Source organism: Chelonia mydas, chromosome 15 (genome assembly GCF_015237465.2).
Source record: "Chelonia mydas isolate rCheMyd1 chromosome 15, rCheMyd1.pri.v2, whole genome shotgun sequence".
Classification (NCBI taxonomy): Eukaryota; Metazoa; Chordata; order Testudines; family Cheloniidae; genus Chelonia; species Chelonia mydas.
Window position 1 is genome coordinate 10,781,895 of NC_057856.1, and position 124,489 is coordinate 10,906,383.

At 44.2% G+C, this 124,489-nt stretch overlaps 8 protein-coding genes across 20 annotated transcripts; 4 read left to right on the plus strand and 4 right to left on the minus strand.

The window, feature by feature from the left end:
* The first annotated feature begins 829 nt into the window (after positions 1 to 829).
* Positions 830 to 3,819, plus strand: LOC102931986 (cytochrome c oxidase subunit 6A1, mitochondrial). The gene is made up of 3 exons (XM_037878815.2): positions 830 to 1,194; positions 2,445 to 2,584; positions 3,564 to 3,819. Exons 1-3 carry the CDS (start codon positions 1,092 to 1,094, stop codon positions 3,648 to 3,650), a joined length of 330 nt encoding a protein of 109 aa, XP_037734743.1. The 5' UTR covers positions 830 to 1,091; the 3' UTR covers positions 3,651 to 3,819.
* Positions 3,820 to 5,315: 1,496 nt separating this feature from the next.
* On the minus strand, positions 5,316 to 16,343 carry TRIAP1 (TP53 regulated inhibitor of apoptosis 1). The gene is made up of 2 exons (XM_007061545.4): positions 16,076 to 16,343; positions 5,316 to 9,051 (listed from the first exon to the last, which is right to left on the minus strand). The coding sequence occupies exons 1-2, from the start codon at positions 16,220 to 16,222 to the stop codon at positions 8,968 to 8,970; spliced, it is 231 nt and encodes a 76-aa protein (XP_007061607.2). The 5' UTR covers positions 16,223 to 16,343; the 3' UTR covers positions 5,316 to 8,967.
* On the plus strand, positions 16,343 to 21,203 carry GATC (glutamyl-tRNA amidotransferase subunit C). The gene is made up of 5 exons (XM_007072797.4): positions 16,343 to 16,578; positions 17,497 to 17,547; positions 19,405 to 19,571; positions 20,434 to 20,537; positions 20,952 to 21,203. The coding sequence occupies exons 1-5, from the start codon at positions 16,390 to 16,392 to the stop codon at positions 21,008 to 21,010; spliced, it is 570 nt and encodes a 189-aa protein (XP_007072859.2). The 5' UTR covers positions 16,343 to 16,389; the 3' UTR covers positions 21,011 to 21,203.
* Positions 21,204 to 23,248: 2,045 nt separating this feature from the next.
* On the minus strand, positions 23,249 to 30,032 carry SRSF9 (serine and arginine rich splicing factor 9). The gene is made up of 4 exons (XM_007061546.4): positions 29,690 to 30,032; positions 26,676 to 26,845; positions 24,775 to 24,947; positions 23,249 to 23,535 (listed from the first exon to the last, which is right to left on the minus strand). Exons 1-4 carry the CDS (start codon positions 29,902 to 29,904, stop codon positions 23,392 to 23,394), a joined length of 702 nt encoding a protein of 233 aa, XP_007061608.1. The 5' UTR covers positions 29,905 to 30,032; the 3' UTR covers positions 23,249 to 23,391.
* Positions 30,033 to 48,918: 18,886 nt separating this feature from the next.
* On the plus strand, positions 48,919 to 54,595 carry DYNLL1 (dynein light chain LC8-type 1). Its single transcript, XM_007061547.4, has 3 exons — positions 48,919 to 49,063; positions 50,617 to 50,754; positions 54,265 to 54,595. Exons 2-3 carry the CDS (start codon positions 50,623 to 50,625, stop codon positions 54,400 to 54,402), a joined length of 270 nt encoding a protein of 89 aa, XP_007061609.1. The 5' UTR covers positions 48,919 to 49,063; positions 50,617 to 50,622; the 3' UTR covers positions 54,403 to 54,595.
* COQ5 (coenzyme Q5, methyltransferase) lies at positions 52,527 to 70,666 on the minus strand. 3 transcript variants are annotated; one of them, XR_005222367.2, is made up of 11 exons: positions 70,348 to 70,654; positions 68,819 to 68,951; positions 68,324 to 68,394; positions 66,542 to 66,794; positions 65,570 to 65,719; positions 63,435 to 63,659; positions 59,256 to 59,362; positions 58,132 to 58,220; positions 57,766 to 57,877; positions 56,886 to 57,212; positions 52,527 to 53,519 (listed from the first exon to the last, which is right to left on the minus strand). XR_005222367.2 is itself a non-coding variant. In XM_037878709.2 (10 exons), the coding sequence occupies exons 1-10, from the start codon at positions 70,354 to 70,356 to the stop codon at positions 57,194 to 57,196; spliced, it is 1,176 nt and encodes a 391-aa protein (XP_037734637.1). In that variant the 5' UTR covers positions 70,357 to 70,666; the 3' UTR covers positions 56,496 to 57,193. The 3 variants fall into 3 exon arrangements, 2 of the variants coding, with proteins under 2 accessions (XP_037734637.1, XP_037734636.1); XM_037878709.2 differs by lacking the exon at positions 52,527 to 53,519 and having other exon boundaries at positions 56,496 to 57,212; positions 57,758 to 57,877; positions 70,348 to 70,666; XM_037878708.2 differs by lacking the exon at positions 52,527 to 53,519 and having other exon boundaries at positions 56,496 to 57,212.
* Positions 70,667 to 70,719: 53 nt separating this feature from the next.
* On the plus strand, positions 70,720 to 94,127 carry RNF10 (ring finger protein 10). 4 transcript variants are annotated; one of them, XM_007061551.4, is made up of 17 exons: positions 70,720 to 71,286; positions 79,413 to 79,615; positions 80,652 to 80,851; positions 82,142 to 82,232; positions 83,419 to 83,603; positions 83,684 to 83,820; positions 85,547 to 85,707; positions 86,418 to 86,552; positions 86,787 to 87,036; positions 87,307 to 87,440; positions 87,896 to 88,013; positions 88,441 to 88,542; positions 89,109 to 89,243; positions 90,013 to 90,113; positions 90,424 to 90,484; positions 90,623 to 90,781; positions 92,946 to 94,127. In XM_007061551.4, exons 1-17 carry the CDS (start codon positions 71,124 to 71,126, stop codon positions 93,020 to 93,022), a joined length of 2,412 nt encoding a protein of 803 aa, XP_007061613.2. In that variant the 5' UTR covers positions 70,720 to 71,123; the 3' UTR covers positions 93,023 to 94,127. The 4 variants fall into 4 exon arrangements, with proteins under 4 accessions (XP_007061613.2, XP_043385808.1, XP_027679784.2 ...); XM_043529873.1 differs by having other exon boundaries at positions 70,725 to 71,286; positions 86,790 to 87,036; XM_027823983.3 differs by having other exon boundaries at positions 70,731 to 71,286; positions 90,605 to 90,781.
* Positions 94,128 to 96,188: 2,061 nt separating this feature from the next.
* On the minus strand, positions 96,189 to 99,518 carry POP5 (POP5 homolog, ribonuclease P/MRP subunit). 8 transcript variants are annotated; one of them, XM_007061549.4, is made up of 5 exons: positions 98,502 to 99,518; positions 98,283 to 98,425; positions 97,522 to 97,671; positions 96,695 to 96,778; positions 96,189 to 96,472 (listed from the first exon to the last, which is right to left on the minus strand). In XM_007061549.4, the coding sequence occupies exons 1-5, from the start codon at positions 98,609 to 98,611 to the stop codon at positions 96,360 to 96,362; spliced, it is 600 nt and encodes a 199-aa protein (XP_007061611.2). In that variant the 5' UTR covers positions 98,612 to 99,518; the 3' UTR covers positions 96,189 to 96,359. The 8 variants fall into 8 exon arrangements, 5 of the variants coding, with proteins under 5 accessions (XP_007061611.2, XP_037734638.1, XP_043385810.1 ...); XM_037878710.2 differs by having other exon boundaries at positions 98,154 to 98,425; XM_043529875.1 differs by having other exon boundaries at positions 98,150 to 98,425.
* Between the last annotated feature and the right edge of the window lie 24,971 nt (positions 99,519 to 124,489).

Below are 124,489 nucleotides of genomic sequence, written 5' to 3' on the forward strand. Positions count from 1 at the left end.
TCTTCCAGAGTGCTTGAACGGACCAAAGTTCCACCTTGATAGCAAGGTTTTCCCTGCAGCCCAAAGGGTAACAGCTTATCATACTTTCATTTTCTACCCCACTTCCATACAGCTATTTTCAGTTTCCTGAAAATTATGTAACTTGCTCTAAGTAACACCACTGTTTCTCTTGTCACTGGGGCTTTAAAGAAAACGTTCCCGCTTTCTGGCCACACCTTGCAGAGAAGAGGGTTTGAGTTGCCCCACCTCCGCTGGCTTCTAGGTGAGAGCTCATGCTGACTTTGGATGCTGTGCAGGGCTGCTAGAGTCAGGGGACTTGTTTTGCTGCCCCTCTCCATCCATCACCTCCTACTGGTACCTGTAGTTCCAAGAGTCACATTCTTCTTCAGCTCCGGCTGCTCTAGAACCCCACAGTGCTCTTCTGGAGCCATCTCCGGCCTCCCAAGAAACCCGCCTCGACTCTCCCCCCTGCTGCTCCAGAACGCCCCCTCAGGCCCTTTCACTGCCCACAGCACCTTCCGCCCCAAGCCCTGCTGTTCTAGCGCCCGCCCTTCCCTGCTCTAGACCCCCTAGGCCAGCCTGCTGCTCTAGAACGCCCCATCCTGCTAGAGCCACCGTCCTCGCGCTCTACGAGCCTCCCCAGTTCCAGCCATGACGCTCGACGGCGCTACACCGCAGGGGGCGCTGTCGGCCTAGCTGAGTACCCAGCGCAGCGCAGGTTCCTCTCAGCGGGCGCCGCGGACAGCTCGACGTCCAAAATGGCTGTCAGCCAGGTGAGGCGCCAAAAGGCACCACGTGATTGATGAGAGGCCTCCCATTAGCGCATGCGCAGTAAGGAGGACTTTGACAACAGTCGAGTGCAATCCTCAATGTCAGCCTCGAGGTGGAACCCGTTCGGAGCAGGACGCATGCTCAGTACGAGTCTAGGGGCAATCGTCACGTGGGTGCGGACGTAGATGGCGCCCGCATTGGAGCACATGCGCATGGTGTGCCGGCGTGTCCCACGCAGGCCGCCGTCTTCCCGCCCGGTTATTGCCTGTTCCGGGGATTGGAGAAGCGACCCCACCCACAGCCTAGCCTGAGCGGTAGAGATGGCGGCGCTCGCAAGAGTCTCCCGGCTGCTTCTCGCCGGCGCCCCCCGGGCCCCGTTGGGACGGCTCATGTCGGCAGCGGCTCACGGGGAGGCTGGGGCAGGTAACGGGGGCGCCGCGACCGGGCGGGGATGGCGACGGCCGGGTGACCTTGCGCTGAGCGAAGCGCCCGCAGGCCAAGCCCCTCAGCGGCGTCTCTGGGGCCTGGGCTGAGCCCGCTTCCCCGGGCGCGCAGCGACGCCTCCCTCGCTGCGGCCAGGGAGACCCGGCCCCAGCCCGAGGGAACGGGCCGTAAGCCGCGGTTCGAGCCCGTCCTTGGCCGGGGGCATTTCCCCGTGTGCGGCGGAGACGCCTCTTCCCTGCCCCTCCCCAAGTCCGTGCGTCTCCCTCCCGCTGGGCTGCGGGTCTGTGTCTGCCGCTGCCGTCTTGCTCCCACAATAACTGAAAAATCACAAGGGTATTCCTCTTTGGTCCGAGGGCCTGCCGCCATTAGGGACTCTGCGGTGATGAGCTTACGTTGGTGCAAAGCCCTCATGTTCCAGAGAAGTCTTCCCTGGTGCAAGGGTGTGCACCGATTGGTGTCGTGGGGATAGAAAACGGGAGTCAAGGGGCTACTTCACAAGAGATCCTAACCCTTATGGAGTAACTGTTTTGTGCAGTGACACTGAGAATGCAATGCACCATACAACCAAATCCATTCCTCCTTGGCCACGTTCTGCATAGTTCTCTAAGTGCATCAATTTGCTGATAAGGAAAGTGTTTGTAGAACACTGGTAGTCCTGTTTGAAAACCATTGTATTCGAAGAGGTCTGTCCAGGGTGCTTCTCAGCTGAATTAGTGCTGCACAGATGTATGAAATATTCAGGGAGTTAGTGCAGTGTAAGAAGCTTGCTACTGTCTCAGAAATTACTGTTAACTAGAGCTGATCAGAAAATATTAATTAAAAATCTTGTGCCAAAACACTTGATTAAACCAACTTTTTTCACAACACTGAAGACTTTGAAACTTCCTTTCAAAATGTTTTCAATACAACTTGTTTTGAAAAATTTTCAAAATAGAACTTTTGAATATGGTATTTGATTTGTCATTTTGTATGTAATACCAGATGCTATATCATGTGAAATCATGACACAATTGCTTTCATATAAAAATTGAATACAAACTTTGAAAAACTGTGTTCAAACAAATCTCAAATTATCCAAAACCAAAATATTTTCATAATCTCTCAAGTCTGAAAACTTGTTTTCATTCTAATTCAAAACAGATTTTGAAATGCATCACCACTTGGAAATTCTCATTTTTTGGATAGCTGTACTGTTGAGCATCTTCATGGTATTTTATTTCCTTCATTAGCTCAGACATGGAAGATCCTGTCTTTTGTGGTTGCTCTTCCTGGTGTTGGTGTATGCATGCTGAACTGCTACTTAAAGATGCAGCATGAACATGAAAGAGACGAGTTTGTTCCTTATGCTCACCTCCGCATCAGGACCAAGGTATGTGCAACAGTGCTTATAAAGGTGCTCTTATCTTCTCCAGTCACTGAATTATTTATTCCAAGATTACTACTGCTTGTATTGTTTTTTGCAGTAAGTATCAGTGATGTGAGGTGGAATTGACTGATAGGGAAATGTGTATTTGTAATATCATGAATAAGAGCTCACACCTGTTGAGGCGGGGGAGAGCTTTTAGGCTGTCAGCTGTGGTATTTATATGTAGATGTGGAGTTCTCCTTCCATCTTACATGTGTGAGTGTAAAACTTTAAACATCATCAAGGTTTTGGTCCTAAATAGTTTTTCCACTTAACTTACATTCATGCAGATCAAAGGGCAGCTTTGTCATGAATGAGAGGGTGGAAGGAACTGGAGTGTGGGTTCTCAGTCAAGGGGTCACACACAGGTGTTGGGATGAGATCACCCTGTCTTTCCCAAATTGCTAAATGGGAGGGAAGGACTTGCTATGAAAACTATTGAGAATGCCTGATGTGATGTCAACTAACTGGCATCCCTAGCAGAAGCTATTGATAAAAGAACCCTAATGGGGTGGAAGTAGTGGTGGGCTCTTTATTATTCTTGAGTCTACTGCTACTTATAAGTAGAATGAATTTGTAATATACTACCTCTAGTATTTAGTTCAAAGTACCATGGCTTAGATTTTGTCTTGGGATATTGGTAAATCAAATTCATTTCTACACTTGTGTCTGTTTACCATAGTTGCTTGTAAACATTACAAGAGGTGCAGTGCTGATTAGATTATCAAGTTTAGAATTGTAGATTTACCCAAGCATTCAAGAAAGAGTTCTGCTCTGTTACCACAAGTGGTGGGTGTAAATTCAGCTTCAACTTACTTACTCCAGGCTTTCAAATTCTGTAATATTTACAGACCCAAACATTGTTTGTTATAGGAGTTGACTTCTTGTGCCTTTGACAAATCTGCCAAAGTTTACCAAGCAATCTTGTCAATTATTTCAACAGCCCTTCCCATGGGGAGATGGGACCAAAACTCTGTTTCACAACCCTCATGCTAATGCTCTCCCGACTGGCTATGAAGAGGATCACTGAACACTTGGACCACAGCATCAATTGCTCTCTCTGGACCAGATCATCATATGGGACCCTCAGTCTAAAAAAATATTCTGCATTCCTTGTACTGTCATTATAAAGGCATTCTGACCTTTGGCCCTCTACTTGAAGGGGAGGTCACTTAACATAAATAAATCCTAACCTCCCATTTGTGTGTGGACCTTTGTAAAGAACTGGAAATCCTTGATCTAGTCTTTTCCCAATTACAGAGTTTATTGCTAACAAACTTTTCTTGGGTGGCTGGAAAAGGTTTTATAGGCAGTAGTGTAGTGAGGGATTTAATTGCAGCTTATCTCCTTTAAGCAGCCATTAGAGGTAGGAGTGGCCTATAATAGACTAGTGGTAGGAATGCATACTAGAAAACCAAACTCTAATGCAAGCAACAGGATTGGATCTAAACTGCAATTGATTTTCTCCCTAAGCCATTAATCATGTTGAAAGGAGCATAAGTGCTAGATAAAATTCTTTAAATTGTTTAATGGGAACTGTCATACCATATCAGGGCAGTGGTCCATCTAATATAGTATGTGGTCTGCTGAAAACTACTGCTCTTAAAGATGCAAGAAATCCTACACTGGATAACTCTGGAAACTAACACATCCATAAACAAACCTTGTCTCTGTGAGAGGTATACTCTACTAGATAGCACTGTCTTCCCAGCTGTAGTGCTCCTATATTGTGGCAGAGCAAAGTTCTATTCTTGCAGCACCCTGAAGAATTTGCACTGTTCCGCACCCCAACCGTACTTGTGCCTTCTGTTTTCCCTGTGCAATTTTGCCAAATGACTTCATAATCTAATACTGCTTCATACATATGTTACTGCATAAGTTAGGACCTAACATGCCCAGTTAGGAGTGAGGTGCTGTGCAAATTCATAAAAACTAAGATGTCCATCATGGACAACAAAGTAGTGACACCTGTGAAAGAAGCTTCCTTTTAATTCTATCTAGTTGGTTCTGAAGCAGCAGTGTTTTCATATTCTACCATAAAGTCTTATCCTACAGAAGTTGAGAGGAGTGAGCTCTTTAGTTATGACTTTGTAGTACTAATTAAGAATCTATGCTGTAACGCAAACAATTCAATTTAGCCAGAGCTGAATTCTCCTTGGCCCTGCACTTTCCATGAATAGGTCCCACCCATTCATTGTGGCAAACTTAAAAAAATAAAACAAGCTTAATTCACAAATGGAGGGTGGTACCACATAGATGATGCAATGGAGCAACAGCTTGTTTTCTACTATGTTCCTGTACTTACCAGTCACTTTACCAGAGTCTTATTTCACTACTGCTCCTTTATAACATTAAAAGCTAAAGCACAGGTCAGGAGTACTCTAGCTGCAGACTTTGAAAAACAACTGTATGACTACATATAAAACATAATATGGGCCAGAAACTCTTAAATGCTGCAGGGACTGAAGGCTTTGTCCTCACCATGAGTAAGCTATACACTATTGTAAAAATAAGTTAAAAGTAAGCATATCTTCCTCCAATACAGTAAAGGGAAAAGCTAATTTATACTGTTCAGGGATCAGTACTACCCTTTTCTAAAAAAACTTCAGCTATTCTATTTCTACCTATCTTCTAGCTGGAGGGAGAATGGCAAATAAGCCAAAAGAAAAATTCTAAAGTGAACATTACAAGACACTATTTATCCCCATTTCACAAATATTTATTTCATCCCCATTATTACAGCCCACACAGCATCTTAGCAGAATACACATGGTTGCTAAAGCAAGTTTCCTCCTATGTTAAAGCTCAGTATAAGGCACTTTCTGGCTTAATCATATTAGCTGATGAAACAGTTTTTCCAGAGTTGGGATAGTAATACTCTAATGTTAGCATAACTGCCTCTTTCCTCCCACCCAAAACACTTCATTGAGGTGAAGTGCAAGCTGCAGACAGGACTAGAGTGCACACTATCCATAAAGAATGTTAAGTTATATCTCAAACAGCATTCCCAATGAACATTAACTCTGGCTCAAAAGATGCCACCCTACCATCTCCCTTTCTCTGTATGGAGTGTGCCAAAGAAAACTGGCTTTATAACCTGTTTCATATATAAATGCCTGATATTTATTGGTGACTTTTACCATACTATTTTTTTTTCATGTTAGCTCTCATGAGTCTATGAGGCTGAAATATAAGCTAGTGCTGTTTTTAATAATACAGCTAGTGCTGTTTGGAGAACAAGGTGCTAGCACCTTACAGGATCAAACTGATTCCATCTAAGTTTTTGCTGTAGGAAGCTGAATGCCCTCAGTAGCTGGCAGGATCAGGCCCATACTGAAGATGGGGGGGAGGGGGGGGGAGGGGAAGGACTGGCTCCCATACACTATGATTATTTTTTTGGGGTGCTATGTATGGCCTAACAGCCACACAACCCCCTTAAGGCATTCTAAATGTTCTAGTCACTGAGCTAATGAATCTTCTGAATATATAATATCACAGGAGTTTGCTATTCTCAGAGCATCACTAGGGACAGTTAAGGTAGATCAGGGACTTTGAGAACTGCAACCTTAACTGTATTTTCTGGAGGTTTTTTTAATGGTAGCATGTACTTACAGCAATTAAACAGCTGAAATATTAACTTCATCTTACCGAAGTTATGGACATTTCTTTAATGAGTTTTTTTAAATTGTTATGAGGACTAGGAGACAAACTCAATTCCTGCAAACTCTAGTAACCTACAATAGTAGGCATACTGCAGCCTCTAGAACAGAGGTGGGCAAACTATGGCCCATCCTGCCTGTCCCCTGAGCTCCTGGCCTGAGAGGAGCCCCCAACCCCTCCCCTGCTGTCCCCCCTCCCCTGCCACCATGCAGCACGATACTCTGGGCGGCAGAGCCCGGACTGACCCAGTACTCTGTGCTGCGTGGCTGCCTGTCCTGGTGCAGCCGTGCTGCCAGCCACCGGTGCTCCAGGCAGCGCAGTAAGGGGGCAGGGAGGAGTTGGATAGAGGGCAGGGGAATTCAGGGGGTGGTGAGGGGTGTGAACAGAGGTCCCAGGGGGGCAGTCAGGAAGGAGAGGAGGAGTTAGAAGGGGCAGCCAGGGGCCAGGGAGGGTGGATGAGGCAGGGATCCTGGGGGGTAGTCAAGGGCAAGAGGTCTGGGGGCAGTCTGGGAGAAGGGGGGGTTGGATGGGGCAGGGGTCACGGGGGGGCAGTCAGGAAGGAGACAGGGGGGTTGGATGGGACAGCAGGGGCAGAGGGTGCAGGATGGGGCAGGAGTCCCAGGGGGGCTGTCAGAGGGCAAGAAGCAGGGGGGTCAGATAAGGGGCAGGGGCCAGGCCATGTCTGGCTGTTTGGGGAGGCACAGCCTCCTCTAACCAGCCCAACATATAATTTCAGAAACCCGATGCAGCCCTCAGGCCCAAAAGTTTGCCCACCCCTGCTCTAAAAAGTCTAGGAGAAGTCTGTTGGTCAAAAGTCTCATGCATCATCCTCTGTGCCAGAGCACTGTAGCTGCAGTTCTCCTCTGGCCTGTAATAAAGAAGTTCCAATTTTTACAAAAAGTCTCATTAAGATAAAGGTTTGTCCCCTTGTTTAGATCCTAGAAGGTGCCTAGGAACAGAGCTCCTGTCCCATTAACTCACTCATTTCCAAAGGACTGAAACCGTCCTATGGTCCAAAAGAATGGAAACAGTTAACATGTCTGGTGGAGAGGAGAAGCAACATCAATAGAGGAGACTCCTCCTCTCACTCCTTCAGCTTCTCCCCGTGCTCATGATGGGTTCTTGAGGAGGAAACTTCCTCCCACAACTCCTTCATAAGGCTCAGGGGGGGGATTTTCTCCTTTTGCAAACCTTAGGTTCAGAGAAGGGGGAAACTAACTGCTGTTCTGAGTCACCTACACCTCTTGCTTTCTCCAGCTACATTAAGGTCTGCAGAAAAAAGGATCCATTCTTGAAGACCTCCAGAGGGATTTAGGGAGGAAGGGCTGGGGGAAGCTTTGTTTTTCATAGACTTCAGGTTGAATTGAGTTAAACACCAGTAGGAGCCTCCTTATGGGAAAAAGTCTTTTTCAGTAGGAAGGCTAAAGGGCAAGGTGCATTGGTGTAAGGAAGGGAGCTAAACAGAAGTCTCTAAAGAAATTTGGAAAACAAGTTTGGTTCTTGACTAATCCTTTACATGCTATACTAAGCTCACCACTCAACATTTTCTGATGTTACTAAATCAAGTTTAAATAACTCTTGAAAACAGACTTCAGCCAGCTAAATTTTGGTTTAGGACATCAGTTTTCATGCAGGGGTATATCGGAAAGTTGCATTTCTCCCTCTCCTTTCAGATTTCTTATTACAAAGCAGGAAGACAAATTTCCAGCTGACAGTTGGGTACTGTTTTAGGGTGTCATAAAGCAGGAATCCCTTGTCTAATTCAAATATCTAACCTAAGCAGACATCTAACTTCATGATTTTGAGGCTAATCTGTGGAGTGTTTCTGGGCATGTGGGGGGCGGGGGTGCCTGTTAGAGAAGGACAACTGAAGTGTAATTGAATCACTGTTGAAACTTTATTTATGGGGCAACAGCCATTCAGTAGTATAGAGTTAAGTTCAAGGTAGTGTTAGTGCCTTTTCAGCTCTGTGCATGGACTGCCCAAGGCTGCTGAAAATACCTTCTGAAAGCAGTTGCTCCTATTGACTTCTGTGACAGGCTGGCCCCTTCCCATCTTAAAGGGCACAGGCAGGTTTAACCTGACAGTTGTCTCATTTAGTCAAGCATAACTTTAGTTGACTGATGTGTATTCTATATTAAAACACCTTGTGTATTCAAACAAAAATCACTGCAACTCCAGCAGTGGGCCTTTCACGGCAGCATTACAGGTGCACAATATGAAGCAAAGCTGTAGCACATCAGTTTTCAGGAAACCTGAAACCAACCCTATCCCCAATAAAAATCCAGCAGCACACTCCAATACGTAAATTAAGCCCTTTCACATTAATTTCAGTATTTAAAATTGTCTTAATGTTATATAAATAAAAAAGCAACTGATCATAGATCAGCTAATATCTAAACCCATTTCAATAAATATTCCCCTGTTCAGAGTACATTCACTTATGATTATAAATTGATAAAAAGGCTATTCACACACCGCATGATGCCAGACCACCAACAACATTCATTTAGGATGAAACAGTAATTGCCACACAACCTAGCTGAAAGGAACTGCAGAAGAGACTTCTTGCTTCTTAAAAAGCCAGGCAGAAACAACAGCTAATCCAAAGCAATCGTCTAGTCTTTGTGATGTTCTTTTTCCAAGTCCAAAAGGTCATTGTAATGGCACAAGATGTCCAAACAAGATCAGGAGGAGTTTTCAGCTTTTCCTTTCCTGGGACCCATGAATTCCAGCCCTTCGATGGGTATGTCTTTCTCCTTAATAGCTTTCTAGGAAGGGGGGGAAAAAAGCAAATTTGTTTTAATAATGTTTTGTGGTTCTACATAAAGACATGTTCCCTGCCTGGTATAATTTAAGACCAATCAAGGTTGCTATTAAGGTTTCCATCAAACCATACCATCAGACACGCTCAAAGAGCTACCGTGAATATAGTATGAATTGTAGCCAAGACCCCATCAGATAAATTTATCCAAGCCCTAGACCAACACTTCTCATCCGTATGTTGGAGGAATTACACCTGGTGTGGTGAGTGAAAGAAGCTAGAGGGACCTGAAGATGAGGTCTCAGTGCTGTGAGCAGAAGAACCAAGGCAACAGATGAAATCTTCATGGAGTAATGTATCATGAAAGAAATTGACAGGATGACTGTTACAAAAGCACTGACTGCCTGTTCTTCCAACTGGAATGTCAATAATAGTCTGTAAAGCTTCGTGTAGGAGGGTCATAGAAGAAAGGGAGGAAAGAACTAATACATGTTAAAAATGTGTATATATGGAGTAAAAACATAAGTAAAGGTGACTGCAATTAAGCTTTATAGGAGAGATTAAGGAAGGTACAAATTTAAGTTTTATATCATAGAAATGTAGGACTGGAAGGAACTTTGAGATGTCATGAAGTCCACACTGTGCCCTACCTTCAGTGGACATAGAGAACAAGTCATCACCATCCTTTTTATAAGAGCCCTTAACATATCTGAAAGTTTATCAGGCCACCCTTCCCCCCTCAGCCTTCTCTCAAGGTGACACATAGGTTTAAAAAAAAAAAAAAAAGTTTCTTCATAGGTCAGATTTTCTCAATATTTTATCATTTTTGTTACACTCCTCTGGACTTTCTCCAGTTTGTCCACATCTTTCCTAAAGTGTGGCACCCACAACTGGATACAGTACTCCAGCTGAGGTCAAACCAGTGCCAAGGAGAGTAGGACAATTACCTCCCATGTCTTTATATACAACACTCCTGTTAATACACCCCAGAATGATATTGGCTGTTTTTGCAATTGTGAATTTAAATCACATTGTTGACATCTATTATAAGCCCCAGATCCTTCTCAGCAGTACTACCTCCTAGACAGTTATTCACTATTTTGTAATTGTGCATTTTTGCCTTCCTAAATGAAGTACCTTGCACATTGAATTTCATCTTGTTTAATTCAGATCAATTCTCTAATTTGTCACAGTCCTTTTCAATTCTAATCTTGTCCTCCACAGTGCTTGCAACCCGTCCCAGCCTGGTGTCATCTGCACATTTTATAAGCACTCTCCACTCCATTAGCCAAGTCATAAATGAGAACATTTACTAGTAGGAGACTCAGGACTGATCCCTGTGGGACCCCACTTGAGAGGCCTCCCCAGTTTAACAGTGAAGCATTGATAAAGAACTGAGTACATTCTTTCAACCAGTTGTGCACTCAACTTACTGTCATTTAATTTAGACCATATTTCCATAGTTTTCTTATGAGAATGTCGTATGGGACTGCGTCAAAAACCCAGGAAATCAAGATATATCATATCTACTGCTTTACCCCTATCCACTAGGCCAGTAACCCTGTCAAAGAAGAAAATGAGGTTGGTTTGGCAGGATTTGTTCTTGACAAATCCATGCTGGCTATTCCTTATGGCTCTATTAACCTCTATTTGCTTATAAATTGATTTTTAAACATTTGTGCCAGTATTTTTCAATGTATCAAAAGGCTGACTGGTCTATAATTCCCTGGGTCCTCTTTGTTCTGCTTTTCACTAGGGCCATATCTATTGTTGGCCCTTCTCCAGTCTTCTGGGATCTCACCCATCCTCCAGAAGTTCTCGGACAATTACTAACGGTTCAGTGTTTGCTGCAGCTAGTTCCTTAAGTATTCTAGGATGGATTTCATCAGGCTCTGCTGACTTGAATACACCTAACTTATCCAGATAGTCTTTGACCTGATCTTTCCCTAGGTTGGCTTGCATTTCTTCCCCCTTGTTGTTAATATTGTGTTGAGTATTTGGTCACCATTAGCGTTTTTTAGTGAAGACTGAAGCCAAATAAGTGTCAGAAACCTGAGCTTTCTTGAGGTCATTAGTTATTTGCTTTCTTACCCTGCTAACTAGAGGACCTATACTTGCCTTCATCTTTCTCTAGTTCCTAATGTATTTAAAGGACTTCTTATTGCCTTGTATGTCCCTTGCTAGGTGTAACTCATTTTTTGCCTTAACCTTTCTGATTCTGTTCCTACATGCTTGTGCATTTCTTCTGTACTCTTCCTTAGCAATTTGTCCAGGTTTCCACTTTTTGCAGGATTCCTTTTTGATTTTCAGGTCATTAATGAGCTCCTGATAAAGCCATATTGGCCTCTTACTATTCTTATCTTTCCATCACATGGGGATAGTTTGTCTCCTGGAGAAACTGCCAGCACTCCTGAACTACTCACCGCATCCCCACCACACCCACCACTTTAGATTTTCTTCCCATGGGACCTTACCTAGCAGTTCTTTGAGTTTGTTAAAAAGTCTGCTTTTTTAAAGTCCTTTTTGCTTATTCTGCTGCTCTCACTCCTTCCTTGCCTTAGAATCATGAAATCTATCATTTCATGATCACTTTCATCCAAATTGCATTTCATTTTCAGATGCACTACCAATTCCTCACTGTTAAATCAAAATCAAATCTAAAAGGGCAGTCCTCCTAGTTACTTCCTCTACTTTCTGGGAAGAAGAAGAAAAAAAAAAAAAAAAAGAGTTGTCTCCAATACTTTCCAGTAACTAATTGGAAGTTTTGTATTTTGCCATATTACTTTTCCAACAGATGTCCAAGTAGTTAAAGTCCCATGATACTACCAGGTCTTTTGGATATGGAGATGTCTGCTTCATTTATAAATGTCTTATCCATCTTCTCTTCCTGATTTGGAGGTCTATAGTAGACCCTTACCATGTCATTTTTTTTTAAACACCTTTTTTCTTTACCCAGAGATTCTCAAGTGGCCTGCCTCCCATTTTCTTTTAGACTTCAGAACACATGTATGTGTAATATATATACTGTAAGTCAATAAAAGTACAAAAAGCATTTCTTAATGAGAAGAGCATCAAGAAAGTAGCCAGTCAGCAATTTTAGCTACTCAAGTGCTATACCTATTGGTGAAACACACACAATCAATTTTAGAGTAGAAGAGTTTTGTCCCGTCCCCCCCCCCCAACTTTGTTCAGGATCATTTATTTCAGAACACTGTGAATGCAACAAGGTGAGATATCCTTTCCTCTCAATACACAGTCAAAGGCTAACAGATGTAAAAGCAAAGGGACCACAAATTAAATGAGTTTAGAGAAGAAAATAAAGGAATGAGTCAAATTAAGGCACACTCCTTAAGAAGATAACTTTAAACAAAAAAAGAGCATAAGATCATGCTAACCAGGAGAGTAAAAGAACATAAGATACTTGTCCACATACATCTGAAGAGTGATTAAGAGTTAGGATGAAAAATAGGAATATTAAATATAAAGCAACCAATAAAGTGTTTAACCATAAGGAAGAAGAGAATGCATATTATGAGCAAATGTAAGAGGAGGACAGCAAAACAAAAACTCAACTGGAATCAATAGGTTTGATAATAGTAAATGTCTCAAAACAAAAGGCCTGAAGAGGGCATCCAAAGATTTTTAATGAACAGAAGGAAGTACCACCAGTTGTAATTTTTGATTTGGAATACAGATAGAATAATTTGTAATTGAACAAAAAAGCGAAATATTGTCACAATTTTTAAACAAAGGAGACCCAGAAATATATCAACCAATTAGACTTCAATTTCAAGAATGCAGAAGATCTAGGGGGCAACAAATCAGGCCCTGATCATGCGGTCAGACCTCTATGCCTGCATGGAGTTCCAATGAAGTTAATGAGGCTCATAGCACAGGGATTCACCCACTTGCAGCAGCATGTAGGACCTGGGCCCTTACATGAGCCAATAGTGAGATGAGCAATGTAAGAAAAAATAAAGTAATAATGCCTCTTTGGACAGCCGTTGTAAGTCCATTGTTTTATGAAATTTCAGCCATTCAAACCCCCCCACAATCCTAGACATACCTAGCACTCAAAATAACCTACTATACTGAAAGAAAAGGAGTACTTGTGGCACCTTAGAGACTAACCAATTTATTTGAGCATGAGCTTTCATGAGATACAGCTCACTTCATCATGCTCATGCTCAAATAAATTGGTTAGTCTCTAAGGTGCCACAAGTACTCCTTTTCTTTTTGTGAATACAGACCTAACATGGCTGTTACTCTGAAACCTACTATACTGAGTTACATAGGGCACTCATAAATTGTATCAGCTCTTCACTATCACTGCACTTCCAATAAAGATATCTTCATTTCTCTGAGCTGTTCTTTATAGAAAGCCCAATATAATGAGGATGTTTCCTCTTCTTGTTAATGAAAAACAAAACACTGGAGAACATACAGAGAAAGACAAATCAATGATGCAGAGACTACAGAATATGGCATACTAAGGGACCTCTAAAAAGGCTCCAGAAGTGACCCTGGCAGTTACAGGCCGGTAAGCCAGACTTCAGTACCGGGCAAACTGGTTGAAACTATAGTAAAAAACAAAATTCTTAAACATAGGTAAACACAATTTTGTTGGGGAGGAGTCAACATGGTTTTTGTAAAGGGAAACCATGCCTCACCAATCTACTAGAATTTTTTGAGGTGGTCAACAAGCATGTGGACAAGGGGGATCCAGTGGATATAGTGTATTTAGATTTTCAGAAAGCCTTTGACAAGGTCCCTCACCAAAGGCTATTAAGCAAAGTAAGCGGTCATGGGATAAGAGGGAAGGGTCCTCTCATGGACTGGTAACCGGTTAAAAAAATAGGAAATAAAGGATAGGAATAAATGGTCAGTTTTCAGAACGGAGAGAGATAAATAGTGGTATCCCCCAGGGGTCTGTACTGGGTCCACTCCTATTCAACATATTCATAAATGATCTGGAAAAAAGGGGTAAACAGTGAGGTGGCAAAATTTGCGGATGATACAAAACTACTCAAAATAGTTCAATCCTAGGCAGACTGCGAAGAGCTACAAAAGGATCTCTCAAAATTGGGTGACTGGGCAACAAAATGGCAGATGAAATTCAATGTTGATAAATGCAAAGTAATGCACATTGGAAAACAATCCCAATATACAATGAGGGGTCTAAATTAGCTGTTACCACTCAAGAAAGAGATCTTGGAGTCATTGAGGATAGTTCTCTGAAAACATCTACTCAATGTGCAGCGGCAGTCAAAAAAGCAAACAATGCTGGGAATCATTAAGAAAGGGATAGCTAAGAAGACAGAAAATATCATATTGCCCCTATATAAATCCATGGTATGCCCACGTCTTGCATACTGCATGCAGTTGTGGTCGCCCCATCTCAAAAAAGATACACTGGAATTGGAAAAGGTTCAGAAAAGGGCAACAAAAATGATTATGTGTATGGAACGGCTGCTGTAGAAGGAGAGATTAATAAGACGGGGACTTTTCAGCTTGGAAAAAATATGACTAAGGGGGGATATGATAGAGGTCTATAAAATCAGGATGGTGTGGAGAAAGTGAATAAGGAAGTGTTATTTACTCCTTCTCATAACACAAGAAGTAGGGGTCACCAAATGAAATTAATAGGCAGCAGATTTAAAAAACAAACAAAAGGAAGTATTTCCTCACACAACGCACAACCTGTGCAACTCCTTGCCAGAGGGTGTTGTGAAGGCCAAGACTGTAACAGGGTTCAAAAAAAGAACTAGATAAATTCATGGAGGACAGATCCATCAATGGCTATTAGCCAGGATGGACAAGGATAGCGTCCCTACCCTCTGTTTGCCAGAAGCTGGGAATGGGCAACAAAGGATAGACCACTTGATGATTACCCGTTCTGTTCATTCCCTCTGGTGCACCTGGCACTGGCCATTGTCAGAAGACAGGATACTGGGCTAGATGGACCTTTGGTCTGACCCAGTATGGCCATTCTTATGACTGAAAGTTAAATTCCCCCTGCATAAGAGGCAATTAAAGAGAGGGGAAAGAGAGGTCATCACTAATGTTTGAGAATTTAATAATGTATGAGTGAGCGAAATATTCTATCAGTACTGACAGTAACAAAACAGGATACAGACACCATGGAAATCATGAATAGTCTCTATAACATCAAGTCTCTCAGATTAATGTGGGTCTCAAATGAAGAGAATGAGTCAAATCTGACTGATTCCTGTCCCAAAAAGTCTTGCAAACTATGAACATTTTAATAAGATTTTAAATGTCTCATCACAAGTGATTTCTTCATCTTCAAAATGATACTTAACAATAGTGAAACCTACTGTAATACCTAGGTCTCAAAATACTAAGGAATTTAATCTTCACACCACCACCCTTCTGAAGTGGATAAGTTTATCCCCACTTCACAAAGTTTAAAAAAAAAAACCCAAAAACCCGCAACAAGGAGTCCTTGCAGCACCTTAGAGACTAACACATTTATTTAGGCATAAACTTTCATGGGCTAGAACCCACTTCATCAGATGATCAGCCACAAGGACTCCCCGTTGTTTTTGCTGATACAGACTAACACAGCTATCCCCGAAACATTTCACAGATGGCTTTTCTGATCCCTGGTTTTGCTAAGTGATTTCACCAGGGTAACACAGCAAGCCTTCGCAAAAAGAAAAGGAGTACTTGTGGCACCTTAGAGACTAACCAATTTATTTGAGCCTTCCTCTTCCATCAATTTTACTCCCCAGTCACTCTGCCCCAATGAACCCAAACGTAACCACGCCTTCGCAGCCCTGCTCAAGGGCAGGCGGGGCCGGAGCGCCGCCAGCTGAGATGCCAACTTGCCCAAGGCAGCGCTTGGCTAGGCAGGGTTTGTGCGGGGGAGGCCTCCCCCCGTGACGGAAGAGGAAGCCAGGGGACACCCCCACCCTCCCTCTTCCCTTCGAGGGTCCTTCCCCACGGTCACTCGCCCCGCCCAGTGGCGACTCGCTCCCCTTCCTCTGCGCCGGGCCCACTTCCCCCACCTGCACGCAGAGCTGGTAGCGCTTGAAGAGCTGCACGCAGGGGTCCCCCGCGTTCTCCCCCTTGAGGAACTTCTCGGCGAACCAGCGGTTGAAGCACTGGTCATACTCGCGCTTCAGCTCCGTGCACGCCTCCCCCACGCTGTTCATGGCGGAGCCGCAGGCCCAGGGAAGCGACCGGGCCTTACGCCGCCCTTCCCGCCGCTGCTGCTAAGAAGTGCGACGTTCCCAAGTGACGTATTTCCCGTTCACCTTGGACGCTAGTGAGCGCAGCGCTATGACGCACATCCGCTCGGCTGCCTAAGAGTGGATCCCGGATGCGGAAGTCCGGAGGGGTGGGGGGGGGAATGTGGGCTCTGCGGTTCGGCCGCTACATCAGGGGCGCTCCCCTAGGAGGAGGCTCGCACTGGGCCGGCCTTTCCTTAGGAAGCCGCTTCACGCAGGCTGCTTCGGGACGGAGCGACAGCCGGCAGGAAGCGGCGGGGGACCCACGGCAGAGAGGCCTGGTGAGACCCCGGAGCTACAGAGGAGGGGTTGGGTCCGTGCCCATGATATCCGAGTGGTCTTCATACATTGCGGGCCTTATAGCAAGACACGTGGGGACATCGGCTGCCAGCCCCAGGAGGGAAGGAGAAGCGGGGATTCTGTCATGAATGGGATGTTTAATCGACTGCCCCCATCCAACCTCCATACAAGCGGTGGCAGTAGCATAGAGACGCCTTGTAGGAGTGGTGGTGAAAGAGTGACCGTTATAAGCGGAAGCCTAGCATTATGGCAGCAGAATACATAACACTGGATAGGTCAGTCTCCACTCTGTGGACCGGAGCAAATCCCAAAGTTGCGTACAGGGATCAGGATCCATTCAAGGGGCTACACTTAGGGTATTGTCACATACAAATACAGCAAGGAGACCGTAGCTAGAAGACAGAATTTCTAACTTTTATTAGTCAAATGAAAAGCTGCAAAATAATAGATTACAAAATATAATCCACTTTTTAAGTCAAATTAATAAGCATGAGTATTAAATCAGCTAGCAAGTTTCAGACAGCAAATGTTGTTTAATGTTTAAAGCATACGACTGGGAGTTAGACTCCTGGGTTCTGAACCACAACCTTATTTGTTCCTTTGGCAAGTCACAATTTCAGTTGGCTTCCCTGTCCTTAAAGCATTTTGAGATGCCCTGAGCTGCAAAAGTGCAAACTATATTTTGGTTTGCATCTTCTGATTCATCACTACAGCCAATCTTTCAACTTTATTTCTTAGTACATGTGGGTTTAGTTTCATTCTCTCTAGAACTAATTTCCCCTACAAAACAGAATCCATTTACAAGTATTTAAGACAATGTGTCTATAATCTGAGATTATTCACGCTAAATATTCAAACTGCTGTTGCATATTTATCATTGCCCACCTCTTCCACTTTAGGTCTACCAGAACCCAACATGGCAGCATGTGGAACAGAGACCACTCCCTCAGGTATGGTGAATTCAGCAAAACATTTAAACATAGACCTGGCCAATGTAACTTTCTTCTGTTAGCTAGTAATTGCAAATTTGAGAGGAAATAATGGTAAAATTAATCAAATCAAAACTCAGGACAGTTTCTCTAAACCAGGGGTCTCAAAGTCCCGGCCCGTGGGCCATCTGCAGCCCGAGAACTTCCCCACTACAGCCCGTGCAGGAGAGACACATGCGGACATACTGCTGGCAACATCTGCTGCAGGCACTGTCCCCCACAGCTCCCAATGGCTAGGGGAGAGGGACAGAGATACCATCACTAGTTGCCGGGCCGAGTCAGCCATGGAGGCAGCATCATTAGTTGCCAGGCAGAGTCAGCCATGGAGGCAGAGTCACTTTTTTCCCCACAATGAATATAAACAAGTCAAAATAGCAAACACAACTATCTGATGCACACCTTGCTGCAATCCTGAAGTTTTCAACTGCTCAGTCACGGAGGCCAAACATCAACAAACTGACAGAACTGAAGCGTTACCAGATGTCTGACAAACACTAAACTCCCCAGCAGGCGAAGAATTGTATAAAATTTTATGACAATTTTATTATTTCTAAGAAATTTGAAATAAAAAATACAGTATAAACGTTTTTTCTGAACACCATCTTCAGTGATGTTATTGGCCCGCTGGGAGGATTTGAGGACTGGCACTGGCCCTAAGGTAAATTGAGTTTGAGACCCCTGCTCTAAACTCTATACCCAACAGTGCTGCCAAGTTAGTGCAGATTGGAACTTGGAAGACAGAGCTACACAAAATCAGTTTAATTTGAAAATTAATGACAACCTAAATAATTAAACTAACCCGATGGTGTTCTGGGGCAGCATTTGTTTAAATCAAGTGTTCTTGTGATAGCATGATAGTTCACAGATCACTCAAACTTAGACAGATCTCAGCTGCTATAAATTGTCAGGCTCCACTAAAGTCAACAGAACAATGATAGTTTACCCAAGTTGAGGATCTGCCCCACATTGCTAGGTCTATGGAGAGAAGATCAATGGCTGCGGTAATGCATTCTATGGTTCCTCTAGCTCAGTGGTTCTCAACCAGGGGCACGTAGAGGTCTTCCAGGGGGTACATCAACTCATCTAGCTATTTGCCTAGTTTTACAACAGGCTATGTAAAAAGCACTGCCAATGTCAGTACAAACTAAAATTTCACACAATGACCTGTTTATGCTGCTCTATATACTATACACTAAAATGTAAGTATAATATTTATATTCTAATTGATTTATTTTATAATGATAAAGGTAAAAATGAGAAAGTAAGCAATTTTTCATTAATACTGTGGTGTGACACTTGTATTTTTACGTCTGATTTTGTAGGCAAGTAGTTCTTAAAGTGAGGTGAATCTTGGGGGTACTCAAGATAAATCAGACTCCTGAAAGGGGTACAGTAGTCTGGAAAGGTTGAGAGCCACGGCTCTAGCCAGCTAGCTTGTGGAGTTCTGTGTATTGGTTATAAGAGTAATAGCTCTTTTGACTTACCTTTGCTAGACACCAAATGAGGAGGGGAAAGATAGTGGGAATGCTGGTTCATACAAACAGCTGGGCACTCATGCTACATTGCTGTATCCATTCGGCAGTGTGCTTTTCAGGAGCTTCCAATCTGGTTTCACTAAAAATATGAGGAAATATAAAACACAGCAAAAGAAATCAAGATGCTTAAATATAATATTTCTTGAACAAGAAATGCTTTTACACTAAAGAATTTTAGCAGCAATATTTATAACTTACTCATCTCTGCCCACACCAACTCATCAGTATGTGGCAGCCTCCTTCTAGGACCTAGATCTGTGACTTTGTTTCCTTCTTTCTGCAGAAAAAAGTAACTGTGGAGGTGCTTGATCACCTGGAGCGTCTGGCACTAGTTGACTTCCGTGACTGGGAGGGTGTACAACGGCTGGAGAAAGCAATCCAATTTGCTGATCAACTTCATGCTGTCAACACAGAAGGGGTAGAACCAATGGATTCTGTACTAGAGGATAGGTAATAAATCATGGCTAGTGACCTGCTTATCTGTTAACTTACCAAGACGTTTATATCCATAGTCTCAACAGAAACACGGTTTTCACTAATCATCCCAGCTATGAAACTGGTTCCTTTTCCACAAAAAGCTTTATCTAGTGTTCTACGTCAGTGTGGTTCTATGTAGTAAAAGCATCTGTGTAGCGTCCCTGAACTAGGCACAGAAGCATGACAAAGATGTACTTCAATTCCTTAATGTATCTTGCACGGATTCTTCATGTCACAACATGCTGTCCCCCAAATGCCCTGGAAAAAGATCCTCAGTCACTTCAAAATATGCTTATCCCTGCTGCTCTTGTTACAAAGTAGGCAGCCTTTGTATTGCTGTCACATCTTCTGCAGCTTTAGTTGGTCAAGAAGTCATCTTGACTGTACACTTTCATATAGGGTTTGTCTCACTCAGCTTTTTACAAAGTAGTGCCAACAATCTTGAGCAGTAAGTCCAATGCAGCACTTCTGTGCTTGTGTCCATGTACAGCTCAGTGCTGAAGGTCCTGCTGATTTGAGGACATTGAGAAATTTCCCAAGGTTTCACTGTAATTTACAGTAGATCATTTGTATGGTTGTATGTGGAGCCTGACAGGCAGGAGGGAAGTTGAGGTTGCTCACCTACCTGCCAGTGGCTCTAAACAAGAACTATAAGATATGCTAATAGCATTTTGAACTGAAACAAGGTTAGAAGATAAATGTTAATAGTTTCAGAGCCAGGCAATCTCCCCCTGGCTCTAGGGGCGTGACTTTATATCCAGTACCAGATGCTCCTGTACTTAGTTGGCAAAGAAGGTAGTCTCAGAAATTGCTAGTAGTCTCCTATGCTCCTCAGATGTCTGTATCTCAGAGAAGATAACATCACAGAAGGCAATTGCACTGAGGAGCTTCTGCGAAATGCCAGAGAAACAGTTGAGGAATATTTCATAGCCCCACCAGGTACCACCTTTTTATATATAACTCATTTCACTTGATAAAGCCCAGGTAGATGGCTTGAGAGATGTAACCTGCCACAGTTGAATGCACTGGCCAGTAGCAGAAAGATACTGAAATAGGGCAATGATAGCTTTGGCCACCCATGGAAAAACACTGGTGTCTAGCTTTTTATTACTTGGCCAGTAGTTTTCTAGCAAGTAAAGGGTTTTATCCTACCCTAATGTTACTGAACACATTTGACTTTTTCTAAGAGATAACTGTCCGTAAATTAAAGTGGAGTTTGTTTGCAGGGGAAAAGCTAGACAGTTGTAAGTTTTTAATGTGAGCCACATGGGCAAGTGTATGTTGAGTAGTACGAATGACTAAATAAGGAGCAGTTTGTCTCATGCTATCATTGTTTGTTTTGTTTGCTATTAGGTAACATCCCTTTACCAAAGCTAGAGGAGCGAGACACTTTTCTGCAAGTCTCTGAGTGAAAGTCAAGGTCTGGAATGCCGCTTCAGCTTTTAAATCATCTGTGAGAGTTGGCATATATGCAACCATGGCTGTGGAGTATCTTGATGCAAGTGTCTAATCCCAAGAACAACACCCTCACATAATTATTTGATTTTTCTTCCTTTCTTCTGTAAGATTACTTTGAAATTAAAGGTTTGGTGTCTTTTTCCAGTATACACAAAGGTGGAAGGCTATGGGCCATTTACAAGTCTAGAAGTTTGGCCTCAGTGCCTCTGATTAGTCTGTATTTGGTGAAGCTTACTGAATGTCAACCCTGAAAATATGCACAGTTAGTACTCTAGACACAACAGCTGCATACATCAACCCTGCTGATTGGGGGAGGGAAACTGGTGGTATTTTACTTTCCTGTCAAATTACCTAAGCAGAGTGAGTAGAATGTTGCAGTACTTAGATTCATTTGGAGCTTCTCCCATCTTGTCACTTAGTGATCTGACACTTACTCAAAGTCCCACATCGGAGAATGCTACATAAAACTGCTTTTTGCCCCTACTAAGTACAGTAAGGACAAGAACTCACTTTTCTCTACAGATTAAGAAAGCACTTGATTTATTAGCTGCTGCAATCTTGAAGAACTTTTTTGCTTCTACCAAGTACCTCCATGTCAACGCTATCTTGTTCCACATCTATATACACTGCACTCTATCCAGTGCTTCGTCCAGTTTGGTGCTTATAAATTAGGTACCTAAATTTGTTTTTAGGTTATGTAGGAAACATGCTTGTTTCTTAAGTGAAATAATGGCTTTAGGGTGGAGATCCTTGCTCAGACAGATAATTGGAAAGATTCTAGGGCCATTATAAAAGTGTATTCCGAAGACCAGTTGCCCTGGTACAAATGAAGTCTCACTGCTTTCTGTCCACATTGATAGCATGGTGAGCTGGTGCAGGATGCAACCATTGTGGGTTTTGCTCAGAGCGACTGTAATTGCAGTAATGCTGCCAGTGTCTGTCCACCACTAAAAGCACTTCTATTGGATACAAAAGGTGTTAAGCATTGCAATTGCTTGCACTGCTGAAATTCTCTAGCATAGCTAAGCCTTCCTATCACAGGCTGAGGCAGCAGAACTGTCATTTATTTTTAATAACTCCACTACATGGAAGCTAGACATCATGTGCAGTCAGGTGTGAAATAAAGATGCACAATAATGTTTTTGGTCAGACATCAGAGCAGATTTTAGAAAATTAAGCAGTCTATCAAGCTTCTGTAGTCTAGGTAGACACTGTGAGCCACGAGCTCCAAGAGAAGCCTCTGCTAGAAGCACTGTGCTAGTGGTTAGAGCCATGGACCGGGATTCATTAGATCTGGGTTCTATTCCCCGCTCTACTACTACCCTCCTGGATGACCCTTGGCAAGTCACTTCACCTCTATGCCTCACATATGCTATCTGTAAAATGGTGATAACGATACCAGCCTCCTATGTAAAGCACTTTCAGATCTATGGATGAAAAGTGCTCTAAGTATTATTATTTAGAGAAATTTTAGTAGAACAGCCGTGGCTCCTGGACTTTATTATTTGTCCTATCGTTGACTCTGTAACTTCATATAAATCACTCTAGCTGCATTGTAATTTTAGGCATTTGTAAAACAAGTAGTACTTTTGCATAAGCATAGAAATGCTTGATAAATGCATAAAGCACCTTGAGATTTCTAACTGAAAAAGATGCTATAGCACAATTTTATTTTCCCTTTTTTTTCCCCTCACTAAGTTATTGTAAAGGGGAGAAAGCCAGCTCATTAAGATTAATACCATCCCCTGTGTGAAAATGCCCTCAGGCAGTTCAGCCCTCCTCCACCTGCCATTCTAGAGTGCACTGTTCTGATGCTGCAAGAGAGAATCACTCTCTCAGTACATATTTAGGCACCTAGCAGCCCCCAACCTCAGAGTTGCTTGCACCTGTTCCCACCTCCTCTTAATACAATGATCTTCCTCTAATTGTACAAAAGACAACCACCGCTTGTGAGTTACTAAAACATTTAAATATATTTCTACACAACAGGCTGAGTCATACAGTCACTCCATTGCTTTTTATCACCATCCTGCAGACAAGCCACCAATAGTTACTGCACTAATTCTCAAGCTTATTTTTCCTCAGTTAGGAGGGGGAAAAGTACACTTGACATTTTCCAAACCAAAAACAAAACTGAACTGCAGAGGTTCAAAATATTTCATTACCAACATTTCCCTAGTAAAAACTGTAAGTCATTAAAAAAAAAGATTTTTATTGAATAAAAAGGAAAAACAAAGAGCTCCTACGAAAGACTATATCCATCAGTTTTGGAATGTAAATTCCGAGCAAAAAAGAGGCTCAATTCACATTTTTAAAAAGTCCCTGTTGGATGGAATCAGTATGGCCTGAAGGGGGATGAGTAGCGTGGTGATCCCCTGCTTTGGTATGGAGAATCGCGACCCCTTGAACCAGAACGGGACCGCGAGTAGCCATAGCTGGTACTTCTTTCAGGACAGACTCTGATATAGGAAGTTTCACCCTGAAATTTAAACAAAGAAGAAAACCCAAACATTTACATTGCATCCTGATTAACAGTCCTCCACTAGTATGAATAACACCAAATGGAGCTTGAGACCAAAGCATAAGTAACCAAAGACTGGAGTTTCCACAAAGAGGGTAGTATAAATCCATCTGCTGCTGCTTGGGTCAAACTCTGCGCTGGCACTTGATGCCTTGAAGAGGTACGTTACAAAACAATATTGTGCACGTACTAGTGAGAAATACCTTGCTAGCCATCATCATCTGCAAGGGCAGAGGCTCAGCAGCCAGAAGAGGACCATGGACAAGTGCCTCCCACATCCAACCACATAGGAAGAGGCTGTGGCAACCAGTACAACCAGAGGGTGAAGGTCCCAATGGTCTGACTCCATCCTTAACTGCTGGAGGGAAATAGCTAGAGATACTAGTACGGTCCTTCAGCACAGGAAGGAGAGGCCGAACTCTCAGGTCACGATCATGTATCAGCACCTCAAGTTGTGTAAGGAAATCTCCACAGCAAGCACACTCAGCCTTCAGCTGAGGGGATGGTTGGAGCAGAACAGCTCAGCCATGGGAAGGTGGTTGCAATGAAGTAGCACAGCTCCAAGAATGAAAAAGCTGTGGTTTACTGGCTCAGACACCAGGAGACCACCAGAAGAAGAGGCTCCATGCTGGGACATGGGAAAAACAGCTATAGCAACCAACACAGCTGCTCACCAGCTTGTTCTTTGGGGGAGTGCTGTAGTTTGCTGACAAAGCCCCCAGCTGGCAGAGGCAACATGAGTTGGCTTAGTTGAAAGGAGAAGGCTGTGAGCCACTGTGGCCAAAGGGAGAATGCCACAGCAAGCTAGCTTGCCCTGTAGAAGTCAGAGGCAAGAAGTCCAAATTCTTGGCTTCCAGGTAACGAAGGGTGCAGCCAACAGTACAGCTCTCAGCTATGATAAACGGGCTTATCTGAGCCCTGCCCCTTCCAAATGTTATATTTTTAAAAAATCCAATATTAGTTACTTCACTCACTGAGCCAAGACCCTAACATGCCAAGCCACAGTGGGGTATGTGCCACAAAAGGTAGGAAAGACCCTTTATATTATTGTAACAGGTCACTATTAACCACCAACTCCAATGTTATCACTAGGTTCTGTTCTTATGCCTCCTGAGAGCAGCATGACAAGGAAAAAAAAGTGTATGTTCCTCCATGACTGTACACACATATGCTCTTCCCCTGAAGGCACGAACCCACCTCATGAGAGCGGAATTTGGTGTCATCCAGTTTACGCAGTGCGTATTCCATATCTTCCTTGCGGAGAAACTCAACTACACCCATTCCATCTTTCTGTACATCTGCATAACAAACATCACCAGCTTCACGCATATGATCCTTCAGGTCCTGCCAGCTGCCTGACGGAGGAAGCCCTGAGCATGGAGAACACAAAACATAAGACACCATATAAACAAAAAGGCCATCTACTCAGGCTGTCCCAGGGATGCTGACCCTGCCATGCCAAGGGCTCCATCACTTCCATGTGCTTTGTGACTTTTCCATAGGATCAGAACTGCAATAAGAACGGAGAGATCCAAAAAATAGCACTAAGTTCCATTCCAGAAAACCAGCAGTGGAGCCCTCCGTGGAAGGTACAAAATTTGGGCCTCCTGTCAGTAAGATAGTCCCTGGGTCTCTCTGGAATTCATAGTGCTGAGATTTCAGAGGAATCTGCTATTTGTGCTGTTGCAAAGTAATCCAGAACCACCCCTCAAACCCTGTACGTCTGTAATGAAGATTTTGCTCTCAAAGCAGGACTTTTTTTTTTCCTTAAGGTTCCTCAAGCTCAGCTCCCCATCCAAGATTGGCTTGTCCCATTCATATCAGTTGTATTAATTTGAGATTCCAGCAGTTCATCCTCTGGTAGTGAGCAAAACCACATGCGTTTAGCTTGTAATTATCAGCACGTTTACCTAAAGGAAGGCAAGGGGTTGAGGTTCCCTGCCCCGCAGCATGCTGGAGACTCTAATGTACTGCTGGTCCTGGCAATTTTCAAGAAGGCTTCACAATACCCTTTACCAATGCAGGTTTTCGTTCTCATGTCAAAAAATCGGACGATTTTCAGTTATTCTCCCCCAGCCCTCCCAGGCTCCTGAAGAGGAGATGTACTCCTGGTTTCAATGGATAGCGTTCAGATCCTGCTGCAATGCTGAAGATATTTTATTGCTACAGTAGAGTGGCTTCCTTACAGGGAACATTTTATTTTTTTAGCCATAAAGTCACAGGAGCATGCAGAGAAATGGAGATGTGGGTATTTTAAGGTGATACATGGAGATAAGCATGTTTTCGGGAGAGACATATAGGTATGGGTTTTTATGGACTATTCCAAGCATCCGCTGTCAGGGAGTACTGAATTTCCTCCTGGGATTTCATATGCATTGCAGAACTTCCAAACATACTTTCATTTCTCTCCCACAAAGGGCCCCCTCCACTCCTATTTCCTAATGTCAACTCACTACTCGAATGGCCTTTTCAGTTTGTTTCTTTGTTTTTTTGTATGAAGTCCCTTAGGAATCCTTTGGTTGATTGAGGGGGCTCCCTTCCACAGTGCCTTAGTCATTCTTTCCCATAGTGAGTAGATCATGTGGAGGTGCTGTGGTACAGACCACACTTTATTAATTTTTTTTTTATGAACAAAATGTCAACACCTATCAGAGCGTATTACATCACAGGATATCTCTAACAAATCCTTTCTAATTATGATGAAATGTTAGGTACCATTCCACCTAGAGACCAACTGTTTTCATCATGCAAGAATGGTGCCCAAGTTCTCCCTCCTTCTACCCACCTGTCCACTCACACAACGCTGGTACATTTCAGAATCCAAGACTGAGTTCACATCTGGCCCCTTATGAAGAAATTTCTGCTCACCATTCACCAAGATGCGCTCCAAAAAGCAACAAGACTCCTGCTCAAGTCAAACTGGAAAGGGAACTACACCGGGATACTCCTTTACAGGAAGAGGTTTCATGATACAGGAGAAACCTTAAACTATTCCAGTGATATGAGAAGCTCCTTTTTCCCCGAGACAAGGACACAATACAATGAGGCACAGCATTAGGATGAGTCCTAGCCAGATTGAAGTGTGGAAGGTAACATACCTGAAACAAGGACTCGAAATTCAGAACGTCGTGACGGAGGGCCATTCCTACCACGCAGCCCCCCACCAAAACCTCCACCCCGACCTCGGGAGGATCTGGGGAACTCAACACGCAGTCGGCATTGACCATAATCATAACCATTTCTCCCATAAACTGCATCTTCTGCATCTCTGCAAACAAATAACATGAATCAGTGATTAATGATGCTCAGTCAGTGGTTCCCAACATCTCAGTGGGCCATCAAGCTGGTTAGGAAATATTGCAGTTTTAAAGTAGCTGCAAAAATATTTGAAGATATTTTGGATGGAGTTTCAAATGGGTTCATTAGCCAACAGTCGCTGGCCCCTCTATTATATCTGTAACTTGTTAAAAGCTTTTTCCAAGCTCTTACGTTCCTGTGCACCATGTATTTCAGGTTACAGCCATGTTCACTGGAAAGAACACAGGAGAGTCACATTATCTATCCTGCATTTACCAACAGGTTCAGCCTATCCACTATGCTTAGAAGCAGGGGCCATTTTCCATTTAATTTCTCAGAAAGCCTGCATTCTGATTGAACTCTGATCCACATGGAACAAAGCTCTTTCATAATCTGGCAGGCAGTGAGGGCAAATACTTTACCTTCACTAATAAGCCTCTTATTAGAAACTGCCTCATTATGGTGGTTTGGCTTGCATAATTATATACAAGGGATATTTGTTCTCCTGAGAGAGTTCTGATGTTGTATTAAAGACTAGACCTAATCTCACTTTCCATCCCAGCAAGTCTACGCTAATGCGTGCAGAAGGGCATGAACTGAAAACTAAACCTTGAAACTAGTTGCAAAGTTATACACAATCACAAAATATCTGTTTGTTTAAACATAAATCTTTTCAAAATTCAGACCCTGCAAGCTGAACTTTACATGTGTGCAAACCCTCTCTAAAATGAATTTCAAAAAGTACTGCGTAAGGTCAAAATAACACTGGAAGATAGTGAGAACAGAGAGTGCATTAGCACAGCATCCCAATCCTGAGAAGTTTAGCATCTATTGTTATTAGTTGCTATTTGTATTACCATAGCGCCTAGGAGCTCTAGTCATGGAACAGGACCTCATTGTGGTCACCCTTATCAAGGTGTGGCTTTCTCTTTAGACTGTCACAGGGGATGGGAGAGAGGGTTATTTTTATATGTTTAAAAAAAAAAGGCAGGAGGGACTACAGATTTAAACTCCTGTGAACCGTCAACAAAATATCTATAAACAAAACAATCTACCCAATAACCTAGTTAAAGAACACCCCTTCCTCTTAGATTGCCTGAGTGTTACATGGGCCTGTTTTAGAAGTGTGGTTCCCAAACTGGGTCTGATCCACCAGTGGTCCATAACACAGTGGCTCATGGTCCACGGAGAAATGGCTGGTCACATAGTTCCGACTCTTATGCACCTCCCCGCCAAACTGTTAATCTACATTAAAAAAAGAGCCAAAAAAACCACATTGTTTTCTCAGTTAAATGTTTTCTTTTCCCTGAAAATAAGTGTTGTAACTGCCAAAGGGATGTTGCTTTCCCTATCACTGGCAATCTGTGAGGTAGTGTCTCTGCTAAGCCAAAAATGGTTACAAGAGATAGTGTCGCTAATGTCTGAGGAGGCATCTACAATATATCCATAAACCCTGATTCAAAAATAATGAATGCAGACATGTTATTCACTGTCATGGTGATATTTTAAACACAATATTAGGAAATTCAGATGCATTTCACCAGTAATAACTGTGCTTAGCCACAGTATACACATATTAGAGACAAAATCATATACCTGCATGGTAAATAGCGGTGGAGGTGAATAGTTATAATTGCTGCAGGAAAGCATCTGTTTGCGTTTCGGAGTTGTGCTTAAGTATCAACTAGAATGACTTCTTTTTTTAAAAGGGAAGAGACAAAGAAGATGATAACACCTTTATGTGTATAGTCAGATGAACAGAAATTCTGAGTCTGGGACTGGGTGTACATTACAAATTGTTTGTAACTGCTAGTACTAGAACCCAGTGAAAACATTCCCCAGGCTTGCCAAAGCCCCTTTGATGCTACCTGAAAAAGTTAAGATAACTGTCCTCTGAATTCTCCTTATCTAGACAGCTGCAATCAACTTAACTCATTAAAGAGGACAATAATGAGTATGTATTCCTCCCTCACACTTGTCCATTATTTATTTATTAACTGTGTTGTGCAAAGCAGTATTCCTGGCTGAGGACTACAGCCATACTGGGTTTCAAGTTTTCAAACCCAATCCATCTGTGCTCTCTCACACACACACAATAATTTACATGGCCAAAGTGAATCAATTCACTTCTCCTGCAAGCTCAAACCTTGGTGTCTGTAATATTACAATTGCTTCCATGCAGATAAAATTGTGACATTACACACTGGACTGTAGCATCTTGGATTAGAAGTGGAAAATCTACAAATTTTAACTAATACAAAGGGGAAACTAAACGACTTGGGAAGTACCAGAACAGACTGATAGGGCCGTTTCTGGGTGTTCTTTTAAGAGATGATGTAACGGTGTCACTTAGGCAGAGTTCCGTCAGCTCGGAGCGGGGAGAGCAGGTCCCCAGTCAGAGATTTGCTGTGCGCGTCACTGTCATGTATTCCTAGGGAAGACTGCTGGGCGGGGGAAGTGGGCGATTGCCTGGATACCGATGGAGAATGTCCGGGCGTGGGGCGCGCACAGCGCCCCGGAGCGACGCATGGGGCAGGAAGGGTGCCCGAGGACTTGGGGGAGGAGGGCTTTGCCCGCTAGGAGACAGCAGGCCGGTAGGCTCCTTCTCCGGGGCAGGGGCGTCCGGCCAGGCCGGGCGATCGGGGGTGCGCGCCCGGGCTCTGGTGCCGAGGAGTTTCCTGTCGAGGGGCCGGGGCGGGAAGCGGATGTAACTGCCCGGGCGGGACGTCTCCAGGCTCCGGGACCCGGGGGAGGGATTCCCCCCGCCTCAGGCCGAGCTGGCTCTCCCGGGGGCCCTCTCCCCCGTCCCGCTCACCGCGGGTCCTCGAAGCGCACGAAGGCGAAGGGCACCAGGCCGCGCTTGCTCTTGAGCTCGATGTCTCGGATGCGGCCGTACTTGTAGAAAAGCTCCTCCAGGTCCTTCTCCCGCACGTCCGCCGGCAGGTTCCCCACGTAGATCCGCCCGTCCCCCGCACCGCCCCGACCCGAGCCCCCAGGCCCGAAGCCCATCTCCCGCTCCCAGCCAGACATCCTCGCCGCGCCACGCCGCGCCGCGCGCGCACACACCCGGTAGGAGCGAGCCGAGCCACACGCCCAGCCCCAAAGACCGCGTCGCCACCTCCTGACGGAGGACACTAAACAACCCGCTTAAAGGGGAGGAGGCGCCGGCAACCGCACACAACTTTCGTTACGCATGCGTTGTGCTCTGCGCCCCGCTATTGCGCATGCTCGCAGTTCGCCCCGGCGCGTAGCTCTTACGCCTATCTTACTGCGATTGCGCAAGCTTCCAGTCCTGGCGGGCAGAGCCACTTGTCCTGGGGGTGTAGACGCGAGTTTCAGTCACCCTGGGCTGTGATTGTTATAGGCGTTCCTCGTGCACATATGCAACCTTCTCCTTTCATTTCCCTTTTTGCTTAAAGTGACAGAAACAATTTAAATGTTTGTGATTTTTCCAATACCATGTAAAAAATACTTTCTCTCCGTGCTGTTCTATGAAAGACACAAAAGGGAAAGACTACAGGGAAACTGACTGAACACAAAATACTGACAAACAAATGAAGGGAGCAGACAAACAAAAACAGAAATACACTTTTCCCATAATCCCAGGCCCTGATCTTGCATTTATGTGCTTACAACATTTTACAGTAGAACCGCAGAATCACCAGAGTTATGAACTAATCAGTCAACCACACACCTCATTTTGAACCAGAAGTACACAATCAGGCAGCAGCACAGAGAGAGAGAGAGCGAGCGAAAAGCAAATACAGTTTAGTATTGTGTTAAATGTAAACTACTAAAAACATAAAGGGAAAGCAGTATTTTTCTTCTGCATAGTAAAGTTTCAAAACTGTATTAAGTCAATGTTCAGTTGTAAACTTTTGAAATAACAACCATAATGTTCTGTTCAGGGTTACAAATATTTCAGAGTTATGAACAACCTCCATTCCCAAGGTGTTCGTAACTCTAAGGTTCTACTGTATGTATGTAAATCCTATTGAGATTGTGGCCTTACTGATACTTGGTGTTACTTACAAACACAGAAAGTGCCATAGCGGATCAGATCATTGGTCCATCTAGACTAGTACCCTGTCTCCAGCAGTGGCCAGTTCCATATGCTTTAGAGACGCAAGGTGCAAGAAACCTTAGTATAGTTAGTTATTAAATAACCTTTGCACAAGGAAAGTTTCTTCCTAATACCATCACATAGAGGCTGGTTTTTGTCCTAAAAAATTAGGGTTTACATCCATTCCAAACTTTTTGAATAAAATCCTATGATTGTGACTTTGGATATTCTCATTATCTATATAAATGTCCTAACTTTTTTCTTTTTTTATTCATGTTGAGGTCTTGTGCATTATGTGAAAACAAATATTTCCCTTTTTCAGTTTAAAATATGTTACCTTTCAATTTTAACAAATATCAGACAGAAAAGTGATTTTAAAACTATTAGTTTTGCAAAAATTATAAATCACAGTGTGAGAAGCAACTTGGTCTAGTCTGTGCTCCTGAATTCTATTCCAGCTCCCAGCTCTACTGCATACTCAGGGTTTATCTACACTTGAAAGGCTGCAGCAGAGTGAAGACACTACTTATGCTCATGGGAAGGCTTCTCCAGTCAGCATAGGTAATTCACCTCCCTGAAAGGCAGTACCTGTGTTGACAGGAGAAGCCCTCCAGTCAGCATAGCACTGTCTATACTGGGAGTTAGGTCAGTATAACTGTGTCACTGCACAATACTTACAAGGCCACAAAAGAGCAGGGCCAGCTACAGCACAATATAACAACAAACACTATTCCGATTCACTGTAGAAATGGTCTTTCAAAGCCTCCCTGAGCCATTTAGCTCCATACTGAACTCTTCTAATAGTTCTAAATTTAGCAGTCAGCCACTCCACCTCTTCCCTCCAACCTGGCAGAAACTTTTCCTCTTTGCTTCACATAGATTATGTAGGACACAGCAGGCAGCTATAACCATTGGGATATTTTTCTCACGGAAGTCCAATGTTGTGAGCAAACAACACCAGCGCCCCTTCAAATTACCAAAAGCATATTCAACTATCATTCTGCACCTGCTGAGACAAGAGTTGAATCATACTTTGGTGCTGTTGAGGTGGCCAATGTACAGCTTCATAAGCCAGGGGAAGAAGAGGTAGGCTTGGTCCCCCAGGATCACTACTAGCATTTCAATATTCCCAATGGTAATCCACCAGTTGAGAAAGAAAGTCCCTGCTTTTAGCTTTCTGAACAGTCCTGTGTTCTTAAAGATGTGTCATCCACCTTCCCTGACCAGCCCACACTGATGTTGAAGTATCCCCGGTGATCCACTAGTGCTTGCATAACCATAGAAAAGTAGCCCTTTCTGTTGGCGTACCCGGTGGCAATGTGGTCTGGTGCCAAAATAGGGATATGCATGCCATCTGTTGCTCCACCACTGTTCAGGAAATCCCATTGCTGCAAGTCTATCCACTATGTCCTGCACATTACTGAGCGTCACAGTCCTGTGCAGCAGGAGGCAATTAATGGCCCCCACAGTGGGTTTCCTGACTCCAAATTGATTCCTGACTGACAGGTAGCAATCTGGCTTTGCAAGTTTCCACAGTGTGATCACCACTCGCTTCTTCACTGTCAGTGCAGCTCTCATTTTGGTGTCCCTGCACTGGACAGCTGGGGTAAGCTCACCGCACAGATTGAAGAATGTGTCTTTGTACATCTGAAAGTTCTGCAACCACTGCTTATCATCCCAAACCTGCATTATGATGCAATCTCACCAGTCAAGGCTTATTTCTTGGGCCCAGAAATAGTATTCCACCATCCGCAACTGTTCCGTGAACACCACCAACAACCTTAAATTGGTTTTGCTATGTCCCACAATAATGTGTCCTCCAAGGCATCATATGGTTCCCCACTCATTTGGTTCTTCTTGCGGCTCTGCAAATACTTCAAGATTGTGCGCCCTGTGCTTCCAATGCTCATGAAAATAGTGCTAAGCTGTGCAGGCTCCCTTCTGTCAGAGAGGGAGGACAGCAAGGAAGGCCACATGGGTTTATGAGATTTTTTTTAAAGGAATGAAAATTATGGGCTACAGATAACATTATGGGATGAAGACAGTTGCAAACTGGAAAATTGACCCCATGCTCCCAGTCACTCCTGCGCAACTCATTCTGGCACTACCATGCATTGCCAAAACTTCCAAAAGACAGTTTTCTGGATGGTGGTGAGCTGCATAGTGGGCTACTTCACCATGGTACACTCTGCATCAATACAAGCACTCCTGTTGAGTATATACACTGCCAACACAAGGAGCCAAGTATGCATAAACACAAGCGATGTACTAACTGCAGCGGCTGTATGCCAACGGAACTTGAGTCAACATAAGTTTGTAGTGTAGACATGGCGTTAATGTCATGCCCCATTACAGCTAGTCAGTGACCTTATGTTAAATAAGGTGGTGATTTCAGCCCACTATACAGTTCAGAGATGGCAGCAACACAAAAAACATTATTACAGTTGGCCATTTCCCTTCTAATAAAAAGCTACAGTATCCTATAGGGTTGTTTGCAGTATCAGATGAGGCCTGGCACTGACTGGACATTGAGGCTACGGCTACACTAGAGAGCTTACAGTGGCGCAGCTACACTGATGCAGCTGCTCCGCTGTAAGCTCTCTAATGGAGCTGCTCTAACCTGACAGGAGAGAGCCCGCCTGTTCCCTTCTCAATGAGCAGCAGCAGCTATGTCGGCAAGAGAAGCTCTCCAGCTGACAGCGCTGTCCACACGGTGCTTCGGTCGGTGTGACTTATGTTGCTCAGGGGAGTGGCTTATTCACACCCCTGAGTTACATATGTTATACCCACATAAGTGGTAGTGTAGATATAGCCTGAGACTGAATTACACAAAGAGAGACTGCAAGTTAGAGAAATAAAGCTTAACAGGTCTTTGTTACAGGGCTCATCATTTGCAGTTTTCTTTCCTGTTATAGGAAACCACATATACAAACAACCTCTTTTTCTTGTTTACCTTCACCCAATACCTAATTAACTAATTCCTCAGGCTGCTTCCCTGCAATGGATTAATTCTCAGATCACTGTCTTGTAACTTTCAGCCCTCTACAACATCACCATTACAAGTTCACCTTCACATATGTGCAGTCCCTCCAGGGCAGGGTTGCGGCAGATTGAAGGGGGGAATTATGAAGAAGTTTGCTAGTTTTTAATATTATGATCATGAGCAGAAAGGAGAATCCAATTTGCTTTCATTATACTATTCATTGTTTTGTATACCTCTGTCATATCCCTTCTTAGTTGTCTCCCTAACAGTCCCAGTCTTTTCAATCTCTCTCCATATTACCCTTCTACATGACATAATTTCTACTCTAGCTACCTCATCTCCTTGTAATGATACATAGTACTTATATAAATCTCTTTATCCAGAGGTCTCAAAGTACTTTACAAAGGAGGGTAAAATTACCTCCATTTTATAGTGAGGAACAGACAGATGAAGTAGCTTGCCCATCATCACACTGCCGGTTAGTGACAGAGCTGGGAACAGAAACCAAGTTTCCTTTATTCCCTAGCTAGTGCCCTGGCTTAGCCACAGTTCCCACTTTAACTGTATGATATGCTCTGTGATCTAAATACATCTTTCTATACAATACCATCTTCACTCTATTTACTCAACTTCATTGTATTGTTATAGATTGGGTTAAACCCCCATTGAAACTGGTGAGCATAATCTGCCCCGCCTATCAGACTAAATGAGGGAGCAGTTGCAGCAGCCACTCCTAGAAGGACCAGCGGTGTCCCAGCAACCCCCGAGCCGGACCACGTCTCTCCGACCACGAGCAACTCCAGCATCCCGCCAGAGATCCCGCCCCAACACCCAACCGAAGGGAATCCTGACCCACAAGATAGATGGCAGGCCAACCATGCAGGCTTTGAGCCTCCACCAGACGAGGCCACGAGGACCATGAGGGCCAGCAGCCGATGGTGACGGCTGCCTGGACCGAGGAGCTACAAGCGACAGCTTCCTTTGACGACTTCAACCTCCTCGTAGACAAGAGGTTCACCCAAGAACTGTCTGCGGAAACCGCTCCCAGGAGAAGTTCCAACCAGGAGAACGCCCCACCTGCCCACAGAACGCCTGCTCCAAACCTCAACACCACCACCAGGGGAGCCAGAAGTAGAGACGCCAGCTGCCGCTACGATCCAGCAGCGGCTTCAAGGATCCAAAAGCTGTACCGGGCAAACCGCTCCAAAGCCATGAGGGAGATCCTCGACGGGCCCTCGCCCTACTGCACGATCCCATCTGAACGTCTCTACAGCTACTTCAAGGATGTATTTGACCGCTCAGCCCAGAATGACGCACATCGCCCAGAGTGCCTGCGCCCCCTGCCCCGTGTCGACGAAGCAGGTGACCTGGAAACTAACTTTACGCCCAAGGAAGTGTTGGCCAGACTCTCAAAAACAAAAAACACAGCTCCTGGGAAAGACGGCATCCGCTACAGCCTCGTGAAAAAAAGCGAGATCCCGGCTGCCTGGTCCTCGCCACGCTCTTCAACCAGTGCAAGTGATTCTGCCGGACTCCCAGCTCCTGGAAGAAGGCCATGATGGTACTGGTGTACAAGAAGGGTAAGCGGGATGACCCCAGCAACTGGAGGCCCATCTCCCTCTGCTCCACGATGTACAAGCTCTATGCCAGCTGCCTGCCGTCGAGGATCACAGAGTGGTCGGTGAGCAGGGGAGCCATCAGCTCCACCCAGAAAGGCTTCATGTCCTGCGAGGGCTGCTACGAATACAACTTTGTCCTCCAAACCATCATCGAAACAGCCAGAAGGGCGCGGAGGCAGTGCACTGTAGCATGGCTCAACCTGGCTAACGCCTTTGGGTCCATGCCCCACCACCACATCTTTGCCACGCTCCAGGAGTTTGGGATGCCAGAGAACTTCCTCCATGTGATCCGAGAGGTGTACGAGGGATGCAGCGCCACCATTCGCTCGGTCGAAGGGGAGACCGCCGAGATCCCGACCCAGAACGGAGTTAAGCAGGGCTGTCCCCTCAGCCCCATCATCTTTAACTTCGCCATGGAGCCGTTGCTGCGAGCGATCTCCAATGGCGCAGATGGCTTCAACCTCCATGGTGAGAGGGTGAGCGTCCTGGCTTACGCAGATGACCTGGCCCTGACGGCGGACGACCCAGAGAACCTCCAGCATATGCTAGATGCCACCAGTCGAGCTGCCGATTGGATGGGACTCCGCTTCAATGCAAAGAAGTGCGCATCCCTCCACATAGATGGCAGCAAAAGGGACTCGGTGCAGGGGACGGAATTCCAGATCCAGGGCGAGCCCTTCATCCCCCTGGCAGAGGGGCACGCCTACCGGCACCTCGGCACGCCGACGGGTTTCCGTGTCCGGCAGATACCAGAGGACACCATCCAGGAGATCTTGCAGGATGCCGCCAAGATCGACACCTCCCTGCTAGCACTGTGTCAGAAGATAAACGCCCTGAACACCTTCCTGATCCTCCGCATCTCGTTCGTCCTAAGGGGATCCGCCGTGGCAAAAGTACCCCTCAACAAGGCAGACAAGGTCGCCCGGCAGCTGGTGAAGAAGTGGCTGTTCCTTCCCCAGAGAGCCAACAACAAGCTGGTCTGTACTGCCCACAGGCATGGCGGTGCCAATGTCCCCCGTATGGGTGACCTGCGTGACATTGCGGTGATCACCCACGCCTTCCGCCTGCTGACGTGTCCCGACGCCATGGTAAGGAACATCGCAGCAAACGCCCTCCATGACGCAACAAAGAAGCGGATCGGCAGAGCCCCCTCCAACCAAGACACCGCCAGCTTCCTGAGCGGTTCCCTGGATGGCGAATTCGGATGGGATGGGAGCGACACCGCTTCACTGTGGTCCCATGCTCGCAATGCCTCGCGTCACCTGGGGAAGCGCATCGGCTGCCACTGGGAATGGTGCGAGGAGCGCCAGGAGCTGGGAGTCCTGGTGCCGCAGATCAGGTCTGAGGACAACACCATCGTCACCCCGAGCGCCAGGGGCATGCTGGAGAGGACCCTGAAGGCAGCCACCCACTCGCTGTACGTAGAAGCCCTGAAGCGCAAGCCGGACCAGGGAAAAGCCTTCGAACTGACCAGCAAGAGGGACGCCAGCAACCACTTCCTCGCCAGGGGTGGCCTCACCCGCTTCGCCGACTGGCGGTTCATCCACCGCGCCCGGCTCAACTGCGTCCCGCTCAACAGAGCCGTCTGCCACGGGAACCGAGACAAGCGTTGCAGGAAGTGCGGCTACTCCAACGAGACCCTGCCCCACATCCTGTGCAGCTGCAGGACCCACTCCAGAGCCTAGCAGCTGCGCCACAACACCATCCAGAACCGCCTAGTGAAAGCCATTGCCCCGCGCCTGGGGGAGGTCGCCGTGAACTGTGCCATCCCCGGTACTGACAGCCAGTTGCGACCTGACGTGGTAGTCACCGACGAGGCCCAGAAAAAGATCACCCTCGTCGACATCAAGGTCTTCTTTGAGAAGAGGACCCCGGCCTTCCGAGAACCCCGGGCTCGTAAGCTGGAAAAATACGCCCCTCTGACCGACACCCTGAGAGCGAAGGGCTACGAGGTGCAGCTGGACGCCCTGATCGTCGGAGCCCTGGGCGCTTGGGACCCCTGCAACGAGCGTGTGGTTCGGACCTGTGGGATCGGTCGACGCTACGCATGGCTCGTGCGGCGCCTCATGGTCTCGGACGCCATCCGATGGTCCAGGGACATCTACATCGAACACATCACCGACCACCGACAGTACCAGGAGGTGGGAGCCGGTACGACATCGTGCATCCACTATGGGAAAGAGACTGAGAGGCTTTTTCCGCTGGACCGTATGAACTGGAACCATAAACTCACTGAACATTAAATCCCACCAAATGAGGGTAGATCCATCCCCATCGTCGTATCCGCTCATTATACTCCACACCTGAACTTAGCCATTATATGGACAACATACCCCCATATCTCAATGTCTGTACTTTGACCGGTTAAACTTTTACCCCCAATCTGGGAGACTGAAGATTATGTATTCCTTATGCCACCAGCTCCTAAACCGAATTTCGCACCCCTTGATAATCTGTACCTTATTTCCTGATAACCAGAAACTTCTATGCTTGAACTCTGTACCATTTTCTTTTATTTCAACATTATCTTAATAAAAAGAGAACACCCCCGCCCCAGACCTCCATGGCAAGGCTGAGCAGAATCTGTGCCATGTAGGCTGAGGGGTTTTCTGGGGATTCAGAGAATGATATAGCAAACACAGGAGGAGCTTGGGCATTGATTGGTGGAGCTGTGTGTGTCTGTGTTTTTGAGAGAAGCAGGAGAAAACACCAGAGAGCAGGGGCAAAAAAGCCAAGTACACATAGTCAGACCAAGACTGGGATCATAGCCCTGAGAAAAGCCAAGAAAGAGAGCTTTTAGACTAACTGCTGACTGGAAAAGGGGTTGGAACTGTGAGCAGACACTGTCTCTTGCTTGATTCCTGCTGTGTTCAGGGACTTCATACATTCTTTATAAATAAATACCTGTCTCAAAGGAACACCTGACTCCATCACCAATTTTTCCTCCTAACTGGAAGAACCCACAAGACCCTGAATTTTTGGCTAACTGGTTGGTTCAAAAAGGGTAGTAGAGGTAGGGTACCTTCTCATTCTCCAGAACAGATTTGGAAAAATACTCAGAAGCCACAACTGGTACCAGAGCTTAATAAAAGCTCAGTTCCCATGTTTGAAGTGGCAACATTTTCAAAAGTGCTCAGGAGCACACAGCAGCTCCTGTTAAAATTTTGATACTTCATCTAGAAGTCTAAATGGGAAATGTTGGGTGCTAATCTCTTGAATATCTGACTCTTAAAGTCAGGTTTTAGAGTAGCAGCCATGTTAGTCTGTATCCACAAAAAGAAAAGGAGGACTTGTGGCACCTTAGAGACTAACAAATTTATTTGAGCATCAGCTTTCGTGCATCCGATGAAGTGAGCTGTCGCTCACGAAAGCTTATGCTCAAATAAATTTGTTAGTCTCTAAGGTGCCACAAGTCCTCCTTGACTCTTAAAGTGTTCAGATACTAGTGATAAGCACAGTATAAAAACTTAGACAGATGGATAAGTTCTACTCTGTAAAAAAACTATGTAAAATGGTACCGTCTTTCTCCACAGATCTCAACCTTGTGTATGTTCAGAGTCATATCTACTTACTTTAGTGACAAAAATGTTTTTTTACTACTTTTTTACTCTTGTTAAGCTCATCAGAGGAAACACAGTGTTTGCTGGTGGAATGACTAAGCAGAAGAAAAACATGGTTACAGTAAGCAAGGTCTTTTCTTCAGTAGTGAGCACTCACAACAAAAAAGCAAAATACGCTTGTTGGCGTGTTAGTTAAAGATTATGGGTCATATTCTCAGCTGATATATATTGACATAGTTATACAGAAGTCAGTGGAACTATGCTGATTTAAACAAGCAGAGAATCTCCCCAAATTGTGCAGAAAAGTTGTAGGCTCACAAAATTTTACTAGAAGTTGTAATGTGTATGTCCTGGATTTCCTACAAATTCTCAAAAGGGATCATTAAATTCTATGTAATAATTATTTACTATTAGTATTAATCATTAGTATATTATAACAATATATTAATAACTGCTGGAATACTGTGTCTAGTTCTGGTGCCAATAATTCAAGAAGCATGTTGATAAATTGGAGAGGGTTCAGAAAAGAGTCATGAGAATGATTAAATGATTAGAAAACATGCCTTATAGTGACAGACTCAAGGAGCTCAATTTATTTAGTTTAACAAAGAGAAAGCTAATGGGTGACTTGATTACAATCTATAAGTAACTAGATAGGGAACAATTATTTAACCATGCGCTCTTCAATCTAGCAGAGAAAGATATAAGACAATTCAATGGCTGGAAGCTGAAGCTAGACAAATTCAGACTGGAAATAAGGCATACATTTTTAATGGTGAGAGTAATTAATCACTGGAACAATTTACTAAGGCTTGGGGTGGATTCTCCATCACTGACAATTTTTAAGTCAAAATTGGATTTTTTAAAAGATATGTTCTATTAATTACTCTGCAGAAGTTCTATGGCCTTTGATAAACAGGAGGTCAGATGAAATCAGGGTTTCTCAACACATGGGTCAGGAGTCAGGACCCAAAATTGGATTGCCAGAATGATTCAAAGGGTTGTGTGGCTGTTGGCAGCTCCTGAGGCTCCTGTCCCATGGGGCTGGCTGGGCTTGCCTTCCTGCTTCAGGCACTGTAAACTCTGGGGTCCCAGAACCACTCAGGTTTGGCCCAGCCATCATGATGATGGGAGTCCAAGGTAGGCCAAATTTGAGTGAGTGGCACTGCAACCCCATGAGCCAGGTCACAACTCCACTCATGCAAATTTGGTCCAGTCATGGGGGCAGGTGGCAATGCAACCCGGGAGGCTGCAACACCCAGAGTGGAGAGCCAAGCCCAGCCAGGCACACAGCATAGAAGCTGCAGGAGCCATTACTGTGGGGTGAGTGCCAGACATGACCCAATCCCCCAGTGGGGCAGGATCTGACTGAAACTAGTCCAGGGCCTCCACCCACAGACTATTTATGGGTTGCAACAGGCCATAAACATTTATAAATGGACCCTGAGGCCAAAAAGGTTGAGAACCAGTGGAGTAGATCACCATGGTCCCTTCTGGCCTTATAATCTATGAATAGTAGCACCTCAAGGACCCAGCACAGATGAGGCCCCATTGTGCGTGGCACAGTACATACATATAGCAAAAATCAGCCTTTGTCCCAAAGTTCTTACAATCTAAATAAATTCCATTTATGGTTTGAATCCCTTGACACCTCACTATACAATTTTCTTTTATGATACCTACCTTACTCTAGCTATCACCTTTTCCCTTTCCCTGCAGCTCTCTCCTGAGGGTGAGGTGTATATTTATGTTGTTGATTAACAAGCAATGCTTTCATGTTTTTGTTTAAAGCCATTGTATCTCATATACATTGGTGTTTCCTGCAGTCATCATCAAAGCCTTTTTTCCAGCTCACCATTGTTTAAGGAATGCTTAGAAATTTGCTGTAGCCAGCAAGCTCAACCTCTCCCTGTCAACTCTTATTTATGGGCATTTCTAAAGATTGCAGTATGTGCTGATCAAACTGCAGGATTCTGAATGGTTTATTTCTACAATTCCAGCACTGTGTCTACTGTTGGAAGAGGCACTGATTGCACTGCAGATGCCACACCTATCCAGTGCCCACCTCAAGACTATCCGTAGCAAAGGGAGGTTCTTCCTGGTACGTACAGAACCCCTGCTTGCCATGAGAGTCCAGAGCTAGAGGATGTGGCCAGGCATCCCCTATGCCTTTGCTATTCCCCACTGCTTCAATATCCATAGGGTCATGGCACCTCAGAGCTGCCCCAACTGGCATTGGGGGCCAAAGCAATCTCCAGCAGCCCAAGAATTGTGATGATACATTGAGGAATTCATGCCATGGTTCAAAACTGATCCAGAGCAGACAGGACCCAGGCAAGATTCCTCATCGACTATACCACCCTCCCATGTTGCACTATCTTCCTGGATGGGGCAATAGTGAAGAGAGAGAATCATAGAATCATAGAATATCAGGGTTGGAAGGGACCTCAGGAGGTCATCTAGTCCAACCCCCTGCTCAAAGCAGGACCAATCCCCAATTAAATCATCCCAGCCAGGGCTTTGTCAAGCCTGACCTTAAAAACCTCGAAGGAAGGAGATTCCACCACCTCCCTAGGTAACCCATTCCAGTGCTTCATCACCTTCCTAGTGAAAGAGGTGTTTCCTAATATCCAACCTAAACCTCCCCACTGAACTTGAGACCATTACTCCTTGTTCTGTCATCTGGTACCACTGAGAACAGTCTAGATCCATCCTCTTTGGAACCACCTTTCAGGTAGTTGAAACCAGTTATCAAATCCCCCCTCATTCTTCTCTTCTGCAGACTAAATAATCCCAGTTCCCTCAGCTTCTCCTCATAAGTCATGTGCTCCAGCCCCCTAATCATTTTTGTTGCCCTCTGCTGGGCTCTTTCCAATTTTTCCACATCCTTCTTGTAATGTGGGGCCCAAAACTGGACACAGTACTCCAGATGAGGCCTCACCAATGCTGAATAGAGGGGAATGATCACGTCCCTCGATCTGATGGCAATGCTCCTACTTATACAGCCCAAAATGCCGTTAGCCTTCTTGGCAACAAGGGCACACTGTTGACTCATATCCATCTTCTCGTCCACTGAAACCCCTAGGTCCTTTTCTGCAGAACTGCTGCCTAGCCATTCGGTCCCTAGTCTGTAGCGGTGCATTGGGTTCTTCCGTCCTAAGTGCAGGACCCTGCACTTATCCTTATTGAACCTCATCAGATTTCTTTTGGCCCAATCCTCCAATTGGTCTAGGTCCCTCTGTATCCTATCCCTGCCCTCCAACGTATCTACCACTCCTCCTAGTTTAGTATCATCCGCAAATTTGCTGAGGGTGCAATCCACACCATCCTCCAGATCATTTATGAAGATATTGAACAAAACCGGCCCCAGGACCGACCCCTGGGGCACTCCACTTGACACCGGCTGCCAACTAGACACGGAGCCATTGATCACTACCCGTTGAGCCCGACAATCTAGCCAACTTTCTACCCACCTTATAGTGCATTCATCCAGTCCATACTTCTTTAACTTGCTGACAAGAATACTGTGGGAGACCGTGTCAAAAGCTTTGCTAAAGTCAAGAAACAATACATCCACTGCTTTCCCTTCATCCACAGAACCAGTAATCTCATCATAGAAGGCGATTAGATTAGTCAGGCATGACCTTCCCTTGGTGAATCCATGCTGACTGTTCCTGATCACTTTCCTCTCATGTAAGTGCTTCAGGATTGATTCTTTGAGGACCTGCTCCATGAGAGAACCAGTTCCTGTTTCAATGGTTTTGTTGTGGGGCAGGGAAGCATATTTTGCTTTTTCAAGTTACAAGCAACACAAGATCTTTCTTGACCCTTTAACTGTTGCATTACATCACACTGTTTGTGAGGCAGGATTCCTTAGTTGACCATATGATTTGCAGAGCCCCAAACTGCTAGTGGAAGTGAAGGAAGATCAAGCTGTAAGTTGCTTTTGAGAGACTCTAAAGTAATCTCTGCAATAATTTTCCTTTTTCTGTCATGAGAATAGCCATGCTTTGCTGAGGTTACCTTCATCCTTCACAAGAGCATGGAGTTGTAAGCAGTTGTGTTGCTTATGGGTGACACTGAGCCTATATCTGGATTTTATTAGCATGAAAAAATATTTGTATTTCAGAATGAGGTGGATGAATACTCTTGAAACTCTTTATGTAGCTTTTCATTTCTGCAGAGAACTTCCCATCAAACAACTTTTCAAAGAGCTCTCTCACATGCTGCCCCTTATGCTATTTGCTATTTTTGGTCAGACACAGGGGAGCCAGGGTAGGCAGGGCTCAGATCTGGGAACAAAGAGATTCCTAACCATGGGACTCTCACCAGCAATACTAGCTGTTGTTGGGCGCTTAAGCAGAGAGTGCCCCAGGGAGAGTGGAACAAGGTAAAGCAGAAAGTCTTGGGCCTGGCAGAGATACTTCCTTCATGTTGCAACAGCAAAGATTGAACTAGACATGTGCCAAGAGATCAGACAGGAAGGAGAAGCCCCTATGCAGCTTTGCATGAACTCCCATTATGAATAGGTGAACTTCAGGCCTGTGTCAGATAAGTTTCCAAATGTGCAGAAGCTTATCTGGAACTATATTCTATATTGACTACATGAACCTTTTGTGCCTAACTATACACTACCTTGGACCTAGTATTGTCATTTACATGTGTGCAAAGAGGGGTAAAATGCTACCAAATCAGAATTCTCCACTCATCCCAGTGATAACATTTTAATATCCACTTTGCACTCACTGGGACAAATCCAAACGTAGTGTAGCTCCATACTACTCCAGGTGTGGATCTGGCGCAATGTGCGCAAAGCGTGTGTAGAAGGCTACAAATAGTGTGAATGGCGAATCAGGACCACTGAGTCTGCAAATATGGGCTGGAAAACTCATTGACTCCCAGCACTTCTGATTCCAGGAGGAAAGACATTGTCAAATCTTGTGATGTGTCTGTTGTAAACTGATAACATTCCAACCAACAATCATTGCCTGTGTTCAGTTCAGTAGCTCTTTCCCAAATGCACATGTATCAGCCAATTCAAAAGATAACAAATGTAACAATGGTTGAATCTCACTAATCTGCACTTCGCTGAATTGCCAAAAAAACTGTCCATCTCTCCACCTCTTAGGAAAGATTTAAATGCAGAGGATGTCATGAGCTGTCACATTACTAAGATTTAATTCATTTTACAAACAACACAACAGAACATTTACTAGAGCATTATGATGTACATAATTAAAACCAAACTGCCATTGTAAAAATAAATGAACTAAGCACATTTTGTGATATATCATCCTTTATTTTATGTACTTACCTGCTAATTCACAACATTCAGTAATTTTCAGTAAATTTCTTTGCCATTAGTGTGAATTAACCATGTTCTAATCTGCAGCTGACCAGCTGAATGGATGACCTGAATAAAAAGCACTTTGAAAAATTAACCCCTTCTCCCACTTCTGTGCTGCTATAGTGTTTCAGTGTAGATGGGAGGGGTTCTCCTGTCACTGTAGTTAATTCACCTCCCTGAGAGGGGGATAGTGAGGTCAATGAAAGACTTCTTCGATCAACCTAGTGTTGTCTACACTGAAGGGGTAGGCCGTCTTAACTATGCCTCTTGGAGGGTATGATTTTTCACACCCCTGAGTGATGCAGTTAAGCTGACAATGTTCTAGTGTAGATCAAGCCTTAGTTTTCCAAGATTGGGGCCTGGCCACAGTAGAGAATTAAGTCATCTTAATTACTTTACTCCAGGGTGTGAAAAATCCACACCCCCTGAGCAACATAGTTAAGCCAGCCTAATCCCCAGTGTAGTCAGCACTAGGTTGGCAGATTCTGTTGACCTAGCTATCTCTTCTTGGAGAGGTGGATTACCTATGCCGATGGGAGAACCCCTCCCGTCAGTGCAGTTGTGCCACTGTAGCATTTTAAGTTTTCTTTTCTTGGTTTTCTTTTCAGTTTCAATGCCGTAAAATTTAATGGTCCACCATTGTCTTTCCCTATGTTGTACAATGTCTGGAGCTTGCAGTTAGTTTTATATAAACAATTCTCTTGGGAGGTGACCTTCCCTGACTGATTATTTCACAGCCTGTTGTGAGGTGATGCCACGGTTGCATCCTAGCTACAATTACAATGTTCTACACTTATATGCATGCATCCATTCATAACCATAACCTCTATACATATCTCCTCCTAATGACCACCAAGTTCAGAACAATTCAAGCTTTCATAAAAGACTTTACTTGACATCTATTTCTACTCAATAACATTGTGTACAACCAGTTGATTCAATTGCTTATGCTTTGGGATTCAGATCCACTGTTCTCTGCTGGGAGTGTCTGGAGCCTGATTGTCACAAGCAGCAATAATTTAAAAAAATCAAGATATAAAAAATGGAAAAATGTGAAAGCTGATGGTAAGGACAGCAAATTAACAGTTAGGAAATGTGGACAATTAATAAGGCAGACTAAAGGTGTAAATGAAAAACAATGGCCACTAGGATTAAGGACAATAAGAAGAAATTATTTAAATATATCAGGAACAAATTAAATCCTAATAACGGCATATATTCAATATTAGATAAGCATGGTAAAAGTGTCAATTGTGATGTAGAAAAGACATGAGTATTCAATAAATATTTCTGTTCTGTATTTAGAAAAAAGCAAGATGATGTATTAATATTTCCAATGATAATGAAATACTTTCTATTCCATCAGTAAGTAGGGAGGATGTTAAACACCAACTATTACAGTTAAATATTGTTTTGTCTGCTTGACCAGATAACTTGCACTCAAGAGTATTGAAAGAATTGACTGAGGAGCATTCTGAAACACTGTTGCTGATTTTTAACAAATCTTGAGACACTGAAGTTCCAGAGGACTAGAAAAAAAAGCTAAAGTAATCTCAGTATTTAAAAGGGGCTAACACATTGACCAAGGTAATAGGCTGGTTAGCCTGACAAAATCATGGAAAGGATGATTTGGGACCCAATCAGTAAAGAATTAAAGGACATAGCATTTTTATCAAAAATAGTCCTCTGTCAAACCAACTTGTTATAATTTTAATTTAGATTACAAATTTGGTTGATAAAAATAACTGTTCACATAATAGACTTCTGAAAGGCCTTTGACTTAGTCCTGTATGACACTCTAATAAAAAAATAGCACTATTCAAAATCAAGGTAGCCCATATTAAAAGGGTTAAAATTGGTTAATATGAAGAGTGCAAAAAAGCAATTGTAAATGAAGAGTTGTAATCCAGTGTGAGTATTTCTAGTGGGGTCCTGCAGTAATTTGTTCTCTGCCCAAAGATATTCAATGTCTTTATCAATAATCTACAAGAATACATAAAATCATTCCTGGTGAAATTTGAGGATGACACACAAATTGGTGGAGTGGTAAATAATGATAGAGACAGGTCACTTATATAGGTTGATTTAAATTTCTTGGTAAGGTGAGTTCATTTGAACAACATGCATTTTAATAAAATCTAATACAAGGTCATACATCTAGGAACAAAAAATGTAGGTCATAAATGCAAAATGGAGAACTGTATCCTAGAATACACTGACAATGGAAAGGATTTAGGAGTCATGGTAGATAACCAATTGAACATGAGCTCCCAGTGTGATGTTGTGGCTCAGAGGGCGAATGGTACCTTTGGATGTATAATCAAGAGAAGATCAAGTAGGATTAGGAAGGTAGTATTATATTTGTACACAGCTTTAATGAGACCATTACTGGAATACTGAGTCCAAGTCTGGTGCCCACATGTAAAAAAATGTGTTGAAAAATTGGAAGGGTAGAGAAAAGAGCTGCAATTATTTGAGGTCTGGAAAACATGCTTTATAGTGATAGACTTAAGCTTGATCTATTTTGTTTACCAAAGAGAAGGTTAAGAGGTGACTTGAGCCATGTCTACACTACCTGCCGGATCTGTGGGTAGTGATCAATCTATCGGGGATCGATTTATTGTGTCTAGTGTAGATGCAATAAATCGATCCCCAATCGCTCTGCTGTTGACTCTGGAACTCCACCACGGTGAGAGGCGGAAGCGGAGTCAACGGGGGAGCAGCGGCTGTCGATCCCGCCCCGCGAGGATGCGAAGTAAGTGATTCTAAGTCGATCTAAGATACGTTGACTTCAGCTACGCTATTCTCGTAGCTGAAGTTGCGTATCTTAGATCCATTCCCCCCCCCCCCCCCCCCCCCCAGTGTAGACCAGGCCTTGGTCAGAGGCTACAAATACCTACTTGGGGAAAATATTTCTGATAGTAGATGGCTCTTTATCACAAAAAAGCATGAGATGCAATGGTTGGAAACTGAAAATTGAAACTAGAAATAAGGTGCAAATAGGTAGTACTGGGAGTAATTAACCACTGGAACAACTTACCAAGGGATATGGTGGATTCTCCATAGCTTGAAGTCTTTACATCAGGACTGGATATCTTTCTAAAAAGATATGCTATAGTTCAAACAGATGTTATGGTCTTCATGCAGAGTTTACTGGATGAGTTTCTTTGGCCTATATTATGCCTGACACAAGGTCAGACTAAATTATCATAATGTCTCTTTCTATTCTTATCTCCTGTATTTGTTTCAAGCTGTAGTCACGCTGTTTTCATATGTTCTGAGTCACCTTGTCTGACAGTTATTAGAAATTAATATCTGGTCCTTGGTCTTCCATTGTATCTCCAAGGCAACGAAATACATATGTGGTATGCTAATTAATTCATACCAACCCAGACATGCCAACTGTACATTAATCTTACCAAGATTCCTGTTCCAAGAAATAAATTAATCGCCTCATATCCAGTGGGTAACAATACAAAGTGAGTTGAGACACGAGTCACATATTTTTTTCATAACAATATTACAGAAATTCCTCACATTTGGTTCTGGGTATCTTCTCCTTCTTTAAGCTCCCATAGCGATTTCAGCAGATGACATTAACCACCTTCAGATCAGAGAATGAGGTAAAGCTTAAACGCATTCTATGGTCTATTCCTGTCTACTACCTATTGAGCTTTATCCCTGCTGCAAATTCAGTTCTCATTCTCTCGTGACATCTGAAGGAAGGGAACTGGTCCCTGAACACTGTTACACTGTTGGATCTGTCCAAAAGAGACAGCTCTGATTCCCGTCACAATTGCACCAGATGATGATCCAAGGCACAGAGTCCCTGCAGCATCTGTTTCCATTCCCACTCTTTGTTTGTCTTGTCTACTTAGACTCTAAGCTCTTTGGGCCAGGGACTCTTCTCTCTGTGCATGTGCACAATTTCAGAGAGGGTCTCTAGGTGCTCCTAAATATAAATACCATGCATAATCAGGGGCACCTTTTTTTCCAAGGAAGGGGCCACAACCCTGGACGCCTGTTCCTGGGGAGATGGAGCGCCATATGCCAGTCTCCAGGAGGCCTCTGTATTCCTGGGCCCTTGTATCCCTGCGGGGATTTGAGCCTAGCCCTCTCCATGCCTCTCAGAACGGGTAGGGATGGGGAAATCCTGTCCTCAGCCACAGTCTCCAAAGCCCCGTCAGTGGGATCCCCCCATTCCTGTTATGGGATGAGACGCTACGGGAGGGATCCTTGAACCCCCGTAGCTCCGCAGGCTCCTCACTCCCGGGCGCAGGCCTCGAGCTCAGCCCCAGCACCATGCATCCTGTCGCTATGGGAACAGACGCCAGCGCGATGCATGCCGGGCTGAAACAAAACGCAACAGTAAGAAGCTGCGGTAAGCGGTAGATGTCGGCCAATGACGTGCGCCAGAGATTGTTGCAGAGGCCAATGATTGGTGCACGCGGGGCGTGTCTTAGGCGGAGGGGGCGTGGCTGCTAGTATGAGGTCTACGGGGGTGGCGCCGCGCGGTTTCAGTCACATCGGAGAGCTGGCCGAGCGAGCGCTGGTTGAGAAGCTGCCTGCCCGCCCGCCCCATCCCTTCCCTCCGCGCTCGGAGCCGCCCAGCACACGGTGAGTTCCCGAGAGCCTGGCCGAGGGCGCTGGGAGAGGTGGGGCCGCACGGAGGGAGAAGGCAGAGGCCTCTCGTCATCCCGCCGGTGGAGGGGGAAGGCGCGGAGTAGAGGAGGGCGCCCCGGGGGCGCGTGGGCTCTTGTGAGCCGTGGGGGTGGGGGGGGAGCCATTGGGCGTGGGGGAGGGTGCTGTGATTCTGTGTGTAGAAGGGGGGGAGTGGTGGAAGTACCGATTGGGCGAGGGTCCCCAGGGTGGTCGGGGGGGGGGGTGTGCTCTGGGTGGGTGGGGGTGGGGAACCACCGATTGGGCGGGGAAGGTGACGGGGCGGGAGGAGGCCACCAACTGGGCGGGGTGGGGAAGGGGAAGACCACCCATTGGGCAAGGGGGGGTGCCGATGGAAGTATTTTGTTTTTTTTCGGTGCTTTTAAAAAAAACCCCAAACATGAAGATTTGTCTGGCAAAATGAGACTGAGGACGCATGGCAGGACTGTCAGTGGACACTCCCAAAGAGCCAGCATATCTGGGAGCGCTACTCCGTAGCTTATCTGTGCCAGGGAAATTACATAGAATTTTCTAGCATCTCTATCTTCACAAAAAATATTCCAGCTTTGAATTTCATGTCCTGAAAATGTATAGTATTTTAAACTACTCAGGGTCTCTATTTGCACTCAAATTATGATGAAGGGCTACTAGGTGGAGTCCATCCCCTCATGGTACTGGCTATACCAGGGGTTCTCAAACAGGGGGTTGGCACCCTTCAGGGGGTCGTGAGGTTATTACGTGGGGGGGTCACGAGTTGTCAGCCTCCACCACAAAACCTGCTTTGCTTCCAGCATTTAAAATGGTGTTAAATATATAAGTGCTTTTAATTTATAAGGGTAGTTGCAAACCTCTGAGTGCGATGTGAAAGGGGTCACCAGTATAAAAGTTTGAGAACCATTGGGCTGTACAGACTGATAAGCTTTAGGTTAGCTGAAAAGCCAAAAAGCAATTCTACAGATTCTCTCTTGGGAAAAAGAAAAGGAGTACTTGTGGCACCTTAGAGACTAACCAATTTATTTGAGCATGAGCTTTCGTGAGCTACAGCTGAAGTGAGCTGTAGCTCACGAAAGCTCATGCTCAAATAAATTGGTTAGTCTCTAAGGTGCAACAAGTCCTCCTTTTCTTTTTGCGAATACAGACTAACACGGCTGTTACTCTGAAACCTCTCTTGGGAAAGAGATCATGATTAGAGAAAATGAAAATGCTCCCAGCTATGCTTTCCTCTCTCTGTTTCAGCTGAAGTAACTGGTCTGAAAGTACTACAGCTGAAAAACTACATTCCGTTTACTTCACTGTCTGTATAACTGCTGTCACTGGCTGTAGAGCTGACTTACTCATGCTTTGAGGAGATGTGTTTTGCATTAAGACTGGGCCAATGTTCTTAAGCTAGAAGATAGTGACCACAAATCATGCATTGCACAAGACCAAGCCTATTAAACAGATTGTCTGTGGGAGTTTTGGATGGTGGATGCTCCTATTGCTGTCAAATTTTGTGTGTGCGTGCTCCCTAGGTAACCATGTGTGATCGAAAGGCTGTGATCAAGAATGCGGATATGTCTGAAGAGATGCAGCAAGATTCAGTGGAGTGTGCCACTCAGGCCCTGGAGAAATATAACATCGAGAAGGATATTGCAGCTCATATAAAGAAGGTAAATGCCTGTTGTAATAGCCTTTTCCCTCTATTGATGGATATGCATGTTTTAGAATCTAGTACAGGGGTCTCAAACACAATTTACCTTAGGGCCAGTGCCAGTCCTCAAATCCTCCCAGCAGGCCAATAATGTCACTAATGCTGCCCAGAACCCGCCCCCCCCAAAAACCTCTGCCTCCCACCTGCCTAAGGCTCTGAGAGGGAGTTTGGGTGCAGAAGGGATGAGAGGTTGGGCTCTGGGGGGGAGTTTGGGTGGGGGAGAGGGTCTGGGATGCAGGCTCTGGGCTGGAGTTTGGGTGCTAGGTGCAGGCTTGGGGCTGGGGTTTGTGTGGGTGCAGGCTCTGGGAGGGAATTTGTGGGCAGGAGGGAGTGTTTGGGAAAGGGGTAGGGTGCAGGCTCTGAGATGGGGGTGTGGTGCTTACCTGGGGCTCCAAGGTGGGGTGGGCCGGGGGGGGGGGGGCTCTGCATGCTGCTGCTCCCCCAGGCACTGCCCCCGCAGCTTCTTATTGGCGGTGGGGGCAGTGTGTGGAGGCACAGCCCTGCCCTGTGGCCGTGAGGGGGGGGCCAGCAGCCACTGGAGTGAGCAGGCAGATGTTGCTCGGCTCTGCTGTGCTGCCGGGGTCCCTGGGGGGGGCAGTGCCTGGGGGCGGCAGGTGGGGCCAAGGGAGAGACCTGGCCCCAAAACTGCTGGAGCCCTGCGGGCCACATTGGGGAGGCTCATGGGCTGCAAATGGCCTGTGGGTTGGGAGTTTGAGACCCCTGATCTAGTATGAGGGGTGTGCTGCCAGAAGGGAACTCTAGAGGAAAAGGTGAAGCCTTACTAGGTGCTTGGCTCATCTGAATTTGTATACAAAGGCTTTCATTTGCAAGGTAATTTTATGTTATACAACTCTTGTGAAGATCTGTGTCATATATAACTGTTCTTGGGTTTGGTAACTGTTTTTTCTTTCCTTTGGTTATTTTTTTCTTATCTTAGCCATATGCTTGTTCTAACAGCAGGGGAGCTGTTGGGAGAAGCTGCACATAGATGTTGCCCACTGTGCAAAGTTGGGAGAGGAAACTATAGTTTACCATTTTTCATACTTCAGCAGTTTTCTGAATTGGCAGTGCTAATGGAAGACGCTGGCCTGCCATAAGAGTGGGAAGGTTGAATTGAATTGAGACTATGCTGAGTGGAACAGACATAAGCAGCAATCATTGACAACATATAAAACCTAATGTCAGTCAAGTGCTCTCCTTAAACTGTTTTCTGAGTTGGTTCAACTTATTGCTAGCAATTTCCAATGAGAATAGCAAACTTTTATTTAAAAAAAAACCCACTCCTGCTTGAGATGTAGAAACGAGTATAGATTTTTTTTTTTCCCTATGGTGAATGTACTACTTAAAAATAACTGAAGCAGAAACATCAGTTTAATTTACTACAAAACAATTCTATGTCTTTGTCAAACTTCAGTATAACTTCCCAATGGCAGTGGACAGGGAGGGGATGTGATGACAGAAATATTGGAAATAGAAATTAGCCAAGAGGCTTAATATAATAATCAAATACAAAACAGCTGTATACCTTTCTTGGCCCAAAGCTCTAAATTTCAGGACTGATGGGGATGGATATTTGTATAAAGCACTTCTTAACCAGTCTGACTTTCTGGTCATCACATTAGTCTGACTCAAGTTTTGCTAGCCAAAGTGTCTAACTGTAAAACAGTACTAGTTTGTGAATAAATTTGGTCTATTAAATGAAGTGAGGGCTTTTCTTTTTTTAAAAATAGAGTATTAGGGCTTGTTATGCTCTGATCTTTTCCTCTGTGGATCAACTCACTATTTTCACTTATGTTCTTACGAACTAGGATAATGCAGACTAGCATGATGGACTCACTGGAATGCCTCTTAAGTACTCTGCACTTTCATTGTGTGCACCTGTTTGAGATCCTGTGTCACCCCTCTTCCATACCCAATTCCTTTACTGCTTGACTTTCAAAATTCTTTTGCAGATCACTAGCAAGGGCGTTGCCCTATTGCTGGTTGAGATCCATAGCTTGAAAGCTATTGTGCTAAGGATCTACTAGGAGGATGTGCTAGATTCTTGGATGGAAGGGGAGAATATGTACACTTAGTAAACTGGCTTGAGTCATGCAAGACTTGGCAGGTGGGCAGTTGACATTAACCAGAGTACAGTCTGGACTGATGAACAGCTGTCCCCTCAATTCCCGAACCTGGGGATGTCTTTTATAAACCCTGTTTCGCTGTGAGAGCAACCACTTCTGATCTGCTCGCTCTCAGCCTCCAGCATATAAATCACTCCCAGCCATACTGTATGAGTGCTATAGGCAGCCACCCATGAATTACACTGCAGGCCAACACCAGCAAACTCCCAGTCCCTGACTTTCCCCCAGAAATGTGCTTTGTACTGCCCAGCACCCTCCTGGACAATACAAACTTGTATCAAGTCTGTCATTTATTAATAGAAAATGATATGCACAAGTCTTGTTATCCCAAATACTTCAGTCCAAACACACTGGTTTAGATAATACAACAAATCTATTAACTATAGAAAAACAGATTAAGTGACTACAGGTATAAGTCAGGATTGGTTACAAGGAAATAAAAGGTAAAACACAACTACACCTAACTTAACAAGCTAAGTGAATACAAAGCAAAGGTCTCTCTCACCACAAGTACTAGCAGTCTTCCTGGCTGAACCACTTTGTCAGGATTTCCAGCCCCCAGTCCAGTGCTGCTTCCTTTGTTCTTCAGGGCTTGATGCTGTGGGTAGAGAGTAAGAAAGGATTTGGGATGTCTGTCTTCTTATAGCCCTTTCTCATGTCCAGCTGATATGTGGCCAGAAACCTTATACTACTACTTTGTCAAAATGTACATTTCCCCCCATTCCCCCCCCCCCCCAAAAGAGTGGCCACTTAATCAGGTGGGTGGTCCATTTGAGCTAGGTGACACCTGGCTGAGGCGTTGGCTAGCCTATTATCTCTGGGCAACTTGTTTGTGACTGTTCCAGAACATGCTGGAACATGTCCTTGGCAATATCATATGGTGGAGTTTTCTTTTACAGTCTTGCCACACCTTTGACCAGGACAATAATCATCAGGAAATCATGAGTTTTCAAATGATGGCTTACATAGTATGCTTTGTACAAAATTTAACAGCCTTGTGAAAGGGGTGAATATAAGGATATAGACTATCACAGCAGTAAAATCCTACCTGTACTCCTGCAGCTACTTAGTAAGAAAATGACTTCTGGTGTCTCATGATGTAATAACCAGCAACTGGGCAATAAAGGTAAGTCAGCAATTCACCTCTTCCTTATTATCAAAGCTGTGGTCTTAATGCAGAGCAAAGGATATGCTGTTCTTACCCCACCACACCCCCAGTGTTTGAACACATAATATAAAGATGTAGGTGAGAATACAGCAGTTAAAAAAAATCTGCAACTTTTTTATCTAAGAAAGGCAGTTCTGCTGTAGTAGTAATGTGCATTTTGTTTTTTTCCTTCCAGGAGTTTGACAAGAAGTACAACCCCACTTGGCACTGCATTGTGGGAAGGAACTTTGGCAGCTATGTGACTCATGAGACTAAGCACTTCATCTATTTCTACCTAGGCCAAGTTGCTATTCTCCTCTTCAAATCTGGTTAGAGCACAGTCTGTGCTAGCCAAACTTGCATCCGGTTCCAGGACTGCACACTAACTCTAAATAGAGACTGAAATCTTAAGCCTTCCCCAGGGAACACACCTTGCTCTTCAAGCCTTTTGTTGTGGTGGTAATGGACAGGGACTCCTCTGTACTAGTTTGTTTTCATTGTGGCTATAAAAAATAGCAAAAAATTCATTCTTGTATTTATTTTCTTTCCAAAAACCTGCTTTCCATTTTAATAAAACTGTTGGATATACTCAACCTTTAAGAGTTTATTCTAATAGTTTTATAGCCATCTAGCCCACTTATCCCTATATTGATTCTTGTACTGTGGTTTTTATGAAATCCTTCTCACTTGTTTCCATGGAAAGTGAGTATATTTTCTCTAACCCAAAACTTTATCTAAAGCTGTTAGTGCAGAAAAGTTCACTGCTGGCATAGACAGGTACAACTGCCATTACTAAAGTTAGGTTGGAGCTGTAATTCCTGTGAGTTTAGCCTATGCTTTTATCCCTCTGATGTATGTTGCTTTTCTTATTCTCACCTAAAGCCTTTGTAAACAGGTAATATCACCATGTAGTTCTGGTCCAAGGATGAGACTGGTTGTACACTTGCCTTCTCTATTTTATAGAACATATTAATCCATTTCTATTTCATGTACAAAAAGTTACTATGATAGAGCTTCCATTATGCTAGATACTACATAGATTCTTGAGGGTTGTGCTGGCAGAGGCTGCTATAGTCCCAGTAAGCAGGACCAGTTCCACATATGTTAGTGAGGAGGACAAGTAGTTTCTTGATGTTTAATGATGGCTGGCAATAACTTTGAGCTGGGAACTATATCCTTCAAATGCCTAGTGTAAAGCCCCAGCTTGTGAAACTTGTGGACATTCACCAGCTTCAGTACAAAGACTCCTCAGCCATCATGTCTCTGCTGCTCTACACTCCTTACTACACTTAAGTTACAGCAGCTTTTGGAAAAGGTATGCCAACCTCATTACCTTACCTTTTCCTGCCTTAGTAACTAAAGGGGAGACAAGGTAGTGCTTTCAGCAGCAAATAACTCTGATTTGGTTTAAAAGCCTTGATACAGCAGGGAGTTGCTACCTCCCCATTTGAGGTAGCACTGCAACAACTGTACTGTGGAGGATAGTAGCACAACTGAGGCTTTTTGATGCTGTTCTGAATTAGTATAGAAGTAATGTTCAATTACCTTATGCTTCCGTGTTTAACACTTAAGCAATATTCATAACTGTAGAATAATGAATCACTTAATACTTGTTTGAAGACCTTGCCTTTACCTTTTTTGGCAGTGGAAGAGTAAAATATCTCTCTACTTGTTATGTGTGGCTCTGATCTAGAGTCCAGTTGAGGTAGTTTCTCTGGACATTGTCTGTCAAATGGTTAGATTAAATATCCTGCTGTAGCATGAACCACTTAAGGTAGTGAATTGTGGTAGTCCTAGAATAGATGATGCACTAAGAGCTGATTAATGTGATCTATCTAAGGGCATATGAAGTCAGTGCAGCCAAGCTCCTTTAATAGATATTTTATACTACTATAGTGATTATATACTATTTTAGCAAGCTATCAGCAGGTTACAATAACTTATTAAGGTATTTATCACACTTCAGTCCTGCATTCTCATTCTGGTATAGAAGCACAAATTACAGACTAGCTCTCTGGAGGTTTAGTGATAAGAACTGAATTAAACTACCCACTCTAAACTTTAGTAAACATACTACCACAATGCAGCTCAAATAAGGGGTAAGTAGAGACAGCGGATAAGATTTTAATAAAGATTTCTAGTTTTTCCACATTCCTTACCCAGATCCAAGGAAACTTCTGCAGTGATTTGTCAGCCTTAAAGGGATACAGAAGTAAACTAGTGGAAGATTTCTTCAAAGATGTGGTATAAGGTATTTCACTTTTTTTGATGCAGAGCCACCATTATAGCATTGTTTCACCACAATATAGTTAAAGTGAGGACTGAACAGATGTTCAGAACTTTATCCCCATCACTGAGGAAATACATTAACAGTAACTTACTACTTCTGCAGACAAGTCTTCAGACATCCATGAGACATTTACCACAAAAGTGAAACTGATACATAAAATTTAATATCTTTAAAATAAATACACAAATACTACATGTCACACACTTGTAATTTTAGGTGTTGCCTATATTCCCATACCCACACTGAACTTGAGTCATTACTTCAATACAATATAGGGAGGTCTCTTGTTTGAAGGCTAGTGGGTCCATGTCTACCTTCAACCAGTTCTGTTATTACAGGTGTTTGGAGTACATCTTATCCTGCTTAAATAAGACTAAGTGTAACTTTTGCAATATCCACACTGTACTTCAGAAGAGAATTATATGTACCAAACAAATTGTCCAATAAAAGTCTGAGGTTTTAGGAAAGTGGTGATCAGTTGAGTGAGCACATGCCAGGCATCAAGGAATCACCTGACCCATACTTACATAAATGGGTAAGTGCTAGAGGGATTCTAGGTCCTGACATGGTTGTAAGAACATAATTTCAACTTTCCAGAAACCCAAAATCTGAAGCTTTAGATTCTGCAGAGGGACCAAGTCTTCCCATCCCCTCAGACTATCGTGGCAGTGAAGTTTTTGGAGTTGCATAGCTTTTTAGCTTCTTCAGGGGAAATACCCTTTATTCTTCAAGAGCTTTGCAAAGTAGGAGGGTCACAGTTTGAAACCTGAGTGAATGGCTACAATGCCTGCTGTTAGATTCCGATATTCCACCTTCAGAAAACCTGCATCTTCAATCATTGCCTTGAACACCTCCTGAAATATAGTAATAAAGAACACAATAGCCATACTAGGTCAGACCAATGCTCCATCTAGCCCCATATCTTGTCTTCTGACAGTGGCTAGGGCCAAGTGCTTCGGAAGGAATGAACAGAACATCCAGTCCCAGCTTCTGGCAGGGACATTGACAGCATAGCTAATAGTCATTGCTGGACATATCCTCCATAAACTTAGTTATTTTTGTCTTAACCTTTGGAACTCATTGCCATGGATGTTGACTATGTTGTGTGAAGTACTTTTACATTTGTTTTAAGCCTGCTGCTTATTAATTTTGTTGAGTGACCTCTGGTTCTTGTGTTATGTGAAGGGGCAAACAACACTTCATTTACTTTCTCCACGCTATTCATGATTTTGTAGACCTTTCTCATATCCTCTTTAGTCATCTCATGTGTGGGGAGAGGTAATTGTGCAATTAGCAGAAGTAAACTAGCATATGCCTTCTTAAAGGCCTAGTCTCCTTACCCATAACCCAGCTGCCCCCATGGTGACAATCTGTACACTAAGTATTCAAAGTAGAGCACCTTGTTACCTGGGCTGGAAAGCGTCGGATGCTTTCCACAAGGTACTGGTAGGACTTCCAATCTCCAGCAATAATCTCACCCAGAACAGGGATAACCTGGAAACTGTACAAGTCATAGAGCCTGCCCAAAGAGACAAGAAGCGCAGATTAACATGCAGACACCAAAATAAAACCTACTAGGACTAACTTTTTCCTAAAGAGGAATTAGTCTCTGTATATCACCTTTGCTGTAGACTTCTACAGAGTTTGGATTTAAGTATATGATTGTGTTTCAAGGGATTAGGACTCTTTCATGTGTTTTTGTCCCAGCTCAAGAAAAACAGTCATGTGTGGGATAAAAATAAAGAGAAAAGAAAAAAATGGTCATATTCCAACCTGGAAACAAGGGGGTTGCTGACTTGACTAAATTCCAGACACAGAAATCTCCCTCCTGGTTTCAGCACACGATACGCCTCCTGAAGTGCCTGAGAGAGATCAAAAGTGGTTGAACACACTGTAGGAAAGCACCCTCCCTATTAACATCTCATGAGGATGTGAAACATGGATGTTCCACCTTCTTTGGTTGGGCACAGTCCAAGCAGAAGAAAGATTGTTCTGGTTAGAGTCACCCAAGTGTCCTGGGAACTTAAAATATTTAGACTTGGACAATAATACCACCCACCTATCCATTGTGGGCCTAAAATGGTAAGTATGCTTTAAATTAGGTAATATTTTCACAAGTCCCTTTCTGTCAGGCTAAACTCAACCCGCTCAGGTCGGAGAGGTTCAATAGGGCTGCACATTATTATATTTTTAAATTATATCTGCTTTTGGGAAGAGATTGGCCTGCTTTAGGATGGTATTAAACATTAGGTATTGCAGCCTATTAGCAAGTATCTAAAGATTCATAATAAGATTTCAAGCTACATCCATCTTCTTCCTGAAGATGGGGAGATAACGCTACAAAACGAGAAGCAAAAAGAAGCTGACATGCAGAAAGACTTTCATCAGTTGTGTAAACAAGTAATGACATTTTAAGGAGTCAAAGCACATCTCAGAGCATGGAACATTACATGCAATTACCAGTTTGTGAAGAGATTCCCCCCTAAAAAAAAAAAAGTGATCAAAAATATCCTTTCAGGCAGAACAGTTACAACCAATCAATCTAAAAATACCAGGTCCCAATTAGAACAGGTGACATTACTTGCTAGAGTGTTTACAAATATTTTCTAATTTTTAAGAAAGGACTACTCAGAGCTTTCCAGAAAAATGTATGCAAGTATTTATACCATGCTTATCTCCATGATAAAAATCTGAACCCTATGATGCTCCTAGAAGGGCAGGATATTTATTAACCTCAGTTTCTTTTCATTCAAGCAAACTGTAGGGCTACATCCCACTTTCTTTTACATGTGAGAAGTTGAAACAGAGGTTCTCTCATACAGGAGTGTGTCTTCTTTTCTTGGCGCCCAGAAAACCCAGGAGAACTGTATATCCCAGGACATGTTGCCCCTGCTTACCTGGTCAATATGAGTTACATTCCGTATTCCAAAGGCAATTGTGTAAACATCAAACTTGTTGTCATTGAAGGGCAGCTCTTCAGCATTCCCAACCACCCAGGACAAGCCTTAAAAAAAAACAAAAACGCACACAGATACTAGGTGTTGCTCATCCCAGAAAACCTGCAGAAAGACTAGCTCTTCACTCTGTTTTGGCAAAGATAATACATATATAATAGGGCTGTCAAGTGATTAAAAAAATTAATCGCGATTGATTGCACTATTAAACAATAGAATACTATTTTAAATGAATATTTTTGGATGTTTTCCACATTTTCAAATATATTGATTTCAATTACAACACAGAATACAAAGTGTGGATTGCTCACTTTATATTTATTTTTTATTACTAGTATTTGCACTGTAAAAAAAAAAAACAAAAGAAATAGCATTTTTCAGTTCACCTAATACAAGTACTGTAGTGCAATCTTTTTATCAGGAAAGCTGAACTTAAAAATGTAGAGTGATGTACAAAAAAAACTGCATTCAAAAATAATGTAAAACTTTAGTGCCAACAAGTCCACTCAGTCCTACCTCTTGATCAGCCAATTGCTCAGACAAACAAGTTTGTTTACATTCGCAGGAGATAATGCTGCCCGCTTTGTTTCAATGTCGCCTATTCTCACTTACAGGTGTTTGCATTGCACTGTTGTAACCGGCATTGCAAAATATTTATGTGCCAGACGTGCTAAAGATTCATATGTCCCTTCATGCTTCAACCACCATTCCAGGGGACATGCTGATGATGGGTTCTACCTGATAATGATCCATAGCAGTGCAGACCAATGCATGTTCATTTTCATCATCATGAGTCAGATGCCACCAGCAGAAGGTTGATTTTCGTTTTTGGTGGTTTGGGTTCTGTAGTTTCCGCTTTGGAGTGTTGCTCTTTTACGACTTCTGAAAGCATGCTCCCACACCCCATCCGGATCAGATTGTGGAAGGCACTTCAGATTCTTAAATCTTGGGTCAAGTGCTGTTGCTATCTTTAGTAATCTCACATTGGTACCTTTTATGCGTTTTGTCAAATCTGCAGTGAAAGTGTTCTTAAAACGAACAACATGCTGGGTCATCATCCAAGACTGCTATAACACAAAATATATGGCAGAATGCAGGTAAAAAACAGAGCAGGAGACATACAATTCTCCCCCAAGGAGTTCAGTCACAAATTTAATTAACACATTTCTTTAATGAGCACCATCAGGATGGAAGCATGTCCTCTGGAATGGTGGCCAAAGCATGAAAGGGCATACGAATGTTTAGCATATCTGGCACACAGATACCTTGCAATGTCAGCTACAAAAGTGCCACGCGAATATCTATTCTCACTTTCAGGTGACACTGGAAATGAGAAGCGGGTAGCATTATCTCCCGTAAACATAAACCAAATGGTTTCTCTTAGCGATTGGCTGAACAAGTAGAAGAACTTAGTGAACTTAGGTTCTAAAGTTTTATACTGTTTTGGTTTTGAGTGCAATTACGTAACAAACAAACAAAATCTACATTTGTAAGTTGCACTTTCAGGATAAAGAGACTGCACTATGGTACTTGTATAAGGTGAATTGAAAAATACTATTTCTTTTATAATTTTTACAGTGCAAGTATTTGTAATAAAAATAATATAAAGTGAGCACTGCATACTTTGTATTCTGCATTGTAACTGAAATCACTAATTTGAAAATGCAGAAAAACATCCAAAATATATAATTAATTTCAATTGGTATTCTATTGTTTAACAGTGTGATTAAAACTGCGATTCATTTTGAGTTAATCACATGAGTTAACTGCGATTAATCAGCAGCCCTAATATATAATTTTTAAATCATACTGTGATTCTTCTTTTTAGTGGGGGAAGACACCTCAAGTTTATACCTGCTACCCTTCAAGGTCCTGCATCATGGCAATTCCTCATCAGACAAGGAAGAAGTCCAACAAACTTGTTCCTAAATCAATCAAACACCTCCTCCTCCCCACTGGAGCTAGGTATGCTGTACCCACAGTACTCCAGATTGGGGGAATAAGACTGAACCTACCTCTTTTGCATGGCAGAAGAAAGCAACAGCTATTTGACTGCCCTTGTATTTTAGTGTAAGGATTCGCTTCTGCAACGTTCTCACTATTACAATCACTCTGGGAGATTGTACAACTCATTGCAAAAACTAAGCCCACAAAACACTGAAAATGTACCCATCTGTATTGATGTCAGAATGACGTTCATGACAGAAGGTAAACTGTGGCCATGAATCCTATACACCTACAGAAGGAAGAATCATAGGGTGGAATTAAATAATTTTGGAGTCATATACATTTTTATAGACGAATACTGGTAGGAACAAATGTCCTGTTCTATCCACAGATTGGAGTTCCCGAGCTTTATATGGATTTTATGAAATGCAGACATTTCATAAAAAGTTGCCCCAAAACAATATTTCTTTGTTTGAACACACTGGTTATTGTCTCTCTATTTATCAGCACTGGAGAGCAACAAAGGATTATTGTAGTAACAGAGATGGGCTACAATTCAAGAGGCCAGACAACCCAGTGTTTGACCTTTGAGCTCCCCCTTCTGGAAGAAGGCATTAAGTCAGGGGGTAACAGAGAAGAAATCAAGCTGGAACTGATATGAGAGAACAGGCATTTGAAAGCAAAATGATCTTATCTAGTTTCCAGGTATTTCTATTGCACACATTAGCCTAGATGACCAAGTTACTTCTACAAGAAATCATCAGCTTACTTAAGCAACTACTAAGATGGGGGTGAGGGCAGGAAATCACAGACATTATTAAAGTCATTCAGTGTTGCATCACCACAATACAAAATGAGCCCTCTACAGGATTCCTTTATGTCATGTGGCCTACATATAGCACATTTTCTTCTCCATCTTAAAAAAGGAGAAACAATTAATTATCTTTAGGTGCTCACCAATATTTGCAATTCTTTTGATTAAGCCTGGGGGGGAAAAAAAAAAAAGATTTTTACCTTACTAATTTTCTCTCTGATTGGGAAACATTGATCTGTTTCTTCAACAGTTATTTCTCTATGCACTACTTGTACCAATGACGTAATCAGGAATGCAGAGAGAGCTGGGTGTAGTAATTGGTTTGAGGGTATGTAACACTAAAAATTTTACCTGCTCCCCAAAAAGTTCATCAAGAGGAAATGAGGGAGTTGAAATTCTGTTTATGTTTTCAGTCAAGTTTTAAACGTTTCAGGGGTACTTCAAATGTTGAGATTGACTGTATCTTCCAGTTACTGTTGATAAATCTTTAGTTTAATTTGAAACAAGGGCTGGTATTAAAAACAGTGTTTTTAAAGCCAATTTAAAACTGAAAGTCTTAGGTAAAATATACCACATTTAAATACATATAGTAAATCTTATTTAAGGAATGTTTCTCTAATTAAAGTGGGAGAGGACAAACAACTATTCTACAAATACTGTGTATTAAGCACAATTTATTACTTACTTCTTAAATTAATCCTGATTGAAAGGACCAACATGGATTAACCCATTGACCTGCAAACTAAATATTTAATACGATTCAGATTCCAAAAGCACTATAACCCATTCTCTGTGGCAGATATTATCTCTATATAGGTTTGTTTCTTGTTTTTTTTTTTTTTTTTTTGGACTCATGACATTTTTAATTTGCTGCCTTTATTTTTAAAGTATCGCTTCTGAAATCTGTGGTGTAGTCAGATTCTTAGGGCCAAACTATCCTGTTTCATACCTACTCAGCTTGACTAAATTCAGGGGAATTGCACTGGTGTAACAGAGCAGCGTTTTGCTCATTGGCTGATTCTGAAGGAGAATCAAACACTGGGCTTCAGATTAATCCTCAGACTTATATTTTCAAAGGGATACAAGTATTAAAGAGACTCACGGTGCCTCCATAGAGAGCATAACTCCTAGTTGCTGAATTGTCATGACAATTGGCCGGCTCTTGTACATCATCTTACTTACCTCTCTTTCCATACTGTTGATGATAAAAATCTTGCACCTGATATTTGCCCATCAGAAAAGTTACTGCTCCAGGCAAATAAGCAAGTAGAATTTTGGACTATCGTTACATAAGGATTTTTTTAATCTAAGTTTCTATCACGCAGAGACCTACTACAGAAGTGATATAATGCAGGACTTACCTTCGGAGTAGCCAAGATGTTGTGCTTTCTGCTTTCCAACTTTTATCATTTCCTTGTTAATGTCACAGACCACCACTTGGGACCCTCCTGGCAATTTAAGTTCCTCTTCCTCGTAACTCTTAGAGATTTCCTGCCATGATAAATTCTGATGGGATTTCAGTTTCTGTCTGATCTGGTGCTCCCACTGGGAACGAACATAATTGATAAACCGAAAGGCGATGTCACCTGTATTAGTTTTGAAAGGAAGATGCAAAATGTGGAATATTTTCTGATATTATAAAAATTAAATATTCATCAGGAAGTTAGGACTTTTAATATTTAGATAAACTGGAACTAACATGCTCCCTAGCTTTATTTTTTTAGATGAAACATTAACAAGTCTGCTTCCCCCATTATTGTTAGTTGAAACAGAGTTTCTATAGGCGTAAGGGGTGGCTGGTGGATCCCTAGAAGGACTAGATAGCTTAGCTGGCGACGCAGGTGCCTGGCCGGGCTCTGGAGTCTTGCTGCCCTGCTCCTCTCTGGACTTTCCCTTTCCCATCCAGGATGTTGGGGAATGCCCTCTCCCGGTGTGCTTCCCCTGCTTCTTAGCAGGTACCGGGGATTGGGACCGGAGCCGGGAGACCAGTTGCAGTGGCACACACTGCACCCATGCCGCTGCGCTCGCTGCAGAGTCTGATCTCGGCGGCTCGGAGACTGGCATGAGGGCCGACTCCATGAGGAGCGCTTATGTCCTGCTCCTTTTTAGTTCTTGGCTGGAAGCTCTTGCAGATGCTGGGACACTTAGCATTAATGAGGGCTTCTCCCAAACACTTCAGGTAACTTTGATACAGGTCAGGTCGTTGATCCACAGGCTTTTTACAGCGATCACAAGGCTAGAAGCCCAGGGACAGGGCATGCCTCCTCCCTGGGCTAAGTCCTAGAGGTGACTTATCTACAATACAATTTGCTAGTCATTAAGAGAACAAAGAAACTACTTATCTAGAACTATTTACACAATGTGATAGTGAAAAAAACACTGGGTAAAGAAAAGTTTCCAGCACTGTCACTGGTGGCAAGAAGGAACTGAGGGAGGGGGCCAGTGGCACCCTTACATTGGCGAATATGCATGCCACTCCTGGTGGCTCCAGGGCCAGTCCTTATGGATACCACTGAGGGAAAAACTTCCCGCACCGGTGCATATGGTGAGCACACAAACCTAACATGGAATGGACATGAGCAACACATCTCAAAGAACGGCAGCTACAAAAGGTAAATAACCATTTTTTCTACAAGTGTAATACTTTGCACTTCTAGAGCAGCTTTATCCAAGGATCTCAAGTGCTTCAAAACGTTAGAAAACTAAGGGTATGTATTCACTACCAACATTAAAGCGCTGCTGGCTGTGTAGTTGCAGCACCAGCGCTGGGAGAGAGCTCTCCCAGCGCTGTAAAAAAACCACCCCCATGAGGGGAGTCACTCCCAGCGCTAGCGTACTGTCAACACCACCACTTTACAGCGCTGAAACTTGCATTGCTCAGGGGTTTTTTTTTTTTTCACACCCCTGAGCAAAAAAGGTTCAGCACTGTAAAGTGGCAGTGTAGACGAGGCCTAAGACTCAACCCTTCCCCTTGAAGGGTAGAAGTTATCCTCATTCTCCAGAGAGGGAAACTGAGGGACAGAGAAGTAAATTACTTGCTTAAGGTCATAGTGTGTGTGCGGCAGAGCAAATAATACAACCCAGTATTCCTGACTTCAGGCCCATTATTTAGCCACCAGACCAGTTGTCCCCAAACTTTTTATGTTGTGTCCCCACTTAACCGGAATGTAATCTGGTCACGCCCCAGGGAGCCCAGAGACTGAAGCCAGGGCAGAGCAGGGCTGGGTGGCACTCCCTCCCTGAGGGCCCCCCCGAATGTTCCTCCACGCCTCCCTAGGGGGCGGGCCCCACAGTTTGAGGACTACTGCACTATACAGTGTTCTCTATAAAGTCATGTAAATGTTGTAATAAGTGCAACTATGATTTCTATTGTCTATACTGTACTTATTTTCCATTTTCATATATAGGTAGATTAATTTCTGCTCTCCATTAAGGAATCATTACTCCAGCAAATAGTATTCCTTAATAAAAGTACTAGAAATAAAATGGAGTGTACCTGTCCCTCCAGCAACATCTAACAGCTGAGTTCCTGGGTAAGGGTTCATTTGATGCAGCAGGATATCCTTCCAGAGCCGATGAATCCCCAGACTCATTGAATCATTCATCATATCATACTTCTTAGCCACACTTTCAAATACATGGTAAACTGAAATAAAATTACATTATAATGCAATATATATCACTTTGAGGTAGCAGGGCAAAGCATGTCACTTAAATTCACTTCTATGTATTCACTGTCCTCTTCCTAGGTCTATACTAACACATGGCCCCATAAAGTCTAAGGCAAGAATCCTATTTTTTTAATCTCATTAGTTAGATTATCATACTTCACAAAGTTTATATTTTGTTACATGCATTTACTTTCAACACATTCCTAAGTTTCACCACGGTCCCAATCTAGAAAACACCATGTGAACAAAGTGCAATTTGTCTGAAAAGTTATTTATATTTGGATTAAGTGAAAGCATTCAAATAAGCATCAACTTGCTAGGACATTCTCATCCCTCAGACAGCTAATCCTTGAGGTACACAACGCACCTGTTGAAAAGGTTTAAATATTCATATTAGGGTAGCTCTAACAAGTTCCAACCAAGATCAGAGATCTGTTGTGCAAGGCACTGTTCAGATACAAAGCAAAAAACACTCCCTAGCACAAAGAGCTCTCATTATAAAATGATCAAACACAGGGAGAAGAAAGAATATATGGAGAGAGCAAGTGACTTGCCTGGGGGGGAAGGGGGTCCTCACCAGGGGATCAGCGACACAACTAGAAACAGAACCCAGGTCTCCTCGGTCCTTTTTGTTTCACAATAACTGGACCGCACTGCCTCATACAGTACACCAGTCACTGGGGCATTGGACGGCCCAACAATCTCTTCCCATCTCCTCCTCCTCCCTCCCCAGAGTCTCCCAGTTCGCCCGCTAGATCCCCGTCCTAGTCGCCCCGCCTTGCTCCTGCCCCCCTCACCTTTCTCCCCTTTCTCCGCCTCCGACACAGTCTGGAATCCGAAGTTCGTCTCCCCCTCCGCGACAAGGCACCGCGCCCCACTGAAGAGCCCCCGACCTATAGACAGCAACTTCCCATGGCAGCGGCTGTGCAGAGCCCGACAGGCCGCCACTCCAATAGAGGCCGCCATCTTTGGTAGCGGCGTGAATTTTGCACTCGCATAACGCGGCTCCGAGTCATGTGACACTTCCGTCCTAGCCAATAGGAAGCCGGTCTGGAGAGGAGTAAATAAAGCGCGTGATTCTCACTGGCCATACGGCAGGGAGGGCGGGCTTTACTAGGTAACAGCCAACCCGAAGCTGGGCCCACGGAACGTGCTGCTGAGGGGAGAGGCGAGCGGTTCCCGAGGAAACAGGGGCTTGGGATCTCCGATGCTGGGGCACGTTCGCCTCCCACCCAGAGAAATGGGCTTTGCACCGCGACCCCGGACCGACCGCCCCTCGCGCCTGCCCCGGGACCCCGCCCCGCGACCCCCCACCACCGCCTCTCGCGTCTCTGCCGCCGGCCCCCTCCGCCCCGCCACCCCGGACCGCCCGCCCCTCGCGCCTGCCCCGGGACCCCGCCCCGCGACCCCCCACCACCGCCTCTCGCGTCTCTGCCGCCGGCCCCCTCCGCCCCGCCACCCCGGACCGCCCGCCCCTCGCGCCTGCCCCGGGACCCCGCCCCGCGACCCCCCACCACCGCCTCTCGCGTCTCTCCCTCCGGTCCCCTCCGCCCCGCGACCCCGGACCACCCGCCCCTCGCGTCTGCCCCGGGACCCCGCCCCGCGACCCCCCACCCCCACTGCCTTTCGCGTCTCTCCCTGCGGCCCCTAGGGTCACCACACAGTAGCAAGTGTGAAAAATCAGGACGGGGTGGGGGGTAATAAGCCCTTATATAAGAGAAAGCCCTTAATATCGGGACTGTCCCTATAAAATTGGGACATCTGGTCACCCTAGTGGCCCTGCACGCACCATGACCCCCATCGCACCGGCCTTCACCTGGACCCTGCACTGCGACCTCCAACCCCCACATCTCTGGTCCTGTGCTCTGAGGAAATCCTGAAATCAACGCCATTCTCTCAGGCGCTCATTTCTAATTTCTAAAGTAACATCTGAGCCCACAACCCTCATTCAGTTGCCACATCAGTGAACCAAGCACGTGAGTAAGAGCTGCACAATAAATATAGGCAAAGCAGCATTTAGGGTACTACTTTCCAATAGCTCACATAGCACTCTTCAGCTAAGAACCTCTAGCAGGTTACAAGTGTTAGTTAAGTTTAGTTGTCCTCATTTAGGACTGATTTTTTCTCAAATATGGGCATTTGTATCAACGTATAGACATCATAATATGCATGGTTATAAAGGCCCAGATCCATGAATGCATTTAGGAACCTAACTCCTATTGATTTCAATGGAAGTTATGCACCTAAATACATTTGAGGATCTGGCCCATAGTCATGTTCACATGTAATTCAAACAACTTTATAAACCAGTTTAACCACACCTGCTTTTAATACATGTTTGAACGTGACTGAACGCCCTGGCTAAGCAGAAACATAGCTGCATTTAAAATTTAAATATGCTATTACAAATTTCAGGTACATGAGTATGTGTGTTATAACTGCATTGTGGTCTGATCTGTTTATTGACTTTTTTGTAGGTACTTAAGTTTGTGTAGTTTAGAACAGAACATATCAAATACCCAAAGCTTTGTACATTATTATTTAGATTGTGGTAGCACCCAAAATAATGTGTTACACACTTCCGCAAACCAGAAGAAGACACTGTTTGACTCAGGGATCCACTCATGTAGAACAACTTGCAGGATCACAACTGAAAAAGATAGACAAAGGGATACAGCATATAAGACTAAGCGCCAATCCTGCAATTAATTTTGCGTAGCCCTTCCCCTTTGACTTTTTGATTTTGGAGCCCCTTTAACTTCACTGGGGCTCCATGAGAGCAAATGCCTCTGCCCATGCAGAAAATTGTAGGCTCAGGGCCCTAGTGAGCCGTGTTCACAACTGATTAGTTTACTCCTTATCTCAACCCCTTCTCTTAAATGAGTAGTTCACTCATGAAATAAATAACTTGATGATTTAGCTAAGTTTACATGGCTTTGCAGAAGTAATGGGTCTTCTCATAACATAAGAACTAGGGGCCACCACATGAAATTAATAGGCAGCAGGTTTAAAACAAAAGGAAGTATTTTTTCACACAAGGCACAGTCAACCTGTGGTTGATGGTTGATGATTACCTGTTCTGTTCATTCCCTCTGGGGCAGCTGGCATTGGCCACTGTTGGAAGACAGGATACTGGGCTAGATGGACTGGACAAGCGTAGGGAGGGCATTCCATGTATATAGGACAATGAGGAAGAAAGTGAAGAGACTTGAGGGAGAAGCAGATAAATAGATATGAAGGTTAAAACTGGTATCTTCATAAATATGAAGATAAGGAGATACTAAAGTACAAATGTACTTCTTCCTCTGGACCTCCTTTACCTTGACCAGACACATTAATATACTAAATAAGGGTAATGTACTAAGTTTGTTTTATCTTTCTAAGCATCTAGATAGCTAGTGGTACATTTTTGATGGATTCATCACCTTAGTATTTAGGTATCCACCTCTTGGTCAGCAGACTATCTAGATAATTTGTTGACTCATACAAATTCTCATTTTCATACTTTTTTTTTGGCAGAAAATGCTAAAATGAAGCAGAAGTTCTAAAAGATTCCAAGAAATGTGGGACAGTAGCTGACGTTCTCCAACCCTCAGGGTTATTATGGGGCATGTTGCCTCACATTTATGAGATACTGGATCCTTCAAGGGAGGCAGCATTTTATTGAGTCTCTGTCATGACCTGCAATCCTTCTGCATATGTAACCCATTAGCAAGATGAAAACAACTACAGCCTGTATTGATATTTTGCTTTATACCTTGATTTTCCACCCAGTTTTAAAATACTAGTACAGGCACATAAATTGGAAAAGGGGGTGAACAGTGAGGTGGCAAAATTTGTAGATGACACAAAATTATTGTATGGTGTCCAATGAGGACTATGAGGAATGGTAGAAAGACCTAAACGAGCTAAGTGAAAGGGCAACATGACGACAGATGAAATTCATGTTGATAAATATAAAATAATGTACATTGGAGGGAAAAATTGGAACTACCCATACACCTTAAAAGGGTTTAAATTAAATGGAGCAGATCAGGAAAAAGACCTGGGTATTGGTGTGGGAAGTTCAACAGAGATCTCTGGTCAATGTACAGCTGTGGTAAAAAATGCAAACAAAATGTTAGAATGTACAAGGAATGGGATGGGGAATGATACAGAAAGTATTATAATGTCATTGTATAAACTAGTGCTTCACCCGCACCTGGAATACAATGTTCAGTACTGGTCACAATACTCAATATTCACTCCATCTCAAAAAAGTTATTGTAGAATTAGAGGGAGTGTAGAAACAAGCGATGAGTATGATTGGGGGATGGAAAAACTCTTTTATGACAAGAGATTGAAAAGATTGGTATAGTTTACTTTTGAGAGAAAGCAAGAGGCCTGTGATAAAGGTATCATAAAAGACTAACTTCTGTTGGTGAGGAAAACAAGCTTTTGAGCTTACACAGAGCTCAGGCCACCTGAGGAAGAGGTCTATGTAAGCTCAAAAGCTTGTCTTGCTTCACAATAGAAGTTAGTCTAATAAAAGGTATAAGAGCTCTGTGTAGCTGAAAAGCCTGTCTCCTTCACCAACCAAAGTTGGTCCAATAAAAGATATTACCTTAGTCATCCACCTTGTCTTTCTAGTAGTTTTCTGTGATGTTATGATTCTGTAACATGCACATAACACAGGTTGGTTTCATCTATACGTGAAAGACAATAAAATTGCTTTACAATATTCTGGGGTTGCAGATTTAGGTGATTCTATGAAGTAGTCTCAAAACCAACTCAGATGTGAAAAGAATGATAACTCCCACAATGCTGTGCTCCGGATAATACAAAACAACGCAGAGAACTAATAGCATGAAACACTAGGAACTACACCTCCCATAATGCCTTACGATAGTGAATGCAAACCAAGTACACCCAGACTCATCAGAGAATACAACTCCCAGCATACATTGGGACAGCCGGCTCCTATATAATGAGTTCCATCCGGGTTCTTGTCTTGCTGTTGGCGACTCGTCGCCATTACAGGGGAACAGCTACGGTACGCGGTAGCTGTAGGAGCGGCGCCGAGGAGCCCGCGCTGCCTGGGCGGCGCCGACGACCCCCACCGCAGCCAGTGCCGGGCCCCGCGGGGCTCCCCGTCCTGTTGCCACCCCCCCTCCCGGAGCCCCGCAGGCCCGGCCCGGCCTCCTCCCGGCTCTCTCCCTGTTTAAGCGGAGCAGCGAGAAGATGTCGCCATGAAGGAGGCCGAGTCAGCGCTGCGCCGCCCCTGTCGGTCCCCTTCGCGGGCCATGAGCCTGGGCCCCTGTCGCCTCCCCCAGTGCCCGTCCTGCCCCCCAGCTCAGAGCCGCTGCTCTCCACTCCCCAGCGCCGTCGGGGCGCCCGTTGATGCTGCAGAGCTCGCCCAGCGCGGCCCCCGCCTCAGCTTCCGACATGGACAAGAGCAGCCCCTGCGGTTCCGGGATCCCCGGCTCCTCGGCCGGCAGCAAAGGGCAGCAGACCCGCTCCGCCTCGGCCGGGCCAGCCGCGGGGGAATCTAAGCCCAAAGGCGGTAAGAGACGGGCCCGGGGGGAAGGGGCGCTGGGGTAGGAGCGTAGCCTCCAGCCAAGGTGCTGGCAGGTGTGTTGCACTAAGAGGGACGGGGCAGGGGTGGGGTGGGCCGCCAGGCTGTGTAACAGTCGGAGGGCTCCATGCTTCTGGGAAATGTTAACATCCCTCCCCAGGAGGTCGGCATGGGGCAGCGGTACTAAGGGTCCAACGGGTTGGTCCGCAGCCCAGGTGGTATTGATCCACTGTTGTTACCCTCTGACAGGATACAGGGATACTGTGAAATGAGTTGGTGAACTTGCAAGTTTCCAGCCCTTAACATACTGGGCGTGTCTGGTAGTTTTGGAGAGGCCAAGAATTGTATGCCTGGCATGCATTGCCACTGTATTATCACTTAATGGAGCTTGGAAACTTGACCATCTCTCCCTTGTAGGTGTTCTTTAGGTCAGCGCTGAGACACACTTGAGGGAGAGGGGGAAGATGTGTAAAGAAACTTTCTTGCTCACGTCCATTTGTGCAGTACATGAATGGACAGTCACTTTGCCCATGCTGTCACTTGAGCTGCTTGTAAGCACTAAGATCACTATTGATGTTGTTAAACAAACAAACATGCTATCAGTTTCTGGCCTTCCTATATCCTGGTCAGCTTAAGCTTTCAGCAGCAATATTACCTCTTGAGTAAGGTTCCTTTCTGGTGTTAACAGAAGTGTGGTGTATGCCAAGATGATGTGACCTGAAGTAGTACTCTGCCTTTTGAATGGTGGCTTCCTGCCTAGGATGTCTAAGCAACTTACAAATTACAGCTTGACCCGCCTTGAGGCAGGGCCAATATCTTAACTACAGATGGAAAGGCTGGGACTTACACAAAGTTAAATATTAGAAAGCTTTGTTCCTAGCTCTTCCAAAATCCAGGAATAATAAATCCTCATCCCTTGGTCTAATTACAAGATAAGTGGTGTTAAACTTGCTTGGTGGAGAGGGCTGAATTTCACTCATATGTTCAATGGGATGGGTTATAAATCTAGATTTACACACATCACTCAGTCCACACCAGACTGCTTACTTTTGGTAGGAGGCTTATACTAGGATCAAAATTAGAAGTGGCAATTGAACATCTGATTATCACTATTACTTATTCAGTACCACTTATTGGGAGAACATGCTTATCATTAGGACCATTATTTCTAGCCTTTTGTTTTTTCCTCCATTCTTCTGTTTTCTCTCCCTCATCCCTGTTTGTGTTCTGTCTTTCCCTCAGGTTCCCTTAACTGCAGCAATGCCTAGTTCTCTCTTCCAAGGGGAACATTTCCACTCCTTTTCCCATTTTACTGCTCACCTTTTTAGCAAGTGAAGTAACCTTGTAACTGAGCTTTAGAATTAACTGTCTTTGAGATAGGAGGTGGAACATCCATACTTGTAGAGCTGTTTCAGGCTGCCTGCAGACTTTGGGAAGACCACCCATATTAGTTTACACTTGGATCACATTTTGAAGGCTTTCTTTGCAACTGTGAGTACTAAAAACTCTTAACATGAATATTTTCTGCATAATTTGTCATGCAGGCCATAAAGATACATCAGAGAGGCTGGATCCATCTTGCAGGCTGTACATTTGACACCCTTGCACTCTAGTATTAAAGGGATCTTGTATGAACCTATAGTAGTTAAATATAACATTTCAGTTTAGATTATTATTGCACATAGCTTCTCACTGATGGTTTATAAACCATCTTGTGTATCACTTGTACAGTTGCACTACGTTATTTTAAGCTAAGGGTCTGATTGTCAGAAGTGCTGAGCAGTAGCCGTTCCATCCTGAGGCAGTTGGAGTTCTTGGAGCTTTACACTCTTGACAGTTTGATCCTAACTTTTTCTAAGTATTGAAATTTGCAATAATACTTGATATTGCTGGACCCTTTGACACAGAACTATTCACAATACAGTCTAATTGGAATGGTGCTGGGATGGCTTGTACTCCATTTCCTTCCTCTTGAGTGTTTTGATGTCTCAATTGTATTATAAAAAAGTGTTGGCATAATGACAATGTATACCTTGGCGAGTCTACCAGTGAAATGAAATAAGCTTCAAAGAGTAGCTATAGACATAATAAATGAAATAATGAAATATGTGGCTCTAGCTCTTAAGGTGTTAACTTCTCCCCAAGACTTCACTGCATATGTCAAATTTGAAGGGCATACGTGACATACTTTATCTTTAAGCAACTGGAGTGTGTGCCAGATTACTTGAATGTGGAACACCAATATCTTTTTAGGCTGCACCATAACTGATATTAATTTTAACTTAAAACCTGTTTTTAAAGATGTTTTGTCATTGTGAGTCAAATATGTGGGTTCTTTTTAAAAAAAACAAAACAAACAAACAAACAAAAAAACTGAAAAACTAAGTTCTACAAAGATCCCCTTCATGATTCAATAGCTGGGTTTGAAGCTGGGCGCTTTAGACTCCCCATACAGATCCCTACCACTTGAGATAAAGGAATAAATGTTATCCTCAGTGGGCCAGCTACTAGAAGGGAGGAAGAGGAGGATACTGAACAGTTCTGGGATTCTAGCCATGGAAGGGGAACAGGGTGGTTTATTACACAGAATAGCCAAGTACAGTACGTACATTTTGGTACATTTATTCTGAAAGGCACTGTGGCTGAATGGATTAAATGTGGGTCTGTCATTGAAGAACTAGATTCCATTCTAGTTCTGACAAAAATGCTCTTGTAAAACTTTCTGTTTGTAAAATGGGGCACAGTGGTGATACTTGCCTGCTTCCTATGGTAGGGATATGGTGCTTTGCTCAATGTCAGTCCAGAGAAATATAAACAGCCATGGGTGGGAACTCATGGTTTTCTGATACCCTTTACCCTAGAGAAAGGTGCAGTGGTCAGGGAAGCTGAAGTGAAAGTTTCTCCCATCCCCCAGCAGAATATCCACCAACTTGGCAATGCTGCAGAAGAGGGAGACTAATGTAACTGAAATGCAGATCATATGTTAAATCTTGACTCTGGAGAGGACTGAGTGAAGAATTACAAGTCAGAGGCCTATCTTTTACAAGAAGCAGTAAGGAGGCAACAGAGCCTCAAAGATTCCTACTTGGTATCAAAGTATGAAATATAGGCCATATACTAATACAAAGAGAATATACCAAGGGCTGTTTTTATGTTTAAATGTTTCACACTTAGTTTTCTAAGCTGTGTTTCCTAAATAACTGCATAGAGGAAAAATTGGGGGTTTTTAATATGTTTTTTGAGGTATAAAGATCGCCTGAAAGGATTCTTCATTAAAATTAACTTTTTTTTTTTTTTTTTTTTTTAATTTTTGTAATTCAGGCATAGACTGGAATACTCAGATTGGAGAGATAATGTCAATTATATAGCAAAAAGCTATAAACTGAGCTGTTTTAATTGGATTGTTTTAAAAATTGTGTTAATGCCTGACTTAAGACTTAGTATTTATTTATTCAAAATGTTAACTTCTGAATATATATCCACTCAGGTACTATTCTAGTGCCTCAAAGGTATTGATACAATAGAGTAATGATCAACTTGCTCGCTTTTGTATATAGCTGTAAGTCAGCAAATAGCTCTGAGGTTCCCTCTGAAAGAAATGCATTTGAAAATGAAGTGATTTAGAAGCTTAGATCCCATTGACTTTCAGTAGAAATTAAGCTCTTAAGTCATCTAGGCACTTCTGAATATCACTTGCTGTGAACAGTTGAGAAACTGGAATAGAGACTGGTGAAATAGAGTACTTTATCACATCTTCTGACTTGTGGATAAGGCACCTTGTGCTCCCTTTCAGGGTGTGCCTTGAAACTGTTTATAGAACTACAATGTTCTAAATGTGAATTCAAACTTTGAAAATTTAAACACAATGCTCCCATGTCTGAGGGGTCCCCTCCTCTCACAATTAAAGATAAGAAATGTGATGTGTTCTACCTAGGGTTCATATATTTGAAATGAGATAACTATTAGAAATGAGCCCTGCTTCATTAAAATGAGCTGTTTCTGGATTAACACTTCCGGAGACTATTAGTGCTTTCAAAAGTATTCATCATCATTAGATTGGAACAAACTGCAGGGCCCCCGAAGTGAGAATGTTTGTTTTGGCAACCAGTAGCGAAAGTCTATTTGGAAATGATAGTTAGTTTTTAAAAGCATGTACATACAAAGTCCCTTAAAATTATTTTTTGGGAAGTGGAGGTAGGGACAGGAACTGAAAGCTTTTTCTAGTCCAAGGAATAAAATTCTGAATGAATTTTGGGCTAAATACAGAAGACTGCTGGATAAGTACCTTTGGTAGGAGAGGTCACCAGAGGCAGTTCATAGTAACCTGAAATCCATAACTGAGGCATATCAGGGAAGAAAGATGACAGTGGACAGTAGAAGCTTTTTTCTGACATGCTGCCTGCCAAAACAATCAAAAGGAAGAAAAGCCTTTTTCCTGTAGTTGTAGGGAAATAGGCAATCCTATCTAAGATGAGCTTTTGCAGCAAGGCTAGACATTCATACGGTTTCTCTGGCTTTATATCTGACTCTTCTCTCATTTCAATCTTGTTTTACTACAACCCTGGTGGTTCTTAAAATTCTTGAGAATTTTCATGCAGACCATCCTGAAGAGGGGAACTGCTTTCAACCAGTAAAGTTGTGAAGAAAAGGTGTCTGGAGTCTATACCACTCTGGATTCTTGATCAAAAGGCACAGACTAGGGATTCCTTGACCATAAAGTGTGATGCAGTAAAGTCGTCATAATGATGAAAGGGAAACTCCTAAAAGCCATGGAGTCAGGTTGAAGGGATGTAATATGATAGGAATGTTCTGGTAAGCGTTGACTGACAATTTAATGTTCATAATGGCTGTAATTTTGTGTTAGCTGTACTAAGGTGGGAAATTTCCTTGCTGTCAACTGCAGGGTAAGATTACTGCTACACCTGACAAGAAGTAATCTGACCCAATTTAAAGAGACTGAGGCTATAAAGCTATCTTGACCCCTTGTTTGCAGATACATTTTTCTGTCCCCTTGTGCTCATGGATTGAAAAAGTTCAAAGTTGCTGTGGCCTGTCTAGAATATGCACGGTGACTGTAAGATGTAAGAAGGCTGTTCAATGATGAACTTCAGCTCTATTGGCTTTCCATATAGACATTCTTAAAGTTAATTTATGAAAATACCAATCCTAATCCAATAGCCATTCCTTGTCTTTGGAATGAATTTTAATTATACCAGAGACAATATCCTACTCTGTGGTGTAAATTACAGCTTCTTCTCTACACTCAGAAAAGTCTGTCCAAATCACCATAGTCCAGGCCTCGTTACACCCTGAATATTTAGCTGCAACTGGTGTGCTTCTCCAGATAACATTCTGCACCTAAGGTGTCAGGCTGACTTGCAGTCTCTCCCATGTGCACTGTAACTGCTGCACAACTCAAAGACACATGCTGTGATACAATAGCAGGAACTGTTTGAGTTCTCAATTCTGAATTTGGCTCTATTAGGCCAAGTACATCACTAGTTTTGTCAGTAAATAGTGGCAGAGTGGTTGCATAATGCTTCTTGAAAGCTTCCCTGTCACTTCTTAACTAATGATTAATAAATTACTGCCCTTCTATTTCTCTATGTAATCTGAAAGGTGTTTGGCTTTCGTCTTAATTTTGAATATCTTCTACTGCAAGATTATCACTCTTTGGAAATCACAGGCACATCTGACAAGTAAAATTCAGAATTGCGTGGGCTTCTAGCTGTGACTCCACTGGAAGCTGAACTGTGAAAACTGGTGCAGTAGGCCTCTTAAACTAGTGTTCCCCCACAATTCTAAAGTGTGGTGGCCACACCTTTCCATCCCTGTGCATTTCCTTTCTACTAAGAGGTGAAAGCTTTAATTGGTCTTAAGATACATTTGCTTTTTTTTAAATGTGTGTTGTATTTTAAAAGCATCTGGATGCTCAGTCATGTAGAGGTATGCACAGCCCTTACTGCTCCCTAAACACACTTTTGGGGGTGGGGTCAGGAGGGAGAAATGAAACTTTTGCAGTGAAAAGTGTGGAGAATAGACATGAATGAGATCATTTGGTTGCTATAAATGTGCAGTTGGGTTGCTCCTGATGCCTGTAGCTCAGGAGTAATAGTGGAAGATAGTTACCAAGGTTAGTGGAACAGTAATTAATATGATCTTAAAATAGGGAAGGAGGGAAGCTGTTAGCTGCAAAAGACTTGTGCAGAATCCTGGGTGATGAAAAGGGGGCAGAAGCCTGCTACTTCCCAATATGTGGGTCTAGATGCAACTGATATTCTAGTGCTGCTATTGTGAGGCATTAGATTTGATATGTCACAATGGACCTGATGCAATGTTAATTAACATATTTCCGGGAGAGAATGGTGTATTGGCATATCTGTGGGCTGATGACATTGAAAATTAAGCTCTAATTTTATTCTGCTGTTTCAGGAAACAAATGTGTTAACCTGGTAATGCCACTAGATACACAGGGAAATGGATTACCATGTTTGGACTCAACCTGACTTTACATTTAAGAACTTATTGGAACTTTAGGGGGAAGTGCTTTCTAATGTTACGGAAAAATCCTCTGCAGTAGTCTAGGAAGCATTAGCAACTCTTGTACACATTTAGAATACCCAACTAATGTCTGACGGCTCTTCCATTCTTGTGAGCCTTCGAATTAAAGCCACCACTTTGTGCTTGCTGCCAGTGCTTTCTGTGTTAAAATGCCAACAGTGTGCTCGGCACTCTCACCAGGCAAACAATCCCTGTATCCAGGATTTGGGGATTTACTCATTAAAACACAGATTAGATAACTGCACTGGGAGACCAAAGGTGGTAGTGATGTGTTGAGGCGGACTGACATTTTGTGGGCCTTGTGGAAGAAGTGTGGTTTTTAAGAAGAGAGCCTGATGCATTGTACTACCCTAAGCATAGGGCCTAGGATGAAAGAAGGCACAAAGGAGAAAAGGAAGTAAACAGAATAGTGATTAAAAAGAGAAGCCCACATAATAGAGAAATGTGGGAGATCTAGAGACAGACAAATGCAGGCAGGATGGTACCTTTACACATTCTAGACCTGAAAACTCATGTAATCAACTAAGGGCATGTCTACAATACAAAATTGTCAACTGAAGTTATGTTGACATACAGCTGCTGCAGTAATTAAATCGCTTTGTGTGTCCACACTATGCTTCTTGTGTTGGCAGTGCAAGTCCTCACCAGGAGCCCTTGTACTAACTGTACTGTCAGTGCAGGGCATTCTGAGACTGCTTCTGAAAGTCAGTAACAGTTGATGTAAGCATCAGTGTCTAAGCTGATGCTGCGTCGACCTAATTACATTGACTCTATGCCTCTCAGGGAGGTGGAGTTAAGTCAGCATAGCGGGGCAGTCACGTTGGCAGGAGCAAAATTTTAGTGTAGACACTTACATGTTTAGGTCGATGTAAGCTGCCTTGCATTGACCTAACTCTGTAGCGTAGACCAGGCCTATGTGTTCCCAGAATAAAAAACTAACTGATGGCTATTGAGTGTTTTGGAAGAACACCAGAAGCTAGAAAATTCAATCTTGATTACTTGGTGTCAAATTGTTCTAATTAAACATACCCTGCTAGTGGCTGTTCCTGGTTCTAGCCTGAAACTAGTTCTGTAAATGAATCAAGTGTAGCTGAACTGAGGACAGTATTACACTAAACACCTGCCTTATGTCTCCAGTCCTTTGCTTGGTATAAGCTCTAAGTAGTGGTGGATTTTGGTGTATGTTTCAGTAAATGCTGATTACGGAGCTGATTCTGCATAGAAACTATCCATGGTAGGAAGAACCTGGACAATAGAAGCTAACTTAGATGCATCTTATTTCAAGGCAGCAAGACATCTGTCTTTGTTGGATGCATAGGTTCCTGGATACTAATGTGCCTGAAAAGTACTTTGCTGTGGGTTTGGTGTAGTTAGAGAAGCCTTGGAGCTCTGGATAAGAGTCAGTATTGCTGTAGACAGGTATAAAAATGATCCAGGCCAAATGCGGTCCTGTCTTAAAGGCATAAATTACTTGACTGCCACTAGAAAAGCAGTGGAAGTACCTTGCTGAGCTTGAGTCTGATGGTTTTTTTTTTTTTTTTTTTTTCCCCCAGATGGTAAGAATGCAAGTGGATCCAAACAACGTTACAATCGTAAAAGAGATACTTCATATTCAAAAAATGAGAACTTTTCCAGCCAGTCCCGTCGCTCCAATTCACAGAAAAGCAAAGCTTTTAACAAGATGCCCCCTCAGAGAGGGGGCACTGGGGGCAGTGGCAAACTTTTTAGCTCTTGTAATGGTGGAAGACGAGATGAGGTGAGAATTGTAATGCTATGTCTGCAAGGCCTCTTTTTGTGGGACGAGAGGATCACTCTGACCTGCTAGTTAGGTCTCCTGTGTTCCCTTTCTGGGCTAGGAAGGGCAAGAACCCTGAGGTGGTAACATCGCTGAGAAGCCAGATTGAGTGAGATCAGAACAACTTTGCAACATCTGAGAAGAGGATGCTCTTTGGTCTGAGATTTCTTCAATAACAAGACCAGTGAAACTAACAGAAGTACAGTCTGAGGAATGGGTGTATAGACAGGCCACATGCATATTGTGAAACACAGGTTCTTCATGAAAATGATCTCTTAGTAATACAGCTTTCAGTTCCTAAATCTGTGACACATTTATGTCCAACTACTTGTGTATTCTGAATCCCACATTATGGAATATTTAGCAAAGTAATCTGACTAGTCTTGATGTGATCTAGTGAGGAATAAAGGCAGACCAGGAATCCTTTCATGCTGATGTATACTATCGGTGGTCTGCCTCCCCCCCACTTGGCATATAACCATGTTACACCCATTTTTTTAAAACTAGCAATTTAGTCTACAAGTATCACGTCTTCACTTACTATATTTTCTGAGTCCTAATTCTGTCCATTTCAGCTATATGGAAACTAATCTAAAATCATGAGATCCCTGGAATGATCCTAAAGCTTGCAATACTGGCTCTTTAAAGGGATATTGTCACTTTAAAAATAGCTTTTGTTACCCATGTCTCTAATCCTAAACAACTAGTTTTAAAAATTAAAAAAGCTTTCACTTTTCACTACAAAGGTTGCTTTACACTTCCATTTATACAACGGAAAAAGATTACCCAATCTTAACTTTCAAGTTCCTTTGCATTTCTAATGCTGCAGTATTTGATCTTCAGACCTGGAGTGGGAGAAGGTGAGTAGGTAGGGGTAGTGCATTTCCCTGTATACCATTGAAGGGAATGGATCTGTGCTTGTGCTGATAGGTTGCAGTGTACCAGCTTCCAGTAAATTCTAACCAGAACTGTGTCCTTTTTTTTGTTTTGTTTTTAGGTAGCAGAGGTTCAACGGGCAGAGTTCAGCCCTGCCCAGTTCTCTGGTCCAAAGAAGATTAGTCTGAACCACTTATTGAACTTCACCTTTGAACCCCGGGGCCAAGCAGGTCACTTTGATGGGAATGGACACGGCAACTGGGGGAAAAGGAACAAATGGGGACACAAACCCTTCAACAAAGAGCTCTTCCTACAGGCCAAGTGAGTGGAAGATCAGCAGGGCTCCTAGACATTTATATGAATGAGCTCTAAGGGAATGTATTCACTCTGTAGGTGATTGAGTCAGGGAATTCAGTATTTAATTATACTGAATGTTTGTAGTGAGTGGTGTGGGGTTTTTTTTGTATTAGTTACTGAAGTTCTGCTCCACTGGTTCTGCCTCCACAGTATTGGTGCAAGGGTTACCTTGTGTGTACGCAGAAGGGTGAAATATGTTCTTTTCCTGATTATAAAAGGAGATATTGGTATCTGAGAGAAAACAAAGGAAATGCAGTTAAAGGGACTGAGTGTGAAGGATGGAAAGGGTAACACCCTTCTGCCCAAATACTCAAGCACCACCTGTAAAATTTAATATACTCTGTTGGGTCCGGGAAGTCCTGTGGTCCCTTTCCCACTTAAGTAGTTCACATTTCCTTTCTAACTCAAGTAACGTGGTGTAAACAAAAAAACCTCAATCCATTTTAGTACAATGAGATGTTAAAAGGTGCTTCTTTTGGGATCAAACCAAGTCTCAATTTTTAAGTTCTCATGTGCAGAGGTCTTTGTTTTTAAACAGATACATTGTAATAGTTACTCATCTTTATCTTTAAAGATGACTTGAATAATTTTAACTTATGCTTAGAAATATGTACTGAATGCATCAATAATCAAGGTAGTTAGTCAGTTTAGCAGATTAACTTTTTTTTAAGCTAATATACTAATGGCTTTCTCTCTAATATGGGGCAGGTTGAACATTTTCTGTATCTGATCACCACCTTTAAGACCATGAAAAGTACTGCTAAAATTGTGGTCATTTACATTTTTGTATACTATGGTAAAATGTGAATATACTTTATTGCTACAGAGACTTCTTATAGCACTTGTCTGAATAGTATGTGATTTCCTGCCTTGTGTTCTACCTAGTTCAGTAGTTTCCTTTATGGAAACCTGTTTCCTCTGCATAAGTTCCCTTTTGTTTAGTCTGTACTCAGACAAGAACTCAGGCAGGATAGCCAAAGTGCAGGGAGAAGAACCGTGTCCAAAGATGTGCTGGCTCTAAACTTAGCCCTGTTAGGTTCACTGATGGTAACTGCTGGCCATGGTCAGCCTAGATGCCAAGTCTTTTCACGTACCCAGCATATGGCTGTGCTAGGCATTCTTGGGTACTGTCCTTAAGGACAGGACTGACTTGGTCTCTTGAGGATCTTAATCCAAAGGCCGCTTCTGCTGTTACCTGGACACAGTTAAAATAGGTGACTGATCAACTATGATGCCTTTGTGTCTTCCGTCCAGCTGCCAGTTTGTGGTGTCTGAGGAGCAGGACTACGCAGTGAACTTTGCTGACCCAGATACCTTGGTCAACTGGGACTTTGTGGAGCAAGTGGTCAGTAGTGATGGGATGGGTGTTTAAAACTTATTTCTCTTCTTCTACTTATCTAATATTTTTTTTAAAAAGTGCCTACCTGTTGCTTTTGACATAATGGGTCTTTAGTTGCCATCAAGTCTCTTTCCTCCTAGCATTGCATGAATGACAGAGGAGAATCTGACAGGGAATTACTCTTGAAAGACTCCGTACATGATAGGAGCTTAAGACTGCCAAACACTCTTATGAGGAAGAAGATCTCTTCCTCCTTGCTTTATAGATGGAAGTTTTATAGGAATATTGAGCGTGTTTCTGATGCACTTTTTTCCCCATAGTATTAGGGAGAAATGTTGTCAGCCTTCTGACAAGGTCACAGGGATGGAGTTGAAGGAAGTGTGCTGTGTAGAATGCTTTTACAGACTCTTATTCTGTGCATGGGCAAACGTCTTTTGCCTCACAACAAAAATCTGTAGCTATTTGAAGCACCCCAGGATTCCAACCAGATCTAGAAAATAGCGTCTGTCTGTGTGTCTCTCTCTCAATACTTAGTCTATGATGCAGAGCATGCATTTGAGAGGGAGTGTGTTTGCTGTTATCCTGAGCTTGATGCTTCTTTGGGAACTCATGCATGTGCGCACTTCCCCCAGTAGTCTTAAACAGATCACATATACGTTATTTAAGAAGCATCTGTCTAATCTTCTAATATGTATGTTTAAAGAAATCAATGGGTCCTAAATTTCTAATCAGGGAGATGCAGAGAAGTTTAGTTGTGTAATTATGTTGTGAAGTCAAGGTGACACCAAGAAGTCCACTGCTGTCTGCAAGATTAGTTGCTTTCAGATGACCATGCTAGTAATCCTGGAGATGGGGGTCAGTGAACACATGAAAAGGGAAACTAATCTGACTAGGACACCAAGCCTCCTAGTACATTTGAAGAGTCTGACAACAATACCCTGTAGATGGCTCTACAGACTACCCATGTGCATTTTAAAAACATTGTTCCTGCTAAACCATATGATCAATTTCTTGGTGACTGAAGGAATATACTCTCCCTCTTTCTTGGAAAGGTTCCAGTCTGTCTTGGCCAAATATTTCCACCCTCTAGAGAAAGTGACAACTTTGCAACAAATTCCCAAACAGATATCTCAATTTATAATCTCTAGCTTTAGTAACTTCTTTATATTATGCTTCTTTTATGGCCATCCAGCGAATTTGTAGCCATGAAGTGCCCTCCTGCCCAATATGCCTGTATCCACCTACGGCAGCCAAGATCACCCGTTGTGGGCATATCTTCTGCTGGGCATGCATTCTGCACTATCTCTCCCTGAGTGAGAAAACCTGGAGCAAATGTCCCATCTGTTATGGGTCTATTCACAAGAAGGATCTCAAGAGGTAAGACTTGCAAGGAATTCAAATCCCTTCATCTTTCTGTAAAGTTAATTCTTGCTACTTAGTCTATTCCTGTATTGCAGTGTTGTTGCTATGGAAACACGCCAGTATGCAATTGGTGACACCATTACAATGCAGCTGATGAGAAGGGAGAAAAGTGTTTTGGTAGCATTGCCCAAATCCAAGTGGATGAATGTAGAGCAGCCCATTCACCTTGGAGGTGAGTACTTGTGAACACTCTCCTGGAACGTTGGCCGCATGTATGACTAAAACTTGGATGTGGAAGCTGGTTGCTATGGGGAAACCTCACTTCTCTCACTCTACGTGGATTTATATATGGCAGATTACAAAACATTGCTTTTAAATACTGATCAAGTTAACTACCACCTCTTAAATGACTGACCTGCAGTCTCCTACCCCATAACTCCCTTCCATAAGCTTGCATCATACATTGTATTCTTTTCTAGTTTCTGTGCTGCAAGGCCCTGCCATCCCAGAATAATTTACACAACAAGCCAACATTCAGTATTTCATAACTGTTAGTGCATCACTGCAGAGCTCACTTCCTTTTGTTGGTCTCTCTTTGTTCCCCATATGTGGGGTTTTGTCCCCCCCCTTCAACTCATGGCTCAGTCGCAGAGTGAATTATTTTAGATTTGACTATTCTGTAGTTTATGCTAGATTATTTCAGAGATGCTGTGTGTAGCAGCAGCATATGCATGATTCTACCAGTGGAATCTCCTAATGGGGAATATGGGAAAACTTTGAGGTTCTTGGGAACCTATTACCTATCTGGGGCTTGATCATGAGCTTCATAGAGTTATTTATACAGTGCCATATGTTTAAAGCACTAATGGATAAGATGATGATAAAATTTGTGTGACTGGTGTCAACGTTCTTCATTTTATCACTGCTGCTTTATGGGTTATTTTCACCTGTGGTCTTTCAACCAATCCTATGAGGGAGGACATAGTTTAAACTTAGCTCTAAAGGTCAGCCTCCCAATATAGGATCCCGGAGCATAGAACTCATTTCGGATGTTTGCCTTGGATATTTAAAAGTTAAGATTGAGTATACATCAGTAACTTTGGTTAAGAAACAAAACATACAGCACTACAGGGATATTGTAAGACTTGGCGTCCATATAACTGCAAATCCAGAAAATTTCAGCATTAAGTTTGCACTTAAAAGAAATCCAAATATGGTAAGAGATGCAAAATGCACAGACAAGATTCTCTCAACCTTCTCCCCTCTCAATTTTTGTCCTTTAGTGACACTATGAAATTGGGTTGAGGGTTGGATTTGGAGGAATGAAGATATCTAATGTCCTTTTTAAAAGTTTGTTTCTAATCTGGGATTTCAAACGCTGAAATTGCTTTTATTTATTTGGGGGCAGAGAGCAAAAGGAATATTTTTGTCACTGTTTAAACTTTGGGTTTAATACCAAACTGAGATCAAGTTCCCCACCCTCAGAGTGAGAGCCAGCATCCTCTGAGGCCCTCCATCAAAATGAGGAAAGACCAGACTTGCCATTCCTGATGCTGTTAGGGGGGTTAAGGCAGGAAATACCTTCCAGGCACTGCTTATTTCATAAAGAGACCAAAGCCCATCCCTTTAAAAAAAAAAAAAAAGCCTTTTATGGGTTCTCTAAATATGCAGAATCCCACCCTACAAATGTTTGATGTGACCAAGTAACTAAAACAAATATCTAGTGCAGAAATTCTTGCTGAATGTTTATGGAGACTTAACTTAATAGCTTGCTATTGGGATTTACAATAAACTGATCTCCTATCTTAGTAACTTCTTGCCAACAACATTGCTTATGCACAGATTTAGTCTTCCTAGTAGACTTGCCCACACAGAGAGTAGATGAGATTTTAATAGGAATGGCCAAGTTGAATTTGGACCTTGCTGCACATTGGATGTCTTACTGATATTCTTTCCAGATGAGCAGCACAGCCAATTCTCTAAGCTGTTGCTGGCATCCAGGAAGCAGGTGCTGCAGTGGGTGATCTTGGAAGAGAAAACAGCATTGCTACGACAGTACGAGGAGGAAAAGCACACCCCTGAGGCTTGCTTTATTGAGGCAGCTATCCAGGAACTGAAGGTGAGGATCCCCAGTTGTGGTGGATGTTAATGGTATTTGATGCTTACTGTGTTTTTAATGGAGGCCAAGTATCCACAACAGGTTTGGTTTGGGGGTCGGGGAGCGAGATGAGAAGTATCTCAATACAGAGATTACTTTTGGAAATGTGTGATAATTCAGTATCTGCAGTAGTAACAAAAGAAAATAGTTAAAATCTCAAATATTCTTCCTTTTGGGGCACAGAATACTGGCAAGGTAGCTTGCTTTTGGTGACACCTGCTGATCAAAAGCAGCAATATAAACACTGAAAGGGAATAAGAACTACATGTGCCCCTATCACTGACAGAACTCTGCCACCTGGAATGCCACCAGCCTCTGAGTAGTGTCTTAACTGCAGAGGCAGTTGTGGAAGCTTGCTGTTGGTGAAGCCAGGCTCTCCTTGTGTCAGGAATAGCTAATTCTTGGGATAATGATTCTTTTGTCTATAAAACCTCTTTAACCAAACGTGTAGGTTATTGCTTGTTTCAAAGCCAGTATGTGGCAGATGGCCTGCAGAGGTCATTTCTAAGTAAGCTGGTGTCTCCCTGTATTACAGAAGTGGCCACTGGGTGAGGGAGAATCTTGATCTGTGACAGTGTGAGACACGAGGGGAGGGAATACTGATGTTTATAGTGTCAGTCTCCTGGAATAAGTAAGAAACTGAAATGTGTTCTCTTTGGGGTGGCCTGTAGTATCGAGAGAAGGCTCTAGCTTCATTGGACCAGAGTAGCGACATCGATGTCACAGGAGCCACAGTAGCTGTAGAAGAATTGGCCCTGATGGCACCCTCTATGGCCAGGGTGCCTGCAGCTTCCCAGGAGAAAAAGGTGGGTTTTTTGGTCTCCCTTTCTTCCCCAGGACAAGCACAGTTAGGATCTAACTCCACCTCCTCACTATAGTGTAAGGTGAGCAGGCACTGAGGGATACCTACCCTTCTCAGAGCATTTGTGTACCAGAGATTATAGTTCTTCTGAATGGGATGATGTGAGCTGCATACTGACTCTACACTGTGTGTTTGTGGGTTGTGTGTTTTTTTTGTTTGTTTGTTTGTTTTTCTGTAGCAGAGTGTTCTGGAATATCTTTCTGCATTTGATGAAGAGATGGTGGAAGCCCACTCTGATTCTGGAAGCTCCTTTCCTCTTCCCCTGGAAGCAGAAGAGGAGGAGGTACTTGAGGTGGACACTGAGGAGGTACCAGCTGTGAATGCTACAAAAGAAACTAGTCCATCAGAAAGTAACTACCAGGAATCTAAAGTTACAGCCAACAATGAATGTTTGCGCAACAACTCTCCTTTTTACTATTTCTATCAAGGTTAGTGGAATGGGGTCTGTTTGTGGAGGGAGAGGTAAATGCTCACCAAAAAGTGCCCCAGGGGAAACATTTGTAGCTTCAGTGGATTCATGAGCTTGTTAATTAACCCCTATGAAACAGAACTTCAGAGAAGAAAGTCTAACATTTCTTGCCATTAATGTTTGACGCTCGGGGGAGATGGGGGTATGGCTTTGAGAAATCAGTAGTTCCAGGGGAGTTAAGGATGAGGTGGGAAGTACAGAAGTGACAAGTGAATTTCTTCCCTTGTAGCGGAGGATGGACAATGTATGTACCTTCACCCTGTGAATGTTCGCTGTCTTGTTCGTGAGTATGGCAGCCTGGAGAACAGTCCAGAGAAGCTCACTGCAGCTGTGGTGGAGATAACTGGCTACTCTATGACCGAGGTAATTGCTGTAGTAATTTTTCTTGTGTTATCAGTCATGGCCTTTTTCTTAAGGAAGGCAGTTGAGAGCTGATGGTGGGTAAGATACTACTAGGAAATGCTAACTTACAGTGGTTGTCAAGCATTTTGCAATACTTGCTGAAGCACTTTTTTCCAGGCTGGGGGTAGGGTTGGGATCTGCTTAAGGCATCTTTGGAAGCAGCAATGCCTGTAATAAATTCCCATGAATTGACTGGCTTCATTGGTGTTCCTTCTGTTTCCTCTTCCTGAGAATAGATTAATGGGGAGTACTTTGCATAACTGTTTCCAAGACAGGTTCCTAGAATTTCAGGTGTTTAGTGGGTGAGAGTAATGTCACCCCCAAAAAGCCGGTGATATACGTGGTTGTGAAGGGAGAGACTTGGAGGCCTATGGGTTCTAATGCAACGAGATACCTGATATCTTTTCTCCTTTCAGGATATGCGACAGCGCCATCGTTACCTATGTCACTTGCCTCTCACCTGCGAGTTCAGCATCTGTGAACTGGCTCTGAAGCCACCTGTCATATCCAAGGAGACCCTAGAGACATTTTCTGGTTAGTGCTTTTGTTCCTTTTCCCAGTAGGGATGATGCCCTGTAACCATAAAGGGTTTGGAAAAAGGGATGTCTGTTTCTGTGGCTGGGAGGACAAATGGGTAACAGGAATGTAAAAGGCTGGCTTGCTCCTCAGTCACACTAGTTCATGATGATCCTAGCTAGAATTAGGGATTGCCTTGTTCAGGTTAAGGAACTCCTCTGATTTGTCTGCAACAGGTGAGTGTTTTATTCGTGTGGATTAGACAAATGTTTGAGAGAAGAGTATGGACAAGGGTGGGAAGGATCAATCTACAGTAGAACGTGGACACTGCACTAACTTGCTTATGCATAAATTAATGATCAACTAGTGATAGTGTCTCCAAAACTGAAAAGTTTTACCAAGTATTAGCTTTTACCTGGTCTCCTATGATTTGTGTGACACTTAGATGACATTGAAAAAAGGAAACGCCTGCGGCAGAAGAAAGCTCGTGATGAGCGGCGTCGGGAACGCAGAATTGAGATGGAGGAGAATAAGAAGCAGGGCAAGTGTAAGTCTCACTTAACCACAACTGGTGGGTTTCTGCTTCTCTTCAAATGCTGGGAAGGTTTGAGGATTAGGGGTTAATACATTGGGGATAAGGTTGGGGGCCTGCCATGATCACAAGTGAATACGTATTAACCTTGCCATAAATGGGGCTTGCTGTAGAACTCTCTAGCACCCTTTCCTTATACGGTGAGATCATGAGTTGCGCTACCTGGATCAAAGAAGCGTTTAACAGAAACTGCACAACTAACATACTACTTTACCATGCCCAACACATTGAAGCTGAAGAACACGGTGGGGGGGCTGCCATGGAAAGGATATACTATATTCATGTAACTCCCAGGATTCTGTCTCTAAATCCAAATTAATCCCTTCAACTGGAAAGGTGAAGGAGGAACAAACACCTTCTATTTGGGTTTTTTCTCAAGGTGACAGTAGCAGTATTGCTACTTTCCCTTCAAGGAAGAGACCACTCCCAAAGCCCCTGAAACAACTGGACACTTGCACACCAGTGACCCATTACCCCATATTAAGCAATGTTCTTATTAAAAACTTTCTGGCTTTCTCTAGATCCCGAGGTCCACATTGCTTTAGAGAACCTGCAGCAGTTTCCTGCCTTCAGCGCCTGTTCAGGAGAACTCATCAGCAGTGATGACCAGAGCTCCTCTTTGTCCCTTCTTGGCAGAAGCTCTGTGCCTCTCACAGGTGAGCAGCTGGAAGAATGTACAGATGGATTGATGCAGTCCCTCCCCCAGGCTTTCTGACTCTGAACACCAAGCTAGATTTTCACTGATGACCACAGAACCCTTTTGTATTGGTGGTGAAATCCAAAAGTTCAGCACCCAGAAATAGAGGACTAAAGTGTATCTCCATAAGTGTTGCCTACCTTCCACTATGTCTTGTCTATATCCTGGGTCTGAGCATTGCACTGCAGCCACCACTTACAAGAAGCCTCATATTGTAGGAAAAGGAATAGCTACTTCCAAGAAATGGACCCCCGCTCCCAAGGGGAGCTGGGAAGGTTTGTAAGTAACTCTCTACAATTCTGCCTTGGGTGAACCACCATTTATTTTTCTTGTGTGTTGTAATCTGACACATGCTACCCTTAGCACTGAATATAGGATATGTTTTCCTGGGTTAGTCCTGAGAAGGATCAAGTTCAGTGACTCCACCACCTTAGATGTATCTCACCTTGGGTCTCCTTTCCAGCATTCTGGGATGGTTCTTGGTCACTTGCTCTCTAGTAAAAGTGTCCCTGTATTAAAAACATGTTGAGACAATCTGTATAAGAGGCTAAATAGCAGAGGGGGAAACTGAAACATCGACAAGATGCTTTGAGATGAAAGCTGAACATTTTGGGCTATAACGCATTGTTTGAGTTGGCTGGCACCAGCTTCTTTCTCCTCCATTACACAAATGCAGGATTTTGCTAATGTAATTAGCTTTCCTGTTTGACTGAATCTTGTCTCTGCAGAGTCTGTCTCAACTCCATTGTCAACTGCTGCCAGCCTGGCTAGCCCATCACTCTGTGTTGGGAGCCTGGAAGAAGAGTCTCCCTTACCCTCCTTTGCCCAGGTAAATCCTCTTCCCTTAAAGTTGCATATGCAACAGAACACCCAGCTGACTATCCTACTTGCTGTTTCCTCACTGGTCTGAATTTTAAGACCTCCAAGCACAGGCCTAGTGGCTGCTAAAATGGGATGGTCCCTCCACTCTTCAGTTGATCAGTGCTAATGTTTGGCAAAAGACCCATAATACTAGGCAAAGTCCTGTTTTCTGGCTTGAAAGTTGTATTGTACAAACTTCCTGGGGGTGTGGGCAGGGATGCTGACAGATAGGCCTTGGTCTACTTTCTTATGCACACTTTTTCCCCCTCCCTTGTTAGATGTTGAGAGTTGGAAAAGCAAAGCCAGAAATGTGGCCCAAAGCTGCCTCAAACACAAGAGGTAAGGAAACCCTACCTCCAGTGATTATCTTGCATAATTTCAGGTGTAATGGCTACTGAATAAAAGCACTCTTGTACAAGCTCAGCAACACAACTCTTCCATCATCTGTGGTCTTTCTAGAAATCTCTTTTCTTCCAGATCAGAATACCCTGGCACCTCCTGTTCCAGTGGATAGTGATGGAGAGAGTGACAACTCTGACCGTATGCCTGTGCCCAGCTTCCAGAATTCCTTTAGCCAAGCTATTGAGGCAGCCTTCCTGAAGTTGGATAAGCCGTCCACATCTGACCCCCTCTCTGGTAAGAACAAAGCAGTTTGTCACCTAAAAAGTCTAACATGCCCAGCTCCCTGACACTGGGAGTCCTCTCTCCCAGTGTACAGGGGCCATAAAAGCCCTATCACTGGCTGGCTGGGCAAGTTTCCCCCAGTGCTGGCACTGCATAAGGCTTATGGGCAGTGATGAGCTGCCAAAATCTTAACTGGTTCCCTATAAAAAGTTCTGGTTTAAGGGATGTGCCACAGTATGTAATTTTTTGTACCAGTAGGGTTACCATACATCTGTATTTTCCCAGGAGGAATTTTTAAGTTTTAAAAATTCCTCCCAGACAGATTTTTAAGAACCAAAAAGTATATGTCCAGGAAAATACGGATGTATGTTAACCCTACCTAAAGTTCTTTTAAAAAGATGGGCCTGAACTAGAAATGAGCTCCGTTTCACACGTGTGGGTCCCCACCACTCCCTGGGGGTGTGCTAGGGTGACCAGATGTCCTGATTTTGGGGGTTTTTTTTCTTATAGGCTTCTATTACCCCCACCCTGTCCTGATTTTTCACACTTGCTGTCTGGTCACCCTAGGGTGTGCACATGTGTGGGTCCCAGCTGCTCCCTGTCCCCCTCATTGAAGCAGGTGTTAGGGTTACTGCCCTGGGAACTGTAGGGCCAGCTGCAGACAGGGGCGTGGGGCAGGGCTAGCTGGGAGCAGGGCAGGGGGTGTGTGCGGGGCTGGCGGCAGGGACTGGCTGGAGGCAGGGCAGGGGGTGCGTGCGGCAGGGGCTGGCTGGAGGCAGGGCTGGCTGCGGGCAGGGTGGTGGGTACTCACAGGGAGAGCGGTTCGGAGCAGCCCAAGCAGTAGGACGCAGCCCAGGCCCAGCAGAGCAGCCGGGGACCCACCAGGCAGCAGTGGGAGCCCCAGGGTTGGGGGAGCAGCAGCAGCAGCACCAGGGCTTGTGCCCAGGGCCATGTGGCAGCCCACATGGCTCCTGCAGCGCAGCGCCCCCCAGTGGCCGGAGGTGGAATTGCATCACTTCTTGGCCAGAGCCCATCAAAGCCTCAGCACCCCCTGCAGGGAAGCGGGTTAACAACCGGTTGTAAAATTGCTTCAAAATTTAACAACCAGTTCGTGCGAACCAGCTCACCACTGCTTATGGGGTCCTGCCCAAGTCCTGGTGTAGCAGTGGTGGTATGTTGGGGATGGAACTGTAACGTACAATACTAGAACCATTCTGAACAGTTCCAGGTTGTGGAGCTGCTCAGAGGCAGCCTTAAGAGGGAGCTGCTCTAAGTTACAGTGGGAGTTGCACCAGCCTCCAACAAGCCCAGAATCGTATAGGCACAGAGGTGGCTTAAAACCACCTTTGCCCCCTCTCTCCCTGGACTGCACCTGAGTAGGACCTCCAAAGCACAGCACACAAATGTATCTTGGGTATTCATCATGTGCCAGCTTCTGCTGGCTTCTCCCTATGTGCAAGGATTGGCATTCTGTGGTAAGGTGAGCCTAGCTCACCCCAAAGTTTTTTGTGCCTCTGGCACTCCAGTGATGAATTCTGCAGCCATATAGAAGTTTCATTTAAATGAATCGGGCATCAATTGATACACTAGTCCTTATTCTTCTGCTCAGTTTCATGCTGCCATGAAAGTTGCAGTGTATTGCAGACTCAATATTGATGATCCATAACTTGGTAGAACTGTTTCTGTCAGTGGGAAGGAGATGCATTTTTTTTTATTTCTAACCTTTATGAATGGGATTGAAGTGACCTCCTCTTTGGAGGTGAGCTACTCTCACTTGCTACTCAATATTTGCCTGTATCCAGCTGTGTGATGGATAAGCATGCTAGTTCAGAGCTACTAAAATGACAGCAATAAGAATAGTTCATACTGCTTGACTATTTCAAATTCTAGAGACTCAGAAAACAACCCATCAGATTTCATGTTTCAGCTTTGGACAGCTTCCTCTGTAGCCACCATAAGGGCTGGTAATGTAGTTTTAAAACAAGTCCTAAAATTCTATAGCATTGTGTGGCAAAAATTCCACAGCAATAGACAAGGTAAGGTCCTAGGTACCTACATTGAAACTAACCCTCCTCCCCAACCTATTAACCATGAAATGGGAAGATCACTGTAGCTGGGGAGAAATATGGCTTCGTCTAAGCCCCCCCAAAAATATAAATCTTTCTTTCTTTTACAGAGGAAAAGGGAGGCAAGAAAAGAAAGAAACAGAAGCAGAAGCTGCTATTTAGCACCTCAGTTGTCCACACAAAGTGATGCTGCTGTCCAAGAAAGTTCTGTCTCCTGGTTTTCATTTGCTTTTTGTTTTGCTGCTATAGTTTAAGTATTTAAGCTTGAACAGACTAAATCCATGTTTCTAGGCCTTGGGCAGGGGGGAGAGGACCATAGATATCCACTTTTTATTCTAGCACCTTCAATTGGTTTATACAAAATCGAAGTATTAAGAGAAACTGAACCTGGCAACGTTTAGCCAAGGTTTCCAGTCTGTGCCAAGTCAGCTCTTTTGGCCCATCAGCAGTTTGAATGTATTTTACTGCTGTCTGTGGCACTGCCAGTTTGTTGCAATGTGGTGTCACTCAAAAGGCAGAGAACCTCTACTCTCCCTATTGGTGTGTGTATAGAGAGGAAACAGTACACAAGATCTGGCAGTAGGTGCAGTTTGCTGTAAAGCAGAATCCTTTTTCTTAGCAAGTGCAGTTTGCCTTCCACTGGAAACGGGCAATATTGAAGAGGTTCCTGTTTCTAGATCATAGTAGGAAGGAGGGTTCTTTGACTTTAAAATGACAGGAATAGCAGTTACTAACTCCTTCTGGTGCCTAAGGATTAGATCTAGGGTGGGAATAAAGTAGATCCTTGTTACCAAGTTCAAGTTACAATACATACTGGACTCTCTGCATTTCAGAATGAATGTCAGGGAATGACTTAGTGTTGTATGTTAGTGTGTTAACATGGATGTGGTAAGACATAGGTTGCAAAGAAATTCTTTGTCTCCATGATCTGGAGCAAACATTCCACCCTAGAGTCTCTTGATAACTAGGCTGGGTGGGGTTTTTTTGAGATCAGCTGCATTTGAATCAGAGGAATGTGATATCTAAAATCTGCAGAATTATTAACCCTACAGCAGGCAGCCAGGCTATTTGTCCTGGGGGGGCAGGGGCCTTATTGTGCTTTGTGCAGGGATGTAAGTTGGATTGTACTAGGCTTATCTTACTATAAACCTTTTTCTCCCTTCCCCTCTCTTCCCACACTTTTTTTTTTCCTTGGAGCAGTCTCATTCTGCACTGCCTGTGGTTTAATTTGAAGCTAATGCATTAAATGGTGTGGATTTTCATTAAATAAAAGGAACAGTAGGTGTAATGTACCAGCAAAGGCAAATAGTTGCAATAAATCATATGCACACTTAAAATTATAGTGCTGCGGGGGGCAGGAGTCCTTCTTCTGCAGTACTCTACCCCATTTGTTGAGACTTGAGTTGGAAATAAAGTTAGGCTGAGCAGCCACTACCTGAAAGACTTCCTTTACCACCAGTTGGTAAAGGGGAAGAATGTGGTTGTGCCCTTTAGCTTGCAGGCCTTCCTTCTAAAACAGCAGCTTTAAGTTCCTTAACTATAACATGTCAAGTCATCTTACCTTCTTTCATTTGGATATGCTGACAGACTTACTATGCAGTGAGCTTTCTCACCTTAAGAAAAGGAGAAAATGTTAGATTCTTAATATGCTAGAGAGAAGTTCTGGCACCTTTTATCAAACAGTCTGAATAAGAACTACACCTTGTCCCCCTTTAGTTCTTCCTTAGTATCACAACTCGCCCTCTGCTAGACTTGTTTTTCTAATAACATAAGAATGGGCATACAGGGTCAGACCAAAAGCCCCTTTAGCCCACTATTCTGTCTTCTGACAGTAGCCAATGCCACATGCCCTCAGAGGGAACAAACAGAACAGGTAATCAAGTGATCCATCCCCTGTTGCCCATTCCCAGTTTCTGGCAAATAAGCTAGGGCTATCATCCCTGCCCATCCTGGCTAACAGCCATTGATAGACACATCCTCCATGATTTTTTTTTTTTTTTAACCCTGTTATAGGCTTGGCCTTCACAACATTCTCTGTCAAAGAGTTCCACAGGTTGACTAGGTGTTGTGTGCAGCAATACTTGCTGTGTTTTTTAAACCTGCTGCCTGTTGTTTTCATTTAGTGGCCCCCTAGCTCTTGTGCTAGAGATCATAAATAACACTTATTACTTTCTCCACAACAGTCATGATTTTATAGGCCTGTCATATCTTGCCTTAGTTGTCTCTTTCCTAAGCTGAAAAGTCCCCATGTTACTCTCCTCCTATAGAAGCTGTTCCATACCCCCTAATAATTTGTTGCCCTTTTCTGAACCCATTCCAATTTTTTTTTTGAGATGGGGCTAAAAATAAACTTAAGAACCTTTCAGTGAACGTCCACCATATACCCATTCCTTTGCAAACCATTTTATTTAACACTAACTCAGTGTCTCTCCATCTGCCAGAGCAAACTGCTTTGCTTACACTAGGACTCAACTGAAAACATGCCACTACTTGCTCTTGTACTTAAGAGAAACTTCAACAGCCAGGTTGTGTGGAATAGTTTTGGTCTAGAGAAGGTGCTGGCAGCTCACTGAAGCCTTGTCTATACTAGCTCTTCTATGTGAGCTGAATTAGTTCAGTGATGGGAACTTTCCTTTTACACCATCAACTCCTGTTCTTCCCTGAGTGCTATGAATATCTTAACCTTGATTTGTGATGCCCTCTACAGCAGGTGTTTTGCAGTCTCAACCTTACTAATGTTAGGATTTCATAGATAGTGGGGAAAAAAACATTGGGGGCGGGGGGGGGGCTCACATTCTCTTAGTAGCAATGGTTCACCTTTCCTCAGCAGTGTGAATTAATACACTATAAGCACACTTCAATCAAAAACCACAGGTAGCTATTAGTGTGTTATTTAAGGTAGTAGAGCAGTTGCTCAAACTTATTCTTTGACAGTTAGGAACAGGTTAACCATAGACTACAAAAGCAGGCAATATATTTAACCATACTCAAAGAAATATCCTCTATAGGATACTAAGTCAGTTTAATCTCTACTATAAAAAGCAAGCCTGATCCAGTACTAAGATGATTCCCATAGATGTGTGTAGTTGGAGGTTAACTTAGAAGTCTTTGGACCTGCTTTAAAAAAAAAAACAATTCTTCAAATAATTCCAATGAATAGCTTGCTTATGTCTCCCATGCCATTAAAAAAACAGCCAACCTACCACTATTCCTCTGCTATACAACCTGGTGAAAGCCACCACTCCATTTCCCCCTCTTGGCTTGAAGAGATTCAAACTCTTGCTTAAACAGTTTAACCTAAAAAGTGCTCTAGTTGAGTTTTAAGCTGCTGCACAGTGATTTCACAAGAAAACAACATTTTACCCTTTGCTTTATTTCCAAAAAAATCAAATGTTTAAAAAAGTTGGGCAAGAGATGTCTTAATCCTTATCTGCTCAGCATAGGGCAGAAAGCCCAGGACATCTTTTAACTGGAAGTTATCCGATTGTCTCACAGAAGGCACTGCACTAGTTTTAGGTTTATGTTCAGTCTGTCTCTGCACAGTCATCATCTTCATCCCCACTTTGAGACTGCTGCTCCTCCTCCACTTCCTTAAGGCAACAGCTTAACACTGACTTCTGGATGGACTGTCTTTCCTCTGCAACAATGAGGGTGAGGTACACAATGAAAAGTGTCACTATTCAACATGCCTTCACATAGAGGGAAGTACAAGAAGTTCACATAGCTACACTGACCAACTGAGGAGCCCAGCTCTACCAAATAACCAGACTGACAGGAGAGAAATAACAAATGCATCATACAACAAAGTCCATGTGTAACAAGGCCCCTTTTAGAATGTATGAATGGAGCAGCTGCTTACCTTCACTGGTGCAGTTGTGTAATAGTAGCAGCAGCTGTTTCCTATTGTACTGAATGAGGAACTTCTGACATGTTCTTATTGTCCCTGTTGGAGAAACAAGGGAACAAGTTCTGCATGTTAGCAGAGGGCTGAAGCAAATTAAATGCAACAAAGTAGCACAAGAGTCCATTTAAATGCTGCTAGAATGTAGTCTCCCTGCTCATGCTGGAAGTAGGACTGTAGTGGATCAAACAGCAAGAACAACACAGGCTATAATATTAATCAGCTACAGAAATAGTGCTAAACAATGAAAGAACTCTTACTATCCCTCCAGCCTTCTTTCCCTGTTTGAAACTTCTTGACAGGGACTCAGTTACCACTTTCCTCCACTTGAGATTTGATCAAAACAGCTCCCCGATGGCAGATTACCAAAATGTGATCAGGGTGGCTAGCTCTTTGCTGTAAGTAGTGAAGTTGAGAGAATAAAGTCACATCTGCAAAGTAGGAGGGCCTTTGTTTTTAAAGCAGTAACAGAATAATGGAGGACAGATGAGTGAATAACTCAGCATAATGAAAAAACCTGCAAAGCTTCTAGAGTCCATAGCAGAATGAAGAATGTCTTTGCTTTTGGATGACCTATTAAAAGTGAGTTTATGCTAGCCTCAGTGAGGCATTACATGGGCTTCATCTGTCATATAACTGGAAAAACATTAAATAACTGAGGGCTCTTTCCCTCCTAATCATTACAAGAGTAATAAGAAACTCAAGATCTCAAAGTTCTGAGATCTTGCTGCACTAGGAGGAATTAGTAAGACAGGCCACCAAAGAAAACCTATTGAAAATCTTACCTCCAACATGTAGTGTGTTGAAGAAACAGGAATAACGCTGGTTCCTGTTCTCTAAGTAAGTGACAAAGGGAAGAGCTGACCACAGGAGCCTGTAGAAGTCCTTTCGGCAACGTAAGAGAACTATGCCTGTATAGGCATTGAGATATTTCACTGGGCACACAAAACAGCTGATTAGAACAATTGATCTTTCATTGCTCACTTGAACATCATATCCTATTTCAGAAATTCTGGTTTATTTACAGAACCTGAGGTTCCAAATAGCTTATACTGACGCAAAGCCTCAAATGTTTTCCAGAACTAATTCTACATATTTGCTGGCTGTGCAGCCACAGCATGAAAGGCGGTAGGAGACTAGACACAGCAAGGGCCTATGCTGATTCTTCCCAAGCCTCACTACCTGGCAGCCACTCGCCTCCAGTCAGGAGGATGGGTACGACAACGCACTGCACTTTCATCAAGGGCTGCTAAGACAGAAAAATTGCCACGAGCCAAGGGACTGCACTTCAATCTCCTTTCAGCCCCGGGCAGTGCTTTGGGAAGTGGGGGTGAAAGGCCCATCCCGGATCGGTCGGAGACCCCGCTTAGCGCAGGAATGACACACATTTGTTGGTGATTTTTCAAGACTCACCCACCCCGTGTGACACTGAAACGAACACCCCGCGCTCTACGTCCAGTGACCGATGGGCAACCCCCGACCCCGTCTCTGGGGTGCGCGCAGTCCCCCCGAGAAAGGGGGTCCGGGAGCAGGGGCAGGCGGAGACCTGTGAAGGAGATGGAGCAGCAGGCCAGCCCGTAGTCCCCGTGGGTCCGGGCCACCGCATCCTTCGCCGCAGCGCTCACCGCCCGCTCGTCGATGCACTGCCGGCAGCGGGGGTCTTCGGAGATGATCTCACACAGCAGGTACCTACAGCGCAAGGCACCGCGTTAGGGGCGGGGGGGGAGAGTGACCGCGCCGAGCGGAGCAGAGACCCCAGCCTCACCTGTGCTTGAACCGCACCATCTCCTTGTCCTCCGGCCGCGCGCCAGCCTCCCCGACAGGCCGAACCAGACAGACACTCAGCTCAGCCAATGGGAGTGTCGTCTGTGGCATTCAGCAGGGGCGGAGCCGGAGGGGCAGGAAACACCGCGAGGGAGCGTCGCGCGCGCGCGCGCGCATTACGTCCTCGTGCGCAAGGCTTTGAGCGGCGCGCGCGGCACCAAGCCACTGGTGGTTGCGCGCTTCCCGCTGCCGGCACGCGGCTGGCTGGTAGCGCAGGGGCACTAGCCCGCGGATAACCGCCCCTCCCCCCTTCACCGCGGGGTCCCTGCGGCAGCCCGGGCAGCGCCTCGCGGCGCATCCCCTGCCTTCCCGCTCCCGCCCAAGGACCCAGCCCCAGCGTTAGCCCCACGCGGTGGCAGCAGAGCATCGCACAGCGCCCCTCGCCTCACGGGTCCCCGCCTCTGCCCCGCCTCCTCCGGCCAGTGCGAGCCCGGGCAAGGCGGGCTGGCTGGCTGGCTTGACTAAGGTCCCGTCAGGCCCTTGGCCCCTCTGTCCTCGTCTGCCCCCCAGCCCCTGGCCCTGTTTCTCTCCCATCTTCTTTCTGGAGGCGCTTTGCCAAGCAACGACCCCTGCCATGCCGGGGCGGGGCCCTCCGAGCTCTGCCCCCCCGCCCCCACCGTCACAGGCCCTCCTCCACGGTGAGAGGCTTAGATCTGCCCTAGGTCCCCTCCAAGGATATAGCGCTCTCCGCTGGCCCATGGAACCCTAGCCAGCCACTGTGACCCATTCACCTTCCGAAAGACTCTTACCATTCCCATGTGTGTGAGGGGGTGAGTGCACCCGCTCCCTCGCCCAGCCCGGTGGGGCGAGAGGACCTTGGTTGAAAAATGAAGTAGAGAGGAGCAAAGGGGAGTAAGAGCACAGGGGTGTGAACGATGGTGATGGGGCAGAGAGGGGAGAAGGGAAGACTGAAGGGGGAAAAAGGTAGGGAGAGAGGACAAATCAGGAAGGAAAAATGCTCTGAAGAAAAAGAAATGAAAATGGAGAGAAGCGTGAGTGTAGAGTAAACACTTGGCTTGGAAAAGCTTGAAGAAAAGCATCAGGATAAATGAAGGAAAAATTGAGAAGCAGGAAGGAAAAAATAAGCGAGCCCTTAGCAAGTAAGTTCTTTCCTCTAGAGAAGTTAGTTTCATTTTCGATAAGTGATTTCATGGTGGCTTGTCTGGTTCTAGTGCAAAAAATAAAAGCTGAAAATGTTTCTGGTTTTGGATGGGGAAGGGTTGGCCCCCACTGTCCTTAGATCTGATCCCACCCTTGGATTGGCATGGATTTCTCACCCTATCCACTTATTTTCTGATAAAGGTGAAAGTTAAGGCAGCCCTCAGCTCTTTTCTTGGTAATGGAGTTCGGGCAGCCAGTGGGGGTCACAAACACATGGTCTCCCAGTAAGAACTGGTCCTTGGAACTTTAGGACTTTTGCCCTCACCTGGGAAACTACAGGGATTTATGTAAATCAAGTTTCCCTAATCCCAGTTTGTCCAATATGTAAGTAAAGTTCCAAATGCATGGTGGGTGGTTAGTGAAAGGATTTCTGAAAGAGTAGAAGCCTGTCCAGAAGCCTGGGATGTAGAGCAGTTTGGATTTGAGGAGGTGAAGAAGCTTCTGCAGTGTCGCTGTACGATGGGAACCTCATCCCCCGTTGAGCCATAGTGCTGATACCAGTTTGGAATGAAGATAGTGAAAAGCCAAAGGGGTCTCAAATGAAGACATGTCCAAGGCATTGAAACTGAACCCACTGTCAGGGAAAGAACCTATGTGTCAGCTCCACTGTGATGTGTGAAGTGGATGGGGCCAGGCAGTGAGCACAGGGGCAACCAGTGCAGTATGGGTGGTACTGGGCAGGGAGCTTGGTAGTTCCAAGTCACAGGCATGTATGGGTGGCATAGGGTAAGGAGGTCAGTGGCCCCAAGCAATAGGCACTGGGTATAAATGGTGTTGGGCAGGGAGCTCTGTGACCCTGAGTGATGGGCACTGGGCATGGATTGCATTGGACAGGTTGCCCTGTGGCTCCAGGAAAGCTGCAGTGTGAATGGCACTGAGTGGGGTGTTCTACAGTCCTAAGTGATAATCACTGAGGCATGGCATAATCCATGGCATTGAGCAGTGGGTAGATGTTGATGGTATTGGACAGGGAATTCCATGGTTCCATTGATGGGTGAAGTGTGGTTGGCTTCTCTGTGGCTTTCCTTTGTTTTGCACTGTTTTGTATTAAACCCACTAAAGGATTCATTATTCAGAGGAGACTGAGGGGTACCATGCTTTTACTGCAGGAGCCAGGCATTGCTCTGGCACTGTCACCAATTTGCTGATGCAGAGAAGGAGACATTGTCATTGGAGGTTATACTGATAAAGAACTGAACAGAGATGTGCCATCTGGTTGCAATTCCTGATGGGGTGATGGGGAGGGTTTGGCTTTGAAGGGATCCCAGCCAGATCCTCAACTTATACTGGTTTATGCCTGTAGAGCTGCCAAGCTTCAACTCAAGATCCTACCTGTTACGCTTCCCACAATCCAATTGCCCTTTGAATTTAACGGAATGGGAACAAGAACATACAGTAACAACAAGGCTCTCAAGTTAGCACAGTGAGCAGTAGGGTCCTTTATTCATAAACTACATCCAGCCCCACTCCATTTTCAGGTTCCATCTCCAATCAATTCCATTTCCAACTGCTGACAACACCTTAGTCCCTCGTGTTCTCTGCCTGTGGCACATAATAGTTTGTCTTCTGAGAGCTATAATACTTTGGTCTAATTCTGGTTGTTGGGCTTGGTGTGGGTGTGGCTGGGTGGTGTTTGTAGCCTGTGGTATATACAGGCGGAGGCCTAGATCAGTGGCTTTCAACCTTTCCTGATTACTGTACCCCTTTCAGGAATCTGATATGTCTTCCGCACCCCCAAGTTTCACCTGACTTAAAAACTATGTGCTTACAAAATCAGACATAAAAATACAAAAGTCACAGCACACTATACTGACTAATTTCTTGCTTTCTCATTTTTACCATATAATTGTAAAATAAATCAATTGAAATATAAATATTGTACTTACACTTCAGTGTATAGTATATAGAGCAGTATAAACAAGTAATTGTCAATATGAAATTTTAGTTTGTACTGACTTTGCTAGAGCTTTTTATGTAGCCTGTATTAAAACTAGGCAAATATCTAGATGAGTTGGTGTACCCCCTGGGAGAACTCTGCATACCCCCAGGGGTACACGTAGGCTGGGTTGAGAACCACTGGCCTCGATGATTTGGTGGTCCCTTCTCCCCTTAAACTCTGTGAGTAGTCTTTTGAACTCAGATACACAAGACTTTTCAGTCCTAGATTTCAGTCTTCAGTTTGACTGTCAATGGCAGCAGTGGCAGCACATCTGGTAATACAGCAAAATAATTCCCATTTCTCTCCTGTTTCCTCTGCTCCCTAGGCTGCCTGCTGTGCATCCTGGTGGGTTCATACAAGAGAAGTTTACTGCTTCCTTCTGAGAGAGACAATTGGCTGAGCAAGTAGAGTTGGAGGAAGGCAGTGTCCTGTGGCTTCTATTTCCCTATCTGCCTGAGCCTGTGGGGAACCTCATTTACACTTCAAAATCTGCTTGTCTGTGCTTGTGCTACTGATCTGCAGACACAAAAAGATGCTTCTCTGCCATTCACCCCCTCTTCACTAAGTACAGATTGGGCTGCACAAAGCCTGGAAGTTTCATAAAAGACCGAGGAGTGAGATGGCTCCACAGGACATTGCACATGAGTCACCCGTATCCATCGCCCTCGTCTTGCCCTCCCCTGTATGCAGCCTTTGGGCCTCTGTCCTTTTGCTGCTACCATCAAACACTCCTCTCTTAATGATTAATACAAACATAACTAGTTTGAGCAGGTACTGAAGGCAGTGAATGATGGATCCTGCAAGCTTTATCCTGTCACCTATTAAAGCTAATGGGAGTGTGTCACAATTCTTATGTTAACTCTGCCTCTGACCCCATCATGACCTTCTTGAGGGCACAGAACTTAGGTCTCAGGCCTCCAGCTGTCACCTTTCTGCAGGTGTGATTCTGCAATCATCTTCCTCCAGACCAGGGACTTAGGCTTCAAACTCCTGTAATTCACAGTGATCACCTCAGCCAATCTGACTTCAGCTCAGCACCTGCAGTTTTGCTCTTTCAGGGACAATAACAGGGTTTATTCAGTGACCAACCAGCTCTCGTGAAGCAAAGTACTATTTATTCAGAACAAAAGAATTTAAGAGAAAACCAATCATAAAAACAATAATCAGCATCTTTTGCTTACCAGGTTGTCATCCATCTCGCACATGGAGACTCTGGTAGGGCTGATGTACTTTGGCCTTCTGTAACAATGCTGGCTTTGGTGGGACCCAGCTCAGAGTACCAATCCAGGACAAATTGCTTAAAGCACGGCAGTTACAGCCCAAGGCTGGGGTTCCTTTGCATATCAAGGCAAACCAAACCAGCCAAACAGAGAAAACTTCGGTTTTACTCCACTGGCTAACCATAAATCACACAAGCAATTTCCTTAGACACTCCAGTTTCCCAGTATCACAACCAGTGCCACTCATTATGGGGACAAATGGTTATGAAAACCAATACCCCAGTAAAAGAAAAAAGGTTCTCTTGATCCCAAAGGACCAAGCCCCACACACAGGTCAATATATAAGTTAGATCTTACCCACAAATCACGCTGTTGCCAATCCTTTAGAATCTAAAATCTAAAGGTTTATTCATAAAAGGGAAAAGATATAGATGAGAGCTAGAATTGGTTAAATAGAATCAATGACATACAGTAATGGCAAAGTTCTTGGTTCAGGCTTGTAGCAGTGATGCAATAAAGTACAGATTCAAATTAAGTCTCTGGAGTACATCCACAGCTGGGATGGGTCATTCAGTCCTTTGTTCAGAGCTTCAGTTTGTAGCAACGTTCCTCCAGAAGCGAGAAGCAGTATTGAAGACAAAATGGAGGAGATGCAGCAGCCTTTTATATCCTCTGCCCTGTGGACAATCACAGCAGCAAGATGGAGCCTGGAGTTACATGGGCAAGCCACATGTCCATGCATGACTCAGTACTTTACAGACCAATGCCATTGTTTACATGTTAGTTTGAACGTTCCCAAAAAGCTCTGATGTGGATTGGCGTTTCCCAAAATTGATTGTCAGCTAAGTGTTTCTTGATTGGGCACTTACTGAGAATAGTCCCTTCTCAAGAAGCTGACCAAATGCTTCACTGAGGCTGCTTAGAATCAAGACACATTGATATACAAGTACATAGCCAATATTCATAACTTCAACTACAAAAATGATACACATATACAGATAGCATAATCATAATCAGCAAATCATAACCTTTCCATAGACACCTTACACGACAACCTTTGTACAATATTTTCTGCAAATATATAACAGAGGTTGCAACAACGATTTATGTGGTTACAGGTTATGTCAGTAACGTCACACTTTCTCACAGGGCCTGCCTCTGTTGGTCACAGACCGTTGCCTGAGAAAGTCCTCCACAGGGCCAGATGCTGTGGAGAACATTTTGTTATGACTAGAAGGGGATTTCCATGCCACTACATCCATGGTTGGATCTTTCCACTTCCAGCCCAGTGCTGGCTGTGATGTGGGGAGACCCAGAGCCAGTGACACAGAGTATCAATGTTGTCTCCAACACGCCTTGTGGAACCTGCCTGTAGTCTTGTACTGACTGGTGTGTGTGCTCAGCACTGCCCCTGCTGGATGGAATGTTAGACTGTGGGTTCCTCTGATAGCCCACAGGATAAAAAACATATTACTAGTAGCTATTGGAGATTCTCCTTAGAGAAGGCATAGAAGCCTGTGAATTTTGGGACTGTGAATCCTGGTTTGTATCTCTCTTTGTCCCACCAGGTAAAAACAGCCACAGAAATCCAAGTGGCAGAGCTCCTCCTTCCTGCTGCACTAATGTAGTGGTTCTCAGTCTGACTCTGGTCCTGATAGACCACCTCAGAAAGCAGAAAATTATGCTTGGGAGGTTGTGAAGCCTTGGTATTGGGAGAGGTGTGGAGAGGCTAGGGTGACCAGATAGCAAATGTGAAAAATCGGGACGGGGGTGGGGGGTAATAGGAGCCTATAGAAGAAAAAGACCCAAAAATTGGGATTGTCCCTGTAAAATCGGAACATCTGGTCACCTTTGGGGAGGCTGAAAGAGAAGGAGTAAAATAGGAGACCAGGTAGAGTATTTAGGTATGAGAGATTGGGGGGGCAGAGCATTGTCGGGGGGGGAGGAGCTGATTGGTCTGGCATGTGATTCATGGGATGGACTCCCTCTCACAGAGTGGTCCTTGGAATGAAATCATGTGGGACTATTGGCATGCTATAAGGAAAGGATTTAGCGGAAAGTGGGAGCTCATTGTTAATTCAGTGTGGAAACATCGCTGTTCATGACCTGAATTCTAGGCAGAGAGAACAGCAATAAACCCAATGGAAATACTGTCCTGGATGATAAACTCCTGCCCTCTGAAATGGATGCCAACTCCCTTGATCTGGTTTTTCGTTCTTCACTCCTCTCCCCTCCACCTGGATCACATGTTTTTCTGCCAAGCTTTTATGGCAGTTACAGATTGTGATGTGAATAGCTTTGATGGGAGCATGGAGTCCAAAATGGGTTTGTTGAGAGCCTTTCACCTTTGCCCTCTACAGGTGATGGGACTGATGATGAGAGGGTATCATCTTGCCCTGACAATATCATGGATCAAGCCTGCTTCCCTCATGAATAATAGAATCATAGAATATTAGGATTGGAAGAGACCTTAGGAGGTTATCTAGTCCAATCCCCTCTCAAAGTAGGACCAACACCAACTAAATCATCCATGTGATGGAATGTGTTGAGCAGGTCTCTACTGCATTACCTTGTGTTTCAGTATCCAGATGATTTCACCTCGTCTTCCCATCCCCTGGGCTCTCAGGGAAATTCACAATGTCTGCAACTCATCCCACTTATAGATGCAGTGAGCCCGCAGGTAATATTGATCTTCCTCTCCACTTTTAGGTCTGCTTTAGATACACCAAGTTTCCTGCCTATAGGCTGGGGTCCTGAGTTATCACCCTGAGGTGCCCCTCCCCCATGCAGAAAGTCTCAATTTACATCTGCTTGCTTATACAGCCCCAGGTGGAATCCTGTTTCCAGCCTTCTGACTGTAATGTGCAGACGCAGGTTGCTTTCACATATACCCCCCTCCTTCCTTTTACTTTCTGCAGAGACACAGCTGAGTCTCTGACAAACTGGGCCACGTGAGTGTGCTCTGCCCTGTAATCCAATAGGACATGTGCACTGTGCATGCTCAGGGCTTGGCCCTGTGCACAGCGAAGGCTTCTGTTTTCAGTCCAGGAGGCTGATTAGGAGAGACACAGAAAGCAAAGGGGAAACAGTGTTTAGAGAGAGTCCTGTCCTGCTTCATTTCCTGCAGAATGTCACTTGTGCTTCACTGTTGCTGACGTGGTAGAGATGCACAGAGCAGCCCTGAGCCATCCCTGTTCCATCTGCAATTAATGCCCGTGTTAGAACATGCTTCCTGACTCTGGTCAGGCTCGACAGGGCACTTATCTTGCTTGGAAAAGAGGAACTCGGTATATTCACTGCACAGTACCCTCATCAACATAACATTGTGACAGCATCGATGATCCAAGAAAAAGTAACTGGCAGGACAACCCTGGCCTAGCTGCACTGGGCTCTGTTCTGGTGATTTCTTCATCACCTTGTAATGATTATGGAGGGACTGATAATCTCTTCATAGTTTAGGTTGCAACCAGGCTTCCTTTATTAATCCAATTTACACCCCTTCACCCTACAGCTTTGAGTAGAAAAATTCTTTGAGTATCAAACTTTTTCTGGTAATGAAATGTCCTCCTATAGTGCCATTTATGTGAGACTCTCAAAGCACTTTACAAGAAGTAATGAATTAGGAAGCCTCTTAACATCTTTGTGAGGTAGGTATGATCTCCATTTTGCAGGGAGAGAAACTGAGTCAGAGAAAAACTAAATAACTTGCACACAAGTCTGTGAGATAGCCAGAAATAGAAGAAAGAAGTCCTAACTTCCAGTTTACTTCTAACCATGAGAGAATGCTCCTTGTAGGCCTTGATGTGATGATTCCTCTGTGTGTGTGAAGATGCCCAAAGCATCTGATCTCTGCTGAGCTGCAAACCTCCACTGAACCTGCTGACAGGACTAAGATGGATCCTCCTGGACCTGGTATGTCTATGCTATGACAACATCTGCTCCCTTTCTTCTCAGGAACATTTACAATTGCTATGTTTTCTGTATGGCTTCCAGATCCAGGACCCAGTATAACTGGGCATGTTGACCCTGAAGATAGTGTTGGTCACCACTGTTTGCTTTTCAAAGCTGAGTTCAACAAACACACTTCACTAGCTGTTAAAGCCTGAATTCATGCACTAGTGTGGACACAGATGAAGGATGGGCTAAACAGCCATGAGGAGAGAGAGGTGTCTACTGAGAAAGGGCGGGGGTGTGTGTGTTAAAGATAGAGAAGTTCAGCAGGAGAGCGATTCAGGATAAAGACTAAATTGAGAGAGTTGCTGTGTCAGTGGATAGGGTTTGCCTTGCTGCGGGAGACCTTAACAAATGCTATAGGAGACAAGCTGTTCTTGATTCGGGTGTCTCCTCAAAATGGAGTCACCCAGTGTTAAGGAGGGTGGGAGGTGACAGTGTCCCCTCTCTGTACTGCGTATTAAGCACATTGTAAATAGTTTGTAAAACACTTTGAGAACTTTGGATTAAAGACAGTCTATAAACATAAATCTTTATCTTGGACTGTTAGAGAATAAACTGGTTAATTGGGAAAGGTCACCAGGCTGCATGTCTTCAGTTGTAATCTGTATATTGATTCCATCTCATCAGTAATACAGAGTGTGCAAGAAGTGACTGATATAAATCCACATGCTTTGGGGAATTGAAGAAACTGTGTTTCAGAGTTGCCATAGCAGGTCCCAGAGCTGCTACCCATAAGTGAATGTCAGGGCTTCTACCAGGACTGCAGTTAGATATATTCTAGCTGACACCCAATGATCTTCTCCCAAAATGTCTAAGTCTGTTGGAAACATCTCAGCGTATCTTTGACCCCATTGGCCTTCCCTTTCTTAGGCCTGGTCTACAGTATGCGGTTATTTTGGAATTAGCCGAGTTACTTCGAAATAAAACTGATTCTGTCCACATGACCAAACCAGTTTTTTCGATTTAAAGGGCTCGGCAAGTGGAGTAGCTCTAAAATCGTGATCGCAGTTCCGGGTTACAGGTACTGTGGACACAATTCGACGATATTGGCCACCAGGAGCTATCCCAGAATGCTCCCTTGTGACTGCTCTGGACAACACTCTGAACTCCGATGCACTAGCCAGGTAGGCAGTAAAAGCCCCGGGAACTTTTGAATTTCCTGTTTGGTCACCATCAGCACAGGTGACCATCAACACAGTCCACCATCACAGGCGACCATGCAGAGTCCACCATCACAAGAGACCACGCAGTCCCGGATTCACAGACGAGCTCCAGCATGGTCCGAACAGGAGGTACCGTTGGGGAGATGAATCTGTTATGGCAGAACTACGTTCCAAAAAAAGAAACGCAAATACATACGCTAAAGTCTCCAGGGCCATGACGGAAAGAGGCTACTCCAGGGACACAGAGCAGTGTCGTACAAAAATCAAGGAGCTCAGGCCAGCGTACCAAAAAGCCAGGGAGGTGAACGGGCGCTCTGGGTCACAGCCCATACGTGCCGCTTCTACCGTGAGCTGCATGCAATTATGGGGGGTGACACCATCACTACCCCACCACTGTCCATGGACACCTGCAAGGTGGGAGTAGCATGGACCGAGGAGGATGAGCTTTTGGAGGACAAAGAGGAGGAGGAGGAGGACAGCGCCCAGGCGGCAAGTGGGGAATCTGTTTTCCCCCCTAGCCAGGAACAATTCTTAATGCTGGAGCCAATAGTTTCCCCCACTCCCAAGGCATGCTCCTGGACCATGACACTGGAGAGGGCACTTCTGGTGAGTGAGAGCTTGATTGGAGCGGGGGGTGGGGGGAAACCCAGCCGCACTGGGCTGTTCGCGTTTAGGTTAAAGGGCTCATCCCTGCTCAGAGCATCATCGGAGCCACGCGGTGTGAGTATTTGGGGGGGGGGGGTGTTGTGTGAAGCGATCATCCCAGAGAGCCCACAGGCCCTCCTTTTATATGGCAAACCCACCAGGCATTGCTTGCTATGGGAAAGGGGGCCCGGCAGTTTGAAAGCACTGAAATGAATGTGAAAGAAGCAGGACCCCGCGTGCCCTTAGGGCTTACCAGGGCTGTCTGCAAGGTGAATTCTGTTGCCCGGCCGCATGTGATGGCTTACTCACACCAAAGTGGCAGGCACTTCAGTATAAGAGGCAAAATGAGACCTTGTACAGAAAGAACCTGTGCTGTGTACTATGAATTGCCTGTTTCACTGAGAAAGAGTGTCCCCTTTGTTCTCTAAAATGTATCTTTTAAAATACTACCCTCCCGCAGCCGGTGCAAATGTTTCAACGTGGCCCCTATCTACTCCATCCCAGAGGCTGGTCCAGATTAGAAGGCGGAAAAAACGAACTCAGGACAACGTGTTTGCCGAGCTCATGCATTCCTCCCACACTGATAGGGCCCAGTTGAATGCGTGGCGGCGAACAATTGCGGAGTCGCGTAAAGCGTTACATGAATACGAAGAGAGGAGGGACGTGCGCGATGAAAACAGGCGGGATGCTATGGTCAAGCTGTGCTGCTCGGTTTACGATGGCTGAGCAGAATTGGCAGCGGAAGCGTTCGATGAGGAAGAGAAAGAGTAGATAGTAGAGATTACATAGGAATATGAGAGGAAATGAGAGGTGGATTCATAGTAGCAGGAGAGCAGCGATGCACTGTCTGCTGAAAGCAGAATGGCGTCTGCACGCCAAAAAGACGCGAAACGATTGTCCGCTGTAGCTTTCATGAAGGGAGGAGCTACTGATGACACGCACCCAGAAACACCCGAGAGAATGTTTTTGCCCCATCATGCACTCGGAGCTTAACCCAGAATTCCAGTGGGCGGCGGGGACTGCGGGAACTGTGGGATAGCTCCGACATTTGATGCTAGCTTTGGTACTGTGGACGCACTCCACCGAATTCACGCACTTTAGTGGGGACACAGAAGGCCGAATGCATAAAATAGAATAGAATAATTTTGAAATAATTTCATACTGTAGACATACCTTATTCTGAAACTTCCTAAAATGCAGAGTGGGGATGGAAGCAGGCAGAGGAGGAGTCTGCTTGTGAGATGGAGCTCTAGCATCCTCTGTCATCCTTGACCTTTAAGCAGTTCCACTTCAGAGACAGCCGGCCAGAACACTGGTGCTCAGCAGCCTAAGCCCTCAGCCAGGCCTGCAGGAGCTGACATAATGTGCTTCACCTTCCACTGTGTCTGCTCAGGGCCTCAGGAGGATGGGTCGATGCAAACTGGCTCTGACCTTCCTCTGACTCAATTCCATATCTGCCTGCATTTAGGGACATTAAAAATGAGTCTTTATGACATTAGCCTGGATGTTGGAAAAGTGAATAGGGGAAGCTGAAGTCTCTCTTATCTCACCAACTTCATTCCAGGGGGGGTCTCAAGGAAAGCTCATCTCCAAACAGCCCCAACTGGTTGTGAGTGGTGTTACCAGTTGCATTTATGGTTTAACCTTTCATAGCTGACTTCAAGATCTAGAACCTGATCCCTGGTATATAAATCACTTTTCATCTTCAAGAGGCTTTATAGATAGTACCTAATTACTCCTCAGGCCATCCTTGTTTAGGAGGTAAGGGGTTGGATTGGATTTGTATCAGGAAGAGCTGGGTGAATAAACCGCAATGAACAATTTACATAATGAATTTATACTTGTTCTCTATCTGCAATATCTCAGAATTAGCAAATGTATTAGCTATTTGAAATTACTGACAAATGTTTTCATTGGAAAAATTCCTGGTCTGAGAGTAGTTTGTGAATTGTGAAATACTTTGCATTCAAAATTTGCAATTTATGCTGTGTGGTCTGTTTCTGTAAGTCGTGTGGTATTGTGTCTATTCCCTGACTGGATGACTTATGTAACTAATCAAACCAGTGCAAAATGTGATATTTACAAGCGAATATACTATTAAAAATTAATTTTTCATGAGGATTTGTGGCAGTTAAGTATTCATGGGCAGTGAATGTAAAGGATGTGAATATGGTTAAATCTAAATTAACTTTCAAGTTTGAAAGAATATTTGTGAATGTTTTCCTCACTATTGGCTTATCTCTATTATGCTTATCCTCATTTACAGAAGGAGAGACTGAGGTACATAAACACTAAGTGACTTGTTCAAGTCCCAGAAAGAGTCAAAGGCACAAAGAGGTTAAGTGAGTTGCTCTCAGTGAGTTAGTGACAGAGCTGGGAATATAGCACAGGGACTTAGTGAGAGGAAGAAGGCAGAACTGGAGCAACTTTGTGATGGGAATATCTGTTCTGTGCATCCCTCATAATACCTCCTGGCCCCCATCTATGCAGCTAAAGTAATGGGTTTAAGAGTTAGGTTGTAATATAATAGTGCTCTATCCTTGTTATAATGCAGTTTGAACTTTCCTGTATAGCTACAATTAAACCAGATAATAACCATGTCACCAAGCCATATTAGAGCTTTGTTTTTTAATATGAGTCTATAACATGCATATAACACTATTTGGTCATAATGTAAGATCTAATGATGTTAAAACATGATCTCCTGATATAGCCAGTTTGGCTCTAGATTAAGGCTACATCTACACCAGAAGCGCTGCTGTGTTTCTGTGGTACTTCTGGTGAATGTGCTCCAAGCTGACGGGAGAGAGATCTCCCATCGGCTTAATTACTCCACCTCCCACAAGAGGTGGTAGCTATGTTGGTGGGAGAGCTTCTCTGGATTATTTACACCCTTGAGCAATGTAAGTTATACCGAAGGAAGTTCTAGTGTAGACAAAGTGTAAGAGTATGCCTACAGTAAAAATTATGTCGACCTAAGTTACGTCTACATACAGCCACTGCAGTAATTAAATCACTTTTGCATGTCCACACTACACTCCTTGTGTCGGCAGTGCATGTCCTCACCAGGAACACAGATTTAACTGTCAGTATGAGGCATTATGGGATGGCTTCTGAAAGGCAGCAACAGTCGATGTAAGGAACACAGTGTCTACTGACACTCTGTTGACCTAACTATATCGACATTGACTATACCCCTCTTGTGGAGGTGGAGTTATTCAGTGGGTGTAGTGGGCGAGTTACATCAATGGGAGCGACATTTTAGTGTAGACCTGACTCTAGAGCAGGGATCGGCAACTTTTGGCACATGGTCCATCAGGGTAAGCCCCTGACGGGACGGGCCAATTTATTTACCTGCCGCATCCACAGATTCAGCCGATTGCGGCTTCTACTGGCCGCGGTTTGCTGTCCCAGGCCAATGGAGGCTGTGGGAGGCGGCGCAGGCTGAGGGATGTGCTGGCTGCCCTTCCCGCAGCCCCCATTGGCCTGCGATGGTGAACCACGGCCAGTGGGAGCCACGATTGGCTGAACCTGCGGACATGGCAGGTAACAAACCGGCCCAGCCCGCCAGGGGCTTACCCTGACGGGCCGCATGCCAAAGGTACTCCTTTTCTTTTTGTGAATACAGACTAACACGGCTGCTACTTTGAAACATGCCAAAGGTTGCTGATCCCTGCTCTATAGTGTAGACCAGACCAGTGTCAGGTAACTGACTGGCCCAGGACAGCTGTTGAAAATAGCAGCAAGGCTCTGACTGGGATTTTTAGATTGGTGTTTCTAATCCATCTGTCCTTCCAATCAGTTTGCCCATCCTGCTGTGCATCCATTCCTCTCTATCTCCAGTCAATTACTTCTGATCATTGTGTGTGTGTGTGTGGGTGGGAAGATCAGCTTGGGGATCAGATACCAGATTCCACAACTGGGTGGTGTCCTTGGCAGCTGATACCTGGATCCTTTTGAGCAGACCAGCCCAAAAAGATCAGAGGGAGAACTCATCAGCATCTGATGGGCTGGCAGCTCGAGAGGAATCCCAGAAGGACTGCAGTGTGATATGACATAATGCAAATGTCTTCCTCATAACTGCAGGTTAGGGCTGAAAAGGGAACTGCTAGCAAGTGTAGTGGTTACAGCACAGGACTAGGAACTGGCGATCTAAGTTCTGCTCCTCACTCTACCACTGTCTTTCTGGTACACACAGCTTTGTGTCTCCATTTTCCATGCAGAGCTAAGAATACTTGTCTGCCTCACAGGGGTGTTGTGAGACTTAATTAAAGATTGTCAAGGGCTTTGAGATCCTTGAATCAAGGGTGTGCTCTGAGTGCAGTGCACTAGTAGTGTTAACACTGAGAGAGCAGAAGGTGGAGAATGGAATTTTTTTCTTATGCCATAGTCACCTCGGTGGGCTGAGGGTGTGCTTCCAGGGTGGGAAGAATTGGTTTGGATTTAGAGGCCCTGTTATTATTTTAAGTCCCAGGTATATTAGGGGGCTGAAAAATAACTCCTTAATCTTGTTCCAGTGTAAGTACATTTTATCCCAAAATAACCCCATGATTGAACATACAAAACAATCCGTCTAAAATTAAAACTGCCTTTTAAAGCCTCCGTCTGCTGTTGCCTGAAGCTTTTTGTTCTGTGTCTCATTTTGCAAGGTCACTGAGACAGAAGAGCACATTCTTCAGGCACATTGGCTTCTGCACAGATTTTCATTTTAAGGGCTCGGAAATCCACTCTCAGCTTCTGGTCCCTTTCTTTCATTCCTCATTCCCCATCTCTCCCCTCCCACCCTTTCCCCTTGAGCTCAGGGCCCTCAGATCAATAACAAGTCTGTCCTGACCTTTACACTTCGGAATAAAAGCAGATCCTGCTTAGCAGCTCACATGTCACTGCTGCTCATTAGCCTTTCAAGCTAGTCACTAATTAACAGGAAGCTTCTTCAGGTGAAAGAGGATGTGATGTCTTATGATTTTTTTTTTAAACGGGCACAACACCCATTTTTCCTTTGCCCCCTTTCTGTTATATAGTGGCAGAGCTGAGAGAGCATCTGCCTAAGCTGCTGAGGACCTGTACTTGTTGGCTTATCTGCTGGAACTGCCAGAGATGTTGCTCAGAGCATCTTCAAAGCCTTTCCCTTTTATCCTACCATGTGGAAGGTTTGTTTGAGAGGCCATGGTCTAGTGGTTAGAGCAGGGGGCTGGGAGTCAGGACTCCTAGGTTCTGTTTTGCTGACTGAAAACGTGGTCTTGGGCTCGTCACTTTGGCAAAAATGTTTTAACAGGGCTGAGCATCCTAAATGCCAGTTCAAGTGAATGGGAGGTAGGTGTGTTCAGCATGTCTGAACATCAGTTTCAAGGTGTTTAAAGCTAGGCTTTCAATAATTGAGACATCTAAAATTAGAGACCACCTTGATGATTTGAGCCTAAACTATTGAGGCCCATGTTTGTCCATGTGTAAAATAGGAATAATAGTAATACTTTACTCACTGGTATATATTGAAGGGGTAACCGTATAAAGCACCCTCTTGGATAGCCTTAACTTCTATTAAACATAGAAAAGTTGTTTCAGAGTGAGAGGTTTAAGCAGGAATGGAGGGGCAGCACACTTCTCATTAGCAGCCGTCAAGCTGCTTTTCTGCATAGCTGATTCCAAACTAGTTAATTCACTTAGGGAGAAGGCTAGGATACTAGTTGCCGTAGTGTAAGATTGTTCACGGTTCCCAGTATGGGAACTTTGCAACTTATCTGGTCTAAATTTAGTCTATGTACATACACTGTATAAAATACATATTTAGTACCTGCCTCAGAGGGGTGTTAGAAGGGCTAGTTAGTTGATCTTTGTTCATGGCTCTGAAGCTAAATGCAAGTTATTAATTAATTATGTGGAATTCCAAAATTGTTCCTCTTCGCACAGCCCCCATCAGCAATGGGCAGCCCTTTAACCTCTTGCCATCTGTAAGGCTGGAGTAGAGCACTTCAGTGATGCTACGGGGAGAACTCCCACAGACCCAGTATGTTGTAATGTCCTTAGAAATTCCCTTCTAGAACTAGCTCCTCAGATAGCACTGGGCTCAACGCCTGCTGGTGGGACAGGACCCTGAGACCTTGGTCAGTGCCAAGTGGATACCAGGGCAGTCCAGATGCAATTGCTAAAGTTGATTAAGTGTCCAACAAAGGAGCCTCCAAGCTTTACATCAAAGGACAACTCATGGGGATAAATTCCAAAGACGCTCTGGCTGCCTGTCCAGGAAGACAGCTTTTGTACGAGGTCCCCTGATGTAGAACTCCTTGGTATCAATGTATCATCCATTGGTTCAGGACAGAAAACAGAGATATCAGCCATGGTAACAGGTTGAGATGCTTGAATCAAGGGCAAATTTTAAGTTACCGATTATTTTCGGGAGGGCTGAGCACCCCAACCTAGAGAGGAAGGATGGTGGTTGGGTGCTAGCCTGGGAGCCTGGGGTTCAGTTCCCTGCTCTACCACAGACTTCATGTGTGACCCTGGGCAAATCACTTAAGGCTAGATTCAAAAAGGGTCTTTGGTGCCTAACTGCCTCTTTAGGCAACTAAATCCAATATTTCGATGGCACTGACATTCAGAGAACCACTGCTTCAGGAGAGGATTCGTGGGAGAGAATTCCAAATGGAGATAGACAGCTCCCTCCAGCCTGTCAGGCACCAAAGGCCCAGACCAAGGTGAGTTAGGTGTCTAAATACCTTGTGGATCTGGGCTCTATGTCCTACCCCTTTCCTCTGCATTTCACTCCAGGCTAGCTTAGGTAGCTCGCTGCTCAGCTTGTTGGCTTCTGAGACTGCCTTTCTTAGGCTCCTACCTCTTCCCATACAAAGCACGTGGAGCCTGGCTGCCTACCTCAGGTCTGTGAATTCCACTGGGTGGCAGGGTACCTAGAAGTTAGGTGTTGCCCTTAGTGTCTCTGCCTCAGTTCCCCATATGTAAAATGGGGATAATAGCACTTCCATACCTCACAGGTGTTGTGAGGGTAAATAAAAAATACTCAGATTGTGAGATGCTTGGGTATTGTGCTAATGTGGCCCATATAATTAAGTACCTAACATATATAGGTTTCAGAGTAACAGCCGTGTTAGTCTGTATTCGTAAAAAGAAAAGGAGTACTTGTGGCACCTTAGAGACTAACCAGTTTATTTGAGCATGAGCTTTCGTGAGCTACAGCTCACTTCATCGGATGCATAGCATATAACATATATAGATAGATTGCCCTGTCCCTTCCCCATCACGTTTGGGTTGGAGATAAGAGGCTCAGTCTTCTGAAGCAGATTCTTGCCCCCTGCTTTCCCTCCACAAACTCCCATATGGATATTAGTAAGGGGTACTAACGTATTGCAGAATGGTTCTGCTGGTATCACTGAAAGCTGGGCAATCCTCTCTTAGCAGCTCTTTGTCAAGCCTCTGCAACCCAGAGTCAGTGATATCTTCCACACAACAGTGATTCTTTCCCTAATGAGGAAGGCAATGAAAACCATTTGCCTGTGCATCCGTCATTCAGGCAGCTCAGGGGGTGATGGCACAAGGACAGGCATCCAGGGATGACTTTATATAATCTGTGCTTGCTACATGGGATTTGGCAGGGCAGCAGCAGTAGCAACAATCTTTGACAGGGAGGAGGGGAGCTGCAGTGGATTGGCTGTGTAGGGATGGGACTCTGATTGGCAGCTGGAGGGTCTCAGCTTGTGCTGGTGTCAGGTTGGTGCCAAGAGTATGCCATTCACTGACTAGTTGGGGTGCGCAGATCTGAATTTCATGGCTGACCCTCTCCGACAGAGAGCTGCCCATCTGTCTGTTTCAGCTTTGATCAAATTCTGGTTGCAACATCCCACTGACCACAACAAATGAGAGCCGCTGGGAAGGAGAGTGAGGTGCAGTATGTGAATGAAGCTTCAAGAGAGGACATCAGCACACATTTTTCCTTACTGCTGAGCTGATTGGGTAGCTCATGGACACATGCCAGAACCCAATTGGGACCAGCACAGAGGAAACAATTTTCTGGGGGCATCTGCAGTAATTAGCTTGGAGACAGAGAGCTCCAGAGACATCTGACCCATTTTTGAGGGCTTTTGGGTTTTTTGTGTGTTTAATATTATCAGTTTTTTCAAGATGTGTTTACACTTGAGTCAAAGGGGTTGGAAATAGCTGTCGCTTTTCTAGCTTTGCACTTCACAAGGATAGGAACAAACTAAAAAAGTCTTGTTGTCTTTGCTTGACTGACTCAACCAACCGCCCCAAGGGGATGAAGTTTGAATGGCACTTGGGATGACTCCTGCTGCTGCTGGCTGGTCCTACACCAGGGTCTCCAGTGATGGATACAGCAGCCTCCTTGGAGAGCTAGATGCCCTCTCCCACAGAGAAGTAATTGAGGGGTGATAGATCCAAGTCATCTATCCCATGCCACCTAAGCTGGAGCCTCCAGAGTACCTTGTGAAACCCAACAATTGGTGCTATGTGACTGAGGAGTTCCAACCCCGTCCCCACACTTGTGTTGCTTGAAGGGCCATATTCAACCTTGGTATAAATCCAATGCCTTCACCAGAGATGAATTTGCCTCTAATATCTCCAGACATAACCAGTTTCCATCAAGTCAACTTACAGCTCAGATCCAGTTTCTTCTCTCTTATACCACAGGGGCCATCTGGTTTTACTTTCCAACTGTCCTGGAAGAGCTCACTGTTCCACATTTCAGCATGTGCTTTTTGCACATCAGCACTAGTGGCTGCCTGTGTCTAAATTCAAGCAACCAAAGAGAACCATCCTCTGCAAGGGACTCCGTGCTCACAGTACAACCCAGACTCTACAGTTAAGATGGGAAATCCAAATCAAGAGTCTATTTTGTGGATCAGATTCATTTCAAACCCAGTATACACAGGTGGGTCAAGAATCTAACCCAGAGCCAATGAAGGTTTTTCTCTGTCTGTGAATCACATTGGTGGCAAAGTTTCTACCCCAGCACTGCCACAGGAGCTGGCATTACACACAGTGTGACTCCTCTTACACTGTTATCTCAGTCTCTTGAGAATTTGGCAGGGTGAATTATACATTAGGCACTTGCTGGTGCAATAACAGGGCTAGCAAAAGACATGTCCATCTCATTCTGTCTACTTATGTGGTCCCTAATACCTCAGCTTCCCAGTACCAAATGCCAACCTCTTCTAGAACACATAGGGGTGACCCTATTTTGGCAGGGTGGTAATGAATGTTGAAGATTTATATGGGAGTGAGGAATTGATTGGCTCAAATAACTGATTATTTCCAGACATGCTGACATTGAGTTTTTCTACACTAGAGACTTACCTCCAGATGCAGATTGATTGTTCCCTCCAACTCACTCCCCATCCCAACACAAAACTCCCTCAATTGTGTGTTGCTCATGGCAGAAGTTGGAGTAGCTACACCAGGGTGCCATTTTTAATGTTTTTTTAAAGTGTAGGATTTTTGGTAGGAAAGTATAATATGATGGTTTTGAGCATTAGCTGGCCTCCACTGAAACAGTGTCAAGCTCAACACTCCCTTAACTTGTTCGAAAAAACCTATCACATTACTCTGTATAAAACCCTGATCCCTGGGTGAGCACCTGTACTTTATTATATAAAGATACTCAGTATTGCCAGCCCCAAGCATTAAAAATTCATGAATTAGGGAATAAAAATGAATGTGATTGGCTTAAAAATCATGAGATTTTTAAAATTTGGGGTTCTCTTTGTCTTCTGATTTCTGAACCTTTAGGGTGCATATAGGACACAACTTCAAGCATTTCTCCACAAACATAAGGGTTAAAGGCTTACTTTTTCTTTTAAATGAAAGTCAAGAAACTCATGAAATCACATTATGCCGGGACCTGGGGCTTCAAGGAAAAGAAAAACCAATTTTGCATGACTAGCAATAAAATCATAAGAGCTGGCAACACTGAATATCACATTACTCTCCAGATAGTGAATATTATACCTTTCCACACAGGTACCACAGTGTCCTATGTGTAAAATATCCTGCAGTCAAAGGATATTTTAAAGTTCAAAATCAATTTTTTAGTAATTGTCTTGTCATAATCTGCTCTTCTACAGGTGAATGTGTTCAGAGGCTAGGGCACAGGTAACTTTGGATTAAACAATGGAGTTAAGGCTCTGGATGTAAATGGGGATCACTTTCTGGCTGTCAGTGCTTGATACCATGTCTCTAATATCCAGCCTGATGTTTCCTTTATTATTATTCATAAGCTTCCTTTCCTAACAGCAATCAGACTCTTCAGGCGGTGCTGTTCTGGGGATTATCACTCTTGCTGGGTGTTTAAAGTCGCTCCACCTCAAGTCCTCTGCCTGTGAGAAGCGCCCGAGGCTAATCACCACAAAATGTGATGCCTGTCATGTCTTCTTGCTCAAGTAGGTGAGGCAGACCTGTCATTCACTAAAAGCCTTTACATCTGTTATTACATGGTAATCCTCATGCATCAGGCTTCCATGTAAGGAATCAGTGGAGCCCAGCAATCTATGGCTCATCCTTAGTTTGCATAATTCCCACAATGCAAGGCAACGCGCTCTCCTTGCTGAAATCATTAATAAGCAATAAGAACATTATGTAAGTGGTAGCATCTTTTTTTAAAAGCATGATCATATCAAATGCTCTTATAATTAGGAAAAAGATGAAGCGTTGGGCTGAGGGAGGGAGTGGATGAAGCTTTAAGTGGAACCCCACCATGATGTGAGTGGGTTGCTCTGTATGTGATACCTGTCAGGGATGCAGTCTGATGTGTAAGGAGGGAAGTAGATAATTAAATTATTAATTCTGTTTGTTCTGATGGAGCAATGTTGACCATCATAAATAACATTACCCACTTATACCTCTCTAGCCCATTTATACCTCAATTAGCTCACCCCATTAGAAGAAGCCTGAGAAGATACATAGGCCTCATGATGTGCCTGAAGGCCATCAAATCAGGACTCTGTTGGATAAAGCAGGGGAAATTGTTCCAGTGTTGAGAACTCCCTCATGTTTCCACATTTAAATTAGGGTGACTGCCAGTTGGAGTGTTCCATCTGATTGCAGCTACACTGCTATTGCTCAGGTATCCAGCTCCAAAATTGTAACTTAGATCAGATGTGAGAGTCTTGCAGATATTTCTCCTGGAAGAGGCTATGTGATTGGGTTTGAAGAAGCTGTACCTACTGGTAAATGAGAGCCAGGAGAAAGTATGGTTAATGGATGTAACTAATAGGCTGATTATTTCTGAATAGGAGAGATTTTAAAAGTCACCTGGCAGAATTGGTTTCCCTCTAACTCTGCAGCAGCCCTCAGAGATTAGCATCTTCCTGATGTGCCCCCTCACTCACATGCATGAACACGGGGAGGTTGGGTGGCGGGAGGCAGCTGCACTGACACTATGAGGTTGCAGGAGCATGATGGCAATTTAGCAGAGCGATTAAATGATTGCAAACATTTATTAATAGCTTTGCTGCTGCAGCAGCTCCTCTGGGGAAATCTTGCTCCCTCAGGGATGCTCTCATCTCCTGCTCGCTTTCTTCCAGGGCTTCAGGATTTGGAGATGCAGCTGTGGGCCGGATTTCAACGTAAAGCATTAGATTTATATAAAATAGCACCCTACCCTACTGCCCAGAAAGAAAATGCCCAACTGAGAGAAAGAAACAAGCAGGAGATTTCCAAGGAAAAAAAGGAAAGGATTTTTTTTCCAGATACTGTTTGAGTACCCCTTCCTTCCTGGGGCACAATGGCTGTTCACTCCAGTCCATGGTTCAGTGGCTCCCTGGGGCCTGGCTGAAGTGGACTAGCTTCAACAGCAGGGCCAGATATATTTGTCATGCCGTGCAGAAAAATCAGTGAAAGGCAGAGCAGTATTAAAACAGAAATTGAGAGGATCTCTTAAAAGAACCCTGCAGAGCAGTCAAACTTCAGGAGAGCTGGCTTTCTCACTGTTGTGGTGGCTGCTTTCCTTTTCTTCAATATCAGAAGGGTACAGAGGTTCTACAACAGAGAGGGAGGGAGGGACTGGCTGAGCAGGTGATCACCTTAAGTTTGGTGGCTGAGCCTGATGAGCAGCAGGTCAGTGCTGTCCAAGATGTAGTTGAGATGGCTTTACCTTTTTGCAGCTTATTTGAGACATCTCTACTCCACTGGAGCTGATCATGGTGACTGACTGGTATGAGACTGCAATAGGAAGATGAAAATACTAAGCAACTGCACACACTGTTCCCTGCCCCGGGGATTCATCATGCAGAGGGGAAAAACTAGTTCCTCACAAATCTTCCTAAATAGATCTAGGCCCTAAAACAAGTTAAAATGGCACTGGACAGCATATAGGGAATAAAATTTTTCTGTTAGGCACCAACAGCAGCAGGTACCAGTGTTTGGGCCCCTATGTTTGTTGTAAATCAGCCCAGAATTAGGTGGGGAGCACAGAGCACCACTGCACTCTCTCCCTCTGAATGCCTATTCCCCAGTAATTGCTACTCCTGTACAGCATGTCCAAGCCACTGGAAATGCCATTGGGGCACTAGCTGCTGGCCACCTGGGTTTGACTTCTTGGCTCCATCTGGAGGGTTTATCTTTTGTTCAAATGTACTTGCTTTGCATATGATCCAAACAAACCACAGGGCGATTTTTAAAAATGTCATTGCACAATCTGTGCATCAGTGCTCTGTACAGTAGAATGGGCAGCTGGGAGAGGTGAGGGAACAGAGCAGGGATTAGAAAGAGGAGGTGTGGAAGGGAGTGAAGGATGCAGGAAGAGGAGCGAATGAGAGAGTGAGCTAAGCAATGTAAGTCCTACATGCTTACCATCTGAGCCCAGCAAACTCCATTTTTGTGTTATTTCCATAATGTTATGGCTAGGCTTGGTTCTTTCCATACAGGTCCCCCTCCCCACAGAATTTACAGTCAAAACATTTCCTCACAGACCCTATAATATAATCAGCTATATAGCATCATTTTAAAGTGACCATTTTAGGTGCTGATATAAGAACTGGCTAATAGCCATGGATGGACCTATCCTCCACGAATTTATCTAGTTCTTTTTTGGACGCTGTTATAGGCTTGGCCTTCACAACATCCTCTGGCAAAGAGTTCCACAGGTTGTCTGTGCATTGTGTGAAGAAATACTTCCTTTTGTGTGTTTTAAACCTGGTGCCTATTAATTTCATTTGGTGACCCCTAGTTCTTGTATTATGAGGAGTAAATAACACTTCCTTATTCACTTTCTCCACACCAGTCATGATTTTATAGACCTCTATCTTATACCTCCTTAGTTGTCTCTTTTCCAAGCTGAAAAGTCCCAGTCTTATTAATCTCTCCTCAATGTGGAAGCTCTTCCATACCCCTAATAATTTTTGTTGCCCTTTTCTGAACCTTTTCCAATTCCAGTATATCTTTTTTGAGATGGGGCGACCACATCTTCACGCAGTATTCAAGATGTCGGTGTACCATGGATTTATATAGAGACAATATGATATTTTCTGTCTTATTATCTATCCTTTTCTTAATGATTCCCAACATTCTGTTTGCTTTTTTGACTGCCACTGCACACTGAGTGGATGTTTTCAGAGAACTATCCACAATGACTCCAAGATCTCTTTCTTGAGTGGTAACAGACCCCATCATTTTATATGTATAGTTGGGATTATGTTTTCCAATGTTCATGACTTTGCATTTATCACCATTGAATTTAATCTGCCATTTTGTTGCCCAGTCACTCAGTTTTCTGAGATCACTTTGTAACTCTTCACAGTCTGCTTTGGACTTAACTATCCTGAGTAATCTTGTATCATCTGCAAATTTTGCTGCCTCACTGTTTACCCCTTTTTCCAGATCATTTATGAATATGTTGAACAGCACTGGTCCTGGTACAAACCCCTGAGGGACCCCATTATTTACCTCTCTCCTTTCTGAAAATTGACCATTTATTCCTATCCTATGTTTCCTTTTAACCAATTACTGATTTATGAGAGGACCTTCCCTCTTATCCCATGACAGCTTACTTTGCTTAAGAGCCTTTGGTGAGGGACCTTGTCAAAGGCTTTCTGAAAATCTAAGTACACTATATCCACTGGATCACCCTTGTCTACATGTTTATTGACTCTCTCAAAGAATTCTAGTAGACAGGTGAGGCATGATTTCCCTTTACAAAAACCATGTTGACTCTTCCCCAACAAATCGTGTTCATCTACGTGTCCAGTAATTCTATTCTTTATTATAATGTCAATCAGTTTTCTGGGTACTGAAATTAGGCTTACCACCCTATAACCACCAGGATTGCTTCTGGAGCCTTTTAAAAAAATTGATGTCACATTAGCTATCCTTCAGTCATCTGGTACAGAAGCTGATTTAAATGATAGGTTACATACCACACTTAGTAGTTCTTCAATTTCACATTTGAGTTCCTTCAGAACTCTTGGGCGAATAGCAACTGGTCATGGTGACTTATTACAGTTTAATTTATCATTTTGTTCCAAAACCCCTCTCATGACCATTCCATGAGATGAGACTGTATCTGCTGCAAAGTGACCATGAGATGGTTGAGTTCAGGATCCTCACAAAAGGAAGAAAGGAGAGTAGCAAAAGACAGACCTTGGACTTCAGAAAAGCAGACTTTGACTCCCTTAGGGAACTGATGGGCAGGATCCCCTGGGAGGCTAATATGAGGGGGAAAGGAGTCCAGGAAAGCTGGCTCTATTTTAAAGAAGTCTTACTGAGGGCACAGGAACAAACCATCCTGATGTGCAGAAAGAATAGCAAATATGGCAGGCGACCAGATTGGCTTAACAGTGAGCTTAAACACAAAAAGGAAGCTTATAAGAAGTGGAAACTTGGTCAGATGACTAGAAAAGAGTATAAAAACATGCAGGGGTGTAATCAGGAAGGCCAAAACACAACTGGAACTACAGACCAGTCAGCCTCACCTCAGTCCCTGGAAAAAATGGTCCTCAAGGAAACCATTCTGAAGCACTTAGAAGAGAGGAAGGTGATCAGGAACAGTTAACATGAATTCACCAAGGGCAAGTCATGCCTGACCAACCTGATTGCCTTCTGTGATGAGATAACTGGCTCTGTGGATATGAGGAAAGCGGTGATCGCGATATATCTTGACTTTAGCAAAGCTTTTGATACGGTGTCCCACAGTATTCTTGCCAGCAAATTAAAAAAGTATGGATTGGATGAATGGACTATAACATAGATAGAAAGCTGGCTAGATTGTTGGGCTCAGTGGGTAGTGATCAACAGCTCTATGTCTAATTTGCAGCCGGTATCGAGCGGCGTGCCCCAGGGGTCGGTCCTGGGGCCAGTTTTGTTCAACATCTTTATTAATGATCTGGATGACAGGATAGATTGCACCCTCAGCAAGTTTGCGGATGACACTGAACTGGGGGGAGAGGTAGATACGCAGGAGGGTAGGGATTAGGGTCCAGAGTGACCTAGACAAATTGGAGGATTGGGCCAAAAGAAATCTGATGAGGTTCAACAAGGACAAGTGCAGATTCCTGCACTTAGGACGGAAAAATCCTATGCACTGCTACAGGCTGGGGACCAACTGGCTAAGCAGCAGTTCTTCAGAAAAGGACCTGGATGGATGAGAAGCTGGATATGAGTCAGCAGTGTGCCCTTGTTGCCGGCATATTGGGCTGCATTAGTAGGAGCATTGCCAGCAGATCGAGGGAAGTGATTATTCCCCTCTATTAGGCATTGGTGAGGCAACATCTGGAGTATTGCATCCCGTTTTGGTCCCCCCACTACAGAAGGGATGTGGACAAATTGGAGAGAGTCCAGCGGAGGGCAACAAAAATGATCAGGGGGCTGGGGCACATGACTTACAAGGAAA

Bases quoted from the DNA above. Each gene is read 5' to 3' on its own strand.
- LOC102931986 (XM_037878815.2), top strand. From the start codon at position 1,092: ATGGCGGCGCTCGCAAGAGTCTCCCGGCTGCTTCTCGCCGGCGCCCCC. The intron at 1,195-2,444 runs GTAACGGGGGCG...TTCCTTCATTAG, and splicing joins TCACGGGGAGGCTGGGGCAG to CTCAGACATGGAAGATCCTG. The intron at 2,585-3,563 runs GTATGTGCAACA...TTATTTCAACAG, and splicing joins ACCTCCGCATCAGGACCAAG to CCCTTCCCATGGGGAGATGG.
- TRIAP1 (XM_007061545.4), bottom strand. From the start codon at position 16,222: ATGAACAGCGTGGGGGAGGCGTGCACGGAGCTGAAGCGCGAGTATGAC. The intron at 9,052-16,075 runs GTGGGGGAAGTG...CCCCCTTCCTAG, and splicing joins GCTACCAGCTCTGCGTGCAG to AAAGCTATTAAGGAGAAAGA.
- GATC (XM_007072797.4), top strand. From the start codon at position 16,390: ATGCGGAAGTCCGGAGGGGTGGGGGGGGGAATGTGGGCTCTGCGGTTC. The intron at 17,548-19,404 runs GTATGGTGAATT...TTCTTTCTGCAG, and splicing joins AACAGAGACCACTCCCTCAG to AAAAAAGTAACTGTGGAGGT. The intron at 19,572-20,433 runs GTAATAAATCAT...TATGCTCCTCAG, and splicing joins GATTCTGTACTAGAGGATAG to ATGTCTGTATCTCAGAGAAG.
- SRSF9 (XM_007061546.4), bottom strand. From the start codon at position 29,904: ATGTCTGGCTGGGAGCGGGAGATGGGCTTCGGGCCTGGGGGCTCGGGT. The intron at 26,846-29,689 runs GTGAGCGGGACG...ATTTGTTTGCAG, and splicing joins GTGCGCTTCGAGGACCCGCG to AGATGCAGAAGATGCAGTTT. The intron at 23,536-24,774 runs GTGGGTTCGTGC...TTTAAATTTCAG, and splicing joins CCAAATTCCGCTCTCATGAG to GGTGAAACTTCCTATATCAG.
- DYNLL1 (XM_007061547.4), top strand. From the start codon at position 50,623: ATGTGTGATCGAAAGGCTGTGATCAAGAATGCGGATATGTCTGAAGAG. The intron at 50,755-54,264 runs GTAAATGCCTGT...TTTTCCTTCCAG, and splicing joins TTGCAGCTCATATAAAGAAG to GAGTTTGACAAGAAGTACAA.
- COQ5 (XM_037878708.2), bottom strand. The intron at 59,363-63,434 runs GTAAGTCCTGCA...TTTTTTTTTAAG, and splicing joins ACATCTTGGCTACTCCGAAG to GCTTGTCCTGGGTGGTTGGG. The intron at 57,213-57,765 runs GTAACAAGGTGC...ACTATATTTCAG, and splicing joins TCCGACGCTTTCCAGCCCAG to GAGGTGTTCAAGGCAATGAT.
- RNF10 (XM_027823983.3), top strand. From the start codon at position 71,124: ATGCTGCAGAGCTCGCCCAGCGCGGCCCCCGCCTCAGCTTCCGACATG. The intron at 88,014-88,440 runs GTTAGTGCTTTT...TGTGACACTTAG, and splicing joins GACCCTAGAGACATTTTCTG to ATGACATTGAAAAAAGGAAA. The intron at 90,782-92,945 runs GTAAGAACAAAG...TTTCTTTTACAG, and splicing joins CACATCTGACCCCCTCTCTG to AGGAAAAGGGAGGCAAGAAA.
- POP5 (XM_037878710.2), bottom strand. From the start codon at position 98,611: ATGCCACAGACGACACTCCCATTGGCTGAGCTGAGTGTCTGTCTGGTT. The intron at 98,426-98,501 runs GTGAGGCTGGGG...CTTGCGCTGTAG, and splicing joins ATGGTGCGGTTCAAGCACAG to GTACCTGCTGTGTGAGATCA. The intron at 96,473-96,694 runs GTAAGCAGCTGC...TCATTGTTGCAG, and splicing joins ACACAACTGCACCAGTGAAG to AGGAAAGACAGTCCATCCAG.